The sequence below is a fragment of the Lissotriton vulgaris genome, chromosome 3_1, assembly GCF_964263255.1.
Source record: "Lissotriton vulgaris chromosome 3_1, aLisVul1.2, whole genome shotgun sequence".
Lineage (NCBI taxonomy): Eukaryota > Metazoa > Chordata > Amphibia > Caudata > Salamandridae > Lissotriton > Lissotriton vulgaris.
In genome coordinates, this window is record NC_141689.1 from 564512188 (window position 1) to 564656366 (window position 144179).

Here is a 144179-nt window from a genome sequence, read left to right on the forward strand (position 1 = left end):
CCTTTGTGCCTGTATTTTTATTGATTTTGTGCCCGTTTCTGTGGTTTCCTTCCTGTTTGCCCGCTGTCTCGCCGCCCTCCGCTCTCCCTCCCCGCTTCCCGCCACCGCCGCTAACCCCGCCCCTTTTTTCCCTTCTGTACCCTCCCCGCTCCCGCCCCCCAGCTGCTCCGCCCACCCGCGCACTTCGCCTTATATGGCGACCGTGCGAACGCGCAGCGGTCACGCGCAGCGGGCGCGCCGATCGTGCGCCGAAGGCGCGCCAAAGGTAAGCCCGTCTACGCCCGTCGGCGCCTGGACCGCGCCCAGTGCCAGGACCCCTGGTCCACGAGGACCCCGAGCGACCCGCCTGACCTACACAGCCGCCACCCTCACCGCACTCAACACCGGACGACTCCCGGGATGCTGCAGAGCCACCCCACGACTCGTCCACGGACCCTTCAGCTGCAACACCTGCAAGTTCACCTGCATCCGGACCTGCCCGACACCAGCACCCGCCAAGCCAAACACCAGCAGCAACCACCTCAAGTGCATCCTGCTCAACACCCGCTCCGTCCACAGACACGCCATCGAACTCTGGAACCTCCTAGACACCACAGCCCCGGACGTTGCCTTCCTCACGGAGACCTGGATGAACGCCTCCTCAGCGCCCGACATCGCCATCGCCATCCCAGAAGGCTACAAGATCACCCGGAGGGACCGCAACGCCAACCAGGTGGGAGGAGGCATCGCCATCATCCACAAGAACACCATCCGCATCACGACCAGCACCGACAACACCCCACCCTCCGCCGAACACCTGCATTTCCAGATCCACACCGACCCGAGGAACACCCTTAGAGGCACCCTGATCTACCGACCTCCGGGACCACGCACTCAATTCAGCGAGGACATCGCCGACTTCGTCAGCCCGCATGCCCTCCCCTCCGCTGACTACATCCTCCTGGGGGACTTCAACTTCCACCTGGAGAACAACAACGACTGCAACACCAAAACCCTGCTCGACAACCTCGCCAACCTTGGACTCAAGCAGCTGGTGTCCACCCCCACCCACCTCGCCGGACACACACTCGACGCCATCTTCTCATCCAGCAAAGACATCACCTTCAGCCACACCACAGAACTCCACTGGACGGACCACAGATGCATCCACTTCACCTTCAGAAGAACGACGATCCACCACCACCAACCACAGGTTGCCCGAAGAAGCTGGAACAAGATCACAGCTGACCAGCTTGCCGCTTCCTTGAGCCAGCACCCTCCGGCCAGCTCAGCGAACCCCAGCCAGGCCGCCGACAACCTCTCGAAGTGGATCAGCAAATGCGCAGACGAACTCGCCCCTCTGAGGACCCCGCCCAGCAGACCCGGCAATAAGAGAGCCCCATGGTTCACCGACGAACTCAAGAGCTCCAAGAAGAACTGCCGAGCCCTCAAGAAAGTCTGGAGAAAGGAACCCACGCCGGACAACAGGACCACCCTCAAGCTCGCCACCCGGAAACACCACCAACTGATCCGCACCGCCAAGAAAATGGCATTCAAGAACCGACTGGACGACAACGCACACAACTGCAAGGAACTCTTCAACATCGTGAAAGAGCTCTCCAACCCCAATGCCGGAAACAACGACATCACCCCATCGCAAGACCTCTGCAACTCCCTCGCCTCCTACTTCCACAACAAGATCGCGGACATACACAACAGCTTCAGCACCCAACCAACGCACGCCACGACCGCAGCAACGCCACCCACCACCACCCTCCGCGCCTGGACCCCGGTCAACACCGAAGACACCATCCACATGATGAACTCCGTCCACTCCGGATCTCCGACCGACCCTTGCCCTCACCACGTCTTCAACAAAGCCGACGCTGTCATCGCACCCCACCTGCGGGACATCATCAACACCTCATTCGACACTGCCACCTTCCCCGAGAGCTGGAAGCACGCCGAACTCAGCGCTCTACTCAAGAAACCTACAGCAGACCCCACCGAACTCAAGAATTACCGCCCCATCTCTCTTCTCCCGTTTCCAGCCAAAGTCATCGAAAAGACCGTCAACAAACAGCTGGCCGCCTTCCTCGAGACGAATGGATCCCTCGACCCATCGCAGTCCGGATTCCGTGCCAACCACAGCACCGAGACCGCCCTCATCGCCGCCACCGACGACATCCGAGCCCTGATGGACAACGGAGAAACAGCGGCCCTCATCCTCCTAGACCTCTCCGCGGCTTTCGACACGGTCTGCCACCGCACCCTAGTGCAGCGCCTCAGCAACGTCGGAATCCAGGAGAAGGCACTGGAATGGATCGTCTCCTTCCTCGACGGAAGAACTCAAAGAGTCCGCCTACCACCGTACAAGTCAGAGGCCACCGAAGTCATCTGCGGCGTTCCTCAAGGATCCTCACTGAGCCCTACCCTCTTCAACGTCTACATGAGCCCCCTCGCGGCCATCGCACGCCAACACAACCTCAACATAATCTCCTACGCCGACGACACCCAGCTGATCCTCTCCCTGACCAACGACCCCGCCGCCGCCAGAGCCAACCTGCACGAAGGGATGAAAGAGGTAGCCGACTGGATGACGACGAGCCGCCTGAAACTGAACTCAGATAAGACAGAGGTCCTCATCCTGGGCTCCTCGCCCTCCGCCTGGGACGACTCCTGGTGGCCCCCCGCCCTGGGCACCGCACCCAAACCAACGGACCACGCACGCAACCTGGGTTTCATCCGGGACTCCTCCCTCTCCATGACCAGGCAAGTCAACGCCGTCTCCTCGTCGTGCTTCAACATCCTGCGCATGCTGCGGAAGATCTTCTGGTGGATCCCCACAGAGACCAGGAAGACCGTCACCCAGGCCCTCGTCACCAGCCGACTGGACTACGGCAACGCACTCTACGCCGGAACCACCGCCAAGATCCAGAAGAGGCTCCAGCGCATCCAGAACGCCTCGGCTAGACTCATCCTCGACATCCCACGACACAGCCACATCTCCGGACACCTAAGAGACCTACACTGGCTCCCGGTCAACAAGAGAATCACCTTCCGCCTCCTTACCCACGCACACAAAGCTCTCCACGATCAAGGCCCGAGCTACCTCAACAACCGCATCAAATTCTACGCTCCCAAACGCCACCTCCGATCTGCCAGCCACGCCCTCGCCGCCGTCCCACGCATCCGCAGAGCCACCACAGGAGGAAGGTCCTTCTCCTACCTGGCCGCCAAGACCTGGAACTCCCTCCCGGCCGACCTGCGCCTGACCCAAGACCACCTCTCCTTCAGGAAGAAGCTCAAGACCTGGCTGTTCGAGCATTAGCAGCACCCCCCCTCCCAAGCGCCTCGAGACCCTACGGGTAGGTAGTGCGCTCTATAAATGTCTTTGATTGATTGATTGATTGGTTGGAAGAATTATAACCCGATGTTCTTTTTCTAACAGAGACTTGGCTCTCTATTGAGGCTGATCCTGTCCTTATCCAAACCCTCCCTCCCAGTTATCTAATACTAAGGGCCGATCATAAGATTGGTAGAGGTGGGGGTACAGCTGTTGTTATTAAGGACACTTTTAATTGTCGCATTACAATAGATCCTCTACTGGACTGTGAAAGCTTGGCCTTCTCTATAGATTTTTCCCTGACTAACACCTTCTCCGGCCTATTCATTTCCCGCCCTCCAGGGACACCAGGAAAATTCCTTACATCCCTCTCTACTACTATTTCCAACCTAGACTGCGCACCATCCATTTTCACTGTGCTTGGGGACGTTAACTTTCATTTAGATGACCCCTCTGACCACATGGCTAATGAGCTGATAACTAATCTCTCAGCACTTCAGCTCACTCAGAGAGTACTTAAACCTACGCATATCAAGGGTCATCTACTTGATCCTGTCTTTAGCAATTTACGAGAGCTCATTGTAGGCACCCCCAATCGACTTCCATGGTCGGATCATTTCTTGATTCCCCTAACCTGGGAAATTCATGGACCCACTTTTTCCCCTAATATAATCTTAGCACTGGAACAGAATTGGTCCAAGCTTCCTACTGAGCACTGGATTTCAGTTCTTGAAGGCACTAGACCAGCTAGTGACCCTAACCCCTGTGTCCCCAATACAAGTTTAATCATTGGATCCAAAGCTCCCTTGATGTAGTTCTCCCTAGGAGAACCACCCACAAAAAAGGAGGCTGAAGACTGCTCCTTGGTTCTCTCTAAAGAGAACTAAAACAATCCTTTAGAAGACTTGAACGATCTTGGAGACAAAATACTCAGAACCTGGAAACTCAAATATAGAGAGGCAATCAGATCATATAAATCTGAAATTAAAGCTGCCTTTTATGAGGAGAAAAATATTTCAGCTGCAAACTCCCTCTAAGAAATCTTTTGAATCGCCAAAACCCTCTCCAATTTGCCTCAAAAGCAACCAACATCAGAGGGGCACTCATAAGGTGTAATAATTTGTCAGAGTTTTTCCAATAGAAAATTCAAAACATCTATGTGTCCCTTCAGGCCTTCCAGAATCAGCAGTTTGTGAGCCCTACCCCAGGGCCACTTGCTGGAACCCAAATTTCATTAGGGCAATTCTCCCCTTTGGATCCTGTCTCACTGGACTTGATTATGGCAAAAACAAAATCTGGTTCCATTACTGACCCCGACCCTCCTCAGCCCCTTTTTTTAGCTGCAGACACCATTTGCCCTGTAATCCTTGACCTTGTCAACTATTTCATCTCATCTGGAACGGTTCCCCCTGCATGGAAATGCGCATTGGTAAAGACTCTTTTAAAGAAATCTAACCTCGACCAGTCTAATTTAGCCAACTATCGTTCCATTTTCCTCCTTTCCTAGATGAGTAAGATTATGGAAAAACATAAATCCTACGCTGGTAGATTTTCTAGAATCTAACAATCTTCTTCATCGTTCCCAAACTCGCATTTGCCCTCAACTAGGGACCAAGACTGCCCTTTTTGCAGTAACTGAGGAGCAGCAACTGAGGAGATGAGGAGGATACTGGATCAAGGATGCACTGCAGTAATCAACCTCCTCGATCTCAGTGCCGCATTTGACACTGTCAATCATAACACTTTGATCCTCCGGCTAAAGAGTTTGGGAGTGACAGGCACTGCTATAACATGGCTACAGTCCTTCCTCAGCGACCGTTTCTTTCAGGTTTTTAAAGGAGATGTTATTTCAAACTGGTTGCCTCTCAGCTGTGGGGTACCTCAGGGCTCCTCCTTGAGCTCCACACTGTTTAACATCTATATGAGAACCCTGGAAGAGATTGTCCATCCATTTGGCATAAAAATCATCACCGATACAGATGACACGCAGCTCATGGCGGCATTAAACCACCCCGAGAGGTCATCTAGCACCCTAGGCCCCTGCCTAGAGGAAGTGGATGGAACTCTCATGTCTTAAACTCAACGGGGATAAGCTTATGAGCTTATGCTCCTTGGCAACTCCCCCTCCTTCAATCCTGTTCTGCTCTGGCCTAACTGTCTCGGTCCTGCACCAGATCCGAAGGTCCAGATTAAGAGCCTTGGCATGTGACTCGACCGCTCTCTCATCTTCAATCATCAGACTGCTAAGATCTCAGCTACATGCTACAGCCTTCTGAGGATGCTTCGCAAGATCCTTTCCCTTCTCCACTTCCAAGCTCTTATCTTTTCTCGCTTGGACTATGGGAATGTCCTTTATCTGGGAACCCCTCAATCTACCATCCATAAGCTCCAGGTCATTCAGAATTGTGCTCCTCGCATGCTCCTTCAGATCCCCTGAAGGCAATCTGTAAAACTAGCACTAAGGAGCCTTCATTGGTTGCCAGTCAAGGCGAGGATCCAGTTTAAGGCCATGTGCCTGACTCACAGGGCCTTTTGGAAGAATGGCCCAGCGGTGATCCAATCCTTGATCATCCCCTACCAACCTTCCAGAGATCTTCACTCTATGTCTTCCTTCCTAGTCGCACCACACAGAACAAGGAAAGCTAGATGGGGTGGGCGCTCCTTCTCTTATAACGCCGGCAACTTTTGGAACGCCCTCCCATTGCATCTGCAGAAGGAGCGTAACCTGCTGATATTTTGAAAGCTCCTAAAAACCTATCTTTTCAATGACTGTACCTAATCTTCTTCTTCCCTGTCTCTCTGTGTTCGTCCGCAGCGCTGGGAAGCCTCAGGGTAGCCATTGCGCTATATAAATCCTATTTCATTTCATTTCATTAATACCCACCCTATGTATTTGTCCCTCTGTATATACGCATTTATTTTCACTATAGATATGTGCCTATCTTTGTGTATTGCTTTGTATAAACATGTACAATAATTATGTTACAAAAACAAAAACAAGAGAAAACAAATCATCTTTGGTCTACATGTACTTGCTTCGATTGTGCATCTATGTACCTCCGTGTACTTGGATCTGTGTGTCTGTTACTTTTCTCCTGAAAAAGCATATGTCAAGTCAAGTCAAAAGATTTATATAGCGCACTACATACCCGGAGGGTCTCAAGGCGCTTGAAGAGGGTGGGGAATTACTTGTCGAATATCCAAGTTTTAAGTTGCTTTCTGAATGCTAGGTGGTTCTGAGTGAGACGAAGGTGAGTGGGGAGTGAGTTCCAGGTTTTAGCTGCGAGGTAGGAGAAGGATCTACCTCCCATGGTGGTTTTGTTGATGCGAGGTACGGTAGCAAGGGCTTGGTTGGAGGATCGTAGCTGGCGGGAGGGGGTGTAGAAGGAAAGTCGTGTGTTGAGGCATTCGGGTCCAAGTTCGTAAAGTGCTTTGTGTGCGTGGGTTAGGAGGCGGAAAGTAATCCTCTTGTTGACGGGAAGCCAGTGGAGGTTTTTCAGGTGACTAGAGATGTGGTCTTTACGCGGGATGTCTAGTATGAGTCTGGCTTATGCGTTCTGGATGCGTTGGAGTTTTTTCTGGAGTTTTGCGGTGATACCGGCGTAAAGGGTGTTTCCGTAGTCCAGGCGGCTTGTAACCAGTGCATGGGTGACCATTTTTCTGGTTTTGATGGGGATCCAGCGAAATGTTTTTTTGAGCATGCAAAGCATGTTGAAGCAAGATGATGAAACGGCGTTGACTTGTCTGTTCATAGAGAGTGAGGAGTCCAGGATGACGCCCAGTTTCCGTGCGTGGTCCGTCGGGATGGGTGCTTTTCCAAGGGCCTCTGGCCACCAAGAGTCATCCCAGGAGGAGGAGGAGGTACCTAAGATAAGGACTTCTGTTTTGTCAGAGTTCAGACGGCTGTGCTTCATCCACTCGGCTACTTCTTTCATTCCTTCATGTAGGTTGGTTTTGGCGGTGTTAGGGTCTTTGGTGAGTGAGAGGATCAGTTGAGTGCGATGGCCGCGAGGGGGCTCATGTATACGTTGAAGAGGGTGGGGCTGAGTGAGGATCCTTGTGGTACGCCGCAGATGACTTCAGTGGCCTCTGACTTGAATGGTGGGAGGCGGACTCTCTTGGTTCTTCCGGTGAGGAACGAGGTGATCCATTCCAGTGCTTTTCCTTGGATTCCGATGTTTCTGAGGCGCTGTAGAAGGGTGCTATGGCAGACTGTGTCGAAGGCTGCGGAGAGGTCGAGGAGGATGAGGGCGACTGTGTCTCCATTGTCCAGTAGAGTTCGAATGTCGTCTGTTGCTGCGATGAGGGCGGTCTCCGTGCTGTGTTTGGCTCGGAAGCCGGACTGTGAGGAGTCGAGGGATTTGTTGGTTTCGAGGAAGGCGGCGAGCTGGTTGTTGACAGCTTTCTCGATGACTTTGGCCGGGAATGGAAGGAGCGAGATGGGGCGGTAGTTTTTGAGTTCGGTGGGGTCCGCTGTGGGGTTTTTCAGAAGGGCGCTAAGTTCTGCGTGTTTCCAGCTTTCCGGGAAGGTGGCGGAGTTGAGGGAGCAGTTGATGACATCTCGGAGGTGCGGTGCTATGATGGAGTCTGCTTTGTTGAAGATGTGGTGAGGGCAAGGGTCTGTGGGGGATCCTGAGTGGATGGAGTTCATCAGGTGGATGGTGTCCTCAGTGGAGATTGGGTTCCAGTCATTAAGGATGTTCAAGGGGGGTGAAGGTCCTGCAGAAGTTTGGGTGGGTTGGTCTCCGGGTCGGTTGTCGAAGCTATTGTGGATGTCTGCGATTTTGTTGTGGAAGAACGAAGCTAGGGAGTCGCAGAGGGCTTGAGAGGGGGTGATGTCGTTGGAGTTGGCTGAGGGGTTGGTAAATTCTTTGACGATGTTGAATAATTCCTTGCTGTTGTGGGCGTTGTTATCTAGTCGGTCTTTGAATGCGGCTTTCTTGGCAGACCGGATTAGTTGGTGGTGTATGCGGGTGGCGTTTTTGAAGGCGTCCCTGGTGCTGGTGTTTGGGTCTTTTTTCCAGGCCTTCTCGAGGGAGCGACAGAGTTTCTTCGATTTTTTAAGATCATCGTTGAACCAGGAGGCGTTTTTGCTGCCTAGTTTGATTTGGCGTTTTTTCAACGTTGATAGGATGTCGGCGCTGATGGATAGCCATTGGGTGAGGTTAATGGCTGCTTGGTCGGGGTTTGAGGAGTGGGCAGGGGGGTTTTGAAGAAGCGATGAGGAGATCTGGTCGATGGTGATTTTGTTCCAGTTTCTTCGCAGAGTAGGTTGAGGATGGTTGTGAGTTGTGGTCTTATTGTAGATAAAGTGTACGCAGCTGTGGTCCGTCCAATGGAGAGTTGTGGTGTGACTGAAGGAGACATGTTTGCTGGAGGTGAAGATAGGGTCGAGTGTGTGACCTGCGATGTGGGTGGGCGTAGTGACAAGTTGTTTGAGTCCGAGGTTGGTGAGATTGTCCAGAAGGGAGGTGGCGTTGCTGTCATTGCTCTTTTCCAGGTGAAAGTTGAGGTCTCCCAGTAGAATGTATTCCTCGGAGGGGAGGGCGTGTGGGGTGATAAAGTCAGTGATATTGTCGCTGAATTGTGCACGGGGTCCTGGTGGCCTGTAGAGGAGTGTGCCTCTGAGTGTGGTCTTGGGGTCGGTGTGGATCTGGAAGTGAAGGTGTTCGGCGTTGGCAAGGTTGACGTCTGAGCTGGTTGAGATGCGGATGGAGTTCTTATGAACGATAGCGATGCCTCCTCCTGTTTGGTCGGTGCGGTCCTTACGGATGATCTTGTATCCTTCCGGGATGGCAATGGTGATGTCTGGGGCTGAGGAGGCGTTCATCCATGTTTCAGTTAGGAAGGCGACGTCGGGAGAAATGGTGTCTAGTAAGTTCCAGAGGTCGATGGCGTGTCTGTGGACTGAGCGGGTGTTGAGCAGGATGCATTTCAGGTGGTTGGAGTCAGATATCTGTTTTGTGTTCGTGGATGAGGAGTTTTTCTTGGTGCCGTCGAACTTGCAGGAGTAGCATGTGAAGGGTCCATGGGTGTGTCCAGGAGCGGCTTGGGCGCAGTTGGAGAGTCGGCCGGGGTTAAGGGCTAGGAGGGTGGAGGCGTTGTATGTAATGCGGGAGGGGTGGGTGGTACGAGGGCCAGGGGGTCTGGCGCTGGGCGCGGTCCAGGCGCGGACGGGCGTAGACGGGCTTACCTTTGGCGCACCTTCGGCGCGACCGCTGCACGTGGACGCTGCGCGTTGGGACATCAGCCTTAAATGGAGAGTTGAGGGGGCGGAGCGTGGGCGGGTCAGCTGGGAGGCGGGAGCGAGGTGGAGGAAGGGCCAGGGGTTCCGGACAAAATGGCAGCAACAACAACAAACTCAGGAGCAGTGGTAGCGTGAGTGCCCGACAATATGCAAATCACGCTATCATACACAGCAACGAGGTGCGCGCCAGCGCTGCTACAAAATAACCTTAATTCAAGCTCTACGATATGGCCAAGGGCTGTGCAGTCGAGCGCTGCGCTGGAGGGGAGCAATCTGCAGTAGGCGCTACAATAGAGATCACAAAACAGAGTCAGGCGCTACAATACCGGTCTGCAGTCAAGCGTCACGATGCTAATGCCACAAGTGGAGACAGGCGCTGCAACACAGATCTCAGCAGAGGAGGAGGCAGGGGGAGCGACCACTCGTGTCCAGGGCAGGACGGTCACAGCTGTACCAGAGTGAGAGGACTACCCTATTTCTCATCCACCAGTTCTAGCAATATCTATAATCTGCATATACTTACCTCCTTTATGCATCTATATACTTTCAATGTACTTATGGATCTATATATTCATCTATTTCTTCTAATTTAGCATTTCCAATGCACTACCCCATTTCTCACCCTATACTTCTCTCAATATATCTTCTAGCCCAACTTTCTGACTCATCTTAAACTTCTTTCTACTACTCTTTCCTATTCACTACCCTATCGCTCACCCTATACATCTATCATTATATCATCTATACCGACTCTCTCATTTATCCCAAACCCCATACCACTACTATGTTCCCCAAAATAACCCTTTCTCGAATCTCTCCTACTCTACCCCTCCTTGCATCATCTAACCCCTAGTTTACTATACCGACCCCCCAAAACTAACCTTTCTAAACTCTTCCCTCTGACTCTTCCACTCCAAAAACCCTTTTTACTCATCAAAAAGCCTCTTTCTACAGCTATGACCCAAAAAAAGAAATCCTTCACTCTTCTATCACTCCACTATCCTCTTCAATCAAAATAACTGACTAGCATGTTCACTTCTCTAATTCCATATTCCACTATACTAATTCACCACTAATCCTTTATAGGTTCCAGAGTAGCGGGCTACTCGCCAACAAAGCATTTCAACACCTCATCAGGGTTACAAGCGCTATATAAATGCAAACCTTTTTTTCCGTTTTTACCCCTCCCCAACCCTTCTCAATCCAAATAACAGACTAACATATCCACCACTCAAATGACTTCATATTTCACTATACTAATTTTCAACACTAATTCTTTATGGGTTCTGGAGTAGCCTTCTACTCACCAGAAAAGCGCTTCAACACCCCATCAGTGGTAACAGGCGCTATATGAATGCAAACCTTTCTCTCCATTCTATCCCTCTGGTATCCTTCTCACTCCAAATAACTGACTAATATACACCACTCAAATTACTTTCATATTTCACCATACTAATTCACCACTAATCCTTTATAGGTTTCCGGAGTAGCGTGCTACTCGCCAAAAAAAGCGCTTCAACACCCCATCAGGAGTTAGAAGCGCTATATAAATACAAACCTTCTTTCTTCTTCTATCCTTCTGCTAGCCTTCCAAATCCAAATAACTGACTAACATATCCACCACTTAAAATGCATTTGCATGTTTCACAATACTAATTCAACACTAATCATCTATAGGTCCCAGAGTAGAGTGCTACTCACAGAAAAAGCTCTTTGATGCCTCATCAGGGGTAGTAAACGCTACACAAATGCAATTACTATACAATTGCAATACAATTTGTGATGCATCAAGGGTCAAGGCACTCGAAATTTGAGAATTTGGAATTAATTGTGATTTCTCAAATTGCAATTGCATTTAACCGCATCGCTGCGGCGGCTTTTCCCGCTGTGTGCGGCTATTTTCAAAATACCGCGTTACATGACGAGCTCAGCTCGTCATCAGCATACGAGCGCCGTAGCTGTTGACGAGCTCAGCTCGTCATCAGCAGCGAATGGGTTAAGGAATCGCAATTTGCGATTCCTTAAATGAAATGCAAGAACCACTTTAGAATAGCGATTTTGCTACTAGGGGACGCAAGTTACCATCAAGTCGAACTTGATGGTAATTTGCAAAAACTTTGAAAAATGCACTAAAGTGCCTTTTTCAAAGTTGAAGGTTACACACACACACATGTACTTGGGGCATGTGTGTGTGCAACATGTGGACACAGAGCAATTTCAGGGGTGCAACAGGGTGTCCTTTTGACACTCTTGCACCCTTGAAATTGCATGCACAATTTGCGAGTACCAATTACAATACAATTTGCGATGCATCAAGGTGCAAGGCACTCGAAATTTGAGAATTTGCAATTAATTGTGATTTCTCAAATTGCCATTGCATTTAAGGAATCACAATTTGCGATTCCTTAAATGCAATGCAAGAACCACTTTAGAATAGCTATTTCGCTACTAGGGGGCACAAATACCGTCAAGTTGAACTTGATGGTAATTTGCAAAAACTTTGAAAAATGCACTAAAGTGCCTTTTTCAAAGTTGTAGGTTACACACACACATGCCCATGGGGCATGTGTGTGTGCACCATGTAGGCACAGAGCAATTTCAGGGGTGCAACAGGGTGTCCCTTTGACACCCTTGCACCCTTAAAATTGCAATCACAATTTGCGAGTACCTATTGGTACTCACAAATTGCGCATGCAATCTCCCATTCATTCCTATGGGACTGTAGGCCCATAGGAATGAATGGGAAGGCATTCCTTAATTTCGACTCGCTATTTGCGAGTCGCAACTAAGGAATGTTTGGGAATCGCTAATTTTATAACGATTTCTACATGCATAGGCTTTTGCAATTCCTTAATTGCGATTCCTTAGTAATCGCATTTAAGGAATCGCATAAGACTACATTGACGCATGTACCTGTATAAGTGAGAGTGAGTGATTCTGAGAGTGGTTGTATGGATCAGTGCGTGCTTGTATTAGTTATTGTATAAGAGTGTAAGTATGTGTTAGCATATGTTTGAATAAGTGAGGTGGTATGTGTATAACTGTATAGGTGAGTAAATGGGAGTGTGATTGATTCTTTGCATGACTGACTAGGTTTTTTTTATTTTATTTTATTTTATTTTTATTGAGACCAAACATTAGACAGTTCCAATTTACAATATAAGCAACAGAATTGGTTGTACAAAATTCATACATAAATGATAATAGCACAAATACATTCCGATCAATTAAGACTGAGGAAAACACATCCAAAGCTAATGAGAAAAGAAATACTAGTACTGAAATACAGTCCGAACAACAGTATTTTCTTATCCAATCCATTCGGCCACAGGCGCCCAGACTCGGGTCGCAAGCTGCCGCCGACTCCCCCCTTTACAAGAAAATGCAGAAAATTCTAAACGATGTATGGCTAACAATCTTGCCCGCCACTGTACAAATGTAGGGGCGTCCGACGAGAGCCACTGAGAAGTAATGCATAGGCGAACCTGTGACATAGCAATAAATATAAGAGCTGATTCGTTAAAGGTGTTACCACCAGCTAATATATTACCTGCATCGACCCCAAATATCACTAATGCCGGTGTTATTGTACATCGAATCTTAAGTGTAACATTAATAAAGTGCTCAATATCATCTAGAAAGGCACGGAGCGATAAGCAAGAATAGAACATATGTGTTGCATCAGCTGCCAGCAACCCGCATCGTGGACAAGTATTTCCTTTTGTGGCCCCCCATTTTGCAATCTTAGCAGGCGTATAGTATAAGTCCAGCATAGACATATAGCTTGGAGTTTTAAGCGAGCCAGATACTATAACCTGACTAGCAAGTTCTATCACCGAAGTTAAATCAATACCAACTATACCCAATTTCACTTCCCACTTGGCATTTTGAACTATCAAGTCATCCGGAAATGTTGATAAAATATAATGGTACAGAATGCTGATTCTACTTCTCTTTTTTATCAGCTCAATGACAGGTACTTTCTCCAAAATGCAAGGATTTATCTTCAAGTATTTTTGGATAAAACTTTGGATCTGTAAATACTTGAAGAAGTCACGTAAAGATAGCTGAAATGTATCCCTTATTTCACTATATGATAGGACAACACCATCCTCGACCACATCACCCAGCCCATAGATACCTTTGCTTTGCCATCTGTACATGACGTAATCCTGAAAGATGCTGGGAAATATTCGGGTAGCTTTAAAAGGCGTATATAAGTTCATATTTGGAATAGTTAATTTCCTCCTAATCTTTCGCCAGATAGTATATGCTGCTAACAAAACCTTAAAGCGGGTTCTCTTATAATAACTAGGCTCAAGGACTTCAAGTAAAATACCTTTTGCAGCTGACCCGAGCCCAATCTCATAAATAGTGGGAGTATTACATACAGGTATGCTCACTTTGTCTCCACATAACAACACTCCCATTACCTGCAGCATTGCAGCCCAATAATACATGACAAGATTTGGAACCGCCCAGCCCCCTCGATCTCTGGGAAGGCACATCCACTTAGCTGCCCTACGTGAACGTCTATACCCCCACAAAAATCTGTAACAAACTCTATCTGCCTTTGCCAAGCTTGTCTGAGAAAATAAAAGAGGAATGGTCCTGAACAAATATAAAAACGTAGGTAAAATTAACATTTTAATGACACTGCATCGTCCATATAAGGATAGATGCAGACTATCTAATCTTTCCAATTTTTTATTAACTTCGTCTATAACCGGTAGGATATTTAGATCAGGTATACTGTCTACTACAGAAGTTATATGCACCCCTAAATACATGGCATCAGGGACCACTGGGGTATCTGAGATGGCCATACCAGGTGTCTGAACCACCTGCGTCTTTGAGACATTGAGCTTGTAGCCCAACACTGCCCCAAAATGTCCTGCCAATTGCTTAAGTTCACTAAAAGCAGATGATACTTCAGAAGTTATAACCAATATGTCATCTGCATACGCTAGCAGACTGTAAGACATATTGCTGACTCTTATAGGTTTTATACCCTGATTAGCCATAATCTTAGAGAGGAAGGGGTCTATAAAAAGAGCAAACAACAGGGGAGAACAAGGACACCCCTGTCGCGTGCCCCTAGTGATAGGAAAAGGTCGAGTCTGCTGGCCGGAGATGCGAAGTTGTGCCCTTGGTGAAATATACATAGCACAGATTGCCTGTATAAATTCTTTTGGAAATCTCTTCCACTTCAGGACAGCCCACATGAACCCTCAGGAGACCCTGTCGAACGCCTTCTCGGCGTACAACAGGATCAACCCGAGAGGCGAGTTAGTGACTTGAGCCCAATTTAAAAAAGCTATGGAGCGTCTAACATGATCAGCAGTATCTCGGCCAGGTATAAATCCGTGCTGAAACACTGAGACCAGAGGGGTAATCACCTGTGCAAGTCGACCGGCCATTATTTTTTAGTATATTTTAGAATCACTATTAATTAGAGAAATAGGCCGAAATGATGATGGTAATAACTCAGGTTTGCCTTTTTTTTAAAAACAAAACTATGGTCGTATTTTGCCATGATTCTGGTACTATACCTCTGGGCTGCTCTTAATACCTCCAAGAAGACCTGACCAATTTCAGGTAGAAACACCTTATAAAACTCCAATGGCACTGCATCTGGTCCACAGGCCTTGCCATTAGCCAAAGATTTTACTGCAGTCTCGACCTCCTCCCATTGAATGGGGGTGGCCAGATGTTCAGCCTGTTCAGGAGAGATAATGACAGTCTCAAGATCTACTAGATAGGCTTTGGCAACTCTGTCAATGTTAAGCCGAGTGGTATCTTCACTATATAAAGAGGAATAAAATCTTAAGAAGACATCATTGACCTTTTCCTGTGATTCATGTACTACTCCATGTTCATCTTGAATTTTCACCACCTGACTCTGAATGCTCCGCTGACGGAGTCTCTTAGCCAGAACCCTGCCAGAATTCTCCCCGAACTCAAACATTTCTGTGCGATATTGTAAAAACTTTAGTGCAAGATCCTGCCCAAGAGGCTCCAACAGCGCAGTCCTGAGAATCGCTACCTTTTGTAAGCAAGGGGCTGTATCATTTCCACCCTTGATATTTGTAATCAGTGCTATTTCTGCATCCCGAAGCTCTCTAACGCCATTATGCATCCGTTCTTGTTCTAATTTCCACCTATAGGAAGAGAAACTTTTAGTCTCACCACGTAACCCAGCTTTCACTGTGTCCCAGACCATTTGATCTGTAGCAGATCCTCTGTTAATATTTAGAAATTGGACTACCCATTTTTTAATATGAGCACAATACCCCGCATCAAATAAAAGTTTCTTATCAAAAGTCCAATCTCTAGGTGGTTTTCTAACTTGAGGCCGAGGACATTCAGCAATGAATGGATTGTGGTCTGAGAGAAGTCGTGGTAAACAAAAAATATTGCTAACAGCTGCCACCTGTTTAGACAAAAAAACAAAGTCTAGCCTGACGTATTTCTTATGAGGTATGGAGTGAAACGTAAAGCCATCTTCTGTTCTCTTATGCAGATACCATAAATCTGTAAGACCGTGCTCCTGAAGAAGAGCCTGAAGGGCTTTAAAAACTTTTGGTTTTCTCCCCGCATAATTACTGACATTCGTAAAATCCACATCGCTTGGCATGTTAATGTTCATATCTCCACAAAGGAGTAGTGGACTAGGCCATGCTGCCAGCTCAACATCTAGGTATTCAAACACTTCAGGATCATCTAAATTCGATCCATACACGTTGCAGATTGTTAACAATTTCCCACCAATGCACAATTCCACTATAGCCCACCTACGCATTTTATCGGCCAATGTCCTTTTACATTTACACAAGCCGCACCTTGCATATATAGCGACCCCTCTAATCATAAATGTCTGTTTAGAGCAGGCTAATATCTCAAAACCAGGAAGCTTCAAGCATTCCCGCTTCCCCCATGGAATATGTGTCTCCTGTATACAGAGTATATCTACATACATGAAGTCAACAATTTTACGAAAAAGAGCCAGTTTTTTAGCGTCATTGAGGCCACAAATATTCCAAGTACCAATAGCTATTTTATCCTGCCCCATCTAAACACTGAAAAAAGAAAAACCCAGATGCGACTCCCTCAGCCATTATATAGATAAATTGTACCACCAATTCTGCAAGATACGTCTCAGTTTTTTTTGCTACCCCACTCTCCCCCCCACCCCTCGCCACCCCTTGCAACTTCCTCCCCCCTCCTCCCACACCCCCACCACCACCCAAAAAAAAGGCTTAAGGACATTGTCCTCAGTGATGTTGAGATGCAACAACCGTTCCCCACCCCATCGAATTCCCTACCCTACACATAAGGTACTCTCTTACTCCACTTCTAAAATATAATTAGCTTCTAATTGCAAATATCGGTTTTAAATCATTCTTAATCAGAAATCCCTGAAATCTATATGAAGTGATAATAATAAAGAAGTTACTCTTTCTATGCATATAAACAGATACAATTAACATCATTGTCTCTAGGGAGCAGCTCTTAACCAAGCAATGAACTACTCCCCTTTGTTTATACAATACAATTAGTCAACCGATATTTTTTGTATGAAGAGAGATACACTCATTAGCATTCAGCCAGAAAATAAAGCATTAACCCTACCCACCAACCCCCAGATTCATAGACACTCATTATCAATTACAAGTTATAAGTTCACGTTGTCAGTCAGTCAAAAATGCTTTATTCGGTTTGTACAAGTACAACCATATAGCAACACATAAATACAGTTTCAGGTTTATATTCATGTGAATTAAATAATAAAACATTTAAAATAACAGCAATGTCCATACCACACTTTTTGGTTCAATTGTAGTACAACAGAATCACATTAGGGAGCTAAGTTAAGATTAATTACTCTATATATTCCGGCAGCAAATATTATACAGTTGGTAAGTGTAAAGGAAATGCAGATGTAAATACAAGAATTCAAAGAACCTATTATATACATAAAGTGCTATTGCTATAAACATGTCAATAACTATAAATATAAAGTGCAAAGGGTTAATTTGTCAATATAGTCATTATAGCAGCAATTTTATTTACAATAGATATCTGTGCAAAAAACGCTTGTGCAAAGACTCTAGTGCAAAAAGGCAAATTCCACTTTAAATGTAACATTTGAATTTAATCACTCTAGCAACAATTATTACACAGTAGGTAAGTACAAAAAAGAGTGCAGATGTAAGGTGCTAACATTTGGAAGACGTACTGTGTACAAAGTGCTATTGACATATCAAATAAATATAAAGTGCAGTAGAATATTTTATCACTATAGACGTTATAGCAGCAGTTAAATGTAAAGTGCAGTAAAATATTTTATCACTATAGACGTTATAGCAACAGTTAGTTTTCAACAGGGATATGTGCAAAGACGCTAGTGCAAAATAATCATATTATTATAGATTTTCTTTGCCACATACATTTTAGGATATAAGTGGCCACACGATAACATACATCCGGGGAACCCAAATAAAACATCAGTTGCATTGCGGCTCTTGTATTGCACATGTTATAATTTAAAAATAATTGTTTCAAGTAAAACTTCCTAAAACCAGTATAAAACTTGCAAAAGAGTAGAAAATGGCAGGTGCTCTGTTTGGATTTCCCATCGCATGGGCACAGGCATGTTCCAGGTTTTTTTACAGTGGGAAATGCCACTAGATGGTGAACTATTCCCAGCCTAAAACGGGCTAGAACAAAGCGATGGGAATTGATACTAACAAATGTGAGATAGGGGGAAAAACCTACACCAAGATTGTATTCCATGTATAATTTGAACGTACTTTGTGTGGCATACTTCGCCATTCTAATCCCCTTTACGTGGTCCAGGTAAATGGATTTAAGATCGCGCTTTGTTAAAATTGATTCTGTTAATAGGTCTTTAAAAATATCCTGGCCAAAAAGGATCTTATACCAAGATTGAATATGTTTTAGCCAGGGGATTTTTGAGTGACAATCTAATTTAATACAATCCATAATTACTTCCTGGGTAAACCTGGTTTCTTCTTTGGCCCATATGGACCGCCACAGTGACAGGGGGCGCAATGCAATCAAATCTATAACATGATTTATGCCTAGTTCTCTATGTGTGATCTCATTTGAAGCCGAAGCAGGAAGGCATAATAGTCGTTTTAGATACTTGTTTTCCTCCTGCTGGATAGACAGGGCAATCTGGTGGTTGTATCCCCATATCCCTGCTCCATATAGAGCAGAGGACATACACCTGGAATTGTAAATGGAGATCATCTCTCGGATTCTACGACCCCCTAATTTTGAGGCAAATCTGAAAATACAGTTTACATTTCTGGTCATTTTTAAATCAACATTAGATTGTTCATTTACCCATCTCCCATCTCCGGAGAATGTGATACCTAGGTAACAGAAATATTGCACAGCCTCAAGTTTATCCCCATCTATAAAAAATGTTTTATTTTTCTTCGTTTTCTTCCCACAAGTCATAGTCATTGTTTTCCCCTTGTTAATTTTAAGCATCCTGCCATGAATAAAATTATAAAATTTGTCGATTAGCTTTTGTAACCCATTTGCGGTCCTAGAAATCAGGACCGCGTCGTCCGCGTATAAAAGGATGGGTATTTGCTTTCCGTTAATAATAGGGGCATCAGCGTGGGATTCTTGTAAAAATTGGTGAACCTGATTAATAAAGAGGGAAAATAAAAGAGGGGCTAGCACGCACCCTTGTCGTATCCCTCTGCCAATTTTAAAAAAGGGGGTACATTCGCCATCTGTTCCAAATCTAACCTTACTTGAAAGGCTACTATACATTCTAGCCAAGAGGTGAATGATTTCTAGCAGGGCGCCCATAGCCAATAGTGTGGGCCAGAGCAGTGCGTGTTCCACCAAGTCAAATGCGGAACTTAAATCGGCAAAGCACATAAACAAATTCCCTTCCTTGGCCTTCGTGTACTTGCCGATAATAAGTTCCAGGTTCACGCACTGCTCCATAGTCCCTAAACCCCTTCGAAACCCGTATTGAATAGGTGAGAGAATGTTATTATCTTCAACCCAGGACTCTAGTCTTGCCAGGAGTACACGACTCAAAATTTTTAAAGACGAGTCCAAAAGTGATATTGGGCGGTAGTTACGTGCTTCTGCCCTAGAACCCTTTTTAAAAAGTGGCACAATAATTGATTGACCCCATGAAATTGGCAACTCATCTTCAATAGCAGCATTAAAATAGCGAGTCAGGATGGGGGCCCATAGGTTAATCTCAGATTTATAAAAGTCCACAGGGACCCCGTCCGGTCCCGGGGCTTTCCCCCCTTACTCTTCTCAGTTGCCTCAATCACCTCGCTTAATGTCACAGAAAACAATATTTTCTCCCATTTAAAATAGGTTAAAGTTTCAATTAAAACATTAGGATTAAAATCAGAAATAAAACCAGTAAATTCTGAATTAAAAATGCCTGTAAAATGTGCTATCCAGGCCTGACAACTGACATGTGAAGTTAACTCGGGAATGTTATCAATCTTCAGAAATGGGCTGTTTACAGTGTCCCAGAAAAGTTTGTGGTCTTTTGTGTCAGCAGCCCGGTCTAATTCAGCCCATGCCTCATCCTGTAATTCCTTCTTCCTAGTGGAGAGTGCGATTTTATAATAGTGACGCTCTTCCCTGATCTTGCTGACATCTCTTGGGATAGCATCAAGTGAAATTTTCAGCCTTTTTAGTGATTGTGCACAATTGTCGTCAAACCACACCGCCTTGACCTTCCTTACTTTTCGGGCTTTGCGTGTCAAGGATTTCTTGATCTCTTTTGTTATATTTAGGAAGTTGGATAGCAAGGTGCGTGGGCATGGATTAAAGGACAGACAATATTCCACATCTCTGCAACAACTTGTGATCACATTGGCTACAAATTGGTTGGGGTCAACTTTTATCCATTTCACCCTCATCCCATTAGGTCTTTCTGCCGCGATGTCCTGGATTGGTTGGCCATAGGTGTTCCTTTTGGTTCCCCAGCCCAGTAGTTCCACGGTTACACTATTGTGATCACTGACAGTTTGTTCAATTACCCAAACATTGGTATATACTACAGAGCAGGATATCATAATATGGTCGATAAAAGACCGACTGTTTCTCCCATGAAATGTTGGACACTTGTCATTATTTGCGTTCTTGTTGCATTCTAAGAGGTCCAGATCATATTTGGCTAGTAGTTTATTCAAAGCACCACCATAGTTATTATGCGGGAAATGATTATATACGTTAGTTTCCCTTCCCGTGTACTCCTCCCTGTGGCCACAAGCCCCCTTGAGTGCATAATTGCAGGTTTTAATATTAAAATCTCCAGCCCACAGGATTGCAGCTGGTTTTATTGTACCTGATAGGGTCATATCAATGGCCTGCTCAATTTCGGGAATAACCAATCCCCGTTTACACCCCACAATATTATTGTAATAGTTCACTACTATTAGGTCTCTACATCTACTGTGGGCCATGCGCAGTACAGAAGCGTGTGCACCCAGTACAATGTGATTGCTAACACGAAATTCAGTCAGTACAGTAGATATCAATGTCACAAGACCACCTTTGGCTCTACCAGCCTGGGAAGCCACGGCCTTCACACTAAAAGATGTATATCCCTCAACGTGTACATCTTCTCTGTCCCAGGTTTCTTGCAGGCAAATGATGTCATACCCCTGTTTGATAAAATCAGCCCACATGGGGGTATTGACCTTAGAGGCTAACCCAGCTATGTTCCACGTGATGACCCTCAAGTTCTCCTCTGCAACTACGTATGGTGAGTTAGTAACGGATGTGATTAATGGCGTTATCTGATTTTCCAGTTCATTCTCACCATTACATATAATTGGATCTATAAGGGGTGGATCATCAAAATTCACTGCAGCAGTATCTATTGGGGGTTCCTTAACCGTGTTGACATCCATCAGTCTAAGTTCTTCAGTTACCGGTGGTCCGGCAACGGGGTTATCCCCCAGTCAATCGTTTTCATCTAGTGAATTAAATATCTGGAACCTGTTAGATGTTGGGACTGCATATTGGCCATAAGCACCAGTACCCAACACAGGAACATTGGAATTATTAAGATAGTTTGGATTTAATATTCTAAATAGGTTCGGTGGTTCCTGTGGTACATACTGGATACCTTGGCCATGGGGAAACATTGAATGCCTGACTGATTGCACTGGTGCCTGTTGTACAGGTGGGTGTGGCATATTTATTATTCTGGGGTGTTTAAAGTTCTGCACTGGAACTTTAAATCCCACCTGATTCCTATAGAAGTAGTCCAATGGGAACAGAGTAGTATTGTATTCAGTATCCGATGGGATCGGTGCATTCAAGATGGAATCTCTGGCCCATTCTGTGGTTTTATAGTTTATAATTACACAGTCCCCGCTTATTTCCTTTTTGCCTGGGCCCACCCACCCTACCCGTTGAGTTGAAAGAATCTCACTTGCCCCTCTTAAGGGAAATCCACAATTGTGGGCAAGCCAGTATAAAATTTTATTTTTGAGGGTCTCATTGTTTTCATATTGGGAGGGTTTAAGTTTCGGGACATTGGCAAGGATGGCCACATATGGTCTACTTTCCGGCGGGAGGTTGATCACTGCAGGAATGATGTTATTATATTGGCTATGTGCCAGTGAATTACCGTTTACTGAGGCGTAGGCCATTGCCTCTCTACCTCTAGCCTCAGATGGCCCACTTATCGTATTGCTTATGGTAGGAATATGCAGGTTACTGGACTTGGCAGTAGTTGCCGTGGGGACGACATTTCTTGCAGGGGGAACCTGCGTGTTAGATGTGTTAGTTACAATCACATTATCCTTGTTTGTATGGGATGCGTGCGAGATGGTTGAAATAACTTGTGTGCCCAGATGTTCAAGAATGTCTAATTTAGCTAGCCCTAGTTTCTCCAAATTTTCCACCCTTTTACAAATCTGGTCAAGTTTGTCAGTTAGGGGGGAAATGAGAAGCTTTATAGCATCTGTTATTTTGTGCGTTAGAGATTCCTCGTTAAATATGGTGGGGTTAGTATTCACTCTTAGCCCAGGATCTAAACTTGCCTGTGGGGATAGCGGCTCTCCTCTATTAGACTGCTCAGGTAATGACAAAGTTGCCTTCTTTTTCCTACCCTTTTGTTTCGTGCACATCCTACTCGGGATCACTAGTTTTCTTTTGCGTGTGCGTCTAGATGTACGGTGGACGGGGCCATAATCAGGCGTGCTATCTGCACAGCTATTGATAGGTGAATTAGTTATGGGGATAAGATCTTCATTATCACAGGAAATCAAGACTGCACTGGAGTTGGACACATTACTAATAGGACCCGGTACCTCAGGTGATGTAACATCAATCTGTAAATTTGGCGTTGTAGACAGACGACTTTCCCTATCTTGAAATAATGCGGGAACATTAGGATCTTTTCCCACGCGCGTTGGCTCGGCCCCAGGAAGACCCGTGTAGGATTGCATTAAAATGGAATCGTTTGATAGTGAGGTCACATTGATGTTATTAATGTTGTTTATGCTGCAATCATTGGGTTGTGGTATATGCTGAATTAGACAGGCACTAGGTGGTAAGGATAAACGTCTTTCAGTGTTTTCAATAGCGTTCGCTACCACCACAATAGTCTGTTGTAACATACGATCAATTGCAGTTAAAGTTGGTAGCGGCGTTTTTACAGACGCAGTGTTCCTTGTGACAGAACGAGTATGGATAGGCGTCTTTTTTACCAAATTCTTGGTGTTCACCTTGGGCTCCATAGGTGCCATATAAGTAACAGAAATTAGGCGCAAATTTAAATACCTTATGGATGATGGTAATTATTTGGCCAGGGGGTAGCGCCCAGCCCAGTCTCCTCAGGCCTCTGAGGGCCACAGAGGGCCCGCCCTTTGCCCGGGCTTAGCCCCGCGCGCGGTCCCGCGACGCGGGAAGACCAGCCCCTTAAGCAGCGCCTCCGGGCGCCAAGCCTCTACGCGACTTCCGCTCGTGTCGCGGAGGCTGCTGGGAGTTGTAGTCTCTACTCCCCCTGCTCAGCTGCAGACCCGGTGGTGGAGGGTTGCAGCGGGGGGAGGAGACAGCAGGCAGCAGGCGCGGTGTAGGAGGCACTGAATCCCCGGTTCCGTGGGGCAGGAGAAGCACCTGGGTCCCTGGACGCTCACAGGCAGGCAGGCTGATGGACAATCCGACGAGCAGGTAGGCTCGTGTGCTGTGGCAACGTAGCGTTCAAACCACGTTGTCAAATCACCAGAGCTAAATAAATCATCTTCTCCACTGAGTAATTTTTAACTATAAACATCTATTTCACCCTTCTTTCTTTTTGAGATCAAACAGATAGTCTTGTGCCAACCGGCTAGAGGTAAAGTACCTTGTTTGTCCATTGAAGACAACCTTTAATTTGGAAGGATTGAGCAAGAAGACCTGAGCTCCTACTGCTTGAAAGGGGGTAAATAATTTCTGCATTTGCCATCGTTCGGTTACAGTCGTTGGGCAAAAATCCGGGCGTACAAAAAACTCGCACCCCATACCAGTGCGTTTTTTACTAGGGCGGGCTAAATCATAGAGGGCTTCTAGAAGCAGATAATTATTCAGACAAATCAATATCGCCCTTGGATATAGGTTTTGGACACCCTGTCCACCTCTCGCACGCTGTCGCGCTGCAAATGGAAATCTATGAGCCTGGATTACCTCTCTTTCCCAATTCCAAGTAGTGAGTTCTGGAAAAGCCTCCTTGAACAGCTGTACAATAAACGTGCGAGCATCTGCCCCCTCTCTTGTTTCTGCTATACCTAAAATTCGCAAGTTATTGCGGCGGGATCGATTTTCTAGATCCGTGAGCTTCCAGTCTACATCAGTTTTCGCATTCTGAAGAGAATCTACAACAGCTTGTTGCTTCCCCAGAGTATCTTCTATGGAGGAGACTCTCTCCTCTACTTCCACCACACGTGATGTAACTTCCGCGCAGGTTTTTATTAGACGTCGTACATTGTTCTGTAATTTCCTTACTGCCCCTTACGTTCGTAGACCCTCCATTTTTGTCTCATTGCGATGAGTCATAATGGTCTCTTAGATGAGACCAAGTGTAATTGCCTCCCCTTCCAGCTCTTCATTCAAGTTAATCTGAGTGAATGGCTGTACTTGATCACGCTGTACTGTTTCACTGACATCCTTCATCTTCCTCACTGTATCCTGGGTCTGAAACTGCTCCGGGTCCTCTCCTTCTTCATAATCTGGAAGGTTCCCCCAGTCGCCAAGATTGCTGGCACTGTCCAATTCTTGCTCTTTGTCAGATAGAGCTGTTAAGTCTGACATAGAGTAAAATTTCCCTTCAGCCTCAGATTCAAGATCTTTATCCAAAGTTAATTTTGAGCTAGGCTGGGAAGCCACATCTTCAACCCCCATTGCAGGCGTAATTACCTCTACCTTGTCCTGACTCAGGACTATCTCAGAGGTATTTGCCTCACTTCCATCTCCATCTGCTTCGTTTCTAACGATAGACTCATTGGTTGGCTCAGTATTCTGTTCCGAATTTTCTTTCCTGACTCCCCGTCTTTTATCAAAAATTGCTGCAACTGTTTTTTGTTTAATTGGTGTCGCTTGAGACTGGTGGGCTGTTGAGTCTCTATAATTAGTCTGTAAATCTCCTAAAGCTCCTTGCCCACTACGTGCTTGTGACTGTAAAGGGGGCTGCACTTTAGCACTTAGAACGTTAGTCTTTCCAGCTATGCCAGCATCTATAGCCACCCGAGTCGAGCGACTGTCCACCACAGAAACATTAGACGAAGGGGAGGGGAAACGCAAAGAATAAAGGCGGAGGTGTGACTGAAACACCAGTTGGGACCCCTACAAGGAGCATGCCTGTTGAGGGAAATGGCAATGGAGCTAAAACGAGAGGGGCTGCCTCTAAGACTGACTAGGTTTGTGAGTAACTCTATGGATAAGTGGCAGTGTGTGAGTGTCTGTAAATATATGTGAGGGCATATGATTATGCCATATTGATAGTTGACTGCATGCATGAGTGACTGTATGGGTGAATGAGTGGATGTGTGTGTGTAGACCTAGGAATTAGTGAGTGGGTATGTACTAACTGGTATTGGTGTGTCTATGGTTTCGAAAATGGTAGTCTGTATTTTAGAGTGGGTGTATTAAAGGTTATATTAGAGTATGAGGAGTTGCATCAGATTATCACGTGGATGATTTCATCAGTGATGTCATCAGTGAAGTCACTGATCATATAATGAATGATGTACCATGTGACGTCATCAGCAGTGCATTGCGAGGCCACAAGTTATAGTTAGCTGAACTAACTATAACAGCCGGATTTTTTTGGTTATGTACGAGTAAAGTGCCCAGCTAACTATAACGTCCCTGAAACCTGTGTTTTTTTCAAGGCATTTCAAAGGTTTTTTAAATGTTAATCTCTAACTATACTGTCCCTGAAGCCTATGGTTTTTTCAGCGAATTTCAAAGGTTTTTCAAATGCTAATTTCTAACTATGCTTACAAAGGTAGGACATGTGAAGAAAGAGGAAGAAAAGCGCAGAAAGAAGCAAGACATATGCAGAAAGAGGCAACAGAAGTCCAGAAAGATGAAGAAAAGTACAGGAAGAAGCAAGAGATGTGCAGAAAGAACCAACAGAGGAGCAGAAAGTCCTCCTGTGCTCCAACGTTTTGCTGACAGGTACTGGTGGTAACTGACTCTGACTAACCAGGCCTAGAGCCGGTGAAATGCTAAAAGACACTTAGAATACAGTGAAAACACCTACATACACTAGGGAACACTATGCGTTAGGGTACCCCTGTGATTAGCATGACCTCCTCTGTATTTACCATGAGTTAGGGCCTGGGTCATTGCATGAGTACATGAGTAGTAACTGGATGATTAGAGTGCTACAAGGAGAGTGCATGGTGATTTTATAAGTGCTTAGATTTTGGCAAGGTAATTGTATAAGTACATGGTGCTGGATGGGTGATTGGAGGTGTGCATGGGTAGTGACAGGGCGATGGCTGGACTGCTTGGGTAGTACCTGGGTACTTGCGGGAGTGAATTAGTACTATGTAGTTGTTTAGAGGTCTACATGGATAGTGCAAAGGGGATTGTAGCAGTGCATTTGTTAGTGCCTGGGTCATTGCATAAGTACATGGGCACTGACTGGATGAATAGAGTACTGCAAGGAGAGCGCATAGTGAATTTATAAGTGCTTAGATTTTGTCAGAGTGATTGGATAAGTACATGGTAGTGACTGGGTGATTGGAGGAGTGCATATGCAGTGACAGGGAGATGGCTGGACTGCATGGGGAGTGCTCATGTAATTGTAGCAGTGAATGTGCTAGTGCCTGGGTCATTGCAGGAGTACATGGGTAGTGACTGGATGATTAGAGTACTGCCCGGAGAGTGCATGATTAATTTATAAGTGCTTGGGTTTTGGTGGAGTGATTGGACAAGTACATAATGCTGGATGGGTGATTGGAGGAGGGCATGGACAGTGACAAGGAGATAGCTGGTCTGCATGAGTAGTGCTCAGATAATTGTAGTAGTGTATGTGTTAGTGCCTGTGTCATTGCATAGTACATGGGCACTGACTGAATGACTAGAGTACTGCAAGGAGAGTGCATAGTGATGTTATAACTGCTTGGGTTTTGGCAGAGTGATTAGATATGTACATGATGCTGGATGAGTGATTGCAGGAGTGCATGGGTAGTGACAGAGAGATTGCAGAAGTGCATGGGTACTACCTGGGTAATTGGAAGAGTGAATGAGTAGTGTGTAGGTGGGTAGGTGGGTAGAGGTCTGCATGGGTAGTGCTCGGGGGATTGTAGCAGTGCATGTGATAGTGCCTGGGCAATTGCATAAGTACACAGGTATTGACTGGATGATTAGAATACTGCAAGGAGAGTGCATAGTGAATTTATAGGTGCTCGGGTTTGGGCAGACTGATTAGATAAGTACATGGTGCTGGCTGGGTGATTGGAGGAGTGTATGGGTAGTGACAAGGAGGTGACTGGACTGCATCAGTAGTGCTCAGGGGATTGTACCAGTGCATGTGTTAGTGCCTGGGTCATTGCATGAGTAAATGGGTAGTAACTGGATGATTAGAGTGCTGCAAGGACAGGGCATGGTGATTTTATGACTGCTTGGGTTTGGCAGAGTGATTGGATACGTACATAGTGCTGGCTGTGTGTTTGGAGGAGTGCATGGGTAGTGACAAAGGGATTGCTGTAGCGCACAGACCCTTATCCTGTCAAACCTGCAAATTCACCTGCGTCCGAACCTACATCCCACCACCCAGACCAGGCAACAACAACAACCAACTCAAGTGCATCCTGCTCAACACCCACTCCGTCCACAAGCACTCCGTCGAACTCTGGGACCTCCTCGACACAACAGCACCAGACATCACCTTCCTCACAGAAACCTGGATGAACACCTCCTCAGCCCCCGACATCGCCATAGCTATCCCGGACGGGTACAAGATCACCCGAAAGAACCGCGTCAACCAAACCGGAGGAGGAATCGCCATCATCTAAAGGAACACCATCAACATCACGACCAACTCTGAAGATGCCCTCACCACCGCCGAACACCTACACTTCCAGATCCACACTGACCCCAAGACCACCCTCAGAGGAATCCTTGTCTACAGACCCCTGGGCTCACGTACACAATTCAGTGAATACATCGCCGACTTCATCAGCCCACATGCCCTAGCCTCATCAGACTACATCCTGTTAGGGGACCTGAACTTCCACCTGGAGAACAACAATGACAACAACAACACCTCCCTGCTCGACAACCTCGCCAACCTCAGACTCTAGCAATTGGTAAACACCCCCACCCACTATGCCGGCCACACGCTCGACCCCATCTTCTCTGCCAGCAGCCACGTTGCCTTCAGCCACTCCACCGGACTACACTGGACCGACCACAACTGCATCCACTTCACCTTTACGAAGACCACATCCCACCACCGCCTGCAACAGATCCCCCGCAGATGCTGGAGCAAAATCACCGCCGACCAGCTAACCACATCACTGAGACAGAACCCACCTATCACCACCACTGACACCAACGACGCAGCCCACAACCTCACACAGTGGATAGTCAACTGCGCCGACGCCCTTGCACCACTGAATAACCCTCCAGGCAAGCCCGGCAGCAGGAAAACAACAGGGTTCAGTGACGACCTCAAAGAATCAAGAAATCCTGCAGATCCCTCGAGAAAACCTGGCGCCGCGAACAGACGGCAGAAAACATGACAGCCCTCAAGAACGCCACCCGCAAACATCACCAGCTGATCCGCACCACCAAAAAGACATTGTTCAAAGAACAGCTGGACAACAACACACACAACAGCATGGAACTCTTCAACATCGTAAAAGAGCTCCCCAATCCCAACGCCAACAGTAACAACATCACACCATCGCAAGACCTCTGCAACTCCCTCACCACGTTCTTCCACCGCAAGATCGCTGATATCCACAACAGCTTCGGCGCCCAGACTCTGCTCCCAGCCAACGAACCAACGCCCCCTACATCCACCCTCAGCGCTTGGACCCATATCAGCACCGAAGACACCGCCCACGCTATGAACACCATCCACTCCGGCTCTCCTTCCAACCCATGCCCTCCCCATATCTTCAACAAAGCCAACACCATCATCGCTCCTCACCTACGGAACATCATAAACAACTCCCTCGTGCCTGCCACCTTCCCAGAGAGCTGGAGCATGCAGACATCTACTGAAGAAACCCACAGCGGACCCTAAAGACCTCAAAAACTTCCGCCCCATCTCTCTTCTTCCCTTCCCGGCGAAAGTGATCGAGAAGATTGTCAATAAACAGCTGACCACATTCCTCAAGGCCAATGGATCCCTCGACCCATCCCAGTCCGGATTTCGAGCCAACCACAGCCCCGAGACCGCCCTCATTGCAGCCACTGACGACATCAGGAACCTAACCGACAACGGGGAAACCACCGCCCTCATCCTCCTAGACCTCTCAGCCGCCTTTGATACAGTCTGCCATCGCACCCTAATAACCCGCCTCCACAATGCCGGGATCCAAGGCAAAGCCCTGGACTGGATCACCTCGTTCCTGTCCGACAGAACCCAGCGAGTCCGCCTCCCTCCCTTCCGCTCCGCGGCCACCGAGATCATCTGCGGCGTACCCCAATGCTCATCATTCAGCCGAACAATCTTCAATATCTACATTTGCCCCCTCGCCACCATCGCACGCAAACACAACATCAGCATCATCTCATATACCGACGACACCCAGCTGATACTCTCCCTCACCAAAGACCCAGCCACTGCCAAACTCAACCTCCAAGAAGGAATGAAAAACGTCGCTGAAAGGATGAAACTCAGCTGTCTGAAACTTAACTCAGACAAGACGGAGGTCCTCATCCTCAGACCATCCCCATCCGTCTGGGACGACTCCTGGTGGCCCACAGAACTGGGCACCGCACTGACACCCACTGACCACGCACGCAACCTGAGATTCATCCTGGACTCCTCTCTCACGATGACCAAGCAAGTCAACCCCATCTCATCTTCATGGATCAACACCCTGCGCATGCTCCGTAAGATCTTTTAGTAGATCCCTACCGGAACTACAAAGATGGTCACCCAGGCCCTCGTCACCAGCCGACTAGACTACGGGAACGCCCTATATGCAGGAACCACAATCAAACTTCAGAAAAGACTCCAGCGCATACAGAACGCATCCGCACCACTCATCCTTGACATCCCCCGTCGCAGTCAAATATCAGCCCACCTGAGAGACCTGCACTGGCTCCCCGTCAGCAAGAGGATCACGTTCAGGCTCCTCACCCAAGCACACAAAGCGCTCCATGACATAGGCCCCTAATACCTCAACAACCGCCTCATGTTCTACACTCCAACACGCAAACTCCGCTCCGCCAGCCTCGCCCTCGCCACCGTCCCAAGGATCCGCAGAACCACTGCCGGAGGAAGATCATTCTCCTACCTGGCCGCCAAGACGTGGAACTCCCTCCCCGCCCACTTACGTCTGACTCAGGACCACCTCACATTCAGGAAACACCTCAAGACCTGGCTCTTCGAGCAGTAGCGGCACTCCCCCACCAGCACCTTCATCTACTACTGCTGTTTAGTCCTGCTAGCGCGTTTGACTCTAGCGCTCCGCTGTGCTCCCCCCTCCACCTCCATTTTGTTGTTGTTGTCCTCGTGTGCCCGCCCCGCCTCCCAGCTGAGACGCCCTCCCACAGAATAGAAATAGCGCTCCTCTCCCTACATGCGCCGTGACTCGCTCCTCTTTCACAGGCTGAGTGGTCGCTCCCAGTGTCTCTTGCAGGCATCTGGTATTGTAACGCTGCATTGCTGGAATTGCCTTTAAAAGCGCCTCTGTCATTTGGTTACATTTCGCCTGCTGTGTTGCTAACATCGTAGCGCTGCATTGATTGAACTGCTTTAACTGTGCCATTTCATTTGTTTTCATTTTGCCTGCTGTGTTGCATATTTCCGCTTTGCCTCCTTAGCGCTTTGTTAATTCATCTACTACTGCTGTTTAGTCCTGCTAGCGCGTTTGACTCTAGCGCTCCGCTGTGCTCCCCCCTCCGCCTCCATTTTGTTGTTGTTGTCCTCGTGTGCCCGCCCCGCCTCCCAGCTGAGACGCCCTCGCCCCTCCCCCTCCACCATCCATATATGACAGTTACTCCCGCGCACAGCGTCCACGCGCAGCGTTCGCGCCCAATCCTCGCCGAAGGTGCGCCAAAGGTACGCCCGTCTACGCCCGTCCGCGCCTGGACCGCGCCCAGCGCCAGACCCCCTGCCCCTCGCGCGGCCCAGCCCCCCCGCATTACCTACGATGCCGCCACCCTCCTAGCCCTTAACCCCGGTCGCGCCCCCAACTGCGTCCAAGCCGCTCCCGGACACACCCATGGACCTTTCTCTTGCTACTCCTGCAAATTCAGCGGCACCGACAACATCTCCGCTACGACCACACATCAGTCTCCCGATCCCAACAACCTACAATGCATCTTGCTCAACACCCGATCGGTCCACAGGCACGCCATCGACCTATGGAATCTACTAGACACCACCTCTCCAGACGTCGCCTTCCTAACAGAAACATGGATGAACGCTTCCTCCGCCCCAGACATCACCATTGCCATCCCTGAAGATTATAAGATCACTCGCAAGGACCGTACCAGCCACACAGGAGGAGGTATCGCTATCGTCCATAAAAAATCCATCCGCATCTCAACCAGCTCTGACGCCAACCTCGCCAACTCCGAACACCTTCACTTCCAGATCCACATCGACCCCAAGACCACACTTAGAGGCACCCTCCTCTACAGACCACCAGGACCCCGCGCAAAATTCATTGAAGACATCACGGACCTCATCACTCCACACGCGCTCCCCTCCAAAGACTACATCCTTCTGGGAGACCTCAACTTTCACCTTGAAAAGAACAACGACCGCAACACCACCACCCTCTTGGACAACCTCGCCAACCTCGGACTTGTCACAACTGACAAGTCCGAGTGACAACTTGTGAACAACTGGTCACTTCCCCCACCCACATCGCAGGTCACACACTAGACCCCATCTTCACCTCCAGCAATCATGTCTCCTTCAGCCACACTACGAATCTCCTCTGGACCGACCACAGCTGCGTTCACTTCACCTACAACAAGCCAAAACCCAACAACCACCCCCAACCAACCCTGCAAAGAAACTGGAACAAAATCACCATTGACCAGATCTCCTCATCGCTCCTTCTAAACACCCCAGCCCACTCTTCTAACCCAGACCAAGCCACCGCCAACTTCACCCTATGGTTATCCAACACCGCCGACACCTTAGCACCACTGAAAAAACGTCAAAGCAAACCAGGCAGCAAGAAGGCCTCATGGTTCAACGCTGATCTTAAGAAGTCCAAGAAACTCTGCCGCTCCCTTGAAAAGGCCTGGAAAAAAGACCCAACCACCAGCACCAAGGATGCCTTCAAAAACGCCACCCGCACACACCACCAACTAATCCGAAAAGCCAAGAAAACAGCATTCAAGGATCGACTTGACAACAACGCCCACAACAGCAAGGAACTTTTCAACATCGTCAAGGAATTTACCAATCCCTCGGCCAATTCCAACGACATCACCCCCTCTCAAGCCCTCTGCGACTCCCTAGCCTCATTCTTCCACAACAAAATCGCTGACATCCACAACAGCTTCAACAACCAACCCGGAGACCAACCCACCCATCCATATGAAGAACACTCTCCCCCCCTGAACACCCTTAACGACTGGAACCCAATCTCCACTGAGGACACCATCCGCCTGATGAACTCCATCCACTCAGGATCTCCCACAGACCCATGTCCTCACCACATCTTCAACAAAGCAGACTCCGTCATAGCACCTCACCTCCGAGACGTCATCAACTGCTCCTTCAATTCCGCCACCTTCCCGGAAAGCTGGAAACACGCTGAACTCACCGCCCTTCTGAAAAAACCCACAGCGGACCCCACCGAACTCAAAAATTACCGCCCCATTTCGCTCCTTCCATTCCCGGCCAAAGTAATCGAGAAAGCTGTCAACAACCAGCTCGCCGCTTTCCTCGAAGCCAACAAATCCCTCGACTCCTCTCAATCTGGCTTCCGAGCAAAACACAGCACTGAGACCGCCCTCATCGCAGCAACAGACGACATTTGAACTCTACTGGACAATGGAGACACAGTCGCCCTCATCCTCCTCGACCTCTCCGCAGCCTTTGACACAGTCTGTCATAGCACCCTTCTACAGCGCCTCAGAAACATCGGAATACAAGGAAAAGCACTTGAATGGATCACCTCGTTCCTCACCGGAAGAACTCAGAGAGTCCGCCTTCCACCATTCAAGTCCGAGGCCACTGAAGTCATCTGTGGCGTACCACAAGGATCTTCACTCTGTCCCACCCTCTTCAACGTATACATGAGCCCCCTCGCGGCCATCGCCCGCCAACACAACCTCAACATCATCTCCTACGCGGATGACACTCAACTGATCCTTTCTCTCACCAATGACCCCAGCACCGCCAAAACTAACCTACACGAAGGAATGAAAGAAGTTGCCGAATGGATGAAACTCAGCCGTCTAAAACTGAACTCAGATAAAACAGAAGTCCTCATCTTAGGCACATCCCCATCTGCATGGGACGACTCTTGGTGGCCGGAAGCCCTTGGAAAAGCACCCATCCCGACAGACCACGCACGGAACCTGGGCGTTATCCTGGATTCTTCACTCTCAATGAACAAACAAGTCAGCGCCGTATCCTCATCCTGCTTCAACATTCTCCGCATGCTCAAAAAAACATTTCGCTGGATCCCCACCGAAACCAGAAAAACAGTCACCCATGCTCTGGTCACGAGCCGACTGGACTACGGAAACACCCTCTACGCAGGTACTACCGCTAAACTGCAGAAGAAACTACAACGAATCCAAAACGCATCAGCCAGGATCATATTAGACATCCCGCGCAACGAACACATCTCTGGCCACCTGAAAGACCTCCACTGGCTACCCGTCAATAAGAGGATCACTTTCCGACTGCTAACCCACGCACACAAATCACTCTACGACATCGGACCAGAATCCCTCAACTCACGACTGTCCTTCTACACCCCCTCCCGCCAACTACGCTCGTCCAGCCAAGCCCTCGCCACTGTACCTCGCATCAACAAGACCACCATGGGAGGCAGATCCTTCTCATACCTGGCTGCTAAAACATGGAACTCACTCCCCACTCACCTTTGCCTTACCCAGAACCACCTAGCATTCAGAAAGCAACTTAAAACGTGGATATTCGACAAGTAATCCTCCCCCCCCCCCCCTAGCGCCTTGAGACCCTCTGGGTATGTAGTGCGCTTTATAAATTCTTTGACTTGACTTGACTTGACTTGAATATAAAAGTGCTTGGATTTTGGCAGGGTGATTGGATAAGTACATGGTACTGGCTGGGTGATTGGAGGAGTGCATGGGTAGTGACAGGGAGATGGCTGGACTGCATGGTAGTGCACATGGGATTGTAGCAGTGCATTAGTTAGTACCTGGGTCATTGCATGAGTGTATGGGTAGTGACAGGATGATTAGAGTACTGCACGGAGAGTGTATGTTTAATTTATAAGTGCTTAGATTTTGGCAGAGTGATTGGATAAGTACATGGTGCTGACTGGGTGATTGGAGGAGTGCATGGGTAGTGACAAGGAGATGGCTGGACTGCATGAGTAGTGCTCAGGGGATTGTATCAGTGCATGTGTTAGTGCCTGGGTCATTGCATGAGTACATGGGAAGTGACTGGATGATGTTAGTGTCAGGGTGCACTCCGCAGGGTCCAATTGTAGCAATATAGGCTCCACCTCCCGACCTCACCAACACCCTGATATATATAAGTACACAGGGTGTTCGAGTGATCGGGCGAGGGAATATACAAAACAGGGAGGGACGGAAGGGAACAGCAGGGAAGGGATAGCTGAAAGAGAAAACACACCAATGTTATACTACACATAGAAAATGCTACTCTCATTTCATTCTCACTAATGTCCCTCTACAGTATTCACCTGGCTCAGGTTCTCCAAAGGTGCCCTCCTGCTGCTGTAGGTATATATACACATATAACGAAATATGTTCCTGATCCCTAATCATAGAAAAGACAGGTTATTCCTAAGACCCATACATGATTGTGCAATACTTCATAGGAACGTATTAGTGGGAAAAAGCACCCCCTAGTAATATGTTCGTACTGCAATGATGCTCCTTTGAAACTGTTCCCAGAAGGAAAGAGAAACCTTCTCCTTACTCTTTCCGAAAACACATATATCCAAAATCATCAGAAAAGGGTTCCATCAGCGGATCCGAAGATAACAAAGTAAATAGTTAAACAAACGGTAAGATGTAGCCTCCTACTACTACCTTCCGTTGTAATAGTTCAGTTCATATTTCCTTTATCATTTGAAAACGAACATACTTGAAAACCAGTCTCCAAATACGGTAAAGTGTAGAGCAACCCACTACTTTCCGCTTTGGCGCTTGCAAGGAAACCTCCAACTCCCCCCAGCTATTGTGGGACTTCGTAACGTTAACGCGTAGTAAAACCACAGCGCTCCGCTCACAATGCAATCAACAAATGGATACCCGCCGTGGCCAGGGAAAGACTCACGACGGTATAACTAAAGTTTAACACAAGGCAGCTTAGCGTTTTACTCACGCTTTGAACGTCTGGAATCCTCGACACAACTCCGTAGGTAGCTAGTGAACAGCCCGCTCACCAGCCGAACTAAAGGACGAAGTGAAATTGTACCGGAAGCAAAGGGTTCAGAGGCAAGCACCGTGCTCGGAAACCCGAGCTGAAACAAAAGGCAACGTAACCAAAGAATCTCCGAACAAGGGCAGAACACAGCAAGGAGACCTTCCTCAACGCAGGTAACACTGGAAACAGGAAATTAACCAAAATCACGCACAAAGTCTCCTGGTCCCGCCCTTATTTATACACCAGGGAACACACAGGGCTTTATGGAGCATGTAGTTCAAACAATTAGGTAGGCGCGGCTACGTGATCCTGACAGTATGTCCCCGTCCCTAGAGCCTCCATGAGGGAATAATGGCACCATCCACCAGGTCTATGCAGCAGTCATACTCACTATGAGGAGGCAATGTTTCTGCTTTGCTTTCGCTGAACACATCATGGTAAGACACATATTCCACCGGGAGTAGGACCTCCTTCTCAGTGGCCGTGGCCACTAGAAAAGGACTGACCAACACAGCCACCTGCAAAGCTACACATGGAACGAAATGATCCTGACAATATTCCGGCAAGAACTGCACTGTCTTAGCTTTCCAATCAATGGAGGGGTTGTGGTAACTCAACCAAGGCATCCCCAGTATAAGCTCATATTGAGGTGCATCTATGATGTTTAGTTCCAACACCTCCTCGTGTCTCTCATCTTGTACATCAATAGACACCACCACATCCCCCGTCTTTTCTGTTATGAGCCCCGACTTGATAGGTTGACCATCTACGGCTAATACCTCCTCCGGGTTGTCCCTGGGCACCCTGGATAAAGCCAAACGGGATACCAATCCATCATCAATAAAATTACCAGTAGCCCCTGAATCGAGCATTACTAACACTTGATGAGACTTCTGCTCACATTCCAAAATCATAGTGAGCACCAAATGTGACTCCGTCTCCCCTATCCCTCTTGTGGAAAAAGAAGTAAGCTTCCAGTCCTTAGAACCCTCTTCTCTCTGCTGTACAGTAGCGGTATTCTCCAACTCTTTTGCTGTTGAGGAAATTGCCACTCTCTTATTTCTATTCCAATTGTTTGATACCTTGGGTTTAGCAGGGCATTCTCTAACGTAGTGACCCTTCTTGCCACAGTACATACATAATCCCTGTACTCTCCTGCTTTCTCTCTCTTCTCTAGACAATGGTGCTCTAAGGGCGCCTAATTCCATGGGCTCAGGACCAGTTTCTGCTGTACTCGTTACCTTACGTGGGAAACGGTCAAATCTATAGGAGCTTCTCTCCCACTTCCTCCTGTCCCCTCCTCTCTCAGCCATCCGGCTATCAAGTCTTAGCGCTAAATTAATCATGTCCACACACGTGGAGGGTTGAGGATCAATCTGAGCCACCACATCCTTCAGTTCTTCCCTTAAACCCTGATAGAAGAGAGACATGCGCTTCTCTTCCGGCCATTCAGTCTCTGCTACCAAGCGATTAAAGGCAGTTAGATAAGTAATCAACTCCCCTTTTCCTTGCTTTAGCTCCAGTAATTCTTTATCAGCGCTAAAAGTAGTGGCTCTACGATCAAAGACTCTCACAAACTCGGTTCTGAATGCTGACCAATCCGACAATATGGCGTCATTATTTTTTACCAAGGGCACTGCCCAATTTGCCGCATCCCCCACCAGGTAGGATATGGCAAATGCAACACGAGAATGGTTAGTCGGGAATGAAGCAGGTTTGCATGAGAAGTGTAGTAACACCTGTGTAAGAAAAACCTGAATCTTACGGGGGTCTCCAGCATAACGTTCAGGGTTGGCCAAAGGGATGGGGGGCGGGACTGTGACTTGTATTTGTGACATGCCAGTTGAAGCATTGAAGGGATTTTTTGAGAGCTGTTCTACCCTATCCTTCAAAGCAGCTGTCTCTGCCTTGGAGGATGCCAATTCCTGCTGTACTAAGACTAGTGCGTGTAACACGTCCTCCATGGTTGCCATACTTGCTACAACTGGACCAGGCAGAATGTAATTCTTGGGTGCTTGATTCTGTCAGGGTGCACTCCGCAGGGTCCAATTGTAGCAATATAGGCTCCACCTCCCGACCTCACCAACACCCTGATATATATAAGTACACAGAGTGTTCGAGTGATCGGGCGAGGGAATATAGAAAACAGGGAGGGATGGAAGGGAACAGCAGGGAAGGGATAGCTGAAAGAGAAAACACACCAATGTTATACTGGAGGAGTGCATGGGTAGTGACAAGGAGATGGCTGGACCGCATGAGTAGTGCTCAGGGGATTGTAGCAGTGCATGTGTTAGTGCCTGGGTCATTGCATGAGTATATGGGAAGTGACTGGATGATGTTAGTGTCAGGGTGCACTCCGCAGGGTCCAATTGTAGCAATATAGGCTCCACCTCCCGACCTCACCAACACCCTGATATATATAAGTACACAGGGTGTTCGAGTGATCGGGCGAGGGAATATAGAAAACAGGGAGGGACGGAAGGGAACAGCAGGGAAGGGATAGCTGAAAGAGAAAACACACCAATGTTATACTACACATAGAAAATGCTACTCTCATTTCATTCTCACTAATGTCTCTCTACAGTATTCACCTGGCTCAGGTTCTCCAATGGTGCTGTAGGTATATATACACATATAACGAAATAGGTTCCTGATCCCTAATGATAGAAAAGACAGGTTATTCCTCAGACCCATACATGATTGTGCAATACTTCATACAAACGTATTAGTGGGAAAACGCACCCCCTAGTATTATGTTCATACTGCAATGATGCTCCTTTGAAACTGTTCCCAGAAGGAAAGAGAAACCTTCTCCTTACTCTTTCCGAAAACACATATATCCAAAATCATCAGAAAAGGGTTCCATCACCCGATCCGAAGATAACAAAGTAAATAGTTAAACAAACGGTAAGATATAGCCTCCTACTACTACCTTCCGTTGTTGTAATAGTTTAGTTCATATTTCCATTATCATTTGAAAACGAACATGCTTGAAAACCAGTCTCCAAATACGGTAAAGTGTAGAGCAACCCACTACTTTCCGCTTCGGCGCTTGCAAGGAAACCTCCAATTCCCCCCAGCTATGGTGGGACTTCGTAACGGTAACGCGTAATAAAACCACAGCGCTCCGCTCACGATGCAATCAACAAATGGATACCAGCCGTGGCCAGGGAAAGACTCACGACGGTATAACTAAAGTTTAACACAAGGCAGCTTAGCGTTTTACTCACGCTTTGAACGTCTGGAATCCTCGGCACAACTCCGTAGGTAGCTAGTGAACAGCCCGCTCACCAGCCGAACGAAAGGACGAAGTGAAATTGTCCCGGAAGCAAAGGATTCAGAGGAAAGGCGCTAGGCAAGCACCGCGCTCAGAAACCCGAGCTGAAACAAAGGCAACATAACCAAAGAATCTCCGAACAAGGGCAGAACACAGCAAGGAGACCTTCCCCAACGCAGGTAACACTGGAAACAGGAAATGAACCAAAATCACGCACAAAGTCTCCTGGTCGAGCCCTTATTTATACACCAGGGAACACACAGGGCTTTATGGGGCATGTAGTTCAAACAATTAGGTAGGCGCGGCTACGTGATCCTGACAGTTAGAGTGCTGCAAGGACAGTGCATGGTTATTTTATAACTGCTTGGGTTTTAGCAGAGTGATTGGATAAGTACATTATGCTGGATGGGTGATTGGAGGAGTGCATGGGTAGTGACAGAGGGATTGCTGGAGTACATGGGTACTACCTGGGTAATTGGAGGAGTGATTCAGTAGTGTGTAGGTGGTTAGAGGTCTGCATGGGTAGTGCACAGGGGATTGTATCAGTGCATGTGTTAGTGCCTAGGTCATTGCATAAGTACATGGGCACTAACTGCATGATTAGAGTACTGCATGGAGAGTGCATGTTGATTTTATAAATGCTTGGGTTTTGGTGGAGCGATTGGGTAAGTACATGGTGCCGGCTGGGTGATTGAAGGAGTGCATGGGTACTGACAGGGCGATGGCTGGACTGCATGAGTAGTGCACAGGGGACTGTAGCAGTGCATTAGTTGCTGCCTGGGTATTTGCATGAGTACATGAGTAGAGACTGGATGATTAGAGTGCTACAAGGAGAATGCATGGTGATTTTATAAGTGCTTGGGTTTGGAGGAGTGATTGGATAAGTACACAATGCTGGATGGGTGATTGGAGGAGTACATGGTTAGTGACAGGGGGATTGCTGGAGTGTATGGGTTCTACCTGGTAATTGCAGGAGTGAATCAGTACTGTGTAGGTGGTTAGAGGTCTGCATGGGTAGTGCACAGGGGATTGTAGCAGTGCATGTTTTAGTGCCTGGATCATTGCATAAGTACCTGGGTACTGACTAGATGAAGAGAATACTGCAAGGAAAGTGCATGGTGAATTTCTAAGTGCCTGGGTTTTGACAGAGTGATTGGATAAGTACAAGGTGCTGGCTTGGTGACTGGAAGACTGCATGGGCAGTGCACATGTGATTGTACCACTGCATGCGTTAGTGCCTGGGTCATTGCATGAATACACGGGTAGTGACTGGATGATTAGAGTACTGCAAGGAGAGTGCATGGTTAATTTATAAGTGCTTGGGTTTTGGCGGAGTGAATGGATAAGTACATATTGCTGGCTGGGTGATTGGAGGAGTGCGTGAGTAGTGAGAAGGCGATGCCTGGACTGCATGAGTAGTGCTCTGCAAGGACAGTGCGTGGTGATTTTATAACTGCTTGGGTTTTGGCGGAGTGATTGTATTAGTACATGATGCTGGATGCGTGATTGGAGGGGTGCAAGGGTAGTGACAGGGATTGCTGGAGTACATGGGTACTACCTGGGTGATTGGAGGAGTGAATCAGTCGTGTGTAGGTGGGTAAAGGTCTGCATGGGTAGAGCTCAGCGGATTGTAGCATTGCATGTGTTACTGGCTGGGCCATTGCATAAGTACATGGGTACTGACTTGTTGATTTTAGAACTGCAAGGAGAGTGCATGGTGAACTTATAAGTGCTTGGGTTTTGGCAGAGTGATTGGATAAGTACATGGTGCTGGCTGGGTGATTTAAGGAGTGCATGGGTAGTGACAAGGAGATGGCTGGACTGCATCAGTAGTGATCAGGGGATTGTAGCAGTGCATGTGTTAGTGCCTGGGTCATTACATGAGTACATGGGTAGAGTGCTCCAATGAGAGAGCATGGTTATAATATAAGTTAGCTTTATAGACAGATTCACAACCAAAAGACATCATTTTATGATGAATACTCTAATCCCAAACACCCAGGCTTGCCATTCTCCTGTCGAAGTAACCTCCATTCTTCCTTGAGATCACAGACAAATAAGGTGGTGTTCATAGTAAGACAGAAACAAATATGTTCCCTACTTTTATAAGGCAAACCTACGTCATTGATTGCATTTACCCAGTACATGGGCAAAATACATACTGAAGTAGATGGCACCCCTTTATCCCAAGAAGAGGCCATCATCATACTATATAAAGCCACGAATCCCAGGGGTAAATACAACATGAAAAAGCTTGTGAGTCTTGATGTTCAGGATAAATGAGGTCACACAGAAGGCTCCCAATGGACCAATGACAATCATGAAGGCATATTTTCCTAATTTTGGGATAGATTACATATTCTTGCTGTAGAATATTCCATCAAGCACTTCTACCAGAAACCTTGAGAAATCCTATTAGAGTTTTTCTAGAGAATACATAGGGCATGGGTTCTAGACATAGACATTTCATAGATTCAACACAGCCCTCCAGACTTTAAAAAAAACATGCCTGCCTTACAGTATTCATCAATTTAAAGGAAGTCAAACATTATACGGATGAACCTGTTAATGTTAAGGATTCGGTATTAGATTGTGGGAGGTAATAGTGGCCCCACCTTCTAATGTAAGCTGACCAATTCTAGATGAATAAAAGTCCCTCCTTCACCCCATATGAACTCTCATAGTCAGAGCAGATTTGCCATCAGAATTATCTGCCGACACCTATTCCTAGGAGCTCAATACCCTACTAAAAGGCAGACGGGGCAGGGAGAATTCCAAAGTATAGAATGAACCAGGAGAAGACGAAATAACTTCATCACAGCTTCTGCTGGAGGATCCCCTGTCCATTTTGTTAAAGATGGGAAGATTTTGTGAAACCAGAAATGTGGTCCTGCATGCCCATTTATCACATTTGGTGCGGTGCGAAAGAACCACAGAAAGACAAAAACAGTTGATGAACAGTTGAGGGAAGAATTGAAAGAAAATAGTGTTATTCCTTGTGCAAAACTGACCAAGGCTTACCTTTACTAGTGACCACCACATACAGATTTTATTTGCTTCTCTATTTGTTTTTCCACCCTTGTGCAAAGTTGACCAAGGTGTGCAGAGCTGAACAAGGTGTACAAAAAGTGGAGAATTCCCCCTCCAAAATGGAGGCAATAAAGGGGCAAAAGGGCCTGGTGGCTGTGCCAACACACTTGTAGATACTGGCTCTGCCGTTATAATAACACAGCACAAACATGAAAACATAACACCCTAAGAAGATAATGTAGCTCAGCGGGGCAATAAAGGCCAAACATTTCACTTACTACAAACAAACACTACTATCAGCAAAAATGGGATTTCTACTCCAACAGAAACCTATTGAACATAGTGAGACAGTGCGGTGGGTGTATCCGAAACATTTTCGGAATAGACAAAAACAGACATCATGTGAAGGTGTAACATTTTGATTAATCAGTGCAGTACCCTGGTGTGGTAGGCAGATGGGTATCAGCCCCCAAAAGCAGCACACCTAATCATTATATTGTCTTACAAACACTTGTGTTATGGCAAGCCTGACACTACTTCCAGCACACTCACACAGTGAAACCATTAAACAAGTTGTAATGACAATGTATTTGCAACCTCAAAATTGGACTGTGGCAAGGCTGATTATGTTGCTGTCATTCAAGCAAAGTGCAACTCCAGGCACATAAAACAATGCCCTGTGCCCCTGCCCCCTGACAGCATCCTCAGTATTAACCAAGTCATTTAGGCCCTACTACAACAGTATTTTATTGAGGTGTAGCCAGAGAATCCAGCATTCTTTCCTCCAGCCTGGCCAGTGTGTAAGAAGATGGACTCTAACTCCTTCCCCTCACATCTTGACCTAGAAGCCTGCTCCCAGCATTCTTCACTAATTGAACCCTCTCAAGAGACACGGATAACCCCAAAATATGGACAAGATCAGAGACTCAAAACAGATTTTAGAAACTTAAACTCAATGCTAATATCTTCAGCTCACATAGTGGCTGTTTTTCTTGAGCTGATTAAAAGGTTAAATGTGGAGATAAAGTTTACATAGTTCTAGATATCAGCAACAAGTTCTTTCCCACTCTCCTTTCCTCTGGCAGCCACAACTCGAGTTCCCCACTATTTTTCACATAGTTGGGAAACAGAAAATGGACAACCTTCCCTTTCAAAAGCAGATTATAGTGTTTACGCACTGCTTGCAGGTTTTCAAAACACAAATAAAAGGCATTGTCATTTATAATTCCAATAGTTCAAACTCTCGCAAATGGAAGATCAATTGCTCTGCAAATGCTTGTTTTAATAGGTTGCAATGCCATAGGGCCTGATTTTGAGTTTGACAGACGGTACCTCCACCATCCTGACAAAGTACTGTCAATTGATAGATTACTGCCAGCCTAGCGGTCATCTCTGTACCTTGAAGGAACTACAGTTGTAGTGGATTCCTTCACGATACAAAATATTTGGTGGATAGCCACTGATAGCTTTGATGGCCGTCCACCAAACGTTTATCATTTTTCTGTTTTAAAAAAACAAACTTCCAAAGTAGGAGTTTGTTTTTAAAACGCAAAAAACCAATGACACACGCCTCTGAGAATTTTCTCCCGCCTGGTGGGTAAAGGGAAAGAAAGAGAGTGAAATTAAAGGAGTGGAACACTGGAGAAAAAGGGCTTATTTTATTGACCTAACGCTAAAAACTTCCAGTTAGTAAAGGGACAATTCCAAAACGCTGGCAATGAACAAACGTTTAATGATTTATTAAATAAATATATTTTACATGTTATTAAAAGACACCATGTCCTCCATTGATATCAAACTTGAACTGGACCAGCATTGAGCAAAAACAATCAACCTGGTCTTGAAAAACAAAGGAAAATTGGATGTATATAGTGTAGAAGTACTTAGAGGAACACTAAATGAGACGCAAGAATCTACATGTAATTAAAGTTAAGACAACGGATTTAGTACTAAGGATAACAGCTTTTTGGAGCCCTAATGCTAAAAAGATCCGGTTAGTAAATGGACATTTCCAAAACGTTGTCAATGAATGAACGTTTAATTATATATTAAATGTCTCTTATTTTACATGTCCTTAAAGGGCACCATGACCTCCATTGATAACAATGAAAAGGAGAAAAGGAGGAAATGATGACTGAGAATGCGACTTTGTGGCAGCAACGGGCTTCAGTTTATAGGATAATATGCTAAAAAATAAAAATAGGAAAAACAAAAACTCAAAAGTATATTTTTCCTTTAGCTTTTCCTAACGTTGGAATAAAACCAATGGTTATAGCTAAGCCTGGAGAATGAAGTACAGTGAAAAATGGTGTTGAAGAGGTCAGAATACAGCCAAATATTCAGGAAGCCATGAACCTGGCACGCTTCGATTGTTCGCAGTTTATGGTTATTGAATGCTGTACAGAAAAAAAAAAACTTTTCAGGAGTTTCCTGAATTGAAGCTAGTTGCACTCAGCTGCTATCAGAGGGCTGAGAAAGTTCAACCGTTTAGAGTCGTGAACTCCTACTGTTGTTGGACCTAATATGAGAAAATTAAAGCACGTTTCTGTAAGATGAGACAACTTTTGTGGGAGCTAGGGCCTTTGCCTTAGTAAACTTTGTGCATTGTGCTGCAGCACCTCAAACTCTCAACAATAAAAGACCGTGCACAGGCTGCAATTCCAGAAGCTTGGACCAACTGACTCCCCACGACAGGCGCAGTCCCTGTCTGTATTCCTTCATGGGGTCTGCACATTACAGGGCATCCCCAGAGCACGCCAGGAGTCTGTACTTCTTACAATGACTATAACACTGAAGGACATCTAAAGGGTTGAAACAAAATCCCTAAAGCAACTTAGGGCCAGATGTAGGTAAATCACATTTACCGATTTTGAAATACCGAATATTACCGAATTTTACCGATTCGGTATTTCAAAATCAGTAAATGGGATGTAGGTACCAACATCTGGATTTTTTACCGATACCTTAAAACTCGGTATTTACCGAATCGGTAAATACCGAATCGGTATTTGCTATAGAATCCTATGGGCCTTGAAGCCCATAGGATTCAATGCAAATACCGATTCGGTATTTACCGAATCGGTAAATACCGAGTTTGTCAAGGGTGCAGGGGGTGTCACTTTGACACCCTCTAGCACCCCCAAAACGGGCATGTGTGCAATGTGGCACACAGACATGCCCTAAGGGCACGTCTGTCTGTCACATGGCACATGTGTACATGCACAGATGTGCATGTACACAGGAATCGGTATTTTACCATGGATTTGTATTCCATGGTAAAATACCGATTCTGAAAGCCATGTGCCAATGGAAAATTGGCTACCCACATTTCAATCTAGCAATTTCGGTAATTTTACCGAATCGGTAAATATTACCGAATCGGTAAATTTACCGATTCGGTAATAATACTGATTCGGTAAAATTACCGAATATGTGCACCTACATCTCCATAGCCCTTTACCGATTGGAAACGGCCGAAAATCGGTATTTTCGGCCGATTCCGATCTGTAAAGGGCTACCTACATCTGGCCCTAAGTGCGGGCAAATCTTACGTACCCTCATATGTATCCAGCCGATGTCTAATGTTTAATGTTATACAGATGGGGCCAATTCACAAACACTTCTCCTGATCTGCTCATGTACACATGGAGACATAACATGGATGCATGTGCAATGCACAAAGTACATTGGGCCAGATGTAGGTAAGTAACATTTACCGAATTTTAATTACCGAAAATTACCGAATTTTACCGATTCGGTAATTAAAATTCGGTAAATGTGAGGGGTTGGTATGTAGGGAATCCAGATGTTCCCTTTTAGCGAATCGGTAAAATTCGGTATTTACCGATTCGGTAAATACCGAATCGGTAAAGCCTATTGATTCCTATGGGCTTCAAAGCCCATAGTAATCAATAGGCTTTACCGATTCGGTATTTACCGAATCGGTAAATACCGAATTTCACAAGGGTGCAGGGGGTGTCACTTTGACACCCCCTGGCACCCCCTAAACAGGCACAGGTGCCATGTGGCAGGCATACCTGCCCTAAGGGCAGGTCTGCCTGTCACATGACATAGGTGTGCATGCACACATGTGCATGCACACCGGAATCGGTATTTTACCATGGATTTGTATTCCATGGTAAAATACCGATTCTGTAAGCCATGTGCACAAGGTACATTGCCTACCTACATTGCATTTTCGGTAATTTTACCGAATCGGTAAATATTACCGAATCGGTAATTATTTTACCGATTCGGTACATATTACCGAATCGGTAAATTTACCGATTCGGTAATGATACCGATTCGGTAAAATTACCGAAAATGTGTCCCTACATCTCAATAGCCCTTTACCGATCGGAAACGGCCGAAAATCGGTATTTTCGGCCGATTCCGATCGGTAAAGGGCTACCTACATCTGGCCCATTGTGTGCTTAAATAACGGTTCACACAAGGATTGTCCTCAGTGCAAATGCTGAGCCACAGGGACAGCAAGCAGCCATGCCAGGAGCAGAGATAAGTGCCTGGAGATGCACTAAAAGATACACACAGCACCAATCATAATACTATGTGGCTGTCGCAACAGAGCATAGGGCTCAAAGCATAGGGCTCCACCAGGGAAGGCCCTTTTCAGGCAAGTAACAAATGTTCTCTGGCTCAGGCAGCCCCTCACTCTGCCATTTATGAAAGGCAGGAGCAAGTACAACATTGCATTTTATTTACACACCCAATGTAGGGTAAGGAAGGGTATGCCAATCACTGGCAGGCAGAGGCCCTACACCTGTTTATGCATCCACCTGATAGTGTGGGCACACATTGGTTGATCTCCCCAACACGAGTGTGGCTTATGGGGGCCAAATCATAGCAGAGCAGTAGACCCATGCACATTTCTCTGTTATGCACTGAGGGCAGGCCGAATAAAATCAGTGCACCTTCAGCGCTCAGATTCTGCTCTACCCTTCTCTAAAAATACTGATGTGGATTAGATCAAGTGGACAAATTCAGGCATCTACTTGTTTGCCAGAGGCCCTTTGCCCCCTAACAAACGTGAAGCTGTATTTCTGCGAATCTCCCGAAAGTACCCCAGTGTGGCGCTGCTCGGTGAGGCGTGCAGGGATCTGTGGCCAGAGGCAAACGCATGACACAGGCCACTGGTACATTGGTGTGGGCCGGAAGTCCAGAGCGACCTCCGCCCGTTTATTTATGCTCTCTGGCCACGCCTGGCCAGAGAGTGCTACATTGTGTACAGGCCCTTCCGGGACAGAGGCCTTGTGTTGATATTCTCTCAACATCTAGACTGTTACATCCCATCCCAAGTCAGTGTCCAAAACAAATTACCATAATTAATACATAAAGTCTGTGAGTGTTTGACTTGGTCTCGGGTTGGGCCGCAGGTTGAATCCTCTGCAACAATCACCTCGACTCGCCCGAGGGTTGTCAGGTGCCATGGTCTTGGTGGTCATGGTTGTTCCGGCCTCTTCAGTTGTGGGCGATGGCAGGTTCGCAACGGCTGGTATTTCTATCAGGCCTGGTAATAGGCCTTCTGCCGCTGCTTCTCCCCCCTTCGTACATCCGTGAGGTGTCCGTTCATTGTCAGAGCTTTGTATTCTCTTGAACCAGGATACGTTTCAGGTGATAGTTTTGTTACCCCTTTGAGCAGTTAGGGTGGTCCTGTTGATCTTTAGCACGGTCCACCCTCCAGGCTCATACGCCGTGCAGCGGTTTCATACTAGGACTGTACATCCTGGTGCGATGATCCTGGTCTTTGCCCTTCTCCTCTCGCTAGCCCTCTCATTGGTTGCTGCACTCTGTGCTTGGGCGTTAGCGGGGTCATATGGTTCCAGGGCTCATCTGTCAGCTTTTGGGAGGGTGTCTCATCTGGAGCTGACCAGCATCAGGGCCCAGGGTGATCTTATAGTCATGCAGTGTGGGGTGCTGCGATACTTCCACAAGAACCTGTGTAGCACCGTCTCTGGATCAATCTGTTTGGACACTGCAATCCGGTGGATTTTATTAAGGGTCCGCATGAAATGTACAGCTTCCCCGCTTGCCTGAGACTACCGGGGAGTGATGCGGTGATGATGGATTCCTAATAGCGCTAACATGTTTTTAAACTCTACTCCTTGAAATGGAGGCCCATTGTCGGTCTTGATTTCGTGGGGCAGTCCAAACAGCACAAACGTCTTCTCTAGGACTGGCAGCAGGTAAGCGAAGGATGTGGATGCGATCACTTTGACTATGGGTTTTTATGTGTAGCTGTAGATCAGTACGGTTTTTACCCTGCCATCTGGAAAACTCCCAAAGTCCAGGCTTATACGTTACCACAAGATGTCACTGAGTCCTCTGTTATCACCGGGCAGGGTGTTCTTAGCTGCTGGTGAGCTGGCAGGGTCTGCAACTCCTCACTAAATTATCCACAGTGGCTTCGAGCTCAGGGAACCACACCTTTTTCCACATGTGAGATTTCATCCGCATGGTCCCTTGGTGTCCCTCGTGGGCTAGGGTGGTGGCTCGTTCTTGAAGACTTACAAGAATGACTATTCACGAGCCCCTCAGTATCACTCCATCTGCAGCAGTGCTTAGCTCATCCCGCACCTTCCAGAGTTTTCCTAGACTGTCCCTGCTGCTTAGTTCCATCCATTCGCCCCGCAGAGGAAATCTTCCCATGATCTCTTTTGGAGTGAGTCTAGTACCCTGATGAGTACTGCATCTTTAGAGGTCTCCGCTTTCATCTCGTCCGGAGTGAGATCTTCTGGTTGTAGCTCTTGGGCTTCTTCATCTCAAGCTATAACGGGTGGGTGTTGTGACAAGAAGTCTGCAGGTTCTTCACCTGGGGTCGATAGACGAGGTCCATTTGATAGTGCTGCAGTTATATCGCCCAGCACTCAATCCGTGGTGGAGGATGTGATGCTGTACCCCTGAAGAGTGGGATAAGCGGTTGGTGATCCGTCACTACTTGGAAACAGTGCAGGCTGCCATACAGGTGGTTGCAGGCCCACTTGATCGCTAATGCCTCTCTTTCGATTTGGTAATACGGGGCTTCTGTTGGCATAAGGCTTTCCTCATGAATGCAAGTGGGTCCATTTTCCCCGTTCTGTTTTCTGGGTCAGGAGAGCTCCTAGCCCAACAGGGCTGGCATCCACCAGAAGCTCAGTCATTCGGGACATGGTGATGTTTCCCAACAGCGATGCCTGACTGGACTGTTCCCATGAGGCATAGGGTCAAGACTGATTTGCATAAGGCCAGGTCTAAACTGGGGTGGCATGGTAAGCAAAAGAATGATGGATTTAACCAAGATCTCTTGACTGGGGGTGATTGTTTTGATTTGTTCTGCATTCCGTCAATCAATTGTGTGTCTTTTGCTTCTTCGCCCTAAGTGCGCCGGGTATGCCCAGACGTGGGACCCGGGCTCACTGTGCCACTTGTTTCAAGCTATCCTGGCTGAAGAGGGGTAAACCCTGAAACTGGTCCTAGGATGCTTGTTTCCGTCCAGGGAGGACCTGGCTTAGCAGTTTGGGCTGGACTGTTCCCATGAGGCACAGGGTCAAGACTGATTTGGATATGGCCAGGTCTAAACTGGGGTGGCATTGTGAGAAAAAGAATGATGAATTTAACCCAGATCTCATGACTGGGGTGAATGTTTTTGAAATGTTCTGCATTCCGTCCATCAATTGTGTGTCTTTTGCTTCCTCGCCGTGAATGCCCTGACATGGGACCCTTGCTCACTTTGCCACTGGATTCAAGCTAGCCTGGCGGGTGACGGCTGATTAGCCAGAAACCTGTCCATCAATTGTGTGTCTTTTGCTTCCTCGCCGAGTATGCCCCGACGTGGGTCCCTTGCTCACTTTGTCACTGGATTCAAGCTAGCCTGGCTGATGGTGGCTGATTAGCCAGAAACCGGTCCAGGGAAGACATGGCTTGGCAGTTCGGGCTGTACTGTTCCCGTAAGGCACAGGGTCAGGCTGATTTGCATATGGTCATCTCTGAACTGGGGTGGCAGAGTGAGCTAAAGAATGATAATGGATTAAACCCAGATCAGTTGACTGGGGGTGAGTGCTTGCAATGTTCAACACTCCGTCCATCATCCCCTTTGGTTTTGCTTTGATCGCCCCAAGTTGGCAGGGTATGCCCAGACGTGGGTCCCTTGCTCACTTTGCCACTGGATTCAAGCTAGCCTGGCTGACGATGGCTGATTAGCCAAAAACCGGTCCCAGGATGCGTGCTTCCTGTCCAGGGAAGACATGGTTTAGCAGTTCGGGCTGGATGTTCCCATAAGGCACAGGGTCAGACTGATTTCCATATGGCCATGTCTGAACTGGGGTGGCAGAGTGAGCTTAAGAATGATGATGGATTAAACCCAGATCAGTTGACTGGGGTTGAGTGCTTGCAATGTTCAACATTCCGTCCATCATCCCCTTTGGTTTTGCTCCCGGGCTCACTGTGGCACTGGATTCAAGCTATCCTGGCTATAGAGGGGGGAAACCCTGAAACCGGTCCTAAGATGCTTGTTTCCTGTCCTTCGCGGACCTGGCTTAGCAGTGCAGGCTGGACTGTTCCCAAGAGGCACTGGGTCATGACTGATTTGCATATGGCCAGGTCTAAACTGGGGTGGCACGGTGAGCAAAAGAATGATGGATTTAACCCACATCTCTTGACTGGGGGTGAATGTTTTCATTTGTTCTGCATTCCATCCATCATTTGTGTGTCTTTTGCTTGATCATCTGGAAGGCATCTTCTTCCCCTTGGCCCCACTTCAAGGCGCCATCCTTCTTTGTTAGGGAGCATAGCTGTTTGGACAGCGTGGCCAGGTTCAGTATGAACTGCCCGCAGTAGGTGGCCATCCCCAGGAAACTCCGGGTCTCAGATGCGTTAGTTCGGGGCAGGGGCTTGTTGTATGGCCAGTGATTTTCGCGGATCTATCTTGACTCCGTCTTGGCTGAAAACGTAGCTGAAAAATTTGATGGACTTCTGGAAGAATGAGCACTTCTCCCTATGGAGGGTGACTCCGCCCTCACGAGAGGTTGGAGTGTGGCTTGAAGATGGTGATGATGCTCCTCTATTGTTGCTGAGTGTATCAAACTGTCCTCACTGACATTTAGTACTCCCTGGAGTCCTGATAGTACTTCATGGATGGCGTTCTGGAATATCTCCGCTGCCGAAGAGGTTACAAAGTTCAGTCTTTTTAAGCAGCGTAGGCCTATGTGTGTTGAGAATGTTGAAATGTATCGGCTCTCCTCAGCTAGCCTCAACTGGTAGTGTCCGGCATTGAGGTCAAGCGTGGAGAACCAGCGGGACCCGTTCAGATCGGCTAGGATGTCATCAACGGTTGGCCTCAGGTGCCTTTCACGTTTGATTGCCTGGTTGGGTAGGCAGATGCCGAAACATAGCCTGATCGTGCCAGGCTGTTTGGTTTCTCCGCACTCCCCATGGGAAGACCCAGGGCTTTGGCCCTGTGACCTTCTCTATGACTCCTTGCTGTTCAAGATCGTAGAGCTGCTTCTTGACAAGTGGGCTGAGGTGAAACTGAATCCGCCTGTGTCGCAGGGCAACAGGTTTTATGGCTTTGTCTATGTGTAAAGTTATCAGAGGCCTCTTCATGCATCCAAGTCGTCTAAACAGTTGCAGCAAGAGTTCCAGAACATCCTCGGTCTGCAGGGTCTTGGCGGCGTTGGCAAATGTGACTAGGCAGAGGCCTTTGGCTGTGTGGCTTCCTACTAGGGTGCCGGCCTCTCTGTCAACCACGTGGAACGTGGTGGTGATTTCAGGATCTCCTGACTTCACTTGTACAGTCATCTTCCCCTTGAGTGGCAGGGGCGTCTTGCTGCTGTACGTGAGGATTCTGACATACGACGGGGACAGTGGGGGTCTTGGACTCAGCCGACTGTATTGTTGGCATCCCATCACATTGACAGATGCTCCTGTGTCAATCAGTGCGGTAAACTGGGATCCGGCAATTGTAAGGGCTCATGTGGGCTGTGAGCGCCTCTTCGGTTTAAGGTCACTAGCAAAGAGATGAGGTAGCACTTGCCCTCCTCATCTGTAGATGAGTCCTTAAGGTATTGTCTTGGTCACGCTGATGTCCGGGCTATCCTTGGGTTCTCTGGGTCCTCGAGTGATTGGTGCTTTACTGACTTTGACAGCGGTCATCAACCCCGGGTTCCTCGATTTTGTGGTCCTCCTCTTCATGCCACGGTGAAGTAGTTGGGGGTGCCGCACCTCGAACATATCCGCCCTTGCGTGGGACATTCTTCCATTCGGGTGTTCTTCCCTACCGCAGTATCCGCAGCGTGATCCCTGTGTGCTTTTGGCTGGCATCTGCCCGCTGGCGCTTTTGCTCTGGGTGCATATGGCATCTGCCTTTCGGTCTTGACCGTTGCCAGTTTCTTCGCCTGCTTTGTTATGGTGATGTCAATTGCTGTTGCCCTGATGTCTGATAGGTCATGTGAGCGGTCCAAGATGAGGATGTCTTCGAAGGTGATTCCTGGTTGTCACAGGATGAGAGTCCGAATGTTTTCGTTTCGGCAGCCTTGGATCACCTGGGCTCTCACTTCTTTGTTCAGGTCATCGTCTGTATAAGTACTTGCCAGTTAATGAGCCGTGTATGGAATGCGTCCATAGACTCCCCTTCCTTCTGGCGTGCTTGGTGCAGCTTAAATATTTCCTAATCCGGGTTCAATTGGGGATCGAAATATATGTTCAGGGCCATGACTGAGGCGTCATAGTCGTTTAGCGACTTGGTGTTGGGTAGGTGTGCAAACAACTTGTACATCTCCGCCCCCGCGAAGTGTAATAACAGGGATGTCTTGAATGCACCGTCCATCTCTCTTGTCACCATAAAATAGTTTTCCAGCCTGCTTATCCAGATTGTCCATCTGGGAGACGCTGTGGCCGGGTCTATAAGCTCGCTGAAAGGGGGCAGCGCATTGATCTGGGTGCACTGCAACGAAGGATGAACAGTTTGTGGTCCAGCTTGTTGGGCATGTGGTAGGTGATGTGGTGCATCTTGCGCAGCCTGGTCCATCATGGTTGGACATGCACTGTGTGCCTAGTGCTGTACCTACATTGCTGTAGCACTGTGGAGGCTGTGCTCTGGGGTGAAGTGTTGCTATGGTGGCAGAGCTCTACTGTGGTGTGCACTTACCACTTCCTCACTCCTTGGTGGTCCTTTAGGGGTCGAGCAGGAGTGAGTCTGTTGGTTCTTGTGTCAGGTGGGGGTTAGAGGTGCTGACTGGATGATTTGCTGAACCACTGACAGGGACAGTGATGCCCTTGTAGCTGACTGCCACAGGTGGGGTAGGGCCACTGGTTGCAGGGAGTGTCAGCAGCGAGAGAAGGCCTGTTTCATGTGCGCACTGGTGGTGGAGGCGCTGCACTGGCCGCGATGAATGAGACCAGCAGGGGGAGACTTAACACATGTGAGCCTCAGCCCATGCAGCAGCAGGTTTCACCCGGGCCTTATCTGTGTGAACTCGACCGTTCCGTGTGGCGCAGCATACGTGAGCCGCAGGCAAGCCATACGGGGCAGGCAGCGTTCAGTACCTCACAGGACTGTTATGACACAGGTTTGGGCAGGTAAACTTGACGTCTCTCAGCACTGCATCCAATGTGGGGACATTGTCTCGTGCACCCTTGAGGCTTGACAAGGACGTTTCGGCAGGGGCCAGAGGAACGAGCACGCGACTCTCATGCCTGCTGCAACAACGTCATCCATGAGGCCGTCAGACAGGGACTCTAAGCAGAACATGGACGATGGCTGCCCACCCTGGTCGCCAGTGTGGCGCTGCTCAGTGAGGAACACAGGGATCTGCGGCCATAAGCAAACACAAGACACAGGCCACTGGTACATTGGTGTGGGCCGGTAGTCCAGAGCAACCTCTGCCCGTTTATTTATGCTGTCTGGCCACGCCTTGCCAGAGAGTGCTACATTGTGTGCAGGCCCTTCCGGGCAAGAGGTCTTGCGTTGATATTCTCTCAACATCTAGACCGTTACACCCAGTATGCCAAAGCACCGCTCATCAGAGGCCGCATTGCAAGAATGACGAAATGAAGGTTACGAGTTTGGTACGCACCTTGTCTCCCTTTGGAGCAGCAAGCCCTGGAGAACCAGGCCAGCCCTGTGGAAAGGAGAGGTGTTACGATTGAGAAACAGATAACAGAGAGCCACTAAACATGATAACCCTGCACCCTACACATAAAGCCCATACAGAGCCAAAGGCACATACACAAACACACAAATGGACACATATGTTCACAAGACCAGACATATGGGCAAACACAGAGGTGCACACACACAAGTACCACTTTGTTTTTACACTTCCTATGACCAAAACGCGTATACCATGTGCGTATACTTTACTTGAAGAGTGCCGTACTCTGGAATTTGGATGACTACATGTTTTACTTGGAATACTTGGATATAATAATTGAAATATTCTCGCATCACGACGGTCGCGAGACCCCACGGAAACCCCTTGTGGGTTGGAAGTATCACCACATGTAAAATTTCAACACTTGGAAAAATTGAGCCTTGATGAAGTCGTGGGATCACGCTCCATTGCGACGAAACACGTGTTGGCTGTGGCTAAAATCAACAGAATAAAGCCTGCACAGAAAGAATCTAAAGACTTTGTCCATATTGTGTTTTGAATCATTGTTGATGTCTGCTAAACAGGGAAACCATTGCTAAACGCTAACGTGTGCTTGGGAGTAGAATTTATGTTTATAGGGTTTTTTTACTCTTGATTTGTGGAGTTTAGTGGTTCTCCACACCTTTAAGCACCGTTTGCTTATACTTCTATGAAATTTACAATTTGTGCAAATCTGCAAAGTGGCGCCGAATTCCCTATACCTATTCCCACGTTACGTACAATTCAGAAGTATTTCTACAGGAAATGATTGACAGACTAGCAGAAGTACATGCAGCCATAGCTTCTTCATATCAACAGATGAAAGAGGAAACAACACTTCAATGTGATAGTCATTCACTCTTGGAGGCTTATTTACAAGCCCCTTGCCCTACTTGCATGTCACTTTTCCCCATATTAAAAGTGAAGCACCAGTGGCGCAAGGAGCTTGAAAGTAAGCCCCTTGGTGTGATGAGAAATTTCCTGTGATTGAGTGTGAAGCCTAGATAGGGCAATAGGGAGCTATGCGAGATCTAATCATAGAAAAACGTTGATCAGTTAGCACTTTTTGACCTGAAAATGAGCCTTAAAGATGGACTGATGGGATCTTCAGAAGGAGCTTCACAGACCATTCTGCATAAGTAGAAGTCTACTGACTAATTTGTTTGGAAAAAAACGAGATTCAACAAATTGCAACAGTCTAGACAAAACAGTATCATTGCCTGCACCACAGATTTACAGTGTTCCATAGGGACAATTGTCAGAAGTCTTCGCACCATCCACAGATAGTAAAACCAAACAGAGGTCAGTTTATTTATTTGCAGAGCAGTAGTGAAGTGAGAGTGAAGTGAGAGTCACAATTAAATTGGAAATTCTGAGAAAAGGTTAGGGTGTGAGAAGCAGGCCAAATCCTCTGTCCAAGACCAAGAAGACTAGATGGGAGGGGTCCCCCAAAAATTAGAATCTCCATTTTATCAACATTCAGCTTTCAAGGATTTGCTTCTATCCACCTTAAGAAATTTGATATGTAATATTTTAGTGGCTGACTGACTCTCCTCTTTTAAACAACTGATTATATGTGTGTCAACCAAATATGACACCAGTTCGAAACCAACAGAGTGGCTAAGACCCACCAAAGAAGAAACATACAAATTGAAGAATATTGAGATCAGAGATAGGTACTGGCGTACCCAACAATCCATATATATTACATAATGTGGGTAACGAGTAGGTAATTATAGTTAGGATCATGTTTCCATATGAAATGCATATTTTTACCTGTCTACATCTTTGGCGCCATTTGACAACATTTCACAAATCTTTCCAAAACAAAGTGCCCCGGTAAATCTTGTTGTGCATAGAAAGTCTTGGGTTGATCTGTCAAGTGGGGGTCGAGAAAAAGGGGGGAGTCAAAAAGAGTGCATTCCCATCTTAACTCTCATAAAGCCTTTAGACATGTCTGCAGCCCGAACCACTGGACGGAATTACACTGAATTTGGCAGGAAGGTAGAGTTTAGTTCACAGAACTCGCTTTCAGTTATTTGGTGTAAATCAGTTCAGTAGTTTTCAGAAATGTAAGGAAATTCTAATTTGTTTATCTGCGCTCTCGAATAATTTGCAATGAATTTGCGTTGAATCGAGAATGAGTATGACAATAGGAATGCAGTGATTGGCTGGCTGCAACCTGATCGGAACAGTCCCCATGGCTCAAACCAAATGGCAGAAAGTTGCGTAAGGGGTCAGGTTGGATGTGCCCTAACCCCATGAGAGGAATATAGGGTTCTTTGAGTAACCCTTTATGAGTATATTATGTCAAAGAACAGTTTTTCCCACTTTCCATATTCACAAATTCACTGCGACTGTCAGTGTGGGCCCCGTGTAACATTGCAATTCATTTGCGAATATACGAATATACCCACTAACAGACCCACTCTGAGTCTGATGCTCTCACTCATAGATGCACTCAGACACTCATGATCCCACTCACAGACCCAGCCAGACACTCATACACCCACTTATAGATCTACTCAGATACCTACATACCCACTCACAGATCCACTCAGAGACTCATGCATCTACTCACAGACACAGGCACAGACTCATGCACCTATTCAGAGACCTACTCAGATTCATGAATCCACTCACAGACCCAGTCAGAAACTCTCACACCCACTCCCAGATCCACTCAGAGCCTCATGCACCCAGTTACAGATCCACTCAGACAATCACTCAGGAACTCACAGATCCACTCAGAGACTCATGCGTCCACTCACAGACACAGTCAGAGACTCAGACACCCACTCATAGACCTGCGCAGATACTAACACACCCACTCACAGACCCACTCAGACACTCATGCACTCACTCACAGACCCACTCAAGTTCTCATACACTCATTCACAGACCCATATAGACACTCACACACTCACAGACCCATTGATATTCTGATGCACTCACTATTCAAGCACCCGTGCACACACCTAGAGAGACACCTATGCAGCCAATCTCAGACCCACACAGACACTCACACACCCGTTCACTCACCCAGTGAAACACTCATGCACTCATACACTTACTGTCAAAGGTTACAGATTGCAGCTAGAAAATTAAGATTTAAAAACCTTAAACATTCAGTTAAAAAACAAAGGTTACAGGGATGGTATAGTTAAGAAATAGAATTTTAAAAAAATCTTAGAAATTCACTGGAGAAAAACAAAGGTTACAGGAACATTATAGTTAGGCTCAGATTTCACTTGTACAAACCTATTTAAATTCAGCAGTTATAGTTGCCTGATCCAACTACAACCTACACCACTGCAATGCCCTGATTGACCTCACACATTACTCACTCATTACATGGACATCTCTGATGGTATTTCAAATGACTTCACTGATGACATCATCCAGTGCTTATGAGTGTTTTCTAAACATTTATGAGTGTTAAACATATATACTAAGGTGCCACAAAAGCAAAATTAGTATACTTTGTGTACTACTGCTGAATGATATCATATATAACATATAGTATGTGAGTAGCTATGTGACTGTGTGTATCTGTGTGTGACTGATGTGTGAGTGGCTGCATGGGTGTGCGAGTAACTTTATGGGTAAATAAGTGGGTGTGTGAGTAGGTTTATGGATGAATACCTGGGTATGTGAGTAGCTGTATGGGTGAGTGAGTGGCTGTGTTAGTGGCTCTATGGGTGGGTGAGAGGGTGTGTGAGTGGCTGTTTGGGTGTGTGAGTGGACACATGGGTAAATATGTGGGTGTGTGAGTAGCTGTATGGGTGTGTAAGTGGGTGCATGAGCGGCTGTATCGGTGAGTAAACAGCTGTGTGACTGGCTGTATGGGTAGTGAGTGCATTGCTGTTTGGGTGAGTGAGTGGCTGTATGGTTCAGTGATTGGGTGCATAAGTGTCTGTACAAGTAAGGGAGTGGATGTTTGAATAACTGAGTCAGGTTTGAGTGGCTGTATTGGAGAATGAGCATCTGTGTGAGTGGCTGTAATTAGTGAGTGAGTGGGTGTGGGTGTGCTTGAATAGATGTGTGAATGGGTATGTAATTGGTTTTGTGGGTGTGTGTTGGTACAGGTAAGTGTGTTGCGCTCTTGAGATTCTATTTGGGTGAGTGAGTGGGTGTGTGAGTGGCTTTATGTGTGAATAAGTGAGTGTGTGAGTAGTTGTATGATTGAGTGAGTGGATGTGTAAATGACTGTATGGGTGAGTGTCTGTGTGAGGTGTTTATGGGTAAGTGTCTGGGAGTGGCTGTATGGGTGAGTGAGTGGGTGTGTGAGTGACTCTATGGATGAGTGAGTGGGTGTGAGTGGTTGTATGGGTATGTGAGTGGGTGTGTAAGTAGGAGTGGGAGTAGTTGTGCAGGTATGTGAGTAGCTTTGTGGATTATTTAATCAGTGATGTCATCAGTGATATCATTTGAGATGTCATCAGTGATGTTACTGACCATGTCATGACTGATGTAATATGTGAGAGCTTAAGCAGGGCATTGCATGGTTGTAAGTTATAGTTTGCTCAGGTAACTTTAACTGTTGAATTGCAATGATTTTGAACAAGTGAAATCTGAGCCTAAGTATAACCTTTAACCTTTGTTTTTTTCCACTGAAAAAATATATATTTTCAGTAGGTAGTTATAGCTAATGCCTAGTTTCCACAGTTACCAATAACTTTGGTGCTGCTTGACGATTCTTCACAAAATTTCAAATTAAGTATGTCACTCACTTTAGATGCTGCCTTGAAAGTTTTTGGGGTGATTTGTCAAGCATTGGCAAGAAAAAGGGATGGTCCCAAAACGTGGTTTCCCCATACAATTTCCCATAGCGATTTTGAACATGACTACAGCCTGAACAGCTGGATGGAATCACACCAAAGGTGGCAGAAAACTAGCTCTTGGTCCGGGAAGTATTCTTTTTGGGCCGAGCCTCAACAGTATTTAAGCTGTCTCTAAGACCTATTCTATCTTCTTCTCCGGGCTCTGGCACATCTCCTGATTGCTATTGGTGTGTGGTATTTAAAAAAGCTGGCTTATTATTGGTGTGTTTGTGGAAATGTCCACCCTTTATGTGCTGAGTTCCCTCCCTGGCGAGTTCACTCATAGAATGTTTCTGTTGGACATCACAGTGTATAGTGTGTGATGGCCTCTCTTCCCTCCTCCCGTATGGTTTATTTATGGCTGTTTCTTGCCTGCACTCAGTGCAACTGCCTGCATTCCTGAAATAACAGCAGCAACTGGGATGGCTGGTGCACGTGAGCACACTGCTAGTGTCACTCTTCGGTGTCTTACTTTATTTATAATGGTTTCCTGCTCATCACCCCGTTCTGTGCAGTTACTCAAGGCAGGTGACCTCTAAACTTTTAGTAGCCTCGTCTCTAGTTTGACTATTTAACAGTGCATATAGCTTGCATTTGCATTGCATGCCTATAGTACTTAATTTAGCGTTGCCATCATTCTGAGTTTTTGAAACCAACTATGCCACTTCTTCAGTAGGGGAAGGGACTCTCCAAAGGCACAGGTCACACCAATACGACCTGGCAGAGTTTTACTACCATTTCTATTCCCTCTACTCTGCACTGCAGGCCCGCTCTTCAGCGAGGCACCTATTGACAGAAGTGGAGTTCCTGTGTGAGCTGTTGGCGTTCGTAGTGTTTGATTTACTACATTTTTAAAAACTAAAATACAGTGTTCCATTATGACTCGTTCACTTACGCTTTGTAAACACGCATCCCCCATCGAGGCCCCACTCCCACCTTGCATTCTCTGAGGCTACTTCTTCTAGATTGAGGAATGTGCATCCGGCTTAACAATGTTGTTGTTCTCATAAGGGCATGTGCGTGCCATCCATTTCTTGCCCTTTTGCTGTTTTCATAACTTGCAGAGCTTTTACCTTTTTGAGAGGTCAGTGCAGTGCACACCTTTTGATGGCAAGCAATACATTTGAACCATCAGGCGACTCACTTTAACAGTGCAAAAGTAAGCAAAAACTACTTGTCCCTGTTCAGTTTGGTTTACAGTAAAGAACACAGATTTAGCTAATAAGGCATATTACATTAAGATCTTGTACCCGGAATTACGAAGGTAAATTACGTCTGCTGTTCATGTGATAGAGGACAGACCACAAGTACCTTGCTGTATCCCTAATGTTCAAGCAGACTGTGTCCCAGATCTGTGAGCAAATCATATTGATAATGATAGACACAATGAAATGTTTAACAGCAGAGTAATTGGAAAAATATTGACACCAGATACGGCTGTTTATGCACCCCCTGTGTAGTTATTGCAAAATTTGAAGTGTGTCATGGTTTTTATAGATTTATGTCCGATCATTGTTTAATTGAATGGACACGTTGTTCTTCATTTGGCGACACCCTTCTCTGGTTTGACTTTACTGTGCTCTACTTTGCATGCATGATTTTGTTTCCCTAATTACTGCATGTTTATTCGCTTCATTTGGTTTAATGGTGCGACAAGCACATGGTGTGTTTGTCCTCTCCTGACAAGAAATATGCCACATTTGTTTGTACCTGTGTCGTTTCTATGTTCCTTGGTTGCCACAGTGTGAATCTGCTGTTCTGGACATTGCTTTCTACGCACGTTGTTCTTTAGCTTGGGGGTAACACAGTTACTCCATCTGTGAGGTTGTTAAAATTAGCAACATGCCATGGTGTTTATGGATCTCAAATAGTTTCATGTGCACCTCATTCTTTTCCATCACATGCAGGTGATTGAGTGACTTGCTTTGTGGCTGGTTTTGTGGCATCACATGATGGCATCTTTGTACATGGCATATTGATGGCTGTGTGGTGGTGAAATGGCAGGAGATTTAAAGGAGCGTGTTATATGTAAAGCATCTAAAGGATGGAGCCTGGGCTTTTTTTGAGCCTAGAGGAGAATGCTTGCTATAATAGTAGCAAGGGTCCCATGGGCCATAATGCAAGAAAGCATCCCCCCCAAAAGTCTCAACTGTGTGGTAAAGGACAGTTATGATTAGGGGGCAGAGGGCCCCTTATACCTCTGAGCCCTGGTGCATCTGCACCCTTTGCACTTATAATAGCCTCAGCCCTGGGTGATGTTATTTAATTCAAGGCAGAGTAGCATTTGAACTAAATATTCCTGAGTGCTCCCTTTTTCTTTTGTTAAGGCTGTTGTGAGTGATTTAGTACCCATATTGATTTGAGGATGAAATACCACTCACCCTACATTGGTTGTGTGCGAAAAGAATCTTGTGTATGAGTAACTGATTTTCCATAGTCTGCCACATTTAGAGTCCTTTAATAGAGATGTGAAAAATCAATTTTCCAATTCTCAGCAAAGCTTGAACACCTAATTCATTTTAGCAAGCATTGGCAAAGCCAATACTCCTGGCACTGGCTGTCAGCCTTTTAACGTTGGCAATTCATGCTTTGTTCTCTTATAGGTTTTGCGAAAGTGAATTGTTGGGGAGGCTTCAGGGCACTCATCAGTCTGAAAAAAACATGAATTACTATAGGAGTCACTGTTACTGAAGAGAACTAGTCTGTGAGTGTGTTTGTGTGTGTAATGGCGTGTGCGTTTGTGTGTATGTGTGTGTACTTCTTGTGGAATGGTAGCATGCCATCACTAACAGTGAAAGTGCTACACAAACAAATGATGGATGGAAAGCTGAATGAATGATACTGTCACCCCCAGTCAAGAGATCTGGGTTAAATCCATTGTTCTTTTGTTCATCATGCCACCCCAGTTTAGACCCAGCCATGTGAAAATCAGTCTTGACCCAGTGCCTCATGGGAACAGTTCAGACCGAACAGCCAAGCCAGGTCCTCCCTGGACCGGAAACAAGCATCCTGGGACCAGGGCAAAAAAGCATTTTTAAAAACGTTTTGCTGGGAAAAGTGCATTGTGTCTTATAACAAGTTTGGTGGGGTGCATGCAGCCCCTCTCCTGAAGCTCTTTTGAGCCCAAGGGACCACCACCTCCATGGGGCTTTATGTAATAATGGAGGGGGGCACACAGATCCCCCTCCTGAGGGTCTAAGATCCCCTGGGACCGCCACCTCTCTGGGGCTTAATTAGTATATATGAGGAGGGCTGCATGGACCTCCTTCTAAGGCTCTTAAGAGCCCAGGGGACCACCACCTCCCTGGGGCGTTTAATAGTTAATTGGAGGGGGCTGCAAGGACCCCCTTCCTGAGCCCACTAGGGCCCGGGGACAATAACCTCTGTGGGGCAGGCCTTGCAAATAGAAAGGAGGGGGCAACACACCCCCCTCCTGGAGCCATTAATGGTCCTTGGGATGGCCACCCCCAGGGCCGACTCCCTGTGTGAAGGGGAGCCTACCCCAGGGACATAGCAAGCTGTCAGTCTGCTCAGGGTGGATGGGAGCAGGAAAACTGCTCCCGCTCACTGGGAGGAGACTTTTCATCGGTTTTCCTGCCCACTGTCAAGTGGGTGGGAAAACAGATAAAAAAAATTGCTCTCACATGCAGGGAGCAGTATTTTCTGCTGCTCCCCCTGTGCAGGAGCAATCCTAGCTCCCACTATAGGGGAGGAGCTGGCAGAGATCGCAGGGGAATTTAGGCTCTCCCCACAATCCCCAACGTTGCACACTGGGTACTCTGGGTGGGCTTCAGGACACCCAGCTTGAGAGGTCAGGCCCCAAAAATTGGCCCAGGGAGTGGAGCCATGTAGCTCCCCTACCCACAGTTGGGTAGACATTTTCAGAAAAAACTGTGGACTCTTGGAAAAAATGAGGTTCCATTCCGGCCCTGATGCTTATTTCACATAAATTGAACCTTAATGGGAAGCACTTACAAATATAAACGTAGCAGGAATCACAGTAGAAGCTCCACTTCAGTAAAGCAAAACAATCGAAACATCTTGGGCTTCGAATAGGCAAAGGAAGTGTGTTTCCTTTTGTATTCCATCGTGAAAAAGGATATGAAATCTTTAATGGAGGTGATTGCATCATTGATCTATTAGAGCACCATCTGATCTATAGTGACAGCGATGAGTGGTTTCTTTCTTGTCGTCTCCTGTTGAGAGCAGAGTCCATACTTCTCCCTTTTAAATAACCAAAGTATGCAAATGCTCAAAATCCGAGCACTACTCACACACACACTAACAGACACAGTGAGGTACTCACACTCCACCTCACTGACCTGCACAGGTACTCACATACCCACAAAGGTACTCACAGACCTACACAGGTACTCACATACCCACTCACAGATCCACAGAGGCACTCACAGACCCATTCACAGACCCACACAGCCACACACCCACTCACACACCCATACAGCCACTCATACACCCACTTGCACACCCACTCTCACACGCACACACTCATACACCCATACAACCACTCACACACTCAATAACATACAAAAACTACTCATACACCCACTCACGCACCCATACAGCCACTCATACACCCACTTACAAATCCATATATAGCCATTCACACACCCACTTACAAATCCATACCGCAACTCACACTCACACACCCTCTCACAGACCCATAAAGTCACTCACAAAACCAGTCACCCACCTACACAGCTGATCTTGCATTTACTCACAGTCCCATACAGCCACTCACATGCCTACTCACAGTCCCATATAGCCACTCACACCCGCTCATTGACACATACAGCCACTCACAGAACCACTCACATGCCTATAAAACCACTCACAAACCTATACAGTCACTAACACACCCACTCACTGACCCACACAGCCATTCACACACCCAATCACACGCCTACGAAACCACTCAAAGACCCATACAGCCAATAACACCCAATCACCCGAAAACACCACCAACTCATCCAAGCCACCAAGAAAACTTCATTCAAGGAACGACTGGACAACAACGCACACAATAGCAATGAACTCTTCAACATCGTCAAAGAGCTCTCCAACCCCAACGCCGGAAACAACAACATCACCCCTTCGCAAGACCTCTGCAACTCCCTCGCCTCCTACTTCCACAACAAGATCGCAGACATACACAACAGCTTCAGCACTCAACCGACGAACGCCACGACCGAACCACCGCCCCCCACCACCACCCTCCACGCCTGGACTCCGATCAGCACCGAAGACACCGTCCACACGATGAACTCCATCCACTCCGGATCTCCGACCGATCCCTGCCCTCACCACGTCTTCAACAAGGCCGACGCTGTCATCGCACCACACCTGCGGGACATCATCAACACCTCCTTCGACACCGCTACCTTCCCGGAGAGCTGTAAGCATGCCGAACTCAGCGCCCTACTCAAGAAGCCATCGGCCGACCCCACCGACCTCAAGAACTACCGCCCCATCTCGCTGCTCCCGTTTCCTGCAAAAGTCATCGAGAAGACCGTCAACAAGCAGCTGGCCGCCTTCCTCGAGACAAACGGATCCCTCGACCCCTCACAGTCTGGCTTCCGGGCCAACCACAGCACCGAGACCGCCCTGATCGCAGCCACCGATGACATCCGAGCCCTGCTCGACAACGGAGAAACAGCGGCCCTCATCCTCCTCGACCTCTCCGCGGCCTTCGACACTGTCTGCCACCGTACCCTAGTACAACGCCTCAGCAACGTCGGAGTCCAGGAGAAGGCACTGGAGTGGATCATCTCCTTCCTCACCGGAAGGACACAGAGAGTCCGCCTCCCTCCGTTCAGATCTGAAGCCACCGAAGTCATCTGCGGCGTTCCTCAAGGCTCCTCGCTCAGTCCAACCCTCTTCGGCTACCTCAACATCATCTCCTACTCTGACGACACCCAGCTGATCCTCTCCCTCACCAACGACCCTGCCACCGCCAGAGCCAACCTTCACGAAGGGATGAAAGAGGTAGCCGAATGGATGAAGAACAGCCGCCTGAAACTGAACTCGGACAAGACGGAAGTCCTCATCCTGGGATCCTCACCCTCCGCCTGGGACGACTCCTGGTGGCCCCCCGCCCTAGGCAGCGCACCCAAAGCAACAGACCATGCACGCAACCTGGGCTTCATCCTGGACTCCTCCCTCTCCATGTCCAGACAAGTCAACGCCGTCTCCTCTTCGTGCTTTAACATCCTGCGCATGCTACGTAAGATCTTCCGGTGGATTCCCACCGAGACCAGGAAGACGGTCACCCAGGCCCTCGTCACCAGCCGTCTGGACTACGGCAACTCCCTCTACGCCGGAACAACCGCCAAACTCCAGAAGAGACTCCAGCGGATCCAGAACGCCTCAGCACGACTCATCCTGGACATCCCTCGTCGCAGCCACATCTACGGACACCTGAGAGACCTGCACTGGCTTCCGGTCAACAAGAGAATTACCTTCCGTCTCCTCACCCACGCACACAAAGCCCTACACAACCAAGGCCCAGGATACCTCAACAGCCGCCTCAACTTCTACGCTCCCAAACGCCAGCTTCGATCAACCAGCCACGCCCTCGCCGCCGTCCCCCGCATCCGAAGAGCCACCACAGGGGGACGGTCCTTCTCCTACCTTGCCGCCAAGACATGGAACTCCCTCCCCACCCACCTCCGCCTGACCCAGGACCACCTCACCTTCAGGAAGCAACTCAAGACCTGGCTGTTCGAGCAGTAGCGGACCCCCCTCCCCCAGCGCCTTGAGACCCTCTGGGTGAGTAGTGCGCTATACAAAATGCGATGATTGATTGATTGATACAGCCACTCACACACACTCTCATAGGTTACACATTGCAGTTAGGAAAAATAATTTAAAAACTTGGAAATTCATTAAAAGGAGGATACTGGAAGACTATAGTTAGGAATTAATATTGAAAAACCATAAAGAGTGAATTTCTAAGGTTATTTTATTACTATCTTCTAACTATAGCATCCCTGTAAACTTTGTTTTTTTCAGTGAGTTTCTATGTTTTTTAATTCTAATTCCTAAATATAACGTCCTGAAACCTTTGTTTCTTTACAGTGAATTACTTATACGCACATACACACACACACATGTATATATAAAGAAATTATATATACATATATATTTATATGTATATTCACTGAAAAAACCATAGGTTTCACACCAGTTATAGTTAAGAATTAACATTTAAAAAACCTATTAAATTCACTGAAAAAACCATAGGTTTCACACCAGTTATACTTGCGCGCCTGCAATGCACTGCTGATGACGTCACATATTACATCACTCATGACATGGTCAGTGACATCACTCATGACATCACTGATGACACCATCCAGTGAATGTGTGTCTTTCTGAAAAATATATATTTTTTATATGTATTTGTAAAGTACGATGCAAGAATAAATGGTTAAATAAGTGTGTAAATGGATGTTTGTTTTTAAAAGAATTGATTGGTTAACTGCCTTATTAAGTGTATCTTAGTGAATACATATATTAGCAAGTAACTTTTATATATTGAAATGTATGTATCAGTGTTTCACTTTGTGTATAAGTGGCTGTATGGGTTGGTGACTGACTCACTGTTTGTATGTGTTTTGAAGACAGCATATGTACAGGACTGTATGGATGTATGAGTGTGTATATGTGTATGTTAGTGAGTAAACGACTGTCTCACTATTGTCTTTTTCAGTAACGACATATGTTTTAATCTAGTATATGTGAGTATTGATTTATAAAACTGAGTATATGTGAGAGTGAGAGATTATAAGAGTTCCTGTTTAAATTAGTATGTGTTTATATAAGTGATTGTTTAAGAGAGTAAGTATGTGTAAGTATTCTTAGAAGTAAAGTGGTAGTGTGTGTATAGCTGTATATGCAAATAAATGAATGTTCATTCGTTTTTTTGCATGTGTGAATATGTGTGTGAGTAACTTTTGGATGACTGTTAGTGTGTAACAGGATGTATAGGTGTATCACTACATATAATGAGTGAGTATATGTATGAATGACTATATAGAACTGTTTGTGAATGAGTGGATGTGTATATAGATGGTGGAATTACTGAATTGTTTGTTGTAACTGGTATGGGTATCTCCACTTTTTTGAAAATGTTAAATTCTATTCTTGAATATGTGTTTCAAGACTTACATTACACTGAAAGGAGGACTCTCACTCTGTCACAAGGATGGTGTCATCAGTGATGTCATGAGTGATGTCACTGACCATGTCATGAGTGATGTAATATTTGACGTCATCAGCAGTGCATTGCAGGCGCGCAAGTTATAGTGAGTCCAACTAACTATAACGTGGGAATTTCAATGGTTTTATGTCAGTAAAATTTCCAGGTAACTATAACTGGTGTGAAACCTATGTTTTTTTCATTGAATTTAATAGGTTTTTTAAATGCTAATTCCTAACTATAACTGGTATGAAACCTATGGTTTTTTCAGTGAATTTAATAGGTTTTTTAAATGCTAATTCCTAACTATAACTGGTGTGAAACCTATGGTCTTTTCAGTGAATTTCATAGGTTTTTTAAATGCTAATTCCTTTCTATATCGAGTTTCTAACCTATGTTTTTTTTTTACAATTTGCTGTTTTGTGTAAGTATTAATTTTGGATTTTTTTTTATATCATTTTTTCCTGGGGCGCTCTGGGTGCGCGCTCCGGTTAGCTCTTCGGTAAGCTCTCCGGTAAGCTTTCCGGTAAGCTCACCGGTAAGCTTACCAGAAAACGCACCCAGAGCGCTACTTTCGTTTGTGAAAAAAAATATGAATGAAAAGTTAATAATAAGGCAAAACATTTCGTACCATACAAATAAAATCAGTTTTTTTTTATAAGGAAAATGATTATGCATTTCCGTAAAAGTATGATGACGTCACTTCGGCGCGCAACGTATGCGCCCTTGGAAGCGCCTACGTTCGCGCCGCGTATACGCCCCCGGAAGCGCCTATGTTCGCGCCACGTACGCGCCCCGGAAGCGCCTACGTTCGCGCCGCGTGTGCGCACCCGGAAGCGCTCCGGAGCGCGTAGCGTAAGCGCGTCGGGTCATGTGACCCTAAAATAACACTTTTCATTGGTTGCTAACAGTTTTTTTTACAAAGAATGAAATCCCCACCCATTTCCTTCACCTCTTCTTTCACTTTTGTGACTGCAAGACCTGCCTTTTTTCTCCTGGATATTTCTTGGTTTTACAATGGCTGCCAGACAATCCAGCAGTGAGGATGAACCAGAATTCATCAATGAAGAGCCTCCTCAACGAAAAGTTAAGGAACATTTCCTTTGGAAATTTTTTAAAATCCCACCTGACCAAAAAAAGGTGAATGCTCCAAAAGTGGAGTGCAGGATCTGCAAAGAAGTGCTGTCGCGGGGTAACCCCTTAAAAAAGTACTCATTTGGCAACTTCACGATGCTGCGCCATGTCCAGAGGGAGCACCCCCAGAATTTTGCCCCGGAAAGTATCAGGGCTCTGGCACAAGAGGTTCCCAGTGATGGGGCCTCTACATCCACCGGAGGAGCAACTTCTTCTGGGAGGGGGCAATCGCAGGAGCAGGTGCCAAACATTCAACCTGCATTTAACCATGGTGTCCTCAGATGCAGATACTGCAATCAACTCCTCACCTATGGGGAGCAAAGTGTCCAGCTCATGGTTCGAGCATTGGAGAACCATCGCTGCCCTTCCCACCCCTAATTTTTTTGTTTTTTTTTGCTCCTGTTGAGCAGTTTCCATTCCCTGTTTTTGTTCCTGTTTAGAAAAAAGAAGAAAACAAAAAGTTCTTTTCAGAACTACCTCCAATTCTCATCAAAGAGCTATATTCTTAGAAAAATGAAAAAAGAGTAAGTGAAATAGAGTGCATTGATAATGGAAAGGAGAATGAGTAAGAAAGAACAGAAAGGTATGAGAAGAGAAAGGAAGTGAAGTAGGAGGACTGAAAGAAGGTGAGTGTTAGGAAAGAAAGTAAGGGGAAGAAGAGTGAATATGGGGAATGTTGATATTCAAAGAAAATGTTGAAAAGGAACAGGGGTGTGGAAGGATAAGAAAAGATGCATTGCTGGAGTTGAAGGCAGAAGGCCTCATTTATGAAGCCATGCGTCACTTTAACACCACCAAAGCATCACTTTTTGTGACGCATCAGTCCAATAAAAAATGCACCTTATTTATTCATATTTACAAAGTGGCGTTTCTAGGTACATACGTCACTTTGTAAACCCCTGTGCCACATTATTCCTACGTCAGGTGTAATGTATGCAAAAGGGACGTATTGACACAAGAAAGGGTCGTAGAGGTGACACAGTGAATAAACTGGAGGCCTCATTTCAGAAACGCGGTACATCGCTACGTGAAAACAGCGATGCGTCACTTTTCTGTGCGCACTCCTTATGACATTCCAGATATGTCATATTTAACGTATGACGAATCAACTCACAAGGAGTTACAGATACATCAGTATTTCTGACGTATCTGTAAACACAAAAGTAACGCATTACTGGAGTGTGTCACAAATGTAACGCAACTCCAGTAATGCGTCCTTTCACATAGGGAAAGCACCATGTGAAAGGTCTTGCGTCAATCTTACACCTGCTGTGAGGCAGGCGCAAGATTTCGACGCAACAGCATCCTAAAAGTGACGTAGTGAAATCTCATAGATTTCACTGCATCGCTATTACCAAGCTTTTTGCGGGGGAACGCCCCCTCTGCAGACATTATACCTGACGCATGTATAATGTGGCGCAGGGTTTTAAAAAGTGACCCATCTACCTAGATGCGTCACTTTCTAAAAATAGCGCAACGAGGCGCATTTTTTTACACCGCTGGTGCGATGCGTCACTTTTCTGTGCGCACTCCTTACAACATTCCAGATGTGTCATATTTAATGTATGACGAATCATGTCGCAAGGAGTTACAGATACGTCAGTATTTCTGACGTATCTGTAAACACAAAAGTGACGCATTACTGGAGTGCGTCACAAAAGTGACGCAACTCCAGTAATGCGTCCTTTCACATGGGGAAAGCACCATGTGAAAGTTCTTGCGTCAGTCTTACACCTGCTGTGAGGCAGGCGCAAGATTTTGACGCAACAGCATCCTAAAAGTGACGCAGTGAAATCTCATAGATTTCACTGCGTCGCTATTACCAAGCTTTTTGCGGGGGAACGCCCCCTCTGCATACATTACACCTGACGCAGGTATAATGTGGCGCAGGGTTTTAAAAAGTGACCCATCTACCTAGATCCGTCACTTTTTAAATATAGCGTAACGATGCGCATTTTTTTACACCGCTGGTGCGTCACAAAAAGTGACGCACAGGCGGCGCAAAACTGTCACAAGGCCTTCATAAATATGGTCCTGGATTTTTCCCGTGCTTCGCTCCCTGGTGCGCTTCCCGGTGCGCGTACCGGGCGCTCCCCCCGCGCAAATCGAAAAAAAATATTTTTTTAAAATGCCCCGCGGGACCCTATTTTAGCCCCCACATTAAACCTAGGGGGTCAGGAGGGGGTCTACCCTGCCCCCTTATGGTCAATTCCCCCCTTTGTTTTTGCCACCTCTTATGTCTCGATTTTACCAAGACACAAGATGGCGGCTGCTCCAGACTGTTTAGAATGTTTACAGACACCCAAGAGCCAATCAGCTTTTTGTGCGCAAGTCGCGTGGCGCGCCCGGAGCGCTCCCCGGAGCGCGTACCGGGGCGCGCCTATAGATATATATTTTTTTTTTAACCTAAATTACTCAAAATTCACTGGAGCACATATCTTGAGACATAGCAAAGGCACATCGGGCTACCAGTCCCTACAATTTTGCCGAGTTTGGTGTAAATCCATTCAGCCGTTCGAGCTAAAAGTGAAATCGACCGCCCTATGGAAATTAACATGGGGAAAACGCGTTTTGGGACCCCCCTTTTATCTCGGACCCCGCTTGACGAATCCCCCCCAAACTTTCAGGGAAGGACCGGGGCACCGCGAGGCCATTTTGAGAACATTTTCAGGCAGATTCGTCAACCGGCGCCAAAGTTATTCCAAATAGAATTTTGAGATTTAACATTGAAAAAAATCCTAACTATAACTACCTACTGGCGACCGCCAGTAGGTAATATGTAATATATGTATGTGTGTGCATGTATATATTTATATACATAAATATATTTATATTTATATGTATATATATATATACATGGTCTCGTTAACTCTTTCCCGTAGCTCCGGTTCCATAAGGCAAAGAAAGAGCGCAGACCACTGTGGCTATATTTACAAAAAGGGGTGGTGAGGGACAGAGTCTCTGAATTAAGCAGAAAGCTCTCACCCAGTCAAGAGATCAGGGCTAGATCCAACACCGTTTTTTAGCTCACTGCACCATCCCAGTTTCAGAACCTGGCTGTATGCAAATTAGTCTGTTCCTGTCCCAGTGCATGATGGGAACAGGGCAAACCAAACTACAAAAGCCAATTCTTACACTGGGAAGGAAACAAGCTCCCGGGGACCGGTTTCTGGCATTACAGCCGTCTTCGGCCCGGTTTGCTTGAATCCTGATGGTGCAATGAGCAAGGGTCTCACATCTGAGAATACCCTTCCACGCTTAGGGTGGATAAAAATATTTACAAAAAGGGGTGGTGAGGGACAGAGTCTCTGAATTAAGCAGAAAGCTCTCACCCAGTCAAGAGATCAGGGCTAGATCCAACACCGTTTTTTAGCTCACTGCACCATCCCAGTTTCAGAACCTGGCTGTATGCAAATTAGTCTGTTCCTGTCCCAGTGCATGATGGGAACAGGGCAAACCAAACTACAAAAGCCAATTCTTACACTGGGAAGGAAACAAGCTCCCGGGGACCGGTTTCTGGCATTACAGCCGTCTTCGGCCCGGTTTGCTTGAATCCTGATGGTGCAATGAGCAAGGGTCTCACATCTGAGAATACCCTTCCACGCTTAGGGTGGACAAAAATATTTACAAAAAGGGGTGGTGAGGGACAGAGTCTCTGAATTAAGCAGAAAGCTCTCACCCAGTCAAGAGATCAGGGCTAGATCCAACACCGTTTTTTAGCTCACTGCACCATCCCAGTTTCAGAACCTGGCTGTATGCAAATGAGTCTGTTCCTGTCCCAGTGCATGATGGGAACAGGGCAAACCAAACTACAAAAGCCAATTCTTACACTGGGAAGGAAACAAGCTCCCGGGGACCGGTTTCTGGCATTACAGCCGTCTTCGGCCCGGTTTGCTTGAATCCTGATGGTGCAATGAGCAAGGGTCTCACATCTGAGAATACCCTTCCACGCTTAGGGTGGACAAAAATATTTACAAAAAGGGGTGGTGAGGGACAGAGTCTCTGAATTAAGCAGAAAGCTCTCACCCAGTCAAGAGATCAGGGCTAGATCCAACACCGTTTTTTAGCTCACTGCACCATCCTAGTTTCAGAACCTGGCTGTATGCAAATGAGTCTGTTCCTGTCCCAGTGCATGATGGGAACAGGGCAAACCAAACTACAAAAGCCAATTCTTACACTGGGAAGGAAACAAGCTCCCGGGGACCGGTTTCTGGCATTACAGCCGTCTTCGGCCCGGTTTGCTTGAATCCTGATGGTGCAATGAGCAAGGGTCTCACATCTGAGAATACCCTTCCACGCTTAGGGTGGACAAAAATATTTACAAAAAGGGGTGGTGAGGGACAGAGTCTCTGAATTAAGCAGAAAGCTCTCACCCAGTCAAGAGATCAGGGCTAGATCCAGCACCGTTTTTTAGCTCACTGCACCATCCCAGTTTCAGAACCTGGCTGTATGCAAATTAGTCTGTTCCTGTCCCAGTGCATGATGGGAACAGGGCAAACCAAACTACAAAAGCCAATTCTTACACTAGGAAGGAAACAAGCTCCCGGGGACCGGTTTCTGGCATTACAGCCGTCTTCGGCCCGGTTTGCTTGAATCCTGATGGTGCAATGAGCAAGGGTCTCACATCTGAGAATACCCTTCCACGCTTAGGGTGGACAAAAATATTTACAAAAAGGGGTGGTGAGGGTGTGGTAAAATCGATTACCTATGCATAATTTATAATCAATAATCAATAAGAATAACTCAGAAAAATAAGAGGCAAAATCCGGGATATTGAGGTTAACTCAAAAGGGTTTTATTCCTGTAAAAGGAATTGGGTTATTGGCTCGAGCCAAGGTGGCATAACCATTCCGTCACCACACGGGTTCGGGAAGGGGCAGACAGACAACATATTATTTACAGAAGTACATATATATAGTCAATGCATTACATTAAGCGAATAGGCAGTAGGCGTAACAGCTGGAAAAAGGAGATAAAACATGAATACGTCATAATAAAGGTGTTACAATAGGCGTGCATGAAGGCGTGTACTAGAGACGTCATTAATCATGAGGTCACAAAATGGGTGGATACATAGGAGAATCTTGCAATGTCAGCAGAAAATCATGACACAGATGCGCGCGCAGCAGATTGACGTGAATCTGACGTGTAGCTGGAGGGTGAAGGGGGCTTGACACTTAGCACTACAAGTGTAGACATAAGTCTAGGATGTCAGATCAACCTGATCCCAATATCGTATCTAATATCGTATGTTTTAAGAACTGTAGTGTCTGGAAGGAAGGTCTCTCGGGCAGAGACTACTCCATACTGTCTGCGTGTATACGTGTCTACGTATCGGCATGCGGGGTGAGGGGGCATGGGCCTACCATGGCAACGGAGTCTATGAGTTACTTGCACAGAGACAGAAAGACCGGGCCCATGCTCCTGCAGCTGGGAGGATGTTTACTTGAACTACGAGACAGGAATGTATTTTCGAGGAGTGGAGCAGATAATTCGAAGGTTGAATACAGTCTTGGCAGGCAGAAGGCTGGGCTGGAGCCGCGCAAGGAGTAAGGCAGGGGTGACTGGTACAGAGGCAGCCTGGGTTGAGGCCCTTAGAGTCGGGAAACAGGGAAAAAGGTTTCATGGCAGAATCAGGGCCTACTTTCGCCAGAGCTGAAAAACGTGTAAAGTGTACCACAAAGACGGTGGCACGGTATACATAGGAACTGAATATTCAATCCAATTATGGCGGATCTGAAAGAGGACATGTTAAAGATGGACGCAAATGTATTTGCGTCTTCGTAGCAGACACAGGAGGGAAATCACATGCACTGCAAGCTAGTACATGGAGACGGTGGGGTACTCGCTGGGGAACACTACTCGATCGAAAATTATATTTCCTCATTCCCTCCTTGTTCCCCACGGACCCTTCATGATACGTCAATTCTCATCAATTGATCAATCTGTTCACTTAACATCAATTGCTCTTCTTGCTTCTCGTGTTTTAAATGGGAACTTGGACGTGGAATACATGAAGTGGCACACAGGCCGCAAATCGCCGGTCCACATTGGAGACACAGGCAACAACTGAGTACTATGAGTAGGCCAATACCCAGGAGGGATAGGATCTTCCACCCCCAGGCTGACAGCGTTGTCCAGAACCAACCGGACCAAGTCCAGGTGCCTGGAGTCTGATGTATCAAACTTGCAATTTTATGGAGACGTGTAATAGCTTTGTACACGGTTGGCGCATTATTTGGGATGAAAACACAGCAACTTGACCCGATGACCTTACAAGCTCCACCCCTATCTGCCAAGATGACGTCAATAACGAGACGATTTTGTAGAACAACAACCCGCATAGCGGACTGCTCCTCCGTTAAGTTACCTAGGGCTGAAGTGGTCTCAAGCACCACTGCTTCGAGGGTTCTGGTTAATCTACGGATTAGCTTACTATTGGAAACAGTACCTAGGTAGGGGAAAAAACCTTTGTTGAAATCTGTGTATTGTTCCCATGTGGTTTCAGTATAATCGACAAGTGGGAGATCTCTTCGGAGTCTATGCTTGACCAGATTAGTGTTTCTATGATAGTCAGGAGGGGCTAGGAAAACAGGTGGCAGAAGGAATGCAATGTAACAGGTACCATCCCAATCTAGAGGCAAACGGACATATGCAATATGGCCGCAAACAAAATAGGAATGACGTAAAGCCCTAAACGTGGATCTACCATGATCACTGAAATCGACCACAGTAGTACATTTACTATGACCTAAGTGTATGGAACCATTCTTGCGAACACATAGTTCACCAGTAACTGGCAATACTGCCATGGCAGGTAGAACAGGAGCAGCTTCAGATTCGACAGATAAAATCATGAATGTAACTGTGTAATTATCTAATCCATATACTTCATTTTCTAGATCAGTTCCAGTACCAACGGGGAGTCCCTCCTTGTCAGGGTAACATACTTTAAGCAGGGCTGAGTTCAGGTTTCCCCAAACCCAGTTACCTTCATAAATAGCAGCATCAGAAACTAGGGCATTGAGCATTTTAAACCATGCACCACATGTGCCATTGTGAGTGAACGGGTACGGAAAAAGGGGAAGAACTCCCTTGTTTTCTTGGTAGGGAGGGAGTCGACCACATATCCAACAGTTTGTAGCATTGGTAACCTGATGGGAATGATGTAACATACTAATGAAAGTGTTGTTGCGCAGCGCAAGCCTATAGGATAACTCGTGTGGGGGTAATTCACTAAAAGAATGTTCGTCAGTAACATTATAAGTAGATTGTGCACGCTTGAATATAGGGTAATATATGTGTAACAAAACACTAGCAGTAATGACCAGCAAACTTAAGAAAAACATGATAAGTAGTGTCACTATACAGCGACTGCGAAGTGACTTACAATATGCATTCCTTTTATGTTGTCTTTGTCTATCTCTCTCTCTATCTCGATCTAGGGGATACATGTCAGAAACTAATTTAACCGATTCACCTAGGGGAGGACTTAAACAATTAAACTGTCTGACTTGCTAGATCGCAACTTTGTTCTGTATTCTTCAGAAGCAGATTTCTCAATCAAAGGGAGTTTTGAGTCTGAGTCAGTTTGTGTAGGAGGGCAGGGCTTAGAAACCAAGTCCGAAGGAAGTCCGTGAAATTTTTTGATGTGGCTGGAATGCAGCCATCCCTTCCTGCCCTCTAGTTTAACAGCTGTCCTCGTCGTAAGCAGGACCAATTTCGGGGCTTGCCAGCGGGGCTCCAATGGACTTCTCCGATCAAAGTTGCGGGTGAACACGTAGTCACCCGGGACCACCTCGTGGGGCTTCACTTCGGTGTTGTCGGGAAAGGCTGCAGCTACCTGTGAACGACAAGATTGTAGTGCAGACATCAAGGAGGCAAGGTAATCTGTCAGCATAAGACAATCAACATCAGTTATCTTTCGTGGAATAGGCGTCCCCCACATATTCGGTGGTCTACCAAAAACCACTTCGTACGGGGATAGCCCAGATCGGGAATGGACCACCATCCTCATATAGAAGAGGGCGACCGGCAAGGCAACTATCCAGTCCACACCCTTCTCTCTACAGATCTTGGAAAGTCGGATCTTTAATGTCTGATTATGGCGCTCCACGAGACCTGCTGCCTCGGGATGCCGGACACAATGGAACTTCCACTGATAACCTAACAGAAGTGTAATGTGTTTCACAAGTTCGGATGAGAACGGCTGACCATTATCTGAGTACACGATACGGGGCAAACCATACCGCGGGAAGTATTCACGAACCAGCTGCTTGGCAGTGGTCGGAGCAGTGTAATCAGGAACTGGGTATGCTTCTATCCATCGGGAAAGAGCACATACGACTACGAGGACATACTTGAATCCTCGACAGCGTTCCATCTGGATATAATCCATCTGGAGTATTTCAAAAGGGTAATCGGGAGGTTGAAATCCACCTTGTTCTACGGGAATGCTTTTACCTGGATTGAACTGACCACAAATCATGCAAGTACGCACTTTCTGCTTGGCTGCTGCCCGTAAGTTTTTATTTGACCATATGTGTTGAATACTGTCTAGCATTGCCCTCTCTCCTAGGTGTGCGGGACTATGTATCGTGTTAATGATGACTTGTACCATAGAGTCGGGGAGAAACCATGTAGATTTTCCCTTCGTCATCCAACCCTGGTCTGTTTGGATCCCTCCTAGTTTAGTCCATTCCTTAATTTCATCTGGTGTTGCATGTGATTGTATGTCGATTACATCATGTGCGGGATCCCTGACTGTCATACAGTGCGATGGTAACACTAATTGTGTCTGATCAATTACATGAGTTCGGTTCTGAGCAGTTTGCTTTGCTGTTCGGTCTGCCAGGTCGTTACCCTGGGAGATGATATCAGTAACCTTTGTATGTGCCTTACATTTCATGATAGAGATTGCAGTGGGTAGATGTATGGCATCTAACAGGGCTTGAATAAGGGGACCGTGCTGGATGTTGGCCCCATGAGAAGTTAAGTAACCTCTCTCTCGCCAGAGGACTCCGAAGTCGTGAACGACTCCGAATGCATAACGTGAATCAGTATATATGTTGACTTTCTTATTTCGGGCTTGAATACATGCTCGTGTCAGAGCAGTAAGCTCTGCGGCTTGGGCTGACAAAGTGTCAATACAATTGGTCTCAATAACTTCAGTATCTGTCGTGACAGCATAGGCCGCCACTAATTCACCTGTCCTTGTTCTCATACATGAACCATCCACATAAAGTGTCAGGTCTGGATCTGGTAACGGAACATCTGTCAAGTCTTGTCTGGGTTTTGTTGTGATAGTAATAACTTCAATACAATCATGTGCCAATGGATCTACTCCATTTACTGGCAATAACGTGGCAGGGTTTAATGTGCTGCAGCGTCTGATTTCAATGTGTGGTTGAAACAATGTCAGTTCGTAACCTGTCAATCTTGCTATGGTCAGGTGTTGGGTCTGAGTTCGATTTAAAAGGACTTCTACAGAATGTGGAACCTGTACTGTCAATGGATGTCCTAACACAATAGCATCACTCTGTCTAATTGCTAAAGCTGTTGCTGCAACTGATTTCAAACATGCCGGAAGGGCCTGGGCTACTGGGTCTAATGTGCTAGAAAAGTAAGCACAAGGCTTGTGTGAACCTGCTTGTTCCTGAGTGAGGACTGACAAGGCAGTACCCTCACGTTCTGTGACAAAAAGTGTAAAAGGCTTACTGTAACATGGTGTTGCTAAGACAGGTGCTTGACATAAGGCTTTCTTCAAGTCTTCGAAAGCTTGTGTATGTTCCTGAGTCCAAGGGAGGACAGTCGAAGTCGCTGCCTCCTGTGTCGTTAACTGAATGAGTGGTTTCGCTAGAAATGCATATTGGGGAATCCACTGTCTGCAGTATGAAGGTAGGCCTATGAAAGCCCGCACTTCCTTTTGTGTTCTGGGTGGTGACATGTTTGCAATTAACTGAATGCGATCAGGTGTGAGCTGTCTCCCCACTTTGGACAGCAAGTGACCCAGGTACACAACTTGCTGAACACAGAATTGTAGCTTCGAAGGAGACACCTTGTGTCCCTTGTCGGCCAGAAAGTTCAAAACAGTCAGTGACGCATTTTCACATTCGGGTTCGCTTCGAGCGGTGATCAGCAGATCATCGACATATTGAAGCAGGGCAGTGTGAACTGGCATGTGGATACAATCAAGTTGCTTTTTCAATGCTTGACTATAGATGCTGGGGCTTTCTGTGAATCCTTGAGGTGCACGGGCAAATTTGAAAGATCGTCCATTTAAACTGAATCCGAACAAATATTGGCTCTCTGGATCAATAGGGACACTGAAGAAGGCGTTCTTGAGGTCTATTACAGTAAAGAACGTCGCTTCTGAATCAATAGCAGTCAGCAATGAAGAGATATCTGGGACCACAGGGTACTGCGGTACAATACATTTATTCAATTCGCGCAGATCAATAATTAATCGATAAACAGGTGGAGCATTTGGGTCAGTACGTTTAAGAACAGGAATGACAGGAGAATTACACACATTGGAGTCAGTTTCCACAACCACTCCTTGTGCAATGAGCTCGTCAATGATTCTCAGTAAAGCCACTACAGCATCTGGGGGTAACTTGTATTGTCGGATTCGTGGTAATACCACTCCTGCCTTGAGTGTGACTCGATATGGGGTAATGTGCATGCAACCTACATCAGTGGGGCCCTGTGCCCACAAGTGTGCAGGGACGTTCTGTAGCCGGGGATCCATATCTCTCAATACATAATGGCCTTTGAAATCTCGCAAAAACAATCGTACTCCCTCCGGAGAACAGCATATAATAGCTCCTAGAGCCTTCAGTGTTTTTATACCTAACAGGTTTTCTGGACACGACTTCGTGAGCAATAAATCTGTAGTCCGTGTCAGAGGACCTACTGCAAGAGGGAGGGGTTGTGATACTTCATTAATAATGGGTTTTCCTGAAAACCCAAGGGACACGTTCTGTGAGCCTGAGAGGGGTGCCCCTGGTACTTCATTGTGACTTATCGTGGTTCTGCTTGCCCCTGTGTCAATGAGAAACTTTCTGTCTTTCCCTAATACTTGACTATGTACATAAGGACCATTTTGATCTACAGGAACTTCAATAAGAGGCAAGCGGAATTCCCTCTCTAGGCTGTTTCATGTGTATCGCTGATAATCAGGGTAATCGTTCTGCGCATACTGGTACATCTGCTGTGTTGTGTTTTGTGTTGCTGTAATAGGCTGTTGTTGGGGTATCGCTACGGTCTGTGTAGATGCTGGCATGGGTGCAATATGTTGTATATTCTGGGGTACTTGTTGTGAGGTCTGATCTTGTCTAGGAGGACGCGGTCTCTCTTTAGTCTTACCCGTGGCGATATTGTGTTTCAGAACTGCACAATCGTTTATATAATGACCTGGCTGTTTGCAATAATTACATACACCCTTGACAGGAACTGTTGAATTACTGGGATGGGTCGCACCCTTTTTCTGACCGTCGGCAGGAACCGACTGAGCAACTAACATTTTCATTTTTGTATCCTTCATACGTCTTTGTTCATGTTCCTGTTCTTCTCTAAGTCTATTCTGGTGGTACTGTAACATTTGTAACATTTGTGAAGGAGTATTAGCTTGCCAAGTACTTTCTACTTTCAGTACTCTATTCTTGACCTGGGGCAAAGAATTCTCGACTAATTTCGTTACAAAAAGATGTGGATATGACTCGCTACTTGCTTTCAGACCGCTATTAATACCAAAACATTTCTCGAATCGTGTATAGAAATCACTAGTGTCTTCATCAGGTTTCTGTTTGCATGCTGAAATAGCACCCCAATCTTCCTTTTTCGTACTCAATAAACGTGGCAACACTTGTACTAATAAGCCTGGTAACACTTTTACTTTGTCTCCAAGCCCTAGGCCTGGCACTCGAGTATCTTCTTCATTTTGTAATGCAGCCCAATCTATCTTTGCGTCTCCCACCTCCCACTCTTTTTCCTTGAGTTTCTCGTATATGCCTGGAGGTAGTAGTACTTTCAGTATTTTCATAAGGTCGGGATAAGTATAATCACCCATTAATAACATATCCTTTATTTCGCGGTGAAAACCTGCAGGGTCTTTATCGTGACTGGGTACTAATTTCTTCATTTCCAACAATTCAATTTTAGTTACAGGTGTATACACGAATACACGTCTAAGCGTGTGGTCTGCATTCTGTACGGGGTGCACTTCTCGCAACGGATTCTGTCTATCCATATAATACATGGTTTTTCGTTCCATAACGGGTGCAGAATTGACATGTGGACATAAGAACGTACTATACTTGTGGCGGTGTTCTAGTATTGCTTTAATTAGATCAGTACTTCGACCTTTCCATCTGTTCGTGACTAGTTCTATTAGTATGTCAGGCAGAGGACCTGGATCAGAACGTTGGCTTTTATACAATAAGAGCAGATGTTGTATCATGTACATACCAGCTAAACGCTGATCACTCGGTGTCAAGTTCAAGAACGTATGTGCTAACGCATCATCACCATATTTCTCAGAGCTATCAGCCCATTGTACGGCTGACCTGGCTAATTCTTGTTCATCCATAGAATCGAGTACATGGTACCCCATTCGTTCTTGAAGTATTCTGTCAGTGGCTTGGAACAAGTGTTCGGGTGTTCTAGGATTACACATGGCTTCCTGATATATCCTTTTACTTTCTGGACGCACTGGGCGCATCGAATTATTAAACGGTCTTCCTTTACCTACGTAAGCTATCATTTCCCTGACCGGCAACTGTGAGTGTTCCGGTGTCTCAGCTTCCTCCTCTGGCTCCTCCTCTGAGGATTCATGTTTGTCGGAATCTACTTCCGGTACGGGCTGTCTTCTCTCATGCATCTTATTAATTGCAGTTCTGATTCTTCGGTACATATTATCTATACAGGCCTCTTTGTCATGCTGTCCATCTGTTATATTCTGACCCCATCTGTGGAGTGCTTTTACGTCTTCCGGGTTCATACCCGGCCTATCCACTTCTCTAATGAAGCAGTTTATAAGAAACCGCAATATTTTGGCTTTAGTATCCACTTTCTGGTAGGTCATGGCCTCCTTAATACTGTCAGGCCCTACTCCTGTCTGAACAAACTGATATATTCTATCTAGGTGCTCCGTCATTCCAGGTAATGTCATTAGGAAGTTCGTGACTCGTCGTAAACGTATTGACGCGAGTAACATTCTCTCGTCATTCTTTCTACCGGGTACAGGATCATATCTGCAGTCTGCAAGGCGATCTCCAAGAATTGTAATATCTGTTCTAGGTGTACGCTGTTGCGCTATTTCTCTGAAACTCATGCGATGGGCAGCTGGTGGTGTCTGGAAACCTATCGCTCCTCCGGACGCACCTCCTGAGGCGCCTGCTCCGAAGGGGTTAGTCGGATTCGTATCAAGGGAAGTAGGTACAGTAAGAGGTGGAAGGAGTGCTGGAAGACCAGGAGGAATCGGGGGAGTAGCTTGTCGGGGAGGAAGAGCATAATTGTCCTGACCATCAGGTGCAGGCACTTGTGGCAATGCGGCATTAACGTATGCGGGAGCTACATCGTCTAAATAGGAGGAGAGGAAAATGTCCTTTGCTGTCTTCTGGTGCGTTTTAGTCGGGAGCAATGGGGGGGATAGGTCCTTCGGTACTTCCGGAGAGGCCTTTGGCAAGCCCTTTGACAGGATGGGGAACATGCCATTCATCAGTGTATTTCGCTGTCTGTCTACTTGTTCTAACTTTACTCTGATACCTTCCTCAACTAATGCGTTCTCTTGGATCTTGTCAGACTCTTCCTTACTCTTTTCTTCTAATCTGTGAGCTTTTTCGGTACGCCTATGCGATTCTTTACGCCATAACTCGATGGCGTCCTTCTGTGACTGTCTGGCTTTCTTTTTCCACAATGCTTCTTCTACTCTCATGATGCATTCTGCATCCCATGTCCCAGCAGCGGGCCATCTCTGATTTTCTGACAGTTCTTTAGTGTAATCCACCCATAGGTCAAGAAACAAAACGGCATCTAGGCCGTGCTTATGGTACATAAAGTACCCTGGAGTGTCCCTAGGTGGAACGGGAACAGCTTCTTCTAGAACCCCTTTACGGGTTTTTATTTGTCTTAGTTTGGAAAACAACGGCATTCTGAAATCTGGCTACTTGGTTCTTACTTAGATATGAACACACTATACATAAAACACATATAAGCACAATAATGAAGATCAAACATTCACTCATACCACGACATCAATACATTTATTAATTACATTGAAAACCTACCAATCACGTAAAACAGGATGTACCGCTAAACGGCACGGATACACCTTACAGGTGCAATCTAGATATACTGCTAAACAGTATAGATACACTGCTAAACAGTGCAGACCAGGCTCGTGTACCCGAACCTGTCTTGACCGGCACAAACTAATGCGCACGTCAGGATGCGTCCCTAGCAACGGTACTCACCGGGAAGCACGGAAACAGAAGGCCTCGGAAACCCTGGACTGGACTGGGCTCGGACTGGATTCGGACTCGACTCGCGACGTAGATACTTCGGAACTTCGGAATCTGGTGGGCCTCCGTATACCTCGGATCTTGCTCTCTCAGCTAGGCTCAGGTCGGGATCCTCCGCACTCCTCACCGCCTCGTCTGGGTGTCGATCGCAGCCTCAGTCACCTCCGTTGGCCTGAGGGAGATACAGGAAATCCTGCGGATACGCGTAGTTGTCCGTCCGGCTGTGGCAGGGGGCTAGGCCTGCAACGCACCTCCGGCGCGTGGGGTGGGGGAGGGGTCCCTATTCGGGCGCCAAAACTGTGGTAAAATCGATTACCTATGCATAATTTATAATCAATAATCAATAAGAATAACTCAGAAAAATAAGAGGCAAAATCCGGGATATTGAGGTTAACTCAAAAGGGTTTTATTCCTGTAAAAGGAATTGGGTTATTGGCTCGAGCCAAGGTGGCATAACCATTCCGTCACCACACGGGTTCGGGAAGGGGCAGACAGACAACATATTATTTACAGAAGTACATATATATAGTCAATGCATTACATTAAGCGAATAGGCAGTAGGCGTAACAGCTGGAAAAAGGAGATAAAACATGAATACGTCATAATAAAGGTGTTACAATAGGCGTGCATGAAGGCGTGTACTAGAGACGTCATTAATCATGAGGTCACAAAATGGGTGGATACATAGGAGAATCTTGCAATGTCAGCAGAAAATCATGACACAGATGCGCGCGCAGCAGATTGACGTGAATCTGACGTGTAGCTGGAGGGTGAAGGGGGCTTGACACTTAGCACTACAAGTGTAGACATAAGTCTAGGATGTCAGATCAACCTGATCCCAATATCGTATCTAATATCGTATGTTTTAAGAACTGTAGTGTCTGGAAGGAAGGTCTCTCGGGCAGAGACTACTCCATACTGTCTGCGTGTATACGTGTCTACGTATCGGCATGCGGGGTGAGGGGGCATGGGCCTACCATGGCAACGGAGTCTATGAGTTACTTGCACAGAGACAGAAAGACCGGGCCCATGCTCCTGCAGCTGGGAGGATGTTTACTTGAACTACGAGACAGGAATGTATTTTCGAGGAGTGGAGCAGATAATTCGAAGGTTGAATACAGTCTTGGCAGGCAGAAGGCTGGGCTGGAGCCGCGCAAGGAGTAAGGCAGGGGTGACTGGTACAGAGGCAGCCTGGGTTGAGGCCCTTAGAGTCGGGAAACAGGGAAAAAGGTTTCATGGCAGAATCAGGGCCTACTTTCGCCAGAGCTGAAAAACGTGTAAAGTGTACCACAAAGACGGTGGCACGGTATACATAGGAACTGAATATTCAATCCAATTATGGCGGATCTGAAAGAGGACATGTTAAAGATGGACGCAAATGTATTTGCGTCTTCGTAGCAGACACAGGAGGGAAATCACATGCACTGCAAGCTAGTACATGGAGACGGTGGGGTACTCGCTGGGGAACACTACTCGATCGAAAATTATATTTCCTCAAGGGACAGAGTCTCTGAATTAAGCAGAAAGCTCTCACCCAGTCAAGAGATCAGGGCTAGATCCAACACCGTTTTTTAGCTCACTGCACCATCCCAGTTACAGAACCTGGCTGTATGCAAATTAGTCTGTTCCTGTCCCAGTGCATGATGGGAACAGGGCAAACCAAACTACAAAAGCCAATTCTTACACTGGGAAGGAAACAAGCTCCCGGGGACCGGTTTCTGGCATTACAGCCGTCTTCGGCCCGGTTTGCTTGAATCCTGATGGTGCAATGAGCAAGGGTCTCACATCTGAGAATACCCTTCCACGCTTAGGGTGGACAAAAATATTTACAAAAAGGGGTGGTGAGGGACAGAGTCTCTGAATTAAGCAGAAAGCTCTCACCCAGTCAAGAGATCAGGGCTAGACCCAACACCGTTTTTTAGCTCACTGCACCATCCCAGTTTCAGAACCTGGCTGTATGCAAATTAGTCTGTTCCTGTCCCAGTGCATGATGGGAACAGGGCAAACCAAACTACAAAAGCCAATTCTTACACTGGGAGGGAAACAAGCTCCCGGGGACCGGTTTCTGGCATTACAGCCGTCTTTGGCCCAGTTTGCTTGAATCCTGATGGTGCAATGAGCAAGGGTCTCACATCTGAGAATACCCTTCCACGCTTAGGGTGGACAAAAATATTTACAAAAAGGGGTGGTGAGGGACAGAGTCTCTGAATAAAGCAGAAAGCTCTCACCCAGTCAAGAGATCAGGGCTAGATCCAACACCGTTTTTTAGCTCACTGCACCATCCCAGTTTCAGAACCTGGCTGTATGCAAATTAGTCTGTTCCTGTCCCAGTGCATGATGGGAACAGGGCAAACCAAACTACAAAAGCCAATTCTTACACTGGGAAGGAAACAAGCTCCCGGGGACCGGTTTCTGGCATTACAGCCGTCTTCGGCCCGGTTTGCTTGAATCCTGATGGTGCAATGAGCAAGGGTCTCACATCTGAGAATACCCTTCCACGCTTAGGGTGGACAAAAATATTTACAAAAAGGGGTGGTGAGGGACAGAGTCTCTGAATTAAGCAGAAAGCTCTCACCCAGTCAAGAGATCAGGGCTAGATCCAACACCGTTTTTTAGCTCACTGCACCATCCCAGTTTCAGAACCTGGCTGTATGCAAATTAGTCTGTTCCTGTCCCAGTGCATGATGGGAACAGGGCAAACCAAACTACAAAAGCCAATTCTTACACTGGGAAGGAAACAAGCTCCCGGGGACCGGTTTCTGGCATTACAGCCGTCTTCGGCCCGGTTTGCTTGAATCCTGATGGTGCAATGAGCAAGGGTCTCACATCTGAGAATACCCTTCCACGCTTAGGGTGGACAAAAATATTTACAAAAAGGGATGGTGAGGGACAGAGTCTCTGAATTAAGCAGAAAGCTCTCACCCAGTCAAGAGATCAGGGCTAGATCCAACACCGTTTTTTAGCTCACTGCACCATCCCAGTTTCAGAACCTGGCTGTATGCAAATTAGTCTGTTCCTGTCCCAGTGCATGATGGGAACAGGGCAAACCAAACTACAAAAGCCAATTCTTACACTGGGAAGGAAACAAGCTCCCGGGGACCGGTTTCTGGCATTACAGCCGTCTTCGGCCCGGTTTGCTTGAATCCTGATGGTGCAATGAGCAAGGGTCTCACATCTGAGAATACCCTTCCACGCTTAGGGTGGACAAAAATATTTACAAAAAGGGGTGGTGAGGGACAGAGTCTCTGAATTAAGCAGAAAGCTCTCACCCAGTCAAGAGATCAGGGCTAGATCCAACACCGTTTTTTAGCTCACTGCACCATCCCAGTTTCAGAACCTGGCTGTATGCAAATTAGTCTGTTCCTGTCCCAGTGCATGATGGGAACAGGGCAAACCAAACTACAAAAGCCAATTCTTACACTGGGAAGGAAACAAGCTCCCGGGGACCGGTTTCTGGCATTACAGCCGTCTTCGGCCCGGTTTGCTTGAATCCTGATGGTGCAATGAGCAAGGGTCTCACATCTGAGAATACCCTTCCACGCTTAGGGTGGACAAAAATATTTACAAAAAGGGGTGGTGAGGGACAGAGTCTCTGAATTAAGCAGAAAGCTCTCACCCAGTCAAGAGATCAGGGCTAGATCCAACACCGTTTTTTAGCTCACTGCACCATCCCAGTTACAGAACCTGGCTGTATGCAAATTAGTCTGTTCCTGTCCCAGTGCATGATGGGAACAGGGCAAACCAAACTACAAAAGCCAATTCTTACACTGGGAAGGAAACAAGCTCCCGGGGACCGGTTTCTGGCATTACAGCCGTCTTCGGCCCGGTTTGCTTGAATCCTGATGGTGCAATGAGCAAGGGTCTCACATCTGAGAATACCCTTCCACGCTTAGGGTGGACAAAAATATTTACAAAAAGGGGTGGTGAGGGACAGAGTCTCTTACAACATTCCAGATGTGTCATATTTAATGTATGACGAATCATGTCGCAAGGAGTTACAGATACGTCAGTATTTCTGACGTATCTGTAAACACAAAAGTGACGCATTACTGGAGTGCGTCACAAAAGTGACGCAACTCCAGTAATGCGTCCTTTCACATGGGGAAAGCACCATGTGAAAGTTCTTGCGTCAGTCTTACACCTGCTGTGAGGCAGGCGCAAGATTTTGACGCAACAGCATCCTAAAAGTGACGCAGTGAAATCTCATAGATTTCACTGCGTCGCTATTACCAAGCTTTTTGCGGGGGAACGCCCCCTCTGCATACATTACACCTGACGCAGGTATAATGTGGCGCAGGGTTTTAAAAAGTGACCCATCTACCTAGATCCGTCACTTTTTAAATATAGCGTAACGATGCGCATTTTTTTACACCGCTGGTGCGTCACAAAAAGTGACGCACAGGCGGCGCAAAACTGTCACAAGGCCTTCATAAATATGGTCCTGGATTTTTCCCGTGCTTCGCTCCCTGGTGCGCTTCCCGGTGCGCGTAACGGGCGCTCCCCCCGCGCAAATCGAAAAAAAATATTTTTTTAAAATGCCCCGCGGGACCCTATTTTAGCCCCCACATTAAACCTAGGGGGTCAGGAGGGGGTCTACCCTGCCCCCTTATGGTCAATTCCCCCCTTTGTTTTTGCCACCTCTTATGTCTCGATTTTACCAAGACACAAGATGGCGGCCGCTCCAGACTGTTTAGAATGTTTACAGACACCCAAGAGCCAATCAGCTTTTTGTGCGCAAGTCGCGTGGCGCGCCCGGAGCGCTCCCCGGAGCGCGTACCGGGGCGCGCCTATAGATATATATATTTTTTTTAACCTAAATTACTCAAAATTCACTGGAGCACATATCTTGAGACATAGCAAAGGCACATCGGGCTACCAGTCCCTACAATTTTGCCAAGTTTGGTGTAAATCCATTCAGCCGTTCGAGCTAAAAGTGAAATCGACCGCCCTATGGAAATTAACATGGGGAAAACGCGTTTTGGGACCCCCCTTTTATCTCGGACCCCGCTTGACGAATCCCCCCCAAACTTTCAGGGAAGGACCGGGGCACCGCGAGGCCATTTTGAGAACATTTTCAGGCAGATTCGTCAACCGGCGCCAAAGTTATTCCAAATAGAATTTTGAGATTTAACATTGAAAAAAATCCTAACTATAACTACCTACTGGCGACCGCCAGTAGGTAATATGTAATATATGTATGTGTTTGCATGTATATATTTATATACATAAATATATTTATATTTATATGTATATATATATATACATGGTCTCGTTAACTCTTTCCCGTAGCTCCGGTTCCATAAGGCAAAGAAAGAGCGCAGACCACTGTGGCTAGTCAGCTGCAGTTTTATTCGAACTCCATAATCAGCGCTGCAGCAGCCATAACGCGCTTCGCCCCTCACAAGGGACTTGATCACATGACGCGCTTCTGGCTTGACAGTTAGTTTAAATATTTTTCTGTTTTTTTGTTGCTTACACCATGTGATTAATTCATTAAAGTGACCGTGCAATTTTTAAACATCCTACTCCAAATGCAAAGTGTTTTATTCACTTTTGAAGGGGAAATAGTTACTGCTTAAATGCTTGACATCAGTTCCATTCAACAACTACATAAATAATTAAATTACCTCTATGTATAAATACACCCTAACATTCCATGTCAATAAATATGAATATCAATATCAATATATAAATATATACATAAATATGTTCAAAATACTAATATGTTATCAACAATTATGATAAAGACATGAAATATACAAAAATAAAGTGTTATATGTACATTGATATAGCTGCTGCTCTAGTATATGGATGTAGCATTCATGGTTTAAATATCTTCACTCATCCCGTATATATTACAATTAAATATGCAAGATGTTTGTTGACACCCAGTGCAGTATATTCAAAGTGCAATAATAATTCAACTGTGCAAAACCAAATATATGATTTGAAAAAGACGAACATTTAAAATCAAGGCTGAGGGCAGCTGCTATATTGTCAATATATTGCAGTAATGATATAAAGATCTAGAAGGAAGACAACTATATATATATATATATCACTCATCAAAAACTCTTTTAGTACTGATTTAATTATAAATATTATACATATTAAACAGATAATGGAAGTATATTCTGTCTAGGGAATTTCATAATTATACAAAATAATGTATCAATAAATATATATATAAAAAACAAATAAATACATATAAATATAAATATATGTGAATAAATAAATATTTAGGAATAAATATGATACATTTCCATTTGAGAATTCCACAAGCCATGTGTCTCAATGGGTTGTGAATCAAATTTCTAAACATGTATATATAATTTCTCTCCAATTCATAAACTGAATATAAATAAAATCATATATACAAATAAAAAGCTCCATTGAAAATTACCTTCAGATTTCATTGTTGCTATAAAATCTAATTTCCCAATTGGAGCTGAGTTCAAATGTCAAGCCTGGTATACAATTCCTCCGTGGCATTTAAACCTCCTGGGTACATAGTGTCGAGGTTCAAAATATATCATAATCTTCGAATGGCTTTCATAGGGTCCCCACCCCTGTTTGATACCGGGACTGAATCCAATAAATAGTAATGTAGCTCCTTCGGATTACCCTCATGTTTTTCATTAAAGTGACGTTCCACCGGATAAGAAGGGGCTTTGTTTTTGATTGCTCAGATGTGTTGTAACACTCATTTGTGGCCTTGTAAAACAGTGCTATTGACATATTTTAATTTGCAGGTGCATTCTAATACATAAATTACGTAGTCCGATTTGCAGTTCAAAACCTGGTCAATGACAATTTCCTTGTCGCTGAAGGGAGTTTTATATTTGGTCATCGACACACCATGCTGGCAGGCTTTGCATGTTTTACATTTAAAAAAGCCAGCCTGCTGAGATAATCATGTATTTTTGATCGGAGGCCCGCAAGGATCATTCTTCACCAATATGTCTCTCATAGATTTTCCCCAGTGCTATGTCATTGCTGGCTGCCATGGAACTGTTTTACCATTAATGGGATCTTGTTTGATTAGGTGCCAGTTTTTCTTTAATATTTTTCTTAGTGCACCCTCTTGTTGATTAAACTTTAAAATACATCTGAACTTTTCTTGTGACAGAATGTTTTCTAATTCTTTGTATTTGGTTTTCACTAGCTTATCACTGGTTTAATGTTTACTCTTATGCATTGGCCCTGAGCTTGTATCAAATCCTGCTCATTACTGCATATGCATTTTAACCGCAGTAATTCCCCATATGGGATGCTTTGAAGTAAGTGCCCAGGTTAGGCACTACTCACGTGCAAAATAGTGTTGCCCGCAGTAGGTTTTCTGTGCAAGCGAGTCTCAAAGTTCCCTTGATCAATATAGATTTCCATGTCCAAAAAGTTCACTGATTTATCACTGATGCAGTACAAAAGGGGGTGGTGGTGGACGGAGCCTCTGAATCAATCAAACACTCACACCCAGTCAAAAGATCTGGGTTTAATCCATCACCGTTCTTTAGCCCACTCTGCCACCCCAGTTCAGACATGGCTATATGCAAATACGTCGGCTTGCTTGAATCCAGTGGCCGGGTATGCTCAGACGTGAGTCCCTTGCTCACTTTGCCACTGGATTCAAGCAAGCTGGGCTGAAGACAGCTGGAATGCCAGAAACCGATCCTCAGAAGCTTGTTTCCGGTCCAGGGAAGACATGGCTTGGCAGTTCGGGCTGGACTGTTCTCATGAGGCACAGGGTCAGACTGATTTGCATATAGCCATGTCTGAACTGGGGTGGCAGAGTGGGCTAAAGAACGGTGATGGATTAAACCCAGATCTTTTGACTGGGTGTGAGTGTTTGATGGATTCAGATGCTCCGTCCATCACCACCCCCTTTTGTACGGCTTTTGGCCGCCATAAGTGTGGCAGGGTATGCTCAGACTTGAGTCCCTTGCTCACTTTGCCACTGGATTCAAGCAAGCCGGGCTGAAGACGGCTGGAATGCCAGAAACCAGTCCTCGGGAGCTTGTTTCCGGTCCAGGGAAGACATGGCTTGGCAGTTCGGGCTGGACTGTTCCCATGAGACTGTTCCCATGAGGCACAAATGCTCCGTTCATCACCACCCCCTTTTGTACCGCGTATCACTGATGCAGGCAAAAAAGTTTAAGTTTAGTTGATTTACATTCATCTCCCCAATGAATTTTTCTGCTTCTTCTTTTGTGCCCTGCCACACCAGGAAGAGGTCATCAATAAACCTCCACCATGTCCTAATATGTTTGGACATAGTTTATCTGTGCTCCGCCATGAGAACCAGCTCCTCCCACTAGCCCATATGCAAACAAGCATAGCTGGGGGAGAATCTGGCTCCCATGGCAACACCTCTTGCCTGCTGATAATAAGTCTTTTGAAACAAGAAAATATTGTTGGTTAGGCAACTTTCTATCATATTCAATAGCATGTTAGTATGTTCACTATATTCAGGGCCCCTGCATGCCAGATAGTATTGGATGGCTCTAAGGCCATCCATGTGTCTAATTGACATATACAAAGATGTCATATCAAGTGTAATCAATAAGAAGTCATCACACCATTTAAAATCAAACAATTTCTGCAAAAAATCCCCTGTAACTCGAATATATGATTTTAAAGATTGAACGTATATTTGGAGAAAAAAATCAATATAAATTGAAGTCCTTTCAAAAATACTATTTCTAGCTGATATTATTGGCCTACCTGGAGGGTTGATTTGCATCTTTATGGATTTTCGGAATTAAATATAAAATCGGTGTTACTGGATTACAGTTCCTTAAGTATTTATATTCATCCATTGATAATAATCCAGTACTTCTCCAGGCTGATAACTTCAAATTGTACACTCCGTGTACTGCCATTAATGTTTGTTTGTTGCAACGATTGTAGCAGTCTGTGTCATTTAACTGCTTCATGGCCTCGCAGATGTAATCTTCGCGTTTCCATAAAACTACGTTGCCCCCTTTGTCCGCACTCCTTATGACTATATCATGTTCCTTGTTAAGTTTAGTCATTAAATTATGGTATTGGAGCTCCTTTACATTTTTACATTGATTTTTATCAGCCGTGCTTAAAACTTTCCTATTTAGGTTTTTTAAGTCATGCACTACTTGATCTTGAAAGCTATCAATTGTGTCTTTTAGCATCATGGGAAAGAAAGTAAAAGTTGGCTTGAAGGGTGTATGTACCATTGTTTGCACATTGGCAGGAGACAAAGATGTTTCTGGTCTTGTAGAGGAAATGCCTCCTTCCTCCAATAATGCTTCTAATACAGTCTCCAATTGTTTGTCTGATTCACTGTTGTCTGTACCTGTGTCATCCCCTGGTTGCAAGGCAGAATTATTGCTTGTAGATGGCGGATTTGTAGAATTCGACCAATTAGTTTGTTTGAAATATTTCTGCAATTTTAACTTCCGCACACTCTTGTAAATATCAACTCTCATGGTAGCATAATTGAAAGAGCTCTCGGGACAACAAGAAAGTCCCAAGGGTAAGAGTTGTTCTTCAGCCTTGTTTAAAACCACCTCAGTTAAATTGATCACTGTTTTAGGTGTTGGTTCCGAAATCTCCGTATTTATTTGAAACAGATTTTTTTCCTGTTGGAGTTTCGGTTGTCTTTGACTGTTGTTGTTTTCTGCGCCTGCTTGCTTTCCGCCTCTCCCTGTGTTTTCTGCTTCTGTTGCTACAGGGTTGCCCTGTGGTTTCCATGGGCGTAATGATTGCAGGCGCTCTTGACATAAAAAATCCAACTCTTCAGTGAGTGAGAATTTCCTTGCTCCTTCTTTCCTATTTCCCCTTCGGTTCTCTTGTTCATGTTCACTCTCAGCTGCAGAACTGCTTTCAAATTTCCGTATTTATGGGCAAACGTAAATATCCTGCCACATTCGTAATCACACCGATCTCATTGAAATTTAAATTCCTTACGTTCACGAATAATGTCCTCTTCTTTTTTTAGCTTTTTTTTTATTGTTTTTCATTTTCTCCAATACTTCAGTTTCACCCATTTCTTCAAGTTCCTGATTTAGTTCGTCTACTTCTTCTGCTAATTTAATACAATCTTTCTCAGCATATTTTAACAGTATAAATAACAATTTGCGTGATGACTCTAAATTAGTCTCAGCCCACTCTCGCATCATGTCGCAATCTGGTGCCTCGTAGCCTGGGGCCAATAATATTCCCAATCCCTGCGGTACACGGCCCACATCTATGTAACGCTGCAGGGATTTGGCTTCCCACCACTTTTTTTGTTCTGCACGCATTGTTTTCTCTAATAGCTTGTATTTTTCTCTTATCCCAGTATTTGTTGTCATCACCGGTGCCTTGTGGGTGATATGGGTATCTACATATACATATAAGTTGCAATTTTATTATAAGGCAAGAGGACAAATCAACACATTTCGCTTGGCCTCTTCTTTTTTAACTACTCTCAAAATATAATTGACCTATATAAATTTGTGAGGAACCTAAAGTTTGCTAAAATTCACAAAAACAAAAGAGCCCAAAGACCCACTATTGAAATAGAGGACTCAAGGAGTAAAACTAATTGCCTTGCTTCAGATTTTAAGCTTCTACAAGACCTTTTGGAAACAGAACAGGATTCTGAAATAGGAAAACAATCCCTGGAAGAGAGATTGGAACAAGAACTCATCGAAATAGATATCTGTGAGGGGGGAAATACTATTTAGAATGAAAACTAGATATATCCCCCAAACTGGCAAAGACAACATAGACACCTTTTCAGAGAAGATGAGAAAAGAAATACAGGATATTAATTTAAAAGCTAACAAGAGAAAACAACGGTGCAATACTCAAAGCATAGAAATACAAAGCACAATGGGAGAACCCGATGACATGAACAATGTAATAGTGAAACCTTCTGATAAAGGGGGCAACATGCAATGGGATAGACCTTCATACTTGAGATAGGGCTGACTTCTTACATAGAATCTTTGATGTCAGATAAGAAGACGATATGTACCTTACGACTCTGAAATGAAGAACAGTGCTATATACTACCATCTAATAATGTGCTGGCCTGAAGACCACCAAGCATTTTTAAGGATAAGGCCCTTGAAATCTGTGGAACAAAACAAAATGTTGGTTATTATTATGGAGTGGTGCCTATGAATATGTTTATCTTCACTAATGAGTTGTACCACCAATTGAGAGGAACTGCTATGGGCATCCGCTTTGCCCCTAACCATGCTAATTTGCATATGGGCATTTTGGGAGGACCTGGTGCTCTGTAGCATGAAAGATTGGACTGATCATATTGCTTTGGAGATGAGATTTATCAATGATTTATTTTTGCTCCACAAAGGGACATAATCCAATGCAGAGAGCTTCATAAAAAGTATCAGAATAACCTAAACCTACTAAAATTCACCAGCAAGATCAGCAAAACTGAGATTTAATTTTTGGGATGTGCTGGTGAGAGTTTAGGGGATACACTAACACCACTGTGCATAGTAAAAACACAGCAGGTAACACGATCTTGCATGCTCACAGTTATCCTACCGCACCTCTGATCAAGAGTATCCCCTTCGGGAAATTCTACAGAGCACAGAGGCTCTGTAGTACAGAGGAGGAGTATGATAGAATTGAGACCGATACAATCATATGCTTCAAATATCAAGGGGGTACTCAGATAATATCCTGGAAACAGCTGCTAAAAGTGCAAGATCCTGCAAAGGGAGGATGTGCATGCAACCTTGGCATCATACTGGATTCCACACTCTCTATGAACCACCAAATCAACGCAATATCCTCTTCCTGTTTCCACACATTCCACCTGCTTTGGAAGGCTTTCAAATGGCGCCCCACAAAATCCAGAAAGATGGCCACCCACGCCCTCATCACCAGTAGACTTGACTGCAGCAATGCACTCTATGCCGGCATCACCGAAAACAGCTTTTGAAACTACAGAACTTCCAGAGCACCACAACCAGACTGGTCCTCGACCTCCCCCACTATGGCCACATGACACAACACCTCCGACAACTCAGCTGGCTCCCTATCAACAAGAGAATCACCTTCAAGCTCCTCACCAATCCCTAAAAGGCACTCCATGATGCAGAACTAGAATTCCTGAACCACTGCCTCACTGCCTTACTTTCCACACACCCACTGGACAACTCCACTCTTCCCAACTCACCCTGCCTCCATCCCATCTATCTAAAGACCAGGACTGGAGGAAGATCCTTCTCCTACTTCGCCGCCAAGACCTGGAACACTCCACCCCTCCACCTCAGGTAATCTGCGTTGTTGACCCAGTTTAGGAAGGACCTCAAGACCTGGCTCTTTAACTGGACCTCCACACCTGATGGATCTGCAGCCCCCCTCAAGGGCCATGAGATCCTTACGGGTTAGTAGCTTTCGCTTTACAAACCCCTGATTGATTGATTGATTTCTTTAATTGCCCAAGCTTGGTTTCCCTGTGAAACAGAAAGCAATGTTTCTGACAAGCTATGATTTTGACAATGATTTGATTAAGTTACAAGTTTGAAATTTGACACATGAATTACAATTAAAGCTCTCTGTTTTCCGTTTTTACTGATTTTTACAGATAAATACAGAAAGAAAACATTTATTTTCTTGTCTGTCTTTATTTTTAAATGCGGATAAAAAACGGAAATTGGGTGGCTTTTTTAGTAATTCTAAATACTGTCTGCCATAACTGCCAAGCCAATAGATGTATGGATTGATTGATAAGGGGTAAAAAAAGAAAGGAAGTTTAGTAAAGAGGCTTTAACGCAGTATATATGCACAAGGTTGATACTGAAATTTGCATATTTTCATATAAGTGCACTGATTTTTCTTCTGCGGGTGTTCATAGCACTGAAACCTGGCAAACATTCAAGCATGAGTGCATTTTGTTGGTTGAATAAATGTGGAAATATAGCAATATCAGCTTCATTTTTCCACAAACCCAAAAATAAATATTGACAGAAATGGCTAAAAAATAAATACCATAAAACCGGGAACCATAGTTCTAATTTACAGTGCACGTATTTATACACTTGTTTTCACCTTACAAGATGGCTCCTATGTTTCAATGAAGATACTTTGTCCGTTTTTAATATACACACAATGTGAGTGTATCTAATGATATTTATGGCATAAATTCAACCTGGCACATTATCGTGAACATGGTTGCAGATGGCAACTGAAATTTGTTGATTTGTCCTCTTGCCTTATAATAAAATTGCAACTTATAAAGCAGGTGGAGTGCTGTGTTCATGCTCGTACTGAGAACCGAGAATTAGGTTAGAGTGATTGCGGAAGCGCTGGATCAGCAGCACCCCTGACTTTTAGGAAGCATGCCTGCATCCGCAATTTGGAAGCTAAAATATATATATTTTTTTCCCAGCGGAACATGTGCAAATTTTATTCGAATGAAACCAGTCAGAACAAAATGAAACTCGGCAGACGCGTTTCAGTCACCTGTATCTTGATCACAGGCTGACATGTTCTCATCTTAAACACTTTTTATGATAGCAGGTGTGTTTTCAATTTCTTAACATAACATCTATATGTCGTGCAAACAGAAACAAAGTAATTTTTCAGAAAAAACTTTGACAGTTCTCTTTCAGGTTCAATGATACTAATTAACCAATACAAAGCTGATGCAACAGCAACAGTAATAATCCATATTTGAATATCAAAAATAGTGTGCGTAGGTGTGTGTGTGTATATATATATATATATATATATATATATATATATATATATATATATATATATATATATATATATATATATATATATATATATATATATATATATATATATATATATATATATATATATATATATATATATATTCACTGAAAAAACCATAGGTTTTAGGAGCGTTATAGTTAGTTGGACATTTTACTCGTACAGAACCATAGAAATTCCCCTGTTATAGTTAGTTCAGCTAACTATAACTCGCGAGCCCGCAATGCACTGCTGATGATGTCACATATTACATCACTCAAGGCATGGTCAGTGAAATGACTCATGGCATCACTGATGGGCTGGGACTTCCTGTGGGACGTACTCACAATGTTTGGTGTTATGGGACAATATAAACAATGGATTCACGCTCTATATAATAAACCTCAAGCTAAATTAGTATACTTAGGCTTACAGTCATCAACTTTTTCAATCCTCTGTGGTACTAGGCAGGGCTGTCCCCTTTCACCTTTGCTATTTGCTCTATATATTGAACCATTTATTGATGCTTTGCAGTCGAATTCTCAAGTCACGCCATTAGTTGCAGGTTTAACTCCGCTTAAAGTTATCGCCTATGCATACAATATCATGGTTTTCACAACAGAACCAGCTAGAGGAATAAAGGTAATTGAGGATAAAGCAGTCAAGTTTGTCTTTAGTTCAGGGTATAAATTAAACATCAAAAGAACTAAGCCTGGGTGGTAAAATCCACTCCTCTCGCGGAGTTTGCGGATTTTTGGCAACTTCGCATTCCGCGTAGAACGCGGAGTTACTCAAAACTCTGCGATCCGCAGCGAAGCGGAGTTTTTCCCTTGTTTGTGCTTTCAAAATGCATTTTTGCATGCACTGTAGCGGCTTACCGGCATCCCTGCATTCGCCAACGTGTTTTACAATCCATTCGCATGCGCCACAAGATTTTTGTAGCCGGCTGCGCGATCTCACAAGAGTGTGCGATCGCGAACATGTCATTCGGAAGCACCATTGGACATCCGGCGGAACTTTAATGAAGCGTGCGATGCCTAAAATGCATAACTTGCAATCTGCAGACAAATATCTCTCGAGCAGCATAACACCTTCTCGAAAATTATCATTTGGATGAAAAAAACTCCTCAGATTGATTTTGTGCAAGGAGTCCTTTTTCTTTTTTTACTTTTTTTTGGGGTGGACGAAGTGCCCCAGAGTCTTCAACTTCCTGTTCCTGTCCAGCAGGCTCCTTCCAGTGCTTTGTCCATGTCCTGTTCATTTTTCATTTGGATTTGGAGCTGGAAGGAGCTGTGTCTGCTGCATCATATATCATTGGATTTGAGAACTTTTGGATTTGAGATTTTACAAGTTAGTTGGTGTTGTTTGTTTGATTGGGGCATTGCAGTTGCTGCAACTACAATTTTTGCACTTTTCATCATTTTTTTAAATTGTATTTTGGTTAGCCAGTAGGCCCAGAGCTAGTCATGGCTGCATGAAATAACTGTTTCTGTGGTGTCTGTTGAATTGAAACATCATTTAGGGCATGGATGGCATTCGATTGAATTGCAAAATGTGTATTTTTTGTGGTATTTAACTTTTTTGGTGTGTGCTAAATAAATGCCTTTGTTGTGTGTGTTGTGGTTGTTGTGTAACTTGCACACCTTGTTTAGCCCCCTGGATTTTCGTTTTTGTATTTTATTGCATTCAAGCTGTGTTGTTTAGCATGCCTCCTTTGCCTGGCCCTTATAAGCCTGTTTCAGTTCATTGTTTTCCAGGCCTCCTGCTTGTTGTGACTGTGAGTGACTATGTCGCTGGTGGCCATTTTGATGTGGCAGTTTATAAGTGTGCTGCTTTTGCCATGTAGGCCTGCATGTGTTTCCTTTGTTCCCTTTGGCCTAGGCTTCTTGTTGTTGTGGTCCTAGCCATGTGGCTGGTGGCCATTTTGAAGCCAGGCAGCATGCTTTTGCCATATGCCTGCATTGTCTGTCTTCCCTTTCTTGTTGCTGTGGGTGGTCAGGCCATGTGGCCGGCAGCCATTTTGAAGCCAGGCAGTGTTCTTTTGCCATAGGCCTGCATTGTCTGCCTTCCCTTTCTTGTTGCTCTGGGTGGCCTGGCCATGTGGTTGGCGGCCATTTTTAAAGCCGGGCAGTGTGCTTTTGCCATAGGCCTGCATCGTCTGTCTTCCCTTTCTTGTTGGCCTGGACATGTGGCTTTTGGCCATTGTGGAGCCAGCCGTGTCCCAGAGGTAGCCAGTTTACTTTTGAAAACGCAACGAGCAGTGATATTGAAATGTCATTATCGCAAAGTAGTACCCAATCAACGCAGGCATAAACTCAGCAGATAAGTGGGCAACAACAGCTGGACAACAGCCGGAACAACAGCCACAACAACAGCCCACAATAGTAGTTGTTCCTCCCAAAGTAGGGGCAGCTCAGGAAATCGAGCTTCCTGAAGACGAAGAGGAGCAAGCCACTCTTTCAGAAGATCCATTGTCTTCTGGATCCCCAGCAAGGAAAAGTCCATAAACCTCTACTTCAAGCCCCCTTTTTATGGTCTAGATGCCACTTGGATGCCACCAGCTCACTCTGAAAGAAAGGCACATCACAAGACAAGTCTAGGGAAAAGGAAGTTTCCAGAAAGCCTCAGAGTTATGGAGGTAGATGTGGAAGAGAAGGATGATGACGTGCCAGTCACCATGAACATCACGCCCGGCCCAGTGGAGATGGAGACGGACATTATTACCCTATCCCAAATTGCTGGCATGGATACCATCAAGACAGGTAACACTAACACCACCTCCAGCTTCCATATTTGCATTTACAAAGGCCCGGCAGGGACCTACATCCAGCACAACCACCACCTCAGTAGGTAGTAGTGGTACTGCACAGAGTCAAATTCCAGGCACACCCTCTAGTTCATCCGGCATTGCAAGTGGCACCTCCAGCAGTGCAACAAAGTTTCCCTCCCCAGTTTGAAACTTCTTTTCGGTAAGCATTAAGGAGGAGAACATTGCTATATGCTCAATTTCTCGACATAGTGTTAGTCTTGGTGAGCTTGGTACAAACTATGGTACAGGATCCAGTGGGAGCAACACCTTATAGGCCTAAGTAAAACTGCACCCATTGCTGCTGGTGTGGATGAAGAGGTAGAAGAAGATATGATTGTGGTGGAAGGTGAACAAGGGGGAGACATTTTCTCTGATACAAAAAGTATCCCTGTCCCCAGCAGTGTAGTGGTACCGCCCACATCCTCAGCAACATCTCAGTGGTACTGTAGTAAGAGCCAGGCTGAGACACCAAGGCAACAGAGAATGCAATGAAACAAAGTGCGCTGTTGAGCCTAACTGGATTCAAGAAGTCACCTGCATCAGCTGCACTAGAAAGGAAAATAATCCAGCCTACCATTGTCAGCATGCTTAGGTTGGAGGGGCAGTATGAATTCAACTACCCAGCAGCACGTTTGTACAATGCGAAGCTGGCTAAAATGTTGGCCCGGACCTTCTCTCTTTTTCTTTTGTGGAAGGGGTGGGTTTCCTTGAATTTGTGACAGCCATATGCCCAAAATGGAATGTTCCCAGCAGGTCCTATCTCACCAGAGGTGCTGTTCCAGCACTATATCAGGATGTGCTGGAATTGCTTAGACAAGCTTTGCAGCAGAGTGTTGTTCAAAATATCCTCCTGACAACAGACATGTGAACCAGTTGCCAAGCCACTGATTACATGTGCATCACTGCACACTGGATCTCTTTTGTGGGGGTTAGAGAAAAGATATCTAAAGCAGGTGTTGTAGACATTTAATGCTACTCGGAAACATGCAACTGTAGCCATGTTCGCAATGGAGAAATCTCATACTACTGCAAACATTTTGGAAGAGTTTAACAGCAAGGTTTTTGAATGGCTGCGCCCAAGAGGGCTTAACATTGGTTTTGTTGCCATGGATAATGGCAGTAATATAGTTAAGGCCATGGAGGATGGTGACTATTTCAGGGTCCTGTGTTTGGCGCACAGCATTAACATTATTGTTCAAAAAGTTCTGAAAAAAGAACAGCAACTTACTGATCACCTGCAGAAGAATATACACACATTTCAGCCATTTTTTAAAGCCCAGAAGCAGCTGAGGAACATTCAACATGAGTATAGAATGCCAGTCAAAGCACTCATCCAGGAGGTACCAACTCATTGGAACTCAACTTATTACATGCTTGAACATCTGTTTGAGCAGTACAGATCATTCAATGATTAGGTCATGCAAAGAGGGGATGCTACTGTGAAAGGCATGACGGTTCAGATGGACCAATGGGACCTAGTTAAATGCCTGACAGAGATGCTACTTTCTTTCGTGCTCTTCACATGTGAAGTCAGCAAGGAGGACTGTACTATGGGCCAAGCTATCCCATTGTTGCACATGCTAGAGCAACAGCTGAAGGAGGTGTCTGCAACTTACAGAGGAGTGGAGGAAAAAAATGAAGCATAGGAGTTGGTGGAGAGCTTATCCCGTCGCTTAGCTGAAAATACAAGGGTGTGAACTCGCATTGTTTCAGAAAACATTACATTTGTGCCACAATTCTGGATCCACAGTACAAATAGGCACTGAACAGTAAGACATTAATTCCTTTTTCAGAAGTGGATGTTGCCCAGCACAAAACTTGGATAGGTGAGACAGCCAGTAAATTGGAAATAAACGGTTGGTAATTAAAGGCCCACTACTCAAAACCACAACAAGAACTGCAGCAGGGCATTCGGCATCAAGTTCAACTTCAGAGCCTGAGGGCAGTGCGTTTGGCTCAAAGCTGTCACCAGCACTAGCGACAACAGCAAGAACCGGATCATCAGCCCCAGTAAAATTGGCACGGGATTGTTATTTAGAGCAAGAGCATGCTAGGTCCAGCGCTGATGCAAAGACAAAAGAGGCCCAGCAACGTGGAGCACCCCTGAACATTGAGCGGATAGTCCAGGTCTATCTGGATGACCCAACCGATGTCTACATTGATCAAAACCCATTGCTGTATTGGTATGGGAAAAGGGGCCAATGGCCAGTGCTCATCAGATTGGCGATAAACTATCTGGCTTTCCCTGTCAAAAGTATCTCTTCGGAGCATGTTTTCAGTCCTGCTGGTGCCATTGAAAAGGACCAGTCTCTCACCCAAAAACATGGAGAGGTTAACTATGATCAAAATGAATCAGCACTTTATACCACCGAATTACATAATACTTGAATCAATGCAAGAAGATGACGAGAGCAACTTAGGTGACAGAAGTAGTGTCTTAGATGATTACCTACTTCTGGTTGAACCACCAGAGTTTGAGGATGAGCTATACTTCCCAGACAACTAGGCTTTGAACTTCTTGCTTTCTTTCTTCCTTATTTTACTTTTAATTGCGTGTGTCTATGTCTTTCTGGTTCGAAACTTTGAATCACAACAAATCCATCGCCACCGTCTTCTAGTCTTTTTACTGCCATATTGGAGTTGCAGCTCTGTGCATTTAACTTATGTCCACTCCTCTGAGTCCTGTTCCATCCTCCTGACTCACCCTAAATCCATTTCCCTCAAGCCAGATGATGATTGGATGTAAAATACAGTTCAAGAAAATGTTGCTTCATCGAGTCCCTCCAAAAGAAGTGGAACATGACGACTACTATCTATCCTCCTTTCCGAGCTGAGAGAGACTGCCCCTTAACTTAAGATGAGAACAAGGAACAGGTAATGATGGCATGCATTGGATGCTGACTCTGAGTGATTGGTGTTTGTGTTGTTGTTGTTTGTTATGCATGAAGTGAATTCATTGTGTACTAATATTTAATCTACACACTAAAAGGGACTCAAGTCAATATTTCCCTGTTTGTTTAATAACAAAATTGTACTTCTACTGCAGGCCGATCCATTGCATTTTTGAATATGGTATCTGGACTCACTCGGTACACTGAAGGCTGAGTTGGACAACACCATGATGATGACCACAGTGACATAATATCTTTGTAGTCAGTCAGCAGGATTGGAGATGATGGATGGAATATCTCAGGGCATTTCATGAGTGGCATGAAAGGTAAACAAGTCAACAACAACCACAGCAGACTTACATGTCTGTGTAGTGGTGGAGTCGAGTCACGAGTGTAGTAGTGGTTGTATGACTGACAGCTGTGTATGCCATTGAGTTAGTTAATTACTTTGGAAAATGCTATGTTGCTGTATATGTGACGTGTGTGGTCTGTCTGGCTCAGTCAAAATCTAAGCTAAGTGGAGGTTGGATGGGCACCGTGGGCCTGCTCTGTCCTATTGTTGTTGTAGGTTAATGCTGGAAACAGACAACAGAGTAGACATGATTTAGCCATGCAGCTCTGAAAGTGTTTGCACTCCTCTGTAATTTATGCTTTTTTTCTCTTTGACTTTTAAAAATCCCCTTTGATTTTCCATCGACACTTACAGGCCTGCCTTTACCCTGTGCTAAACAGAGAAAAACAAATCACACTCACCTACCAATCCGCATCAGCCAGGCAGGCAGTGGCACCCAATATTGGCGGACGCAGCGTCCATGGAAGGAAGGACCAAGAGAAATGCCCTAATTTGATCAGGATAACATATAAAAAATACTTTAGTATCAACATTCATCATCTTTTAAATAATTTAATTCATTTTTTATCTTCAATCGTTACGACTGTGTGTTGTTGTTGTTTGGTCTCTGCTTATAATTGATCCCTATAGCTATTTTTTTATTTTCTTTGCTAGCTTTAAAAAGTAAGCCCGGTATAACAGAAGTAAAAATGTATGTAATTTGGGTCTCTCTGAGGGCAGACAAGCATGGCAAATTGCATATTAATTAATAATATACTCTCTACTAGTCTAGTTAGTAAGTAATACTTATCATTACCCATCAAGTCATCATCATCATCATGCATGCATTTCCTTTTTCTCCCTTAACAGATTTATGGTTATTTATGCCAAGATTGTGTTTTGTTGTTTGTCCATGTGCAGTGTTTTTCTTTGTCAAACCTTCCCCAAACCCCCCTTCAAAATCATTCATCAAACCCTAACCCTCTTCCCCCGGGCTGTGTGATTTATATTGAGGTGTGACTAAATTAAATGTACACCAATAATTGATCACGCGCTTGCTGGGGCGGATGTGGTGAAAGCAACACTGATTCAATTTCAAGGCAGGGCAAGGATCTTCTTCTGCTTGCTCACCCATGGTTAGTATATTTGCGAGTCAATTCTTTGTCCAAAGGAACCTAATCATCATAATTAATTGCCAGCATTGATTGGATTGACCATCCTCATTTACAGCACTAAAGGTTACGCTTGTGTCGAGTGACTCGACACAACTACAGTTTGTAACTTTCTGTTGCACTAGACTTTCCCCGTCACCATTATGTTTTATTTTACTTTAGCATTCCTAATCAGCATTATTATGGTTTATTGTTTGGCAGTATTCTTGTGTACTGTAATGTACTTTGCTCTACTACTCCTTCCAGAGTCTCTTTCAGGCAACTGAGTGCCTCATTTTTCTATTTTTGCAAATGTTACTACTACCACCACAACCATGTCTTCCTGGGAAACCAAACTATGATCACCATTTAGCCATCACTGTGCCTATGTTTAAATATCAATCACAGGTAAAAGAAGAAGTTTGGGGAAGGCATGATGGAAATTAATTGATTAATTAATTCACACAATTAATTTCCATTTAATAATGGAAATAAAGTTATGAATTAATTCACACACCCACACCCTTGAGTTCAGTTGCAGAATGGAGGAGAGACTGACATTACTAGTAGGACAAAGGAAACCGTGTGACGTAAGCGAGTAACCGCCCCCCCACAAAACATTTACATCATATGTAAAGTTTAAGTACAAATATAATTTAATCCCCTAACAAAAATTAACTATGTTAAAAATAAGCCCACAACACCTGACCCACCCCTCACCCTAACCCCAACCAATGTCTAAAAAGAATAGTCCAACCAATGTCCTTTCAAAAATAAAATTGTCCATGTAAGTTATAATCCCAACCTTTCCCCAACTTGCGCCCAATGCCCACCCACCAAAAAAATGAATAAAAAAGGGGCAATCTAATGGGATCTCTCTATCGGCAGGCTTGCAGTTGCTAGTTAACGGCGAGGAGCTCCTGCTTCAGTTCCTTTACCTGCTCCTCCAGGCACACCATTTGGAGGAGCATGCAGAGCTTAAAAGCTCGGCAATAGCATCCACAGGGGGGGGCAGCAGTGCTGGAAATAGTGCAGAGGGTGGCTGCCAGACCATTGCGCCGTACCACTCGAGGGGCCTGGCTGGGGCCTGGGGCATTGTGGGAGGCCGCAGCTGCTGCTGCCTCCTTCTCCTCCGCCAGAGCCACCAGCCACCGATATTCATTTCAGATGGCCTCCAGCTTAAGACAAATTAATTCTAAACATAGTGGCACAGTAACACTACCAAGCACAGTACATAACATTTCTGGTATCTATCCTCCCACCTCCTCTGTCTCTAACATTTGTGGGAGTTTCAGGCATTATACTAGCACTATGGACTCACTCGAGTAGTACACCAGTCTTCTTCTTTTCTCCTATTTAGCTAAATTAAGTAACCTTGTTGTAGCCGGCCTGCCAGCTCAGTCAGCTTGTGCCCAGGACACATTCTCGTCTCATGACGCAGACTCATGTTAGTTTTATTTACTACTGTCTGCATGTGGGGAAGCTGACTACTGCTACACAATCATTTTGTTTTTCTATTATGGATGGCACTGGCCTTACTCTATTACATCAAGGGCAACTGATCAATTTCACTTTCACCCTGCCCTGACTACTATACTACAACAAGGCAGATGATATCTGATCCAAATGATCATTTCTTATATATGGGATGACATAAGGTACTTTGTTTTGAATCTGATTGATTGTGTAACCCTTCAGCCGGTCGCCCACCAATGGCAGGCTGACACAGTCAAAAATAAATGAACAAAGGTGAGGAGTGGGCCTAGGAGTCGGAGGGAGGCTCTTGATAACAATATACATACACTATATGCTGTGCTTGCAAACTACTGTGAGTCAAGGGAATACTCTGGCGTGGTTTCTTTTTCTTTACATTCTCTTCAAAGACTCTTCATCCAGTGACAGTCTCCACCTATGCTATCTATGATGAATACCACCCAGACATCCATCCATTCAAAGTAAACATGTCTATCATTCGTCTTAATCGCTCAACAAACCTTAGTTTGTTTCACCAACAACAAACATTTTTTTTAAACCACCACCCATGCACCCTTCCTTCTTTGCTTGCCTTTGAGTTTGATCCATGAAACAACCCAAAGGATTCTTGCCATCCACCCATACGGTTTCATCTACCCAGGCAGGCCTCCTTTCTTCAGTTCCACCCATCCTTCAAACACCTATGCATCTGATTCCTATCAGCCACGTATGCATGCATCCCACGCATCCTTCTCTGCCAGTCATATATATTACATCTCGCCCATACTTCCTCCTTCCATCCTACTTTCTACTTTCGTTCAACCCATCCATCAAGGTCATCTGATCTGACTCTTAGTCTTCTCCATAAAACTTTCACAGCTGAGATGGCGTCAGATAGAATCGGCCATTAGTTACTCTACTACTCCCGCTGCTAGTGCTATTGCTCTAATGCTTAGTAAAGGGTGTCTTTTTCAACCTTTGTTCACACCAACTTAGCCTCGCTCAACTTACACAACACCCTTGCAGTGAGGGTGTAAGTTTTGTCAACAAGTAAGGAATATAAGTATAACTTACCACCGCCTTCCACTGCTACTGGGTCACTCACTGCTGTGGCAGCTGCTACATCCACTGCTCCCTCCTGGCTGGTGTTGCCTGCCCTGCCTCGGGCCCTGGCACTGGTGGTCGTGGTTGGTAAGCCTAGAAAAAACATTACACATTTTTAGATGCCATATACACCTTTCCCTATTTTTCACTAGCAAGATTGAAAAAAAAGTAAAAATACATGCATATACCACATACATCACTACAAATCGGGTACTAGAGTAGAGTAGACACTACTAGTAGTAGTATGTCCGATCCTATAAAAAATAGTAAAATATCTGGTTTGGCATTTTGCTGGTGGGAATTGTCGAAAAGCCACTCAAGATTAAGAAGACTAGAAGAGGCCAACTCAAAGGACTGGACTCAGTGGCTAGAGCTATTTGAGTATCTGAGTTTTAATAAAACCTTTAAATAAAGAGTGGCCAACTGGGCAAGCTAAGCTACAGACAGATTAATAATAGTAGTTTTACAGAGAGTCATAGCAGAGGCAGTTAGAGGCAGGGATAACAAGAATTTAGAAACAGATAGTCTAGATTGAAGAAGATTTGGTAAAAAATAGAATTAAAAACGTAAATGATAGTTCGGAAAAAATAAGTAAAAGTTAGGGACTTACTTGGGCCAGCAGCAGAGCCCTAGGTCGAGGAGCGGTCCTGGTGTTCTCCAGCTGGTACCGCTGACTCCAACCCCATCTTCTTTACCCGGTGTGCTGATCATGTAAGATATAGAAAGAGAAAAACATTGATAATTGGTGGGAAACAAATAAAAAAATTGAAAACGCTCAAAGAAACATTTTTGGAAACAACAATTGCAATAAAACTGACCTATCTACTCTGATCGACTGGTAGTATATCGGAATTTGCGGACCATCTAGGTATTATATTTATAAACACTAATCCAATGTTCCTTTCTGATTCCAGAATACTCCGCCTAAGTACCACCTGACCTAGCCCACCTATTCAGACGGGCCAATTGTTCACTAAGTCTGAATTTCCATTTATTTTAGTCCTCAAAAAAGCATAGATGGACAACACATGCATACATTTTTGCGTACACAAAATTGTTGGTTGGTTGCTTGCTGCTGATGTTCTGCTAAGCTCACTAAACAAACTACAAAAGGTTCTACTAAGCTTTGGAGTAAGCAGCACTCAACAGCACGTGATGTGACGGAGGATGCGTCACGCAGACTGCTTAAAAATTACCAACTAATACAAAGTAACTAAACTACCCATCCACCACTATCTTAGTGACAGGAGGACAAAGGAAGGACTAGTGTCCCTCCAGCATTACTAACTTAAGTTCTCTAAAGTAAACTCTTACATAATCAGCCCAAGCGAGCGCAAAGTTGCAAGCAAGTAAGATTAGTAGCGCCAAGCACTTGTATCTAGAAGAATAACAGTCACTGAAGATTTTTAAACTTAAGTTTACCTGCAATGTAAGCAGCAGCATTCTTCCTATTCAGAAAAAGAATTATATTCGCAGTATAACAGTAACACAGTCTAGAGAACACACAATAGTATTAGCTACTCACCAAGCCCCACGACCTCGACACCTAGCAGGTCCAGCAGGTCCTGCTCACGGTCCAAAATGTCTAACCACCAGTGGGTCAGCTGGCTATGGGTGCGCCGTACCTCAGAGCAGCAAAACACTGCCAGGCGCTCCCACGCCCACCAGCGGTGACACTCCTGGGTAGCATACCCAGAGCCAGGCCAGCCGCCTTCTGCCAAGGTCAAGGGGAGGCGGCGCTGCACAAAAAAAAAAGGGCGGCCACCTCCGCCTCGCTGAATAGGGAGTGGGCCTGCACACCTGCAGGGGGCAGTCTGCCGCAATTGGGCGCAGGCGCCTTGCACTTGGAGCAGGTTCCCTTAGCCATGGTTCTGGGGTGGGCGGGAGCGGAAGAAGAATATTTAGCAGGAAAAAATATTGTCAGGGGAAGAAGTAGAAAAGTAATATAAAACTGTAGAAAAGTTAAAAAAAACGCAGTAAAACTAGAAATATAACACAAAATGTAGACTTAGTGACAGAGAAGGATAGATAATAAATAAAAAAGATCAGAAAAACAGCGTAACATATAAAGGATTGAAAAGATTGGAGAGAGATTGGAAAACAAACCCAAGAACCATGCAAAACATAGGAAAACAAGATGGCTGCAAAAAAATATTGGTCTTGTGACGTAAAATATGGAATAATCCGGTTGCAGTTTATTGATACATACATTCAATATAACTATGGCTTGCAGGTGGGAATAATTCTCAAAATATGCCAACATTGTCCTTGATAAATATTACTCACAATTTACATATCTCAGCCATATATAATATTTGCTAACATTAGGGCCTGTATTTGCCCTCTTTAGGCAACACTGCAGATTCCTGTCTTAAATTTGCTGCCATCTGCTTCATATCGCTGGCCCTTGGCTAGCTTTGAGCAGTGAGTGTTAAGTCAGTATTGCTTGATTAACCACTTCTCTTTACCCCAGTGGCCCTGTCATCTATCATCCCAGAGCCTGTGAAGTGCAATTCCATCCCCTTCGGGATACTTGAGCCAGAGGTTCTTTTAATTTTACTGGTTTGTTTCTACCACACTACCAAGGGATTATAGCCCTTCAATGGTTCTCCTTTCTTATGCTTCTTAATTATTGTCAGTTTCAATGCAATTTTGCCTCCATCCCTATTGTAAAAATCTGGCTCCTTCACCTTATCTCACAAAATCAAAACCCAGAATTTTGACAAAATGTGTGCAGAGCTGTGTTAAGCTTGATCCTCCTAAATAAATGAGCACTGGTCTTGGTTTAGTCAATGATTTACTGAGTCTCCTTTGGGAAAAGATGAATGATTGATCAACCTAAAAGGCTAGGGTCCTTTTTGGGGCACCACATCCAAATGGGACACTATACAATTTGCCATGGATGGTTCTGTATACTGCCCCGTAGCAGTTCTTTCTGATATAATTGTTGACCATTAACTTCTTAGGCTGACTTTAAGTTTGCTCGATTTCTACGTACGGTATAAAGAAAACAATGTCAAAGCCTGCCAAAGTCCATATTAACCTGTTTGGACCTATGATAGCCATTTAGGTACTGTCTGAGCCAGTGTTTGTTTACAGGAAAGTAAGCTAAAGCAAAGGTATTCATTGTTTTCTTATTTTCTGACCTTTAGTTTTCTGCTATGTCATGATGCGAGGAGATATTTGGTATCTCCTTTCTCCTTGTTTCCTATTCTCTCTATAGTTTTGTTTATTTCTACAGCTGAGTGTCCCCCGCCTGTGTTGAATGTCTGGCAACATATATAGCATGGTCGCCATGAGCATTCTACTTTGTCATACTCCGGCATATGACATTGGCTCCTCTTGTGATGATGTTTATCTTTTGTCCCCATGGTGCTCTTTGCTTCCTGTGCCTTCTAAGTTTGTCATGCTTGCTTCTATGCTGTGGCTGAAAGGACTTGCCTGGCCTGCTAATCCCTTCTTTTGCCACCACCTTTTTGTGCATGCACCATGACTTATTTTTTTAGTTTTATATAGCGCAAACTAGACCCGAGGTATCAGAGCGCTTTACATTAGCACCAGTTTTGTTACAGATGAACAAATTCATTTTTGTTAGGCACGGGGAGATTAAGTGATGTGCCCAGAATCAGAGGATGTTGCTGAGACTTGAACCCAGTTCCCCAGGTCTGAGGTCGACAGCTCTAGCTGTAAGGCTACATCCTCTCCCCTTATCCTCAAGGTCCCATTCCAGCATGGGCCAAGAATGCATCTTTATAAAAATTCTCTGGTCATATTGCAACCATGCATCACCACCATACATTCTCATTGCCTCATGGATTTAAATTCCTATAGCCATAATTCAGCAGCACATTGTAGAATTTTTCAACAATTGTGCCTGATATTAAGCGAAATGCATCAAACTAGTTTTTGATATTCCTGATTCCTCACACTGTCATACAGCTTCTACTTTGCGGTACGAACTGCATGTTTTTTGTTGGACAGCATAAACATTGGGATAGTGCCAGATTGATTCTATGCACCTCCTCAGGATATGTTGGCCTATAGGTCACCATAAGTACCCCTAAACTTAGGAAGATAACAAATGTGGATTGGGGAAACTCAGAACAGGACAACCCTGACTCCCCAAGGAGTCATGATAACAGATCGAGATCCTTTTCACTCAGTCACTCGTGCATGCCCAGAGAGATACTCAAGAAATACACAAAGAGGCGTTTTAATACTTATTGAACCATTATGATTCTTGTTAAAAATATATACGCTGCAACGATTAACAGACAGAAGCAGATGAAAGTGATCAGTAATATGAGACCGCTGAAAAGGATAAACAATTCCACCATTGGGCTAAAGCAGTGTATAGATACTGGCATATAAGTACTGTGTATAGGGTACTCCTACTATGTGCTCCCTAACCTAGATGCCTAGGGTAGATGACCTGCCAAAAAAACCCTACTGGATGATCTAACTCCCATTACCTGAAGGTAAGTGTATGCAGGTCCCCGTCTTGTTCACAAGTTGGACATCCCTCCTCGCAGAGGGAAAACAGGTATCAGCTGGGATGAGTCTCCGACAACTGCAACCTCGCAGTGACAGCAAAGTGCTCCTCTAATGTGAACACGGAAATGTGTGTGTATTTGTAATAACAATATCCATGCTTCTGTGCTGAGGCCTCTGCCAGGCTGTCATTGTTTATCCACTTATGATAGTTATGTTGCCTTATATATGAATACCAAAAAACAAAATTTGCAAAATGTATGTGCAGGCCTTGTACTACATGTTCAAGGTATTGTGATAGTGTACTTATGAAGTGGAAATGTAAACAATATGGTTTTAAAGAAACTAATCCAGCACTGTCACGCAGGCAAATATGTGTCAAACGTCACAGTGTAGAAAATAAGGCAACTTAAGAAACGTGTGCATTTGAAATGGCAGTATTTCTTCTCAGGCCTAGCCCTGCCACGTGACAACCCACTTCAAATCTTTTTTCTCATCTTCTTTTTCTCATGATCTAGCAAGTCAAAAACCCTACAGCTGCACTTCCAACAGGGAAATATGCAAATGAATTCCTTTCACCTTAACCTCTCTTTTATTGACATAAGTTTCAGGTTTGCTAACCCAGTAGACCTTGCTACCATGGATGGCTGCTGCGGTGAAGCCCTCATATATTGTGTTTCCTTTAATGCTGTGAGGGGGATAAACAACCATGACCCAGCATCCAACACCCTGCATGTTGTTACAATGCGGCTGTTGCAATGACCGCGTTGTAACAATGCATACCATTACCCAGCAATTCGTAACAACGGCTTGCGGAGGGGGGAGAAGATGTTGGATTTAAAATCCAACACCTTCCCTACTTTCCACACAGACTGGAGTTGGAAGAGTAAATTATACTATTCCAACATCCAGCGCCCCACTCCGTAAGTCGTTGTTACAACTTTCGGGGTAATGGTATGCAATGTTACAATGCGGTTGATGTAACAACCGTGTTTTAACAACATGTGGGGTAACGGGATGCGGGGTCAAGAGGCATATTCTTTCAGGGGCCTCGCCACCAACCAGGCTGCTTTGGGGTTTATTGATGGTTGTCCGATCTGTGCTGCAGTATGCCGCTTCTCAGTGAGATGAGGTTGAAAAGATATCTGGCTGATGTTTTAACATTGCTAATGTCCTGGCTATCTTTAGGTAAAGTGTGATAATTTGTAAAGTAATGTTGAGATATGCCTGACATAAACATAGCTTCCATTGCTTAAGCACCATATATTTGGAATGATTGTAGAAAACACAATCCATTTTGAGTTACGATGAGATCTGGAAAACAGCTTGCAACTAATTATCAGGTTCCACCAGCTAAACCCAAGCAACCCAAGAGTGCTCATACAGCGGAGTGCCTTGGCATCATGGCTCACATTCTAGGTAGATCAACTTTAATGTGTACTGTGTCTCAATATGTCTACTATTAATATTGCGCAACAGGGGTGCTGCTGACACAACCAGTACTCCCAGATGTCTGCAAAGCAAATCCAGCTTTTACAGTCTATTTAAAAATGGCACACATATTTTACCTAGTTCACATGTTTATTAGTTGACCACAAAATGTTTTGAGAAGAAATGGTAATCTAAGTGAACATTCAAAAACTTTTTACCTAAAATACATTCATTTTGATTCCAGGAACAATCTTCTAAACCCTTCTCCTGGCTCAGCGAGAATTCCAATTGTAGTCCCCCCTCCTCGCAAACTGTATAGGTTCTGCCAACAAGTGGTTATTAGCTCAACCAGACCTGTGTGCACGGGCAGAGTGGAAACAATCACTCTTCATTTCCACATGCCCACAATGGATATATTATCCTGTGGCCCATGAACAAGCCCTTCTTGTGGTTCAGGCGTGGTGGTTTTACATGACCGCACATGCCCAGCAACGGTGCTGACTGTATTTCTGCTGAGGAAGGTTTTACATTACATCCCAGGCTACGACGCACAATTGCCTTCCTTGCCTTTACCTCAGCCCAGCAGCACATTTCCGCAACTAGCAATTTATAAATCATTTACAAGTGTGGTGATGTCATTTGGCAACATTCCCTGTCTGTGCATATGATGAATTTACTTTTTAAAGAATGCAGACGGCCAACAATTCCCGAAGAGGTCATTTGGTGAGAAAGGCCTGCTTGGCCAATGTGCTGTGAATCACATTTTAGGAGAGACTGTAATTTTCATAATCTACGTCACATTTCACAGAGGTGGCAGGCACATAGCTTGCAGCCATCACCTTACGCTTTTTGGGCATTCATTATAACCATCAAACATCTGCCTGCTTTAACCAGATGTGCTTTAACAAGGCTGAAGTTTGAATGTCGTTATCCAATAGGAAGTCACCCATTGTTCACTTAATATTCTTCCTTATTAAAACGCATAAGAAAATTAAGTTTATATTATTGCCTTTTAGGGAGGTTTTATTTGCTTTTCCTCTAATGTATTTGTTTATTATATAACATGTGTTTGCGTTTTAGTTGCTGAACTGAGTGCATTTGCTAGTACATTCTTACTCTTCCTTGCTTTAGTTAGCAATGTGAGCTACTAGTAACATTGCTAGAATTGGCTCTTTCAAATCGTAGTTCAAGTACCTGAGCAATAAATCCGGTGTATCTGGGCATGGGTCTACAACTTCAACAAAGTCCTCTTTCTAAATTCCCCTTTCACATAACATCCTGGTTTCTATATCCTGTTTCAAATGCTCCTGCTACAATAACAAGGATTAGCAAGGTCAATAGGTTTCCATTGCTCAATTGGCGTTGCAACTCCTTGTTTATTTTTTTTCAAATGTGGCTGCCTACAATGCATCCAGCATTTGCTTTGCTAGAATGAGTAAAGTTACTAGCATGGAGCTGCCGTTTTCGAATGGTATTTTATATTTTAATATTTTTCTACCGTTCCCAGTTGACAGAAAAAGCAGTGTAATGTGATGGCTAGTTTGGAATGATATAAAACTTTTAAAGTGGATCTGTTTCTTCATCACAATTCCCCACAACAACAAATTCTCAACAAACTAAAGTGACTAATAGCGACCTAGATTCGCTGACAAAATATCGACTAGGAAAACATTGACCTACAAAATTATTGAGGCAAAAATATTGACAACAAAAATATCGACTACCAATACTTAAAACGGTAAGTGCAAAAAATATCAGAAAAAAATATTGTGAACAAAAATATAGGGGTTCATTACGATGTCTGGCGGTAAGCCTCCACCCGACTGTCGGAATCTGTCTGACCACGACAAAGCCTTTCCGAACCACTCGGTTGATTTACAATCTGACCGCCCCATTACAACGTCTGCGGTCGTGGAACGTAAACCAGCCGGTCATCCAGACTCGGTTCAGACCGAGTCGCAGAGTATTATTGTCAGTCGGAACTGCACCGTAACCCCCTATGGGTGCAGTGTCTGCCTTCAGGATTATGTTGTCAGTTTTCAAAAGCCTTTCCACGCCAGCCTTTCAGACACGGAAAGGCTGTCGAAAAGTGACTTTGGGGGACCCTGACAGAGTCCTCTAGCCCCAGTGGCCTATGATTGGTGGGCGAGAGGGTACCTAAGGTACCCCCCTGTAAAATGCTGCACTGTGTGGCAGGTACCATGGGGTACCTGCAAAAGAGTGCAGGGTTTTACACAAAACCCCCCATTTCCCCATTGGAGCCTGTGTTACAGCAGGTCCTTGGGTGCAACACAAGCTCCCATAGAAAACAATGGGAATCCGACCGAACAGTGTTCGGTCGCATCGTAATCTGGCAGTCGGAACCGCCGACTGCAAACTGGTCCGTCCCGATTTAGATTCTGTGTCGGGCAGAGGCTTTCTGCCTGAGGTCGTAATGAGCCCCATAGTTGTATTAAATATCGATTTTTAAATATATACCGATTCAAATATTAAAAATTAAATATATTAAATGCTAACATTAATTTAATAAAAATAAAATATTTGTAATATATATTTTAACAAATATAAAAATTAAAACTAACTTTCAAAAACTTATACACACATACATATATACATACATATTAACATATATCTATTTAAATATATAATTAAACTAATATTTGTAGATTATATTTTAATATAAAATTGCTTAAATAATATAATATACCACATATATATATATATATATATCTTGAGATATATATATATATATATATATATATATATATATATATATATATATATATATATAGGTCTTATAACACTTAGGCCCACTTAAGTACCCGCACCTAGCATACATAGCAGCATGACTTCAAATGCAGTCACGCATAATAGTTAACCGCATGGGCACTAACACGTAAAGGGTGCAATAGGTGCGCTTCATTGAATGTTCCCAAGTCAGTAATGATGGCATACCTGGCTCCTTGCATTTTACCCATGCCACATGGCATCCACAGTGGTTTTCAGGACCATATACTTGTGTTATCTCATCTAATTATAGAACTAGTTTCTATCACTGAAATCGTCTTGGGAGAATATCATAACTCTGTTGTCCACACATTGACAATGCATCTATCTTTGCCCACACTTGCTTACCTCCTAACACACAGCATATCACTGGAGTTACAGAATGCTGGACCATCTGCACTGTTATATAGAGCACTAGTCTTTTGCCTATGTCTGTCACTGAAGTTTGCTCGTCATCTTTGCGCCTAGTCATCGGCTGATGACATGATGTTTTCACAAAAAACACAGTTGATGGACAGAATGCAGAACAATGTCTTACATTCACCCCAGTACAAAGATCTAGGCCTAAATCCATCGTTTTTTTGCACTCCACACCACCCTAGGTCAGACAATGGCTATATGCAAATCAGCCTTGACCCTGTGCCTCATGGGAACAGTCCAGCCCGAACTACCAAGTCATGTCTTTCCTAGACCGGAATCAAGCATCCAAGGACCAGTTTCTGGCTATCAGCCTTCTTCAGCCTGGATAGCTTGACTCCAGTGATGTGGAGTGCCTGGGACTCACGTCTGAGCATACCCAGCCCACTCGGGGTGAAAATTGCAAAAAACACAGTTGATGGACAGAATGCAGAACAATGTCTTACATTCACCCCAGTACAAAGATCTGGGCCTAAATCCATCATTTTTTTGCACTCCACACCACCCTAGGTCAGACAGTGGCTATATGCAAATCAGCCTTGACCCTGTGCCTCATGGGAACAGTCCAGCCCGAACTACCAAGCCATGTCTTTCCTAGACCGGAATCAAGCATCCAAGGACCGGTTTCTGGCTATCAGCCTTCTTCAGCCTGGATAGCTTGACTCCAGTGATGTGGAGTGCCTGGGACTCACGTCTGAGCAAACCAAGCCCACTCGGGGTGAAAATTGCTAAAAACACAGTTGATGGACAGAATGCAGAACAATGTCTTACATTCACCCCAGTACAAAGATCTGGGCCTAAATCCATCGTTTTTTTGCACTCCACACCACCCTAGGTCAGACAATGGCTATATGCAAATCAGCCTTGACCCTGTGCCTCATGGGAACAGTCCAGCCCGAACTACCAAGCCATGTCTTTCCTAAAGATGGATTTAGGCCCAGATCTTTGTACTGGGGTGAATGTAAGACATTGTTCTGCATTCTGTCCATCAACTGTGTTTTTTGCAATTTTCACCCCGAGTGGGCTGGGTATGCTCAGACGTCAGTCCCAGGTTCTCCATATCACTGGAGTCAAATTCAAATTCAAATTCAAAAGACTGTATTAGGTTATATTTCATAAATAACCATAAAAGTACATCAAATCACATAAAAAGAAAAACAATACATCATCATAACTAATAATTTTTAAAAACAGTGTGCACAGTATCAACATAGACCAGGAGTTTAAAATAGCAAAAATTCATATGATCATTTTCTTACGCAGATAAAAAATACTTTTTAAAAATGCCGCAACAGAGGCCACTGAAAAGATATCCTCCAAAAGTTGTATAGCAAGGAAAGCAGGGTGACACTGTCTCGTATTCATATATTTTAAAATAGGCATGATCCATCTCTTCCTAGATTTGACATAAAATTTACAAAAAAAGAGAATATGTATATCCGATTGGGTGGAGATGTTATCACACAGACATTTACAAATTACCCTGGACCAATCATTTGTAGCAGGAAAGCTCAACAGTCTATACAAAATACCAAACCTAAATCTGGTCAACAGGAACCTTTCTTGTTCTTTCATTCGAAGGTTTAGATAAGGCTGGATAATCCTAGGTTTAACTATCATTTGGTGGGCAATTACAGTCTTTTTTAACAATTCGATTTGTTCTCTTTGATTCTCAAGGAAATTTAGGCTTAGATGTTTCAATGCTTTCCTGGGGATATCTGACATAGATAAGGGGTCAGTAAAAAATTCCAGGTGCTTGATGTTATCACAAATCGCTTTTATATAGCATAACCATTTTATCCTTTTTCCCCCATCTAGTTTCAGTACATCCCCCAAGATAAGACGATTTACATGGCATTTCTCATTGGTCCATACACGATGCCATAGAAGAATCGGTTGCAACTCAATTAAATCTTCCAAATAGGGGATGCCCAATTCTAAGTGGCAGTTGTAACTGGGCGTACTCTTTGGAAGAGCTAAGAGGTATCGCAGGAAAACATTTTCGGTGACTTGTAAGCTGCTAACATTTGAATCGCCCCATATTCCTGCCCCATATAATGCCACCGAGACACAACTAGCTCTGTATATATATAAAACTGGCTTTTTGCCCATCTTCTTGCTAAAAGACCTGAGGGCCATTATAGATTTAGAGAATAATAAATTCCTGGCTTGGATCGCACAACTCCATTTACCAGTTCGATCGAACAAGATCCCAAGGTAAGCAAAGGTTGGTGTATGTTGTAAAGGGGTTGATCCTATAAACATGGTTTTTTTCTTATAGTTCATATTACCGCCACAATTCATAGCAAAGGTCTTAGCGCAGTTTATTTGTAAATCAAGTTTAGCCATAAAGGAACTAAAAGAAGAAATCATGGTCTGCATGGCTATAGGGGTTCTTGCCACAAGAACGGCATCATCTGCATAAATGTGAGAAGGTATACGGCGGGCTGAGGCGGTAGGCATATTGTTGCAGTCCTGTAATAATGTGGCCTCCAAGTTATTTATGTAAATAGAAAATAAAAATGGGGCAAGGACTCACCCTTGCCTCACGCCCCTCGCAACACTGAACTCTCTTGTACACTCCCCGTTTTTACCATATCTGACCATTGCACTGGCCCCATTATACAACTCCCTCGGGAATTTAATAATATTTACATCCACTCTTAATTTGGTTAAAATATTCCATAATTTCCCATGATTTACAAAATCAAAAGCAGATTTCAAATCTAAAAAAGTTAAGAAAAGTCTTCCTCCCTTGGGCGTGGTATACTTCTCGGTCAATATTTATAGATTAAGAGCCTGCTCGATGGTACCGACTCCTTCGCGAAAACCATATTGGTGATCACTGATAATATGGTGTTCCTCTGCCCATTCGTGTAATCTATCTAAAATGACTCTGCCAATTATTTTTATGATGGAGTCGAGCAGAGATATGGGCCGATAGCAAGCACAATTTGCTCTGTCTCCCTTTTTAAAAATCGGCACAATGATCGACTTGTACCAAGTGCCAAGCAAACCTATTGAACATGCGGCGTTAAAAGTTCTAGTGAGCAGAGGTGCCCAGAGCAATATATTTTTCTTAAAAATGACCACAGGGACACCATCAGGGCCTGGTGCCTTACCCCCTAGACTAGTGTTGATACCCTTGATTACTTCCTCCAGTAAAAAGTTAAGATGCAGCCCTTCAGTACCCTTCCCCTTACACGTGGGTTCACTCGCTGTGTCATTGGTAGTTGCTGCTGGGCGATAAAGTGCTTCAAAGTGCTTGACCCATTCATCTTCAGGGGCGGCTATCTCCATACGGGCCTTTGTATTGTTCTTTAAAATGGGAGCATTCACTGCCCTCCAAAAGGCCGTCATGTCCTTGGATTCTGAGGCTTCCATAATGGCTGTCCAGGCTTCCTTTCTCATCAACTGTTTTTGATCTTTTAGTGCAGTTTTGTACTCCTTGCATAAAGACCTTATCAGGGGCTGATTTCTATTTTGCTTATGTAAGGCCAATTTTAATTGTTTATGAGCTTTGCTGCAAGCTGATGTCAACCAGCCTCTAGGTTTCCTTTGGGTCTTCTTTTCCTTAACGTTTACCCAGAGACCTCGTTTTATGCAGGAAGTGATTTCACTGAAATTACTTATGATATCAGCATCATCAGATGCCAGGTCCAAGCAAACAGAAAAATTAGTACCGCATATATTAATTAAATTACTGAGGAACTCCTCTGGGACCACCCTAGTCCATCTTAAAGCATAACGATTTTGCCTGTTGACTTTTTAAATTTTCAGAGGAAACCTCAGCTCTTTTATGCAATGTTGAATGTGGGTCCAATAAATCAATCCTAATAGGAAAAATGATCACTTAACGGAGAGTTTAAAACATTATGACTGGAAATACAATCCCTATAACTCGAAGAGATAAGGATAAAATCAATTATAGACAGTAGACCTCTCCCATTGAAGGTTGCAGTGAATTGGGTGAATTGGGTCGCAGTATGACATAGTTCATTTGAGAACCCTGAATCGTGGTTAAACATGATCTCATTTAGAGCGTTCCCCGTTAATGTGTGTTCAAAATTTGTTGGGGTAGTGTCACTATCAGTTTTTAGTCCACAATTTCCTTGCTATCTTTCGAGGTTTCAGTGATGCCCCCCCCTCGTTTGCCTCGCATATAGTGATTTCATGAAAATTAGTTGATGGGCCGGGATTTCTCGACCTCGACCTTGATCGCAACATTTTATACCATTTCTCCCATTTGGGATCACTTCCCTTATCAATTCATCACCCGAAGGAGTTAAATGGGACATCCCCGGTACAAAGTTACCTGCCTCTACTAAGGAATGGGAATTTAACGTGTGTTCACAAACAATTCTCTCATTGGGGATAAATGGAATAAGTCATTTGTTTGCATCCATACGAGATAGAGGATGAAATAGATTACGTAATGGGATGTTCCAGTATTCCTTTGGGTCTATGGGGTGATAGTTCTTATTGATCAGGATTGGATACCTGTTTGAGTATTTGGGTGGGAAAAAAGGGATGACATTTTTGTTGTGATAACTAGGGACGACAAAGTTCCGGGTTTGTTTAGATCGATGAGGGACATCAAAACTATGCCAGCTTGGGGGTTTGTTTGGGGGCATCATCAGAGCTTCTGGATAAAAGTAGCTCAAGTTTCGGGATGATACTCCTCCCTCACTTCTCCCTGGGAACCAGTCACTAATATATGTGACCACTCTATGGTCCCTAAAGTTTACTATTATCACGTCACCTTCTATGTCTTTTGGGCGTAGACCCACCCAATTACACCTTCTCACTGAAACTATATCTCCATTCAGATGTAATGGTAATGGTCTATTGTTACGCAGCCAGTGGATAACTTTGTTTTTCAAACTGATGTTAGATTCTACGTTTCCCACTGGCACAACTGGAACACCTGTTAAAATGATGGCATAGTTGGACTATTCCGGGGGCAGGTCTACTCTATCTCTAAAATTAGGTTTTACTCTGGTCGTGTGAGTTGCCTTGGTGGGGGGATCGTTTCTGGTATGGACAGTTTTTAAGGCACCTGGTTGGATCTTTTCTCTACTTGTAGCTTTTGTAACTGTAGTGACTGTTGTGCCTGCTGATTTCTTGGAATTTGTATCAGCAGACATGTTGTTGGGTCTGGGGGTAGCTGTGTGTTGCCTAGGTGGGTTGTTAGTTATTGGGCGAGCTTCACTTTGATTAATTGGGTTAGGGTTTTCTGTCGGAGTAGACTTTGACAAAAGACGATCCATTTTTTCCCCCAACCTTTTTACTCTCTCAGTGAGTGGAAGTATGAGAGCTTTTAAAAGGCATTCGATTGCCTCCAATAGCCCTTTGTTTGAAGAAGATGTCAAATTTGCAGTTGAAAGCCCCATTTGAACCTCCTTCCCTACTACATTAAGAGACTTGTGTTTAGGTTCCGTTTCATGTGGTGCCGTCCGTAAGGTTCTAACCCCCTTATTTACCCTGCCCTTTCTTTTTCTTGGTGGGGAGCGGAGTGCTCCTTTATTCTCCTTACTAGGTGGTTTGTCATGTGCTATACTAGTTACAACAAGCGGTTGAGAATCTAGCAACACGACTGCCTCAATTTGGGACTTTAACACAGGGGAAGGGGTATTTCTAATAGGGTAAGGGACTGCGTCTATAGGTAATGGAGTATTTAAGTGTATGAGAAAGATGGTGTTGGCTGTTGACTCAATAGTGTTACAGTCTAAAATTACTTCCATGTCGTCTGGTGCTGGCGCAGTATCTTGAAATATTAGTGGGATGTTTTCTGTGCTAAACAATTCCACATCTGTGTTGGTAGGCGTAGTATTGTGTGATAATGTACTCGTTGCAGCCTTCTGAGGGATAGGGAGTGGCTGTTTCTTGAGAAGTTCAATAGAGAAGCGACGCTCTGCCCGTTTCTCTGCTAACGATATCTCCCTCTCAATGTCTCTTGTGGCTCTAGTGAAGTATTTATCTGAAGGCCCAAGTATGGATACACCTACACTACTAGGTAGTGAATTTGGGGCAGATGTAGACATCCTTGGTGTATAAGAACAGATAGATTATAAAATCAATCCTAGACAATATGGAGGTTGAACAGTAACAACCAAGTTAATTGCGCAAACAGTCAGAGTACTTGTATAACGTGGCTTACTGTCATATAGTTCGAGGAGGGGGCTGAATCCGCAGCAGTACGATGATAGTCAGAGGGGTGGCCCAGCACAGCCTCCTACAGCCCCTGATGGCCACAGACGGCCCGCCCTTGTCCCGGGCTTCTCCCGGGACGCTCCCGCGTGCTCCCGCGCAGCGGTATGCTGTATCCTATAAGTAGGGAGGGTTACCGGCTGTAGGCGGAGCAACAGGTGAGCGGACCAGGTGATGGTTCTAGGTCAGGCAGGGAATCCTGGGAGATGGAGTTCCTGCAACAACGCTCGCAGCCCTGCTGCGACCTTCCGACAGAAGCCCACGGTCCTCAGCTCCTTACTGCCGTCCTGAGTGCCTCTGCCCCAATTCACGAAGCGGCACCCGCGGAGCGGGTGCTGCGAGGTCGAGAAAAGAAATGCAGCAGAAAAGCAGAAAAGAAATGCAGCAGCAGCAGCTGTAGCCCCAGCACTTGCGATTCCTGACGGTACCAAGTCTTCCAAAGTAATCCCACAGAAAGGGTGGAGGCAGGTGATTGAAATCCCCTCGAGTGGGCTGTGGGCAGAGCAACAGGGAGAGCGGACCAGGTGATGGATCTAGGTCAGGCAGGGACTCCTGGGAGATGGAGTCCCTGCAACAACGCTCGCAGCCCTGCTGCGACCTTCCGACAGAAGCCCACGGTCCTCAGCTCCTTACTGCCGCCCTGAGTGCCTCTGCCCCAATTCACGAAGCGGCACCCGCGGAGCGGGTGCTGCGAGGTCGAGAAAAGAAATGCAGCAGAAAAGCAGAAAAGAAATGCAGCAGCTGTAGTCCCAGCACTTGCGATTCCTCACGGACCAAGTCTTCCAAAGTAATCCAACAGAAAGGGTGCAGGCAGGTGATTGAAATTAATCATGGGCGGAAAATCCGTTACGCTCGCGGATTTTGCGGATTTTCCCGCAAAATCCGCAAATTCGCACGCAGCGGATTTTTTTTGCGGCGCGCGGCGTTGGTGATACAATTTTTGCAGCGCGCAGCCGAGTTGTTTTTCTCGATATTTTGCGAGTGCTGCGCCATTTTGGATCTTGCTGTGTGATCCCGCAGGAATTTGGCGAGCGCGATTACGTCATTGCGGCTTGCCAACTTGCACAGCGAGAGTTTGTCAACGCGAGTACGGCGAGATCACGTCTCGCGGTACTTCGCAATTGCGAGATTTGAGATGCGGCGAGCAGCAACAATCTCGCACAAGCGAAAATATTAAATTTGCAATTCTGCACAAGAAATCCACCAGCAAGCAGCATAAACCTTCTTGAAATGATGATTTTTATCTGAATAACTCCTTAGGTTGACATTTGCCTGCACTTTTTTAGCGAGGAGTCCATTTTGGGGAGGGGGGGAGGGGGGTGGGAGGAAGGAAGTGCCCCACAGTCTTCAACTTCCTGTTCCTGTCCTGCAGGCTCCTCCCAGTGCTTTGTCCATCTCCTGGTCACTTTTCATTTGGATCTGGAGCTGGAAGGATTGCTTTTTGTGGATGCTGCTGGATATTTGGATTTGAGGCCTTTTTGACTTTCTTTGGATCACTGTTGGATTAGAAATTTTACAAGTAAGTTTGTTTGGGGCATTACAGTTGCAACTAAAATTTTGGAATTTTCGATTTTTGGGCTGTTTTGGGGCCTTTTGCCCAGGGGTACTCAGTGGTGGGTGGACTGAGTCTTTCTGTGGGTTGTCTTGAACTTAAACATCATGGAGGGCATGGATGGAATGGGATTGTGCTGATTTTTCAGTGATTTTCGTTTTTTGGGGCTGTACTTGTGGCCTTTTCACCAGGGGTATTTGAGTCTAGCATGGGCCTAGTCTTTCTGTGGGGTGTCTTGAACTTAAACATCATGGAGGGCATGGATGGAATGGGATTGTGCAGATTTTTCAGTGATTTTCGTTTTTTGGGGCTGTACTTGTGGCCTTTTCACCAGGGGTATTTGAGTCTAGCATGGGCCTAGTCTTTCTGTGGGCTGTCTTGAACTTAAACATCATGGAGGGCATGGATGGAATTGGATTGTGCTGATTTTGCAGTGATTTTCGTTTTTTGGGGCTGTACTTGTGGCCTTTTCACCAGGGGTATTTGAGTCTAGCATGGGCCTAGTCTTTCTGTGGGTTGTCTTGAACTTAAACATCATGGAGGGCATGGATGGAATGGGATTGTGCTGATTTTGCACTGTTTTTCGATTTTTGGGGGTGTTCATGGGGAGGGACAGGCCATGTGGCTGGGGGCCATTTTGAGTGCTGCTACAGGCCCTGGCCATGTGCTGGGAGGCAAGTGGCCATTTTGAATGCAGGCATTGTTGTTAGGCCTGCAACCATTTTGCCTACTTTTCAACCTTTATGCCCAGGGGTAGTGAGTCTTGCATGGGCCTGGTCTTTCTGTGGGTTGTCTTGAATTTAAACATCATGGAGGGCATGGATGGAATGGGATTGTGCTGATTTTTCAGTGATTTTCGTTTTTTGGGGCTGTACTTGTGGCCTTTTCACCAGGGGTATTTGAGTCTAGCATGGGCCTAGTCTTTCTGTGGGGTGTCTTGAACTTAAACATCATGGAGGGCATGGATGGAATGGGATTGTGCTGATTTTTCAGTGATTTTCGTTTTTTGGGGCTGTACTTGTGGCCTTTTCACCAGGGGTATTTGAGTCTAGCATGGGCCTAGTCTTTCTGTGGGCTGTCTTGAACTTAAACATCATGGAGGGCATGGATGGAATGGGATTGTGCTGATTTTGCAGTGTTTTTCGATTTTTGGGGGTGTTCATGGGGAGGGACAGGCCATGTGGCTGGGGGCCATTTTGAGTGCTGCTACAGGTCCTGGCCATGTGCTGGGAGGCAAGTGGCCATTTTGAATGCAGGCATTGTTGTTAGGCCTGCAACCATTTTGCCTACTTTTCAACCTTTATGCCCAGGGGTAGTGAGTCTTGCATGGGCCTAGTCTTTCTGTGGGTTGTCTTGAATTTAAACATCATGGAGGACATGGATGGAATGGGATTGTGCTGATTTTTCAGTGATTTTCGTTTTTTGGGGCTGTACTTGTGGCCTTTTCACCAGGGGTATTTGAGTCTAGCATGGGCCTAGTCTTTCTGTGGGGTGTCTTGAACTTAAACATCATGGAGGGCATGGATGGAATGGGATTGTGCTGATTTTTCAGCGATTTTCGTTTTTTGGGGCTGTACTTGTGGCCTTTTCACCAGGGGTATTTGAGATAGCATGGGCCTAGTCTTTCTGTGGAGTGTCTTGAACTTAAACATCATGGAGGGCATGGATGGAATGGGATTGTGCTGATTTTTCAGTGATTTTCGTTTTTTGGGGCTGTACTTGTGGCCTTTTCACCAGGGGTATTTGAGTCTAGCATGGGCCTAGTCTTTCTGTGGGGTGTCTTGAACTTAAACATCATGGAGGGCATGGATGGAATGGGATTGTGCTGATTTTTCAGTGATTTTCGTTTTTTGGGGCTGTATTTGTGGCCTTTTCACAAGGGTTATTTGAGTCTAGCATGGGCCTAGTCTTTCTGTGGGCTGTCTTGAACTTAAGCATCATGGAGGGCATGGATGGAATGGGATTGTGCTGATTTTGCAGTGATTTTCGTTTTTTGGGCTTGTACTTGTGGCCTTTTCACCAGGGGTATTTGAGTCTAGCATGCGCCTAGTCTTTCTGTGGGCTGTCTTGAACTTAAACATCATGGAGGGCATGGATGGAATGGGATGGTGCTGATTTTTCAGTGATTTTCGTTTTTTGGGGCTGTACTTGTGGCTTTTTCACCAGGGGTATTTGAGTCTAGCATGGGCCTAGTCTTTCTGTGGGCTGTCTTGAACTTAAACACCATGGAGGGCATGGATGGAATGGGATTGTGCTGATTTTGCAGTGTTTTTCGATTTTTGGGGGTGTTCATGGGGAGGGACAGGCCATGTGGCTGGGGGCCATTTTGAGTGCTGCTACAGGCCCTGGCCATGTGCTGGGAGGCAAGTGGCCATTTTGAATGCAGGCATTGTTGTTAGGCCTGCAACCATTTTGCCTACATTTCAACCTTTATGCCCAGGGGTAGTGAGTCTTGCATGGGCCTAGTCTTTCTGTGGGTTGTCTTGAATTTAAACATCATGAAGGACATGGATGGAATGGGATTGTGCTGATTTTTCAGTGATTTTCGTTTTTTGGGGCTGTACTTGTGGCCTTTTCACCAGGGGTATTTGAGTCTAGCATGGGCCTAGTCTTTCTGTGGGGTGTCTTGAACTTAAACATCATGGAGGGCATGGATGGAATGGGATTGTGCTGATTTTTCAGTGATTTTCGTTTTTTGGGGCTGTACTTGTGGCCTTTTCACCAGGGGTATTTGAGATAGCATGGGCCTAGTCTTTCTGTGGAGTGTCTTGAACTTAAACATCATGGAGGGCATGGATGGATTGGGATTGTGCTGATTTTTCAGTGATTTTCGTTTTTTGGGGCTGTACTTGTGGCCTTTTCACCAGGGGTATTTGAGTCTAGCATGGGCCTAGTCTTTCTGTGGGGTGTCTTGAACTTAAACATCATGGAGGGCATGGATGGAATGGGATTGTGCTGATTTTTCAGTGATTTTCGTTTTTTGGGGCTGTATTTGTGGCCTTTTCACCAGGGGTATTTGAGTCTAGCATGGGCCTAGTCTTTCTGTGGGCTGTCTTGAACTTAAGCATCATGGAGGGCATGGATGGAATGGGATTGTGCTGATTTTGCAGTGATTTTCGTTTTTTGGGGCTGTACTTGTGGCCTTTTCACCAGGGGTATTTGAGTCTAGCATGGGCCTAGTCTTTCTGTGGGCTGTCTTGAACTTAAACATCATGGAGGGCATGGATGGAATGGGATTGTGCTGATTTTTCAGTGATTTTCGTTTTTTGGGGCTGTACTTGTGGCTTTTTCACCAGGGGTATTTGAGTCTAGCATGGGCCTAGTCTTTCTGTGGGCTGTCTTGGACTTAAACACCATGGAGGGCATGGATGGAATGGGATTGTGCTGATTTTGCAGTGTTTTTCGATTTTTGGGGGTGTTCATGGGGAGGGACAGGCCATGTGGCTGGGGGCCATTTTGAGTGCTGCTACAGGCCCTGGCCATGTGCTGGGAGGCAAGTGACCATTTTGAATGCAGGCATTGTTGTTAGGCCTGCAACCATTTTGCCTACTTTTCAACCTTTATGCCCAGGGGTAGTGAGTCTTGCATGGGTCTAGTCTTTCTGTGGGTTGTCTTGAATTTAAACATCATGGAGGGCATGGATGGAATGGGATTGTGCTGATTTTGCAGTGATTTTCGTTTTTTGGGGCTGTACTTGTGGCCTTTTCACCAGGGGTATTTGAGTCTAGCATGGGCCTAGTCTTTCTGTGGGCTGTCTTGAACTTAAACATCATGGAGGGCATGGATGGAATGGGATTGTGCTGATTTTGCAGTGTTTTTCGATTTTTGGGGGTGTTCATGGGGAGGGACAGGCCATGTGGCTGGGGGCCATTTTGAGTACTGCTACAGGCCCTGGCCATGTGCTGGGAGGCAAGTGGCCATTTTGAATGCAGGCATTGTTGTTAGGCCTGCAACCATTTTGCCTACTTTTCAACCTTTATGCCCAGGGGTAGTGAGTCTTGCATGGGCCTAGTCTTTCTGTGGGTTGTCTTGAATTTAAACATCATGGAGGGCATGGATGGATTGGGATTGTGCTGATTTTTCAGTGATTTTCGTTTTTTGGGGCTGTACTTGTGTCCTTTTCACCAGGGGTATTTGAGTCTAGCATGGGCCTAGTCTTTCTGTGAGGTGTCTTGAACTTAAACATCATGGAGGGCATGGATGGAATGGGATTGTGCTGATTTTTCAGTGATTTTCGTTTTTTGGGGCTGTACTTGTGGCCTTTTCACCAGGGGTATTTGAGTCTAGCATGGGCCTAGTCTTTCTGTGGGCTGTCTTGAACTTAAACATCATGGAGGGCATGGATGGAATGGGATTGTGCTGATTTTTCTTGGTTTTGTTTCGATTTTTTTGGGGTGTATAACTGAACTGATGTTCCTCTGTCTTCCATTGTTTTTAGGTGCACAAGACTCAAGAGAACCACCAGTGCCAGGAAGAAGTCCTGCAGCGGTGTGTGTGTGCAGCATAACGTCACGCGACGTCACGTCTGGCCTCAGACAACTCTACAATTCGTGCAACTGCGGCCTGCTGTCTGACCTGCTCTGAAGAAGATGGCCCCAAAAAAAGGTGTCCGCAGCTCCTCTAGCAAGAAAGTTGCTAGTAAGAAGCAGAAGAAGCAAGTTACCAAGGAGGCTGGTGTGCCAACCGCCACGTTTTTTGGGAGCAAAAAAAAAAGTACGCCTGCAGCAGCAGGATCTGCTGGGGACCAAGCTGGGAGCAGCACCCCCGCTCCATTGGGTTCAGTGCCTTCACCACCACGCCAACTTAAGTCAAAGCCCTTGAGTGCTTCAGAGGCAGTCAGTGTACTTCTCCAATCACCATCGACCAGTGATGTTGGCTCATCGCAAGAAAGTAGCAGCAATGTCCCTGAATCAACACAGATTGTTGTAAGTCATCTGACAAGTGTTGAACAACCACAGCCGCAACAACAACACCATGTGCAAGTACAAGCCCAAGTACATGTGGAAGGAGAGGCAGCGCAAGGAGATGCGCAAGCAGAGGTGCATGGAGGGTCACAAGTTCCCACAATAGTTGTTCCTCCCGATGTAGGGGCACATCAGGAAATCGAGAATCAAGGCGAGGTATCATTTGAGGAAGCCACTCCTCCTGATGATCATTCATTGTCTTCCACACCCCTAGCAAGGAAGAGATCAAGGGTGAGGTCTACATCTTCTTCAAGCACACCTCCTTCTGATGATCGGGATGAAGATTGGGAACCACCAAGGCTGTCTGAGTGTGAGGCACACCATGATCTGACAAAGATACCTAAGCGTGAAAGGAAGGTCGTCGAAAAACTCTTACCTATGGAGTGTGATGAGGCTCAACAAGAAGTGACGCATACTGCTGCTGATGAAGCCCTTCACGACGACGATCCAGTCATCATAAAGGTCACTGCAGGCCCAGCGGGCATGCAGCAAAGAGACATTTTGACCCTATCCCGAGAAGCTGCTGAGCGTGATGATTATGTCGACGAGGAGGCAATGGAAGAAACACCACAATCATTGGCGTTAACTAGTACACCAACACCTACCGCTTTCATATTTCTTCCTCGCAAGAAGGGACCTCCATCCACCTCGACCTCAATTTGTGGTGGTGAAAGTGCAAAACGTACTGAAGTTCGGCAATCCACATCCTCCACTTCATCTGGCATTAGCAGCAGGACCAACACCACCAGTATCGCCGCCTCCTCCGGCCACCAAAGACATTTCAAGTCTCCAGTTTGGGACTTCTTTAGTGTTTGCCCAAAAATGGAAAACTTAGCCATTTGTACCATTTGTAAGCTTCGAGTTAGTCGTGGTAAGTTTGGTAGCAACTATGGTACCGGAGGCCAGAGAGGTCATCTTAGGAGAGCGCACCCTGTCCAATGGTTTCCGCACCTAGAGGCGGTCAAGGAAGCCGGAATTGCACGTAATGAAAACGTTGATTTTTCATCTGATGATGACGAGGAGGAAGAAGACGATTCAAACACTTCACTTACACCCAGTACCCCTGTCAGCAGCACACCCCATGTGAGGCACACTAAGAGTGTGGGAGAGAGTGAGACATCAATGCGGAAAAGTTCATCAGCGAGCGTAACTGGGTCGAAGATATCATCATCATCCCGTAAATCCTTGGTCCAGGGCAACATTAAAAAGATGTTGTTTACAGAAGCGCAATATGAACGCAACCACCCACTGACGCGTCTGTATAACACTAAGCTGGCTAAAATGCTAGCTCTGGACCTTCTCCCTTTTTCTTTTGTAGAAGGGGTTGGTTTTCTAGAATTAGTGGCAGAGCTCTGCCCTAAATGGAAGGTTCCTAGCCGGTTCTGTCTTGCCCGAGTTGCGGTTCCAGCACCACATGAAGATGTTCTGAAGGTGATTGGGGCAGCTTTGCAGAAGAGTGCTGTTCACACTATACATCTGACAACAGACATGTGGACCAGCGGCGCAGGCGCTGATTACATGTGCATCACTGCACACTGGGTTTCTTTTTCAGGGGCTAAAGCAAAGCTAAACACAGGTGTTGACACGGACATTGTTTTTAAAGCTGCTCGGAAACATGCAACACTAGCCATGTTTGGTTTGGAGAAACGTCACACAGCAGAAAACATTTTGGATGTCTTTAACACAAAGGTCCTTAACTGGCTGTCCCCACTAAAACGCCAGGTTGGTTATGTTTCCACGGACAATGGCGCCAATATAGTTAAGGCCATGAGGAAGGGTGACTATTTCAGAGTGCCGTGTTTGGTGCACTGTATAAACCTGGTTGTCCAAAAATTCTTGGGTAATAAAGGCAGTGCAGCGTACAGAGTATTGGACACCTGCCGAAAAATGTGCAACCATTTCAGCCATTCTTTTAAGGCTCGGAAGCAGCTGAGGAGCCTGCTATATCAACGTCAAATGCCAGTGAAAGCACTCATCCAGGAGGTGGTAACACGTTGGAACTCAACCTTCTACACGCTTGAGCGTCTGTATGAGCAGTATACGGTACTCAATGAATATTTCTTGACAGAGGGTACAGAGGACCTGAGGATGGGTGCGGCGCAATGGAACATAGTTCAAAGCCTGACACGCATGCTTCGTCCTTTTGAGTTCTTCACGCGTGCAGTCAGCAAGGAGGACTGTAATTTGGGAAAAGCTATCCCATTGTTGTACATGCTGGAGGACCAACTGAAGGAGGTGTGTTCTGTGTTTGAAAAAGATGTAAAAAACCAAGACTCTTTTGTTCTGGCTCAGAAATTATTAGAGCTCCTACAAGGTGATGAACGTCTTAAAGCGATCCACTCAGAAGAGCATTACATTTGTGCTACTATTCTGGATCCACGCTACAAAAAGGCGCTGGCAGGCCAAGCATTCTTTCCTTTTGATGATGAACATGTTCCAAAGTACAAACATTGGCTAGCCTTGTCAGCCAAGAGGTTTGAAAGAGAACGGCTGAAAATTGAAGGAAATGACAGTACATCAGCAGGCCATCCCCAGTCAAAACAATCCACTTCTGCACCTGTGGCTGTGGCACAAGTGACCTCTCGGCCGTTAAAGACACAGGCAACCGGATCATCTGCACCAGACACAACAGAAACATTGGAGGCTGAAGAGGATTGGCTAGCTCTGCGTGGGTTTGGTTCTCAAAAGGTCAGAGGCACAGCAAGAGCTAAGCAAAGTGGAGAAACCTTGGATGAGGACCTTGAGTCGATGGTGAAGGACTATCTGAATGACTCAACAGAGGTCTATGTTAATTCTGACCCATTGGCATATTGGCATGGGAAAAAAGAATTGTGGCCACAGCTCACCAACCTGGCTTTAAACTACTTGTCTTGCCCACTCGCAAGCGTGTCTTCTGAACGTGTTTTCAGTGCTGCTGGTGGCATTGTAACTCCCAAACGGAGCCGCCTCTCGCCCAAAAATGTGGAGAGGTTAACAATGATCAAGATGAATCAGCACCTCATTCCACCAGATTTCAGAGTACGAGAAAGCGCGCCGGATGAAGACGAGGTGGGCAGCAACATAGATGAGGGAATTTCTACTCTGTCAGGTGACACTGAGCTCACCCTGCCTGAATTCGCAGAGTATGATGACGAAGCCTTATTCTCATTCCTGGACCGTGATACCGAGCCCTGAAAATGAGACAACGAATCAATAACTTTCTTTTTCGTCCTTATTCACTTTTATTCCTGTGTGTCTGTCTTTCTTTGTTGTGCACAGTTAATATATTTCAAACTTTAATCAGATAATCACAAAAACAAGCCCATCAGCAGAACTGTCTTCACTGGTTTGCTAATTGATTTGAAGTTGCCGCAGTCTGCATTCCTCAGGTTCACAAGTTCAGAAGAACATGCTCCTCTATCCTCCTCCTTCAGACTCCTATTTCCATCAAACCAGAGGGCTGGTTTACGCCCAATGAAGAAAGACTCAGCCCTTGTGGGGGTGTTGTTCTACCTCTTTGCAGGTGAGTTGACGGCTCTGGGACCATTGTTGGGAAGCTCTAATACCGGATAAAAGTGGTTTGGACCAAATCCGAGGCGCACATTTTTTAGTGTTTTTGCTGACTTGCTTGCCTTTGAGGTGCTCTTAGGGGGGGTTCCGTCTGTTTGTGGGTGAGTTTCGGGGTCTGGGAGCACTGCTGGGACACTCTAATCTTGATTGCATTTGCTTTTCAGGAAATCCGTGGTGGCAACCCCGACTTATGGCCTAGCTACGCAGCGCGTTTGGACCGAAGGCCGAGAAATATTGCAAGTATGAGATTTTGCTTTTGACCTGTTTGGGGGTGTTATGCTTCTTGGCGGGTGGGTTGGCGGGTCTTGGGGCATTCCTGGGAAGGTCTAATACCGGGTAGAAGTGGTTGGGACAAAATCCAGGCCGATTTTTTTGTGCTATTTCTGACATTTTGCTCAATGTAGCGTTTTCGGGGGCCTGTTTGGGGGGCTTTCTGGTGTTTGTGGGTGAGTTTCGGGGTCTGAGAGCACTGCTGGGACACTCTAATCTTGATTGCCTTTGCTTTTCAGGAAATCCGTGGTGGCAACCCCGACTTATGGCCTAGCTACGCAGCGCGTTTGGACCGAAGGCCGAGAAATATTGCAAGTATGAGATTTTGCTTTTGGCCTGTTTGGGGGTGTTATGCTTCTTGGCAGGTGGGTTGGCGGGTCTTAGGGCATTCCTGGGAAGGTCTAATACCGGCTAGAAGTGGTTGGGACAAAATCCAGGCCGATTTTTTTTTTGCTATTTCTGACATTTTGCTCAATGTAGCGTTTTCGGGGGCCTGTTTGGGGGACTTCCTGGTGTTTGTGGGTGAGTTTCGGGGTCTGGGAGCACTGCTGGGACACTCTAATCTTGATTGCATTTGCTTTTCAGGAAATCCGTGGTGGCAACCCCGACTTATGACCTAGCTACGCAGCGCGTTTGGACCGAAGGCCGAGAAATATTGCACGTATGAGATTTTGCTTTTGGCCTGTTTGGGGGTGTTATGCTTCTTGGCGGGTGGGTTGGCGGGTCTTGGGGCATTCCTTGGAAGGTATAATACCGGGTAGAAGTGGTTGGGACAAAATCCAGGCCGATTTTTTTTTGTGCTATTTCTGACATTTTGCTCAATGTAGCGTTTTCGGGGGCCTGTTTCGGGGGCTTCCTGGTGTTTGTGGGTGGGTTTCGGGGTCTGGGCGCACTGCTGGCTATATATACTTTACTTTGCAAGAGATTTGAAGCAAATCCATGGTGGCAGAGGGGAGTTAGGGCCTAGCTGCAGAGCGCGCGCGGAGTGATTTGGGAAATTTGGAAAAAAATGACAAAGTCCCCATTTTTGTACTTTTGCTCTTTGGCTGTTTGGGGGTCTTCTACTCGTTTTCTCCTGGGTTGACGGCTCTGGGGCCATTGCTGGGAAGCTCTAATACTGGATAAAAGTGGTTGGGTCAAAATCCACGTCGATTTTATTTTTGCTATTTCTGACATTTTGCTCAATGTGGCGTTTTTGTGGGCCTGTTTGTGGGGCTTCCTGGTGTTTGTGGGTGAGTTTCGGGGTCTGGGAGCACTGCTGGGACACTCTAATCTTGATTGCATTTGCTTTTCAGGAAATCCGTGGTGGCAACCCCAACTTATGGCCTAGCTACGCAGCGCGTTTGGACCGAAGGCCGAGAAATATTGCAAGTATGAGATTGTGCTTTTGGCCTGTTTGGGGGTGTTATGCTTCTTGGCGGGTGGGTTGGCGGGTCTTGGGGCATTCCTGGGAAGGTCTCATACCGGGTAGAAGTGGTTGGGACAAAATCCTCGTGGAAAAGCCTTTTGGCACTTTTTGTAACTTAGGGTTCGTTAGGGTTAGCCCTAGCAGCAGGATTGCATGTGTTTCGGGGTGTTCTAGATTTTTGCAACTGAGTTCTGGGGTCTTAGAGCACTCGTGAGAATGTGTAATTTTGGTTGCAAGTCATTTGAAGAAAATCCATGATGGGAAAGGGGGGATTTGGCATAGTTAAAGAAAGCGTTTGCCACTATTCTTAACTTAGGGTTCGTTAGGGTTAGCAGTATTTCTATTGCATGTGTTTGGGTGGGGGGGGGTTTCGAGTCTTGGAGCGATGCTGGCTATGGATACTTTTGCTTGGTTGCTTGCAAGTGGTTTGAATGCAATCCACGGTGGGTAAGGGGGTACTTGGGCCTACTTTTACTTTCAAAGTACGTTTTGTCACCAGTTTTCTGCTAGGCCTAGTTTTTTGAGATTTGATTGGGGGTCTTCTACATTTTTGCGACTGGCTTTAGTAAGGGTCTGGGTGGGAGCACTGCTGGGAAGATCTAATTTTGTTCTAAAACACAGTTTACAGGACACCTAGCTTGAGGGGAAAGATCCGCTACATTAATTTGCCCATACTTATTTATCCTTCAAAAGGTGACTCTGACAGAGTACGCACTATCAAAAATATTGTACTGTCTACTATGGAAAATCAAAGTGTGACTTTTTGCACTCCACAGCCTACATACCTTATATTTATTTATCAGTGGTGTTGTAATATTATATCACTTCCTGTTTTTCGTTGAATAATTACAGGCCGGGTTTCAGTCTGTGCAATAGGGAAAAAAGGATGGAGTCAGGCTTCACATTAGCGAGCCACAATTCAGCATCAGGCAGGCAGTGGACAGGGTATCTTCTGGTCACCAACATCGATGGACGAAGCGTCAGCTGCAATGGAGGAGTGCCGCTAATAAGAGGATTTTTTTTCTGCAGGCAACTTACTTACCAAATTCAACAGGACAACTACAACAACATACAGATACAGTGTCCTTTGTCTTTTTCTCTGACTGCATTTCTTGGATCTCTCTCTGCTTCTAAATTGATCCCTTAACACATCACTTAGTCTACTCCACTATCACTTCTGCACCACACATAGTCATTTGTAAGTGCTCCTACGTAATTCGCAAGTCGCAGCACGCCCCAGCCCGTAGAGGACTGGGATGGCCCCAATGATGAAGCATGTCACCAAGGGGCAACCCTGGTGAGTGAGGGGACACCTAGAAAAAGAGCAATTTCTCCTTTTCTATCTACTATACCTTCCAGACCAACCCCATTGAGTGTTGTGAATGGATTTATAGTGACCAGCAAGGCTCTCTCAGGTATCTGGCAACAGAGACCTTATGTTGAAGATAGTTATCAATAATTCCACACACGCCCTGTACTGTCGCATTCTTTCTTCCACATTTGTCGAAAGTACTACTTACTTTTCACTGACATACATCCAGTAGTGCATGCACTTTCAAAGATTGATGGATAGGTTTGTACCCAAAGTGTTCTTTATGTTCAATTGTTTGTCCATGCTGTGCTTTTTTTACAGGGTGTCTTCTGGTGGTGACCAACATCGATGGACGAAGCGTCGGCTGCAATGGAGAAGTGCCGCTAATAAGAGGATTTTTTTTCTGCAGGCAACTTACTTACCAAATTCAACAGGACAACTACAACAACACATACAGATACAGTATCCTTTGTCTTTTTCTCTGACTGTGACTGCATTTCTTGGATCTCTCTCTGCTTCTAAATTGTTCTCTTAACACATCACTTAGTCTACTCCACTATCACTTCTGCACCACACATAGTCATTTGTAAGTGCTCCTACGTAATTCGCAAGTCGCAGCACGCCCCAGCCCGTAGAGGACTGGGATGGCCCCAATGATGAAGCATGTCACCAAGGGGCAACCCTGGTGAGTAAGGGGACACCTAGAAAAAGAGCAATTTCTCCTTTTCTATCTACTATACCTTCCAGACCAACCCCATTGAGTGTTGTGAATGGATTTATAGTGACCAGCAAGGCTCTCTCAGGTATCTGGCAACAGAGACCTTATGTTGAAGATAGTTATCAATAATTCCACACACGCCCTGTACTGTCGCATTCTTTCTTCCACAGTTGTCGAAAGTACTACTTACTTTTCACTGACATGCATCCAGTAGTGCATGCACTTTCAAAGATTGATGGATAGGTTTGTACCCAAAGATTTCTTTATGTTCACAATGTTTGTCCATGCTGTGCTATTTTTTCTTGTTTCCCAAAACCTTTCCGAAAAACCCCCGTACCCATCCATTTTTCAAAACCTAACCCTCTTCCCCTGGGCTGTGTGGTTTTCATTGATGTGTGACTAAATTACAGCAATAAATCCACACACTTGCTGGGGAGGATAAGGTGATAGCAACAGGCTGGTGAAGAAATCCGAGGATATATTCTTACTCTGATTGACAAAGACCCATGGCTAATGTCAAAGAACTTCAACCGAATTAGTTATACTTTAACATTTGTTAGGCTACAATGTGGCACTGTTCTAGTGTACTTCTGTCACCTGCTATATTCTCTATTGTACCGTTGTATTGCTCAGGAGGACAAACCAGATTTCATTTTCTTTTTTTTCATAGGCATGCAACTGCCACTGTGTCACACCACTAGTACCACCGCTATGAGGAAATTTTATCCGCCCAGGATTGCCAACCTTATTCGCTGTTTCCCGTGGAGCCAGCCCTGGGCCTAGCCCTACTTGCAAACAGAAATTACAGGTAAGATAGGCGTTTGGTTGGAGGTAGTATAATGGAGTATTAGGAGAGACGAGAGATTGGATTGACGGTAGTACTACTAAAGTCCTAGGACTATTCAGGAAAACAAACTTACTGTTAAACCCCCACCCACCAGACTGAAAAGCAGTAAAAAACAGGTATGGTCAGATAAAGTTTCAAAAAGTATATTTTTATAGCCCTAACAAAAGAATCTCCCACAAGACCCTCCCTAACCCCAACGATTGTCCTTCAAAAGTCCCCAAAAATCCCAACTCCCAATTCCCACCCCCCAAAAGTCTCTAAAAAAGGGGCAAGGGACACTATGGCAGGGTGCTGTTGGAATTAGCAGCCAGGGCATCATGCTCCTTGCGGAGGGTGGCAAGTTTGAAGCGGAGGCCCTCCACCACGTTCTTATAGTTATGGACCTCCTGCTCCAGGTAGGACAGTCTGAGGGATAAGCGGCGCCGGTGTGCCTTGCAAATCCTGTGAGGGGCAGCTGCTTTCTTTGCTGCTCGGCGGTGGCGTTTGGCTTTGGTAGCCCGGCTACGTACCGCTGGAGCACTGCGCTGGATGGCAGCCCGCACGGAGGAGGATGCAGCTGTCCCAGTGGACGTTGTTGTTGTACCAGACTGCGTCTCCTCCTCCTCCAGGGCCACCAGCCGCCGATATTCAGCGACAGTGGCATCCAGCCTCCGTTGCCGGGCCATTCGAGCCAGCTCCTTCCTCCTTGATGGTGTCTTGGATTTGGAAGGAGCAACTACATGAAAAAAGAAAGACATAGTCTGTAACCAATGCTCCTTAAGATTAACACAAAATGATTGAGCAGAAAGTTGTCACAGTACAAGTAGCAAATTGAAAGCACAGTACATAACTATTGAGGACAGTATCTATGTAACCTCCGACTTCTTCATCCTTGCTCTAACATTAGTGGGAGTTTCAGGAACAAATTCTACGAGCACTATGGACTTCCATTACAGTCGACTATGACAGTACACCACTCTTATTCTTCTTCTTCTCTCTTGTTTAGGAAAATTGGTACGTTATCTTATGCAAGCCGGCATAATGCCAGCGCAGTGAACTTGCACCCGAGAAAAACAGACGCACACCATGGTGAGTGAGACAGACTTGCGTTACTGTACCGGTCCAGTACATGTAGGTGGTGAAGCTCTTACTTTTCTATTACGGGGGCACTGAGAATACTCTGTTAAAAGGGCTACTGCTTAATTAATTTAGCTTTCACCCTACAGTGCAAATGAGTATTAGAAAAGGAAAATGAAGAAGCTAAATTATCTGATTATCTATCACTTCACATGGGATGTATTTGATGACATATGGGATGACTTTAGGTGCTTTGCTTATTATTGAGTGAACAGTGATACCCCCACACATGAATGACGTACTACTACTAAACTAAAGTTATTAAGAGAGGTAGGGAGTGTCCACCGTAATAACCGGATATATGCTGTGCTTGCAGTTGCAATACAAACTACTGCTACTATTCATGGTAGTATTTGGACAACGTTACAACTTCTTTTCCTTGCCTTTCCTACACTGGAACGGACGTGCGGGTGCGGTGTTACATGCTCTTCAAAGTAACACTTAGTTCATCCAGTGACCGTCTACTCTCTCTAGATACACATATGCTATCTAAGAGTCAGATAGTACCATGAATGATCCAGACATCCATCCATTCAAAGTATATGCACATATACAGTTTCTGTCTCACCGACCCAGGCTGTTCTCCTTCCACCCATCCTTGCTTCATCATTCACCCAGCCATGCACCATACCATGTTCTTACCTTCCCAGCCACCTCGGGGACCAAGCAAACACATATCATTCTTCTTTGCCAGTCATCATTACATTTCTCGTGCTTCCACACTTACTTACACCCTTCTTTCGCTTTTCGTTCATCCCATCCATCAAGTTCACCTCAGATCTGATTGGGATTCTTCTCGCCAAAAACTTCACAGCTAAGTCGAAGTACATTTAGAGGAGGCTACTACCTGCTTTTTTTATAATACACCCGTGTAGAAAGCACACTCTGCAGTCTTCAATCTAAATGACTAAGGAATGTATAGCTTACCTTTGCCCGCCACCACCGTGTGAACCCTCACAGGCATGTCCTTGTCTGGCACTTGCACCGCCTCCTCCCCAGAGTTGTCCTCCTCGTCCAATGCCACTACCACCTCCGCGCTAGCCCCGTCTCCAGATGTTCCACCTACAAAGTGCATTTAATAATGTTAGAATACACCACTCACTACTATATAATATTTGGTCTAGGAGGAAGAAAGAAATGTGAAAAAAAACGTATACAATTTAATAATTTATGACTGTGTACTCTAGAGTAAAAATGTCCCTTTTTCCAGGGAAGGCTGCTGTCTTGCTGCACTTTTTGGCACAACTGATGAATGTTTGCTTTTTACTTTTTAACACGCACCACTTTTTCTCCTAACAGACAGAAGCTTGACTTCTAAGAAAACGAGCAGGATCAAGTTCAAACCAGGTGAGAGCTCGGCTCGACCACAAGAAATGTGTCCAATTAATCGTCAGCACTAAGCACTTTTCCATTTTCAGTTACACGTTCACTTTTATGACAAACTTGAATTTAATAAATGTGTTTCCTTTTAATAAAGCTTTTAAACTTAAATAGACTCTGTGGTTTTTGGTCCTCCAGACTAGAGTGGATGAGCTAAAGGTTTTCGAATTTTTGCAAGCATGAGTCCGTGCCTCTGCCATCGGTGACTTTGGGAGCTAAATGACTCTGCCACACTATCTAGTCAGTAAGGAGATGGGGGTTCAAATACAAAGTCGGTTATCACTGAGGTATGTGGAAAGTCTAACAGTTACAGCACCTATTATAATTGTTAAGCTAAGAAGCGATGCATTATTTAGTGTCCATAGTTCTGTTTGTGCAGATTTGTCCCTGCAACAGTAGTAGAATGGATTGTCCTCCTATCCAAACCAAAAGTAAAGTAGTATCTTATTCTTTCTTGGTGGTCATTCACCTTTTTATTGTTGGCAATGGTCAAAGCATAAACATTTAGAATACTTGAAAAGACATTATGGACAATCCCAGAGGACTGCACTCAGTGCATAGAGCTATTGCTGACTAGAATGGGAGTCCAATGGAAATGCCAAATGTGCAATCTTAGTTAGCTACACAGACAGACTAATAAGAATAATCTAGTAATACCACATGGAGTCATAGTCGAGGCAGGATAAGAATTTAGATCCTGTCTACAAGAAGATCAAAGACGATTTTGAAAAAATCGAATGAGGAACGCTAGGAAAAAATAAGTACTCTATATTAAAATTAAAACTTACTGGGGCCAGCAAAGGAGCCCTCACCTGCCCGGTCCTGGCCTGCATCGTCAACAGCACCCTCCTCCTCCTCCTGTGTCCTCCTCTTGCCCCTGGGGGAAGCTGATGTACAACATGAAAGAAAGAAAAACAGAAAACATGGATGATATTTCTCAACCAAATCAAACATTTCAAAAGAACTAACAAAGTAACAAAATATTTTTGCGAAATAGCAAATAGGGAACGACTCCACGGGATATATTATTGACCAATCTCATGTGGTCGACTACGTCATTACTTTAGTATTGCTTGATTTGCGGACCGTCGAATTGGAAACTACCCTATGTAACTCACTAAACAAAGTACTAAGCATGGGCGAATTTTGCGAATCTCGCGTTCGCGAATTTTGCGGATTTGCGAACTCGCAATCCGCAAAATCTGCGAATTCTCGCGAATTTGCGGATTTATTTTTTTTGTGTTCGCGTGGGTTTCTGCCAGTTCGCGAGGGTTTTGTACAATTTCGCAAAACGCGAACTTACCTGTCGGGTCGCAAGTTTCGCGAACTTGTTGTTTCTACATGTCCAGCCTGTTTGGGACACTCTTCTTCATCACTGCCACTCTCTGTCACCACTGCCACTCTCTGACTACTCATGCCACCCTCTGGCCCACCCATGCCACCCTCTGTTTCATCACAGCACCCTCTGGTTGTCCAGTCAGTGTACATTATTGTGGCAACGCAAGCACACCTTCCCTGCCTCAAGTGACCTGAATTAATTTGGGGCTGATTAATGTGTCACAGAATATTTTTTTAGCTGGCACCTGCTTCCTTAGTGCTTCCTGATTAGTGATCTTTTGCACTTGCTAAGTGCTTTCATTGTTGCAAAATTAGTTACAACACCTGCCCTGCCCCAACTGACAATAATGAATTAGGGGCTGATTAATGGATTTGAACTTCCAGTCTGGCTCCTGCTTGTCTCCCTTAGCTGTAATTCAGGACCTTTGTGGCATATGTGTAACTATTCTGAGGTTCAGAGCAGGGTCACATAATAGTTGCAACTGGCAACTGAACTCTGGAGGGGCCCCTCAGGAAGCACTACAGGAAATGGCTACTAATGATGAGCCTGAACTTTTGAACCTGGTAAGTAGTTTCAGTTTTGCTAAGATCGTATTTCTGCAATTTTGCGCTTATTCGCGGGGCGCGAAGTTGTACTGGGAAGCCGCGAACTCACGCGAACAGTGCGAGCAAGCCATGAAATCCGCTGCTCGCGGATTTTGCGGGAGGTTCGCGAATCTCGAGGATTGCGAATTTACCGAAAATCCGCAAAATCCGCGAGCGAAACGGATTTTCCGCCCATGCTTACAAAGTACTAAAAAGGTTTGCCTAGGATTGGCAGGCAGCAGTCCGCAGCACGCAAAGTGACAGCCAAAGTCCATCGTGATTGAAGATCAGCGACAACACTAACGTTTCCTACTACATTAACCAGTCATTAAAATACTCAAACTATTAATCCACCACCACTATTTCTTCTTATTGCCATGTGTACAAAGGAAGGACTGGACTTGAGTCTGTAGGGGCTGATTTAGAAGGCCCTTGCGGCTCTTTTGCTCCATTGTTGCGTGACTTTTGTGACGCAGCAACAGCACAAAAGAGGCGCAATGGTGCGGCGTATATTAACAACGTGACGCATATGGGAAATGCATCACGTTGTAAAGCCCTGCGCCAATAGGGGGCGTTCCGGCGCAAGGGAGGGCGTTCCTGCGCAGGAACGCATCCTAAAAGTGGCTGAGTGAAATCTACAAGATTTCAATCAGTCACTTTGAGGACAATGATGCGTGACTCAAACCCTGCGCCTGCTTGAAGCACACGTATGGCTTGACGCAGCATTGGGGAGATAGGGCACCCCAGAGCATTGATGGAGCTGCACCATCGTTGCGACGCAACTCCAGCAATGCACCGCCTTTACGGCAGAGATGCGTACCGCTTTGGTGACGTTTTGGGCCCATGGTGCGCCGTATTTACAATGCGGCGCACCATGGGCCCAAAACGTCACCAGAGCGTTACGCATCTGTGCCGTAAAGGCGGCGCATTGCTGGAGTTGCGTCGCAACGATGGTGCAGCTCCATCAATGCTCTGGGGTGCCCTATCTCCCCAATGCTGCATCAAGCCGTACGTGTGCTTCAAGCAGGCGCAGGGTTTGAGTCACGCATCATTGTCCTCAAAGTGATTGCATGGGTGATGGTGGCGTGACGCACAATTACTGGCGCATCCCTGCTACTTTGCAGGGATGCGCCGGTAATTAAAAATCTGAACCTTAGTATGTAGCATTACGCAGTTCTTTAAACTACACTCATACATAATTTCACAGGCCAATGAAATGAACACAAAATCTAAAACAAATAAGCATAGTAGCAACACTACTGAGAAGAAGGAGAGCAGTGTACCTGAAATGCACAGAAGATTTTGAAATATAATTTACCTACAATGTAATGAGCAGCATTATTGCTCTTGGTAAAAAACAAAAATTTGCAATATAATAACACAGCAGGAGAAAACATAGTAGTAAAGACATAGCTACTACTACTCACCAAGCCCGGGGATCTCAAGGCCAAGGAGGTTGAGCAGATCTCGCTCACGGGTCAGGACATCCGTCCAGCGGTGGGTGGCCTGGTTGTAGGAGCGCCAGACCCGAGAGTGGTGGTAAATGGCCTGGCACACCTTCTCCCACCGCTTCCGGCGCTCCCGGGCCCCGTACCCGGCACTGATCTTGCCGCCTCCCATGATGGTCCTGGGAAGGCGGCGCTGAACATAAAAAATGAGTTGGCCCACCTCCTCCGGGGTAAAGATCTCCCTGGGTACGACCTCCTCCCCCCTCAAACGCCCGCACGGGAGCCGGACACGGGGTGCGGGACCCTTCCCCTTCTCGGGATGCTTCCCGGCTCCCTTCACCATGGTCTGGGCGGAAAGGAATAAAGAAAATAGAATAGGGAAGAGAAGAAAAGAAAAGAGTTTACAAAAGTAGTTTAAAATTAACCAAAAGTAGCAGTAAACACAAAAATATAGGGCTAGAAAAATAGAGGGATAGATAATAAGTAAAATAGATCAAAAGAAACTTCAAACAAGCAAAGGATGGCAGAGATTGACAGAGGATACAAAGACCATGCCCAGAACCATAGCAATGAATGAGAAACAAGATGGCCGCGCCCGTTCACGACCGCGCGGGTAAGTTCGCGCGAGATTTTCCTTGCGAACACGCGCAAAACTGTACTGGCAAGCCGCAGACTTTGCGAGATTACACTTCGCGCCCGGAAACGGAAATACGTCAGGCAAACAAGATGGCTGCGCCCTTGAACGACCGCGAGGGTAACTTCGCGCCTTGCGGTACGAGCGGCTCGCAAAAACGCACAAAACCTTGCCAACTAACACGCCGCAAAAAAAACAAATTGCATATTCGCACGATTTGCGGCTTCCAAATCCGATCTCGCGCGTGTTCGCACCCCGCGAACCCCGCGAAATTGCAGAAAAACAAGTTTTTCAAAACTGAAAGCACTCAGCAGGGGCAAGAGTTCAAACTCATCATTAGTAACAATTCCCTGTAGTGCTTCCTGACTGGGGCCCCTCCAGAATTCAGTTGCTAGTTGCAACAATTGTATGACCCTGCTCTGACCCTCACAGCAGGCTCATAGAATAGCTACAAGTAGGCCACAAAGGTCCTGGGGAAAAAAATGCACTGCAACAGAAAGCAAAATTACAGATAAGGAAGCAGGTGCCAGACTGGAATTTTAAAACAGTGACACATTAATAAACTAACCCCAAATTAATTCATCTCAGTTGAAACAGGGCTGGTGTGCTTGCTTTTCCCCCCATAATCTACAGTAATGATGAACCAGAGGGTGGCATTGATGTAACAGAGGGTTGCAGTGGTGAAACAGAGGGTGCTGGGAACCTGTGATGATAAACCAGACGTAGAAACAACATAATCGCAACCGTTGCGCGCCGAAATGTAAGTTCGCAATTGCGAACTGGTACGAAACCCTCGCGAACTGCCAGAAATCCTTGCGAACACAAAAAAAAAATCCGCAAATTCGCAAAAATTCGCGGATTTTGCGGATTGCGAGTTCGCAAATCCGCAAAATTCGCGAACGCGAGATTCGCAAAATTCGCCCATGCTTAATTGAAATCCCCTCGAGTGGGCTGTGGGCGGAGCAACAGGGAGAGCGGACCAGGTGATGGTTCTAGGTCAGGCAGGGACTCCTGGGAGATGGAGTCCCTGCAACAACGCTCGCAGCCCTGCTGCGACATTCCGACAGAAGCCCACGGTCCTCAGCTCCTTACTGCCGTCCTGACTGCCTCTGCCCCAATTCACGAAGCGGCACCCGCGGGGCGGGTGCGGCAAGGTCGAGAAAAGAAATGCAGCAGAAAAGCAGAAAAGAAATGCAGCAGCAGAAGCTGTAGTCCCAGCACTTGCGATTCCTCACGGGACCACGTCTTCCAAAGTAATCCCACAG